General features: G+C 45.9%; 3 protein-coding genes and 2 long non-coding RNA genes across 5 annotated transcripts; 1 reads left to right on the top strand and 4 right to left on the bottom strand.

The window, feature by feature from the left end:
• Window positions 1-18,331: 18,331 nt before the first annotated feature.
• On the top strand, window positions 18,332-22,342 carry LOC146199783 (uncharacterized). The gene is made up of 3 exons (XR_014705120.1): window positions 18,332-18,394; window positions 19,944-20,060; window positions 21,703-22,342. It is a non-coding gene; the product is annotated as an uncharacterized LOC146199783 (long non-coding RNA).
• Window positions 18,358-26,538, bottom strand: LOC146199782 (uncharacterized). Its single transcript, XM_084595251.1, has 5 exons — window positions 26,343-26,538; window positions 20,358-20,411; window positions 19,923-19,976; window positions 18,799-19,012; window positions 18,358-18,560 (listed from the first exon to the last, which is right to left on the bottom strand). Exons 1-5 carry the CDS (start codon window positions 26,392-26,394, stop codon window positions 18,539-18,541), a joined length of 396 nt encoding a protein of 131 aa, XP_084451377.1. The 5' UTR covers window positions 26,395-26,538; the 3' UTR covers window positions 18,358-18,538.
• Window positions 26,539-45,459: 18,921 nt separating this feature from the next.
• Window positions 45,460-67,438, bottom strand: LOC146199781 (cathepsin B-like). Its single transcript, XM_084592196.1, has 6 exons — window positions 67,358-67,438; window positions 62,617-62,838; window positions 60,163-60,278; window positions 51,729-51,958; window positions 47,122-47,238; window positions 45,460-45,565 (listed from the first exon to the last, which is right to left on the bottom strand). The coding sequence occupies exons 1-6, from the start codon at window positions 67,436-67,438 to the stop codon at window positions 45,504-45,506; spliced, it is 828 nt and encodes a 275-aa protein (XP_084448322.1). The 3' UTR covers window positions 45,460-45,503.
• A 21,130-nt stretch (window positions 67,439-88,568) lies between these two features.
• LOC146199780 (cathepsin B-like) lies at window positions 88,569-112,987 on the bottom strand. The gene is made up of 7 exons (XM_084592810.1): window positions 112,859-112,987; window positions 101,663-101,872; window positions 98,185-98,300; window positions 93,059-93,288; window positions 91,211-91,327; window positions 89,029-89,157; window positions 88,569-88,645 (listed from the first exon to the last, which is right to left on the bottom strand). Exons 1-7 carry the CDS (start codon window positions 112,985-112,987, stop codon window positions 88,569-88,571), a joined length of 1,008 nt encoding a protein of 335 aa, XP_084448936.1.
• A 6,652-nt stretch (window positions 112,988-119,639) lies between these two features.
• LOC146199779 (uncharacterized) lies at window positions 119,640-126,267 on the bottom strand. Its single transcript, XR_014705119.1, has 2 exons — window positions 124,568-126,267; window positions 119,640-120,001 (listed from the first exon to the last, which is right to left on the bottom strand). It is a non-coding gene; the product is annotated as an uncharacterized LOC146199779 (long non-coding RNA).
• Between the last annotated feature and the right edge of the window lie 17,912 nt (window positions 126,268-144,179).

The following is a 144,179-nucleotide window of genomic DNA, read 5'->3' as shown; positions in this document are numbered from 1 at the left end:
TAAGAAAATTAGAGGGTCCCTTATATGTCTCTTAAAAGGAGAATGGCGAAAGCCTACCCTTCGTCTCAACATTTGCCTCTCATCGTTTACTTCTTATCGGCGTTCGCTGCAGTGCTACATGTAATATAATTCCGGCTAGTGTAAGCGGACGGTACACCATCGCTCCTATCACATGATGTTCGTTGGTACGCGTTAAAATGTGGGACTGGAGATTGCAGAAGCAGTAGAGAAGAACATACCTCATAAAATCTCGCGGATTATGACAGATTTTGCGCACAAACATCACGCACGGGAGTTCGTACGACGAGCCTAGAAATGCTTTGACCTTAAAAGCTCCGTAACTATTCGCTGGTGGAAACACAGCACCCTATTATTGTTCGAAGCTATTTAGATTTACTACTTTAGCGCCTTACGTCAGAAAATATTACCCGCATTTCACAGGTACTGAAAAAATTATCAAAATCAACTTCACCATTGTTGGCTTCCAGAAAACAATAGTGCCTAATGCGCATGGAAATCAATAGAGCACTCACCTAGTTTTGCTTGTTTTCCGGAACCAGTTTATGTTTTCAAAACTTTTCCTGCTTTCTATTGGATCCCCCGGTATAATTCCCCGAGAAAAGATGCTAGAAGCGCAATCAGTGATTCTGCTTTTACTGGAAACTAGTGTTACATTGATGTCATTGCAACATACGAGAGGTGAAGCTTGAAATTGAAGAACAAGATACTGTAAATATAAGCTCTGATAATTTCGGAACACAAAAAATGTTTCAGGTATCCCTGTCCCAGCAAGAGATTTAGGTGTTGAATTTAAAGCAGCTGCGCCCAGTTATCGAACTCTTTTGAGGGAGCGAGCCAGCTTTCCCATGACGTACATTTGTGATCAAAACATTATAAGAGTTTATATATTAGACGTCCGGTGCGGGGGCATATTTGCATCGAATGTGTACACAACTGCATGCATTATTAGTATTACCTAGGCTGACAAGGTTCGTGAAATTGAAATGAATTATTTCCTTGCATGTGCTCCATTTGCCCGTTGCCATCTGCATTTCAACCAATCTTACCCCAAATCTTGCTTCTAACCCTAGTTTTAAAATTGGAACTTATTTACAGACTAGAGTTCAACTTGTCTTTTTCAGCAGATTTTGTATCTCCAACTTGGCTTCTGTCATTTTCGCGTGAACAGAGAAGAGAGTTCAGATTGGTGCGAAAGTAAAGAATAAAATATTAACGGGATCGCTTATCCACCTACTAGCGAGCGATTGCCGTAGCAACAAATGGGCTGAATACCCATTTATTTCCAATGACTGTTCGCTATCACTTCAGCGCAAACATATCAGAAGATTGATAGAAATGATTGCCTAAAACAACATGGGAGCAATAGGAATCCTCCCTATAAATTTTCCCTACTTATAAATTTTTCCTAGCTATCGGGCGCCACCATCACGACATAGGCAATTCCTCCAGCAACACACACGCACCATTACACGCATCTTGTACATCACACGACGATGCCGCACTAGTATCAGCCACAGGTCACCACATACGTTGAAATCCAGCGACACATACACGAGATTGTTGCTATGCACTGTGCTAGTTTTACTAAGCAATCACTAATCACTCTGTCAACCAATCACTCTATCCACCACTCAGAATCGGTCAATCATCACTATAGTGGTATATACGCTCCAGACCTATTATTTTTTCGGCATCTTTTTTACCCATTCTTCAAATAGACGCGAAGTTTGGTGATGATACGTTAGAGCGAGTAGGCCCCATCAGCTATGACAAATATGTATCAGGTATAAAATTTCGGTGCCTTCCTCACGGCATAACTGCACCAGCTAAAAGTCTGTGCCGGAAAAAATTTCAATTGTCCTTGAAAGTATCCTCTCAAACCAGGTCACAGCGATGGCTTTTGGGCACACGATTCCACTACGCTTCGCGTAAAGTGCGCCGAAGCCATCATCACCGCCGCGAGCGGGCATGTCCTAATCGCTTGGGCTCGGAGAATAAGAGGAAAGAAGTAACTTGCCAACTATGTGATTTTCATTCGAGTTTTAGGGCTCGAAGCAAAAAATGGATTGAAAAGGGAGTAATGAGCTGAAAAAGAGCGATTAAACTTACTTATGGTTCTTTCTAAATTTCCGAAACGCAACGCACGCCTCCACTTTAGACATGATTGCTTTTGTTTTCTTCATAAAGAGGGAATGGAAGAGACACTGCATACTTGTAAGGGGCACCCTGTATAGATGTAAACACACAAAAGGTCGCAAAGTGAAGGCTGTTTGGTGAGGCACACTGGAGAGTGTATATTGTGCACACCATTACAGATTTGCTCAAATTTAGGAGCACAATTGCCCCTACTAGTGGGAATAATATTCTTAGCCAGAAGCCTTGTTATTTCCTTCTTTGATTACCAAATAAGTATTTCAAGCATAATGCTCGAATAGCAAAAAAAATGTCGATGTCTTGGGTGATTGGGAAGAAAAAGTTAAGCAAGCAATTCTGAAAACAATGCTAACACAGGGATCAGTTGGTTGGTTGATAATGTGGATTTAAGCGCTCCTTGCCAGACAGAGGAGAGATAAATAAGAGTGATGGTGCGATACTTCCACCTCGCGGAATCCCTATGGAAAGTGAAATGGCAGAGGATGTGGGCTTTATTACCACGAAAACAGCAAAGGTCAAGCAAAAACAAGGGACATATCAACATGTCTGGGAGCTCTCTACCAAGCAAGGTACAGTCCACTCAGACAAAGGTCCTAAGATTGCAGTCCCGGTTCATGCCACAGCTGTGTAACTATTAGGAAAGTTCCACACCATAGCTAGTCTCGTACCTGTGCCTGAGACCACAAAATGGCAGAGTTTAGGCAGACAAGTAACCCGGCTAATAGCCAGTGGTTTTCCCGATAGTAAGATTGCTTCTGTGGCAGAGAAGCTACTGAAAGCCATGACACGGAAAACGCTAGAGCAGAGGGAAGAGGGCAGAAGAGAACGCTATGTTGTACTTCTGTATTTCCATAAAGTGTTCCATGGATTAAGGAAGGTGGCAAACAAACAATGTCAAGGTAATATTTAGGGCACTAAAAAGTTTGTAATCATCTGTACCTCTGTAAACGGGCCCGACAAGCGCAGCAAAAGGAAAGAATACGAAATTTCGCATCAGGAAATGTTGATAGCTTGTTAAAAAGAATTCATTTATAAGACCCCGATTTCGTGCTGAAAACAATACTTAGGACAAACGGAGGGATGTAATAACAAGAGGCTCCTGGAACATCACATTGACTGTGGGAAAATCAGCCACCCGGGGAATCTTGCGCAACATTTTTGGGGGTGCTAAAAAGAAAGAATTGAAAAGGAAATCATACAAGCCTTTTTGATTGAGTTAGCAGAAAATGATGCGTGTCTTAGTACATCATCTGTCGCTCTCACAAATCAGGGTCTAGATTTGATAGCTGTGCAGATGCGGAGTTGTAGTTGGCATGATAAGACTGTGCATAAGACTGTTCACTGAATAATATGGCAATTCCAAGGGAGTTCATAATCCAAATATCTATATAACAACATCTGCTCACGTAATAAACATGTACTCGCTGCTCAGAAGATTCTGCACTGCACAATAGTACTGCGACTACCGCTGTCACATTTGCGAGCTTAAAGTGATGGTGTAAACAAAATATTTCAAGGCAAAATTGTTTCTTTGCCCCCGAGTGGCATCCGAAGAGGCGGGTAAAAGGTGACAGATACAAAGCCAATCCGAAACAAGCCACATAACAAACCAGACCAGAATTTAACCTTTAAGAATTTAACGAACTCCTAACTTTCTGAACAGAAGCCGAGAGCGCTAACCAACCACTCCATTCCGGAACTTTTTTTATCTCTACTGCGTGCAAAAACTTCTGAGGGAGAGAAACTAATGGGTTTAAGTGCCTCCTACAATTGTTATATCATTGCCATGAGAGTTACTGTCGCTATGCGCTCTGTCTGTCTTTTGAGATTTTGTTGGTCAGCCTTTCAGCCAATCTCGATAGACGCACTCTCAAGTGTGACCGCATAAAAATCTCGAATGCGAGAGCAGCACATGATAACATACAACCTAGCATGTACACCACGAAGTAGAAATAAAGCGGGTACGTTCCGTCGGCAATCCTAGTCGTGTTCCTCGTCGCTGCCAGTCTTCGATGAGGGACAGCGAGCCCTCCTTCTGCGACGCCCAGAACGAGACGACGGTGCTGGTATCTGCATGCACATGTTTCACGGTGTTCATGTCGGCACTAAAATAAGAGAAGAGGCACTTCTAAAAGTACAAGCAAAGCAGTACATGCACGGCAGGCTAACATCGGCGATCGTTGCTTGGATGCTTCCCACAACGTAATTTGACCTAAGGAGAGCACCCAGCGTATAGTAATCGCATCAAAACAATGCATGAAACGTACGCCGAATTAGCCGCGGTGCCATAGCAGTTACGGAGTTCGGTCGCTGAGCTGAACGGTAAGGGACGCCACCCCAGCCACGGCAGTGCACACGGTAAACAACTATATTCAATATTCTTTCTTTCATTTCGAAGCCGTGCACTTAGAGTTTTCTCGTGGTTCATTTGCCGCTATAGGCTGAAAATTAACAATAATACTGCGGCTTGGATCCACATAGCACCGAAAAATATATTCTAGATTGGCGACCATATTATTTTTTGATGGTTGACAGCAGTTACATTACAGCTTCCCTATAACACAAGCTCAGCTCTTTGGTCCAACGCTCAGCAGTGCTCCATCGTCCTTTACCTGTGCTCTGTTATTCGTGTACGACTGCAGTTGTCAGTGAAGCAGTTGCCAGTATGCATTTCAACATGACCAGTGTATAGAAAATTGGCAACGGCTGCTCTTTGAAAATTCCCAACTTATACTTATGTCCTGCCTTGCGGTGCCGCACAGATCGAGGCGAGTATATTACTACTGCTTCAAACTTGTTACTCATAGCTTTGTAAAATGCTTGAAAATAATAAGCCAGAGTTGTCTAAGTTCGTATCTGAAGGTTTGCAAGAATCCGATAAGCGAATTTGCAGCATTCTATAAGTATTCGTAATTATTTGCAAGGGAAGCACATCGTATAATCTGAGTCGAACTGTGAGTACTGAAGAGCAGGAACACTGACAGCGACCACAATTTTTCAGTGTAGACGAAGCAATGTCTTGTCTTTTTTTTTTCCTGAAACACAATTTTTAAGGCATGCTAGCGTTATTCTCAAAGCGTTTGCCTCATTTCGAGGCCTGATACAACACGATTTTCTAGGGTACCGCTGCAACCTCAGTCATGTTGCGTATGGTGTTTATTAATGGCGATTTGGTTATAACACCTAAACACGGAGGGTCACATTGCGCCATTCTACGACTTTACAAACCTTAGTATAGAGGCCCAAATCAAACCAGGTAAGATTCCCTGTTTCTTTCGGGAAATAAATCAAACTGTTAAGGCACCTTGGAAACTTATTCGGAGCAACGGACGGGCACGTCCTTTTGCAGCTATTCAGAGATGGCAAATAAGGCATGATTAATCCGGGTAAACAATGCTCATCACTTCATCGAACCTTGTATCATCATCCTTAGTCAAATAAATCACCTACTGTGTCGTGAAGAAAGCTCCGGCTTACCTCAGGGGATCATCATGCATCATAGTGCATCATCTTGCATCATAGTCATGTGGTAGTCAGTCGGAACAAGGTCCCATTGTACAGCAACCGCAATTTCGTCGTCAGTGCCTATTGAAAGGGCAACGTGCGTGCATTTCATTGTTCGATAGTAGCATTCAGAGATGTCAATCTTGACTAGGTATCCCTGGCCACAATACATTTGCCATTCTAAGAGCATTGCAAATTTTTTTGTAAACGCTAAGCGACGAATATTAGTGAGGTGACCATGCCACTCTTTGCTAATACATGGACATACGTTGCCACTTCTAATCTTGCGATTCATTTCCGCGAATGAATTAATGCTCTTGAACCTTACTGTGACGCTGCAGGCGGACGTGATACTTTACTGAACATAATTTCCTAGCGCCATCATTCCAAGGAACCACATGGCTGCAGCTAGGCCACGAAAACATGGGCAATTTGCTAATGATGTCGGGAGGCTCTTCATAAGAAACGTAGAAGTGAAGAAAAGAAAGAGTCTAGAATTTCTGGGTCTCTGCCGACTATTGTATAGAAGTTGCCAGCGGTTGTGGAAATGTAACATAAGCGAGACTCCCAACGCTATAAGGGCAGCTGCGAAGCAAAAGAACGATGCCCACGAGTCCATGAGGTTGAGTTCGGCAGCGCTCCTCAGGGAAGTGAAAATACACAGTGGTGCTGGAGAATACTGCGCATGCGCAAATATGTCGCCTATCTGAATGGCAGCGATACCGAGAGGAACAAACATTAGGTCCACGCGCTTGCTCGTTACATCTTGCCATTCACCAAGTTCGATCGTGTCAATGGTGTTGTTCAGTGACCTGTAAGCGTCAATCAGGGCCAACGCTTCTGGTTTTGCCCTGATGTCCGCCTTGATGTCACTGGGGGTGTACACAATTGCGTTATATTTGTGGCCTCTTGGGAATGTTCTCTCTGGTCCCACTTGAGTAAAAAGCCCCGATGCAGCGACACATTTCCTAGTATCACATCTCTGGAACCGGTCATCGGGAGCGTTGATGCCGGCAGCGGTGACACTGAAAACGTGGCATACAGCTCTTCCAAACTCTAGCAGAGCGAGCTCATGTGACATTGCTGGAACGAATAAAAGGTTCCGAGAATCGCTTCCCACTATGCTTTCAAGCAGGTGTTTCATAGTCTTGTGCACGTTGTGCCACGTAGAAGACAAGAACACTGCTTTTTTCTCAAAACCTAATGGATATGATAATTTATGTACTTTCCACATTTCACATCATGGCGTCTCACGTACGCCCTGAATTCGCACAGTATTTGATCTTCTGAGGCAGTGACAAATCCTAGAGCAACGGGGAGCACTTTGGTTCTATTGTGCAGGAGGCTGTTATAGGACGGATGGCACAACATGATTGGTCGAACATTAGACGTTTTGGTTGCGACCATAATGTCATGCATATGATCTTCTATTTGCCTAGCACTCACGAGTATAGGGCAAAACCTTGCAATTTTTTGGATGAATATCAGAGTGCACCAGCATTGGCTGATCACATTCATTTGGCGGGCAGTAAGTATCAAACGCATTTCCTGTATTTTTATATACTAATCGCAGTCGGAAATCTGCCGTGTGTGGCTTGTCTAAGTGCACTCTTTTCCATCGACGAAGACACCTACATTGAGCCCTGAGGTTGAATCATATTTTTAACAGCAGTTGGGAAGCGAGTCTGTCTTCTTTGTAATGAACACTTTGGTTTTGTTAGACTGACTTTTGCTGCTCATCCAAGGTGCAAGTTTACACGTGCTACATTTATTTAACAAGTTCGTAGAAAGCGTAATCTCTGCATTGGTTTCGTGCTCTCAATCGGAACTTATTTTTGAAATGTGGAGAAACCTTCCCTTCGTAAAGTACGTCACTGTTTCAGTACAGCATGTGCATAAAGCCTATTTTCTAGTTGTATTTATTTCCACTAAAATGGTAGTTCACAGCGCCTCGCATCAAGTTTCAAGATTTAAATTATATTGGTAAAACGAGCAGCAGCTGAAATTACCTGCTCTTGTAACGCTTCAATTACCCTTTGGGCCTTTACAAGGCAGCTGGAATAAACTTCTCACTCGAGCCTCCTTAACTCAAAAATATCTGATGATATAGATGGAATCTGCTACTGCTATGCAGGCGGAGAGACTTTTAGGCTTAAAGGAGCCCCGAAACAATTCTTAAGCCCATTGTTTTGCCTCTTGGTTACGTAGATTGAGTTATAATGACACTATTAACGGTGGTTGTTTTGTGTATTATCCAGTATTTAATATTTTAATTTGTTCTTGAAATCGAGTTCGGACCACTGATGGTGCCGGCACACAGCGGCCATTTTTTGGCAGCGGATATGACGACATTGGGTCCGATTTTATGATTGGACGAACAATAAATTCACTGCTAAATGAACTCATGATTAACGATACGCTCTGTTATGTTCTTGCGTTTTCTAATATACTTACAAAACCGACATATTTATTTTAGATTAAAGCACTTCAAATAAAATGTTACAAAAAATACCGCTAGAGGCTCTGTCTATTTTCCCGAATCCAAGAATTTTGCGCCCCTCTAGTAGAAATAGCTGCTCATGTAGCTCCTGTTTGCCCTGTGTTTGCCTCATGGTTTGCCGTTTGTGTATTCCTCGTGGTTTGTTTATGTTTGTTGTAGGTGGTTCTTCGTATCCAAGTAGGCTGTCCTGCCTAGACCGATCGGTTTTCGCTGGTGAAGCCTGGTTATATTTCGTGCTGTCATGAAGAAATTCTGCGCAGCTGCTCGCGCAGCGAAGGCATTGAAGGAGTGTCGTACCACAGATTTCCTTCCCATAATGAACGAAAAAGAATGTGGTTAGAAGCTCTGGGCATTGAGAAAGAACCGAATCGGCGTGTGTGCTCAGCGCACTTCACTCCAGACGCCTTCGAGTGTTCATCGGTAGCTTATGCATCCGTAGGCTACAAGCAACGGCGGCTACGCAGCAACGCGGTGCCAACGATGCCAGGCGCTCTGCGAAAAACAGTCGAAGACGGAAGTATCGTGACGGACTGAGCAGTCAAAGTTGTGCCAATGACCGCGTTTTTGGTCAGCGAGTCTGTCGAAGTTCATACACGATCAAGGATTCAATGTTTTAACTGCTGTTAGTCATCGTTACGAGTAACGACCTTGGCAGCCACTCACTGTTCTCTCGACTGTCAACAGATCGGGCCGCGTGAGCGCGTAAGCACACTTGAGAGCTCGAGCGGTGCTATGAGGAGGAATGGCAACGAAATTTTAAGGTCGGGCGCTGCGTACAACCTCTCGAATTATATAATATTGGTCAACTGTCGATAGCGTGGCTTGTCTAAGAGTTTGCGCAAGCTTGTCGATGTTTTTTTGTTTGTTTGTTTTTTGCAGAGCATGGCTTGCTGGAGCTCCGACCGCATTATCGAAAAAAAGGGGGGGGGGGGACGGAGTACATCCCTAGCACGCGCGTTCCCCTGTCCCTTGCCACAAGGTCTGTTGACGCAACAAAGCAGATGAAACGCGTTTCGACCCCCCCCCCTGCTTTTTTTTTCGATAATGCGGTCGGAGCTCCGGCAAGCCATACTCTGAAAAAAAAAAGAAACGACCAGCTTGCCACGCGATCGACAGTTGACCAATATTATATTATAATTCGAGAGGTTGTACGCAGCGCTCGACCTTAAAATTTCATTGCCATTCCTCAGGTGTTATGACATGATACATGAAGAATGACCTTGCTCACTGACTGCTACAAAGTGTTTATGCACTCTTCTACTGTGTTTTCCCGACATTTGCCATAACAGCATATGCCACAGAAAATTTGACTGCGGGTTCAAAGAGCATGCAGCCATCGAGCTTGCTGAAATGCTTTCCCATTGCCTTAGATGAAAAATGTCTTAGACAAAGTTTTGTACCAAGAATCATTGCTGCATGTTATGTGGTTTCATCCATGACTTCAAAACTTGCAAAATGGACTTTATGCCAGCTGTGGTGATCATCCAGCTGGTTTCGATAGCTGCTCCTACTGGCTGCCACTACACCATTGAAAGTTCCTTGTCGCCAGTCCCAAATCTAACCGTGCCGTGTCGACCGTGTGCATGACCTGTGTGCTGGAGATGGATGTTTTTCTGCATCTGCAAAGTGTGTCCATGTTTTTGACCAACTGCATGTGATCCAGTCTCCACTGTCCCCTAAGTGCAAACAAGTTCAAACGGCTGTAGCAAAAATGTTCGTGTTCTTGAGGGACCAGGCCACTGCAAGACGTCATAAGTGGCATGCAAACAATCTGCTGTAGTCCAGTGTGTCCCAGTCAGCATCTTTTTTCGACGTAAGGGATTATGATGGGCAAATTACGGAGCTCATAAATGAAGATCTGTCCTTCCTTCCTTTATATTTTGTTCGAAGCCCTGTGTTCATATGTTCAGCGATATTACCTGGAACCTTCACCAACTCCCTACAGCTGTGCTTTTCTTGTAGTTAATGTTTAGCACTTAGAAAGCAATGCTTGTTGTGTTGTATATGACCTTGTTGAACTTTGCAGAACTCAAAACCAGCGAAATGGGCCAGTTGTAATGCAGTGCAGCAGCGCTGGGACAAACCTGAACTGAAAATATTCTTGAACAAAACCTGGGGTCCAGATTGTGGCCCTCTCTGAAACTGGCTTGCTAAAAGGAAGATCTCTGCCTAGATATATGTCCGAGAAAAACTGCCACGTAAACTGTTTTTCTGATATAAGTCTCACTGCTATACATACTCCAGGAAATTCCGCATGTGTCTTTTGATAACGTCACCAGTCCTTGGTTGGACGTCATTAAAGTAGCAGCTGTGAGGATACAACTCTGTTCACAAGCTCTTTCTGTTGTTTCTTTGTTTCCACAGAAAATTTTAACTGTAGCTTTGTAACTGGTGCCCATCTCCTCAGATCACATGTTGATTTTAATTTCTATCCGTCTCTCAGGGTGACAAAAACACAGATTCCTATTTGTGAAACCTTCTAGACATTGTTGACAGTGATAGAAGCCACACTTCTTATTATTCTTCAGCCTCTGCTGTAGACCTGCCCCTGCATTCATCCAACATCCAAGTGAAGTGGTCACTGGCACCTTGCTGCATTTGCAGTGACCATCGCTTGCATTTAGTGCTGCCTATCATCTATGTGGCTCCAAAAGTGCTATCCGGGTTAGTATACTTGGCAGCAAGGAGTAGGTATCGAATCTTGCACATCAAGAATATGAACCTCTTTTTCTTTTTTGGTATGCTCTCAACATTGGAAGCTCAACATGATCTGCTTCATACCTTACTGCCTTCATACCTTGCTGCAATACTCCATGCGTCAACATAGCTGCAGGTCAAAGTTATGCAATGCCAGAACTTTTGCCTCACTATCAGAATATAAGTATTGTTGGGGCTGAGCCTTGGAACACACACCTATATGTGTATCCGAAGTGCCATTGGCACAAGAGCCTTTCCAAAATGCATCACTGAAAGTAGCCTGGCCAGTTAGTGCACGTCTCTCTGTGGAGCAGCATGCAGTATTTCTTGCCTGCAAGCAATATATTTATTCAGTTGCTAGCGAGTTCTGTGTTAGTGTCTTCATGACTCTGTTCCGTCACCCTGTGCACTGTTTTGCTAAGGAGAATTTAAAAAATGGTCATTAACATGGCCACAGGGGAAGCATTTGCTTTTCTTGGTTCTTCCCGGTGTTGCAATATGGTGTTGTAGTTTGGCCTCATGGTTCCGGAAAGTATAAGACCAAAAATGAAGAGCCCTGAAAAAAAAGTGTTTCAAAAGTTGTATATCTGTGTTGCTCTTTTCTGTCTTTGCCTGGCTTTGCTTTTCGGCTTTTCGGCTTAACAGTACCACATGCTGTAATCCGTGCTGCAAGCTGTGCACTGTATAAACAAATGAAGCTTGAAAAAACTGAAAATGGTTTTTTTTTTTACCCCTCACAGTTGGGAAATTTAACCCTGTGTAGCGTTCCGATGGAAACATCTTCCTAATCATGATCACCGCACTTGAAGGGATCACTCTTTGTTCTCCAGTTCAGTCTCTGCCCCAAATCCATCTTGCAAACTGGTGGTAGGCCACATAACATTTTCTAGAATGAAAAGAAGAGAGACATCTGTGAAAGAGCAATCTCTGGATTTACAAAGCTCCAGTCCACATTGGTTTGACTCAAATCTCTAGCATACTGCAAAAAGAGTACCACCACAAATCACCTCCATACCTTGAGACAAAATACCCTATGTAGAGTGCTCTTTTTTAAATGTTTTCTCGCCTCAGGGAATAAAAAAATATAAAAGAAAAGGTTGTACATTCTAATAAGTTCTGCTATAGATTAGTCTTTACATTACTGATAGTGCTTTCTACACATATGCAATGATAATAAATGAGTAAGCTGCACTAGTGAATCCAGTGAAATACTGTGCTTTTACAGCATGCACACATGTTGGAAAGGTTCAAACGTCCTTAATGTGGAACCACATGGCTCAACATCTCGGCAGCACAGAGGCTCCGTACACCTGGACGCAGCAACAGTTTCAAGTCATCAGTGTGGTGTTTTCTCCGCTCGCGTGACTTCCGGAGTTAAAATTGAACGTAATGTTACCACAGTGGCTCTATCATCACGTTTTTAATCGCGATATGGACAAGGCACATTTCGTCAATAACACGTATGTTGTTTTTCGAAGTTCGCGAGGCGTGCCTGAGTACCGAGAACGACTTGGCGGAAACGATCTAATCGAGCCACTGCATTCTACAAGAATTCGTTTCAATCCCAAGAAAGGATGCAAAAAAAAGTGCTGCGGTTCATATTTACCAGTGCGCATCGTCAGCTTGGTGGTGGTCTGGCAGCGTTGCTGGGCGATCGTCGTCAACACCGCGCGGTGGACGCGACGACGCTGGTCGGCTGCTGTTCGTCCCCTTTCGGCGTATCCCCGCACTTCCGATTAGTCTGGCAAGTCCGTTTACGGTGACTTCTTATGCACTCCTAAGTAGCAGTGCTGATATCGGATGGTGAAGCGTCGCTGACCACCTGTTTATCACCATGGGAGCGACGCTGTCAACTTACGCCCACGTGTTCCTTGTAACCATAGAAACGACGCTGCCATCCTTGGCAGGAACGAGTTAAAGCAAACAGGCAACCATGCAGTGATAACTTCCGCGACGTCATCGGTTTGCCTCTTTTGATTGGTCGCACCCAATGACGTCAATGGGAGAGCGAAATGGGAATGGGAAACCCCGCAAAATTTGAGTTGAGGGCAGTTTTTTGTTTGCTTCTATTTTTAAATTTCTTCATTAAATAACTCCCGTTCCTGTGCACCGATTCTTGTAATTCTTTTTGAGCTAGTATCCCAGTGACATAAAGAATTGACCTGAAGCATAACCGACATCATATTACGAAGCGCTTCACGGCTCCTTTAAAGGGAAACTCCCGTGGTTATTTCATTATTTTGTGTTTTAGTTGAATTACATTCCTGGCCATGTCCTGACTCCAAAACAAAAAACCGTGTTTCGAAATTCTAATTAAAAGCATTTTTAAAAAAGAAAAACAGCAAATCGAAACCGAAACTGCTTTCACGGCCAGAAACGACGTCCCAGTTGACGAAATGGTGACGTCACACTCTGTATTAGAAAAACACTCGTGCATGCGTTGGATGGTGAAAATAAAGTATGGAAATCATGACGCACTGCATGAAATGTCTGAGGTAGTTCAGTATAAGCCTCACAATTTCATAATCACGCGAGAAGGGGACAGTAACGCCGGTATATTGTTTGTGACGTCAGCAACTCAGTGTTGCCCGCAGAAATACTCTCAACATAAGCCACAAAAAAGGCATATTTTAAAGCCGTGTTGCGCGTGAACGGATTATCGTACGGCGCCCAAATTTTGTAGAATGCGTCAGGACAGAGAGGAGAACTTATGATGAAATTTTTACTACAATATTTGAATGTCAAAAACCTCCGAAGTTGCCCTTGCATATACAATTTCTCACATCAGTTTAGGTGTTCTGAATTTTCGGAAAATTCAATTACCGTGTTAGCACCAAAAAGCAGAACGGAATAAGCGTTACGCAGAGCGTCTAGCAGCAATACCTTCGGCAGATATTATTTTTACGTTTGCACTCATAGCAGACTTGGCACGATGCGTCGGGGCCACTCGATCGAAGTTGGGTGCGATCTTGCCACTCGATCGAAGTTGGATGTCTCACCCAAAAATTTCAATTACAAATGAGGCGGCACCACCGCATGAATTAAATCAGAAACAAGAGCACACATTGGCTGCATATATACTGATCACGAGTCTCCACTCAAGCAGGAAAGGTAATGCTGTGCAAGCTTTCAAGGCTAATATAGAGAGGTATTGATCGGTGTGGTTGGTCTTGCGGTCTATCTCTCTCATTCAAGATACAAAGCTACACGAAATAGGTTTCTTTAACAAGTACGAAGAAAGCGTAATCGCTGCGTTGTTTTTATACTCACTATGATATATTATTTTGCAATATGGAGAAATCTTTCTTTGGTCAAGTGCGTATGCTGTTTCAGCACTGCATGTTGCATACAATCGTTTCTCAAGCGGTCTCTATTCCCAACAAAAATGGTTCGGCGTGGCAAAGAGCGAAGCGTTTGGATTTAAAGTGATGGTAATAAAATTAAAACCAGTTGAAATATCCCCTCTTGTAAAGCTTCCATTTCTCTATGGACATTTACAAGACAGCAGGATTAAACTTTTCAGTTAAGCCTCCTTAACTTAATGTTAAAAGCTCTGATCAGCTGGATGGAATCTGCTACTCATATGCAGGCTGAGAAAGCTTCGAGCTGACAGCACGTTTTCGCGCATACAGTTACATCAGTTTAGGTTGTCTGGATTCTCGGAAAATCTAATTAACGTGTTAACAACTAATATCAAAAAGGAATAAGCGTTACCCACAGCGCCCAGCAACGATACCTGCGACAGATGTAAGTTTTATGTTTGCACTCAGAGCAGAGCTGGCACGATGCATCAGGAGTGTGCAGGCGGGGAATGACTGTCTTTCTGTGTCGTCCGCTCACTAGAAGTCGGATACCTCCCCCAACATTTTCAGTTTCTATTGTACTCCACCTCATGAATTTAATCAGACACGAGAGCACAGCACTTTGTGCGCATATATATTGCACCCGAGACCCTACTCAAGTAGAAAAGGCAACTCTGTGCAGGCTTTCAAGGCAAATATATAGAGGCATTGATCGATGCGGTTGGTCTTCTAATCGCTCTTTCTAGAGGCGTGTGAAGTTTATCGACGAACAAGGCTGCCTACTAATGGCATGGTCGAAGTTGTGCGCTCACTGGGCGTGTATTTATTCAGCACATATGTTTTGTTGACGCTGGGATGCACGTCGTAGATGTACTGTGACCAAATCTTGATACGTGATGAAATAGGGCTGGAATGTAGGAAAGCGAGGAAAAGACAGCAGATTATCAGCGCGATCGAAAGCGACGATTTTGAAGATTCGGATATTGTGGGACGTAGGGAAGAGATAAAGCGGAAAGCAGAAGAAGGGTAGCGAGAAAGCAAAGAGGAAAAGGAGGAGCAAAAAAGGCGAGAGGGAATGGAGTAACAAAGCAAAAAGAAATTGAGGAATGACTAGAAAGTAAGCGATTCAAGTTAGACTAACAGGAACCGCAGGTACAATTGTTGGGAGCGAACGGGGCCGCGGTTGCGAGCCCTCAGACATCAAAGCTGCCTAAAATAAAAAACCCAGTTGAGCTTTCGAAATGGGGTCAATGTGAGTTTGTGAGAAAAACTAGATTATTCGTTCCACCTGGCTTCAGCGCCTCCCGATAGCTTTACCTTGAGAAGCGGCCGACGTGCTTGCTCAGCTTTCTAAAGAGGAGGTGGACAATTATGAGATTGGAAAGGCAACTTTGCTTAAGAGTACCGCGTCTCGACCGATGTTTTCCGTCGACGGTTCAGGAAAGCAGGGAAAAAGCATTTCCGAGCCTTTTCTGGATTTGCGTACACTCTGAAAGCAAATTTGATCGAATGGCTCAAAGCTACCAAGGTCTATGACAACTGGGACAAACTTGTAGAAGCAATGTCTCTAGATGAGTTTCACAACATTTTTAATGAGGAAATGCGGATGTGGGTGCAAGACAGGCCCGAAAGCAAAAGATTGGAGGGCGCCGCTGAGCACGCCGAAGAGTTCCAGGTAACGCACGACGCAGATAGATAAAGCAGGTGGGCAGTTGCGAAGCATCACAGGGATTTTGTGAAGTGCCCATCGCGGAATGAGAACCCTGTATCCGCCCCGTGTGCAGAGGAAGAAACGAGCGTAGAGGGCCGCGAAAACCGCATAGCCGTGGACAGGACATTAAAAAAAAAGGAGAAAACGTACTAAAGCATTTGCGAAGAGAAAACCGGCAGTCTGTTTCCACACTAACGAACCTGGACACATTGAGAGAGGCTGTCGAATGGGAAAGGTTGTTGTTTTTTTCGCTCGCCACTTTCGCCGCGGAGAACATAAGCCTGTTGGAGCTGTACACGCGCGAACTGACTTTGAATGAGTAGCGGTGTCAGGTACTGCGCGACTCTCCGCCGGCCAGTATCCTCTTGCTGGCGAGGATCCTCGCCGCTTCCGGCGAAAATCCGCCTTTCATGAAAATCAAGATAGCAGTTTTACTATCGCTGACAACAAATTTTGCTTACGTTCCAACACAAACGAGTCCTATATCACCGTCTTCGGCCGTATCTAAGTTGCGGCTGCGAATAGTGGCTGTCGACTTGAGGGATCCTAGTCCGTTGACTAGTGGGACAACCGCCGCGCCTGACTTCCCACTAGCCGCGTCCACGTAGGCGACCTCTTCAGGATAAATGTTTCCCAAGCACTTCGGATCTTTTATTCCTTCTTTCGTTATTATTCTCCAGATGCATATTCCTCGGGAGGGGGGTATCACTATTTTCTCCCTAAATTTAGGGGGGGGGGGGGGGGCGTTAGATTTAGGGTGCAGCTCACGGTCAGACTGCAAGCTTGCCATCTGCAAGATGGCTCTGCCGGTAGTGGTGCTGCTAAGTCTATCTAGCTGGGACATACCAACTGTCTCTGCTTATTCTTCCCAGTTATTATGCACCCCCATAGAGAGGGGTTTCTCTGTAGAGGTGCAAATCGGGACTCCTAAGGCTCTCACGACACATCTTCGGATGAGAGAGTCTAATTTTCTATTTTCATCAACTCTAAGATTTAGTCAGGGTGTGGCGTAGCACACTCGGCTAAGGATGTAAGCCTGTACTAGTTTCATTAAGCATCTCTCTTTAAGACATCTGCCCCTAAGCGAGATACTCCTAAAGATGTAAAGAACGTGCGACGCGTAGTCGTCTAGTTTTTTTATGACGTCGTCATAGTATCCGTTTTAATAGACAAAGAATGACTTGCACTACTTTAGGAACCATTTTACCTTCCACGCTAATGGCGAATTTTCAGTCTATGTTTCTCCAAAGGCATTTAGGATTGTAGACGAATAGTTCCCATTTTTGTGGTGAGTACGAGAGGCTCATTTTAGCGACGTAGGCAACCACCATGTCCGCTGCCTCCTGGAAGCCCCGCCACCCTAAAGAAAATTAAATATTTAAATTTCAGCATATTAGTACTAGTGAAATGCGCCGCTGACAAGCCTATCATCATCACTACTATCATCTTCACGATAGAGGAGGAGAAGTGAGAATCGCTACTCACAACTATTAATCAAGAGCTAACGAAACCAATACCACTGGAATCATTTGTTCGTCAAGGATGTCCACTGTCCCAATCGTTGTTTGCCTTATATCTGGAACCCCTTTGTCTCAGTATAATTAACAGTGCAGCCATCCATGGTTTCTCTCTGGCTCAATGGGAAATTAAGATTTTAGACTACGCGGTCGATATTGCCCTCTTTTGTTCTGACTAAAGAGTGTACTTGAGGCTTCACACTTGACTGAACAGTTCTGCGATGTATCAGCCGCGGCTCTTAATTTAGATAAATCCAAAGGTTGGCTGACGCAATGAAATTGAGGAGTAAACGATGATGCGGTCCCAGCGTCCAAACGGTATATGACTGCGGATTATAGGGGGAAAGGCCAGCTGTCATCAGGTGCCGGATCCGCGTCGGCTTCAACGCTGGACATTGCCACAGCAGGTGATGGATGTCAGCTTCTATACTTGCATACGGGGAAACCAGGGTGTGGATATAGATACCGAAATTGTGGCCGCTTTCGGATCACTGCTGGTGTTAGGGACACCCAAATTCTAATTCTCTAAAGCGCCACCTCCTCTGCACGCGCTAGACCGCGGAGGAGGCTTGCCGTACACAGAGGTATAAAAGCACCCGTACGGCGCCGGAGGTGCTCCTTTCTTCCCTACTGAAAATCTCCCATATGAATTTTGAGCATACGGTATTATTGGATATGGGGGATATGTGTCATATGGGACATATGGGGAGTACGGGTGATATGTGCAATATGGGCATATGGGCGATATGTGTGATATGGGTATATGGGCGATATGTGTGATATGGGCATAAGGGACTTATGGGTGATATGGGCATTATGGGCAATATGGGCAATACGGGCGTTATGGGCAATACGGGCATTATAGGTGATTTGGGCAGGAAGGGTGACGTGAAATCTACAGCTATATAATTTCTTTTCAGGTGGTGACATTTGAGCAGGTGTCCTACATTATACAATAAGAGAAGGCTGGTAATGACTGAAATTTTCGGTAGTATTTATTTGGCTTCTAATATACATGACATATGAAGTTTCAAGCTTGCATTTTTCATCTGTTCGTCTTTCAGCATTTCTGTAATATATCTTTAGTTTCTGCCTGCACTTGCTTGGAGGCAGCTGATCAATAGCATTCCTGCTAATATATGCGACAAATCCATCTGGAAAGCAACAAGTGAGAAAAAAGTCCGAAGAGAAGAAATGGTCAATTTTATATCATTGTAAAAATAAATTATTGAAATCAGTCAGGAAACACCAAAACAATTCACAGCAATATAAAAGAAATGGAATTGAACACATGAATTCTCCACAAATGTGAAGGATGTTGAGCTGTGTTTATGTAAAACAACATGAACTTGACTGAAAAAAAGATAATTAGATCACGATTGAAGGACTCACTTGTTACAGCTGCCAATTTGTGATAGGTCAGGGCTTTTTTGGAGGCTGAATGGACTAGAGTTCGGAAAGCGGCGACACGGGGCCCCTATCACACTCCTGTTTCTGAGACACAGGCAGCCTTCACTGGTTCTTTGAAAAACAGAGAATCCTTGGGCAGCGTCAGGAGCCACTGCCATCTCTCTGCAGGAATGTACACACAATTGCCAAGGTGAACCTGCATGGAACAGAGAAAAGCATTACCCTCCGCATGCATGCAAAAATAAAATATGGACAATAAAGGATAAAATATGCACTTTAAAGAACCCTTAATCGAAAGACAATTTCTCTTAATATATCTTGCAAGGATATTTACCAGTCATGAGGCAGTTATAAATATTTTTCTAAGTTATACATGTTATGACAATCTGATTAAGCTTTGTATTGTTCACCAATTTAATGTGTTTTGAAAAAAGATGTAAAACAGATGAATCTTCGGTTAAAAAAATCACTCTACTGGCACTTTTTGGTGCCTGATAAAAACCTTTGTTCACAGATTGCAAAAAATTTCAGTGTGAAAACATAATTTAACTTTTCATTAGACTAGAAAATTCAGAGGTGTTACATGATAGCACCTTTAAAGAAAATTGGCTTTGAACAGTTCAGTAAAAACCACAAAGATTTTGGAAGAAATCGCAGACCGTAAAAAACACAAACTGGTACATTTGTAGTATCAAATGACTCGTTATTTTCGATATTAATAAACAAAATAAATAATCCTCTATGCTTTCCTTGTTACGAGTGGCAGTAGGCTCACCTTGTATGCGCCATACAATGAGCCGCTTATGTCCCTACAGTTCGATCACTAGCCAAGTAGTGATTTAATATAGGTTATATAGTAAATGTGGTGAAATAAGTAATTATTTCCATGTGTACCCAAGCACATGGTAATAAGCAACAGTAAAAACATGAATGAATACATAGACTTCTTGACCTTTCTTTCCCAGTTTTTAAGTGAGATGGCATAGCAAGAAACACAAAACAAATGTTAAAAGGTGTTTTTCTGGGTCTTATGGTCTCCTCCTTACATATTTCTGTCTGCACAGTTGGACAAGTATAAGAGTGGTAAACATATGCAATTCCCCTACCTGGTCGTTTACTGTTGCCAGTACAGGTACCTGGTCCCCAGGCACATTCGAAACCTACAAGGAGAGAAAAATCAGTGAAACACGTACCAAACTGAAATCCGAAGTCACACATGTTTATAGATGGGCCACAGTAGAAAGGTAAAATGAACAAAAGATATTGCTCTTGGTTTTGATGTTAGCTATGTGTTGTCTACAGCCACGAAGAAAAGCCACCCTTACAACTCTGATGTGCAAGCAATAGTAAAAACATGAATGAATGAACACATAGATTTCTTGGCCAATCCTTTCCAGTTTTTAAATGGGATGGCATAGCAAGAAACATGAAACAAAGTGAAGCAGTGCACATTAAAAAGAGTTATAAGTTAATCTGGGTGTTATGACTTTGTTAGGTAGTTGTGCAAGCATAGGAGTTGAAAGCATATGTGATTCCCCTACCCGGCAGTTTGCTGTTGCCAGTACAGGTACCTTGTCCCCAGGTGCATTCAACACCTACAAGGAAAGGAAAAGCAGTGAAACAACAAACTGAAATCTGAATTCACACATGTTTATTTATAGATGGGCCACAGTAGACATGAAAGATGAACAAAAAAAGAAAATCCTTTTGATATGGATAAGGTTAGCTATTTGATTTCTACAGCCATAAAGAAAAGCCATCCTTACTACTCTTTTGTTTGCATATTTTCAGTGCATTGTTCGCACTGTTTCCTAAAGAGCTAGAAACGGAAGGGATCTGTGTAAGTAGCAAACAGCTTAATGAATAGATCAGTGGTTATCGGCAATGGATGGGTTGGAGACCTCTTGTGAACCACTGAAAGTTGACTGTAGAGGGGGGTAGGGATTCTTGTGAGGACTGTTGTTGCTGCAGTTCCAAGAGATCAAACTGGGATAGGGTCCATACTAAAGTGACCTCTAAAAATGTGAACTTGATAAGCCAGTGGGCCACAGCTGCAGAGGACATAGACAGAGGCAGCATGTCAGTATGTATGCTGCTGGAAAAGACTGAACTCCTTCCAACACTGCGCTGCTCACTCTCCCACCCCAAATGTTTTGCCTGCAGCCCATCCAGCAGTGCAGCAAGAGCTCGAGTTTAACCGATGCCTGCATCAACAAAAATCCCTCTCTCGTATGCAGACTCTCAATTTCCATACTCCTCTCCTGTGTCTTTGCCTTTGAGAAACAAGTTGGCTTTGAACCTCCATGCTTTTAATCCTGCAAAGCTGTCTTGCCAGGCCAGAGCACAGATCTATTGCATAAACTTTCTTTTTGGGGGGGGAGATGTGTGTTTGCAGGCCCTCAAAATATTTTTGCGGACCCCCATTTGAGGAACACTGGAATAGGCCATCTGGAATACTTCCACCAGATTCCAACTTATCTTTTTTTTTTTCCAACTTACCTCTTATACTGCTGTCAGCCTTAATGCTCACTAATAGTTTTAAAAGCCATGCAGATGCACAGTGGCAATATGGTAAACTATAGTAGTCGTTGAGCAGTGGATATGCATAACATGCACAACTACAGCCAAGATTTAAAATCAAAAGGCACTTCAGAGACAACTGTACTGGATGTTTCATGTTGACATAGACTACTGTAACTTAGGGTAATTTTTAATTCCCCATTAACTGACTTATTATGTAAGCTTAATTACTGAAAGTTGTAAATATTTGCTGCAGAGCCAGAGTGGGATATGCAAACTTGTATAGTGCCAGTGAAAACCAATCATTAAATTGTTTCCTATATTATATTTCTCATTCAGTACTTTCTTGCATTCTAAAATTCACAGAATGAGAAACAAAAGCCATGTGACCAGATGCTTATGCCAAGCTCCTGTGCTGCTCTCAAGCATGCAGTGACTGACTGGGATTCCTGCTTTTTACTGCACAATGGCACAATGAATGTTCCTGACCGAGCATTTCAAAGGAGAATGAAAATGCTCTTTTTTTTTGTAGTCAGCAATGGTCAGTCATTGCGGCATGCATTTGCACCTTCACATGACACAGGCTAGAGATCCAAATATATACAACACTGTTGCGTCACCATGCCTACAGTCGTACTGCTGCCAACCTTGCCCACTCATTACATATTCTCGACAGCTGCATAATAGCAAAGCTCAAGCGCCCAATCAAGTGACCTTTTCTTTCATATTTTATAGGCTTTAAAATGCAAAAAAAAAAGAAGTTTGTGAAGCATACCGTGCAAGAAACAATTTAATAGGTGTTTTCTGAAGTTCTTATAAAACCTTGCATATCTCACTTGGGGGCTGCAGGGAATAATGTAGGAGTTAAGCAAATATAATCAGGTAAGGGCAAAATAACCTTTTTGAAATCCTAGCTCAAGTTGCTTGGAAAGCTTGTATAGCAGAAGCACTGAAGGAAGTCATACACTGCAAGTCCCACACTGAAGACCTATTAGTGATAGAACGTTCTGCTCAGCAAAATTGTTTTAATGCTTCAAAGTTTGGCACTGCCTACGGAAAGTGATAGCAGATTGACAAAGAATGATGATATGGACTTCTTATCAGCATCAATTTTACAGCAAAGTTGGCACAGCCCAGTGATCTCACAAGCTGTCTTTGTCAGGTTTGCAGCTACTATACAGCAATTATGGCACAAAGCTCATATCTGGATGTCAGAAGCAACACTAAAAGTGTGAAGTGCATGCACACTGGATGCAACAAAAGGAGCATTCGTCTATTTTCATTGATACTCTGAAGAGGAGTCATTTTGACAGCTGAATAAAAATTGGTTGAAAGCATTGTGTACACATAGTTGAAATCAAAATGGTACATGATGGTTTCACTTGCAACTGCAGTCTGCTTAGTTAGGAAGCCAGACCACAGACCATCTATGCAAGGCCATCACTTCAGCTGAGCAGGCAATGTCCTTGAAGTAATTAATGAGCCACATTTACAGCACCACAGCATTATGCTGTGGAACAAATCCTAGCATTCAACTGCATTGTCTAGGGCAATGTGCTTGTTACTTGCTTTTATTCTTATGCAGTATTGCTTCAATGAGAACACAGACTAAACCTGCTGTAAAATGTCACTTCCTTTGCTTTGTAGACAAGCTCGATCACGTCTATGCCCTACAAAGTTAAGTCAGTGTGTGTGCCAGAAGCTTGAGGTCATGAGTAGTAGACATGGGCATGTTCCTGTTTTCTCTTTGCCAGTGAGCTGCAGTTTACTGATAGCATGAATAAACTTTCTCTTCATCAATGAGTTCATCTGACCTAGCTTGATGCTTTTTTTATTATCGGTGCAGCGCATTCACGACGAGGACGAGAGGAGACACAGACATCTGAGCGTAAATGCACTGCACCGATGTCTAACCAGCATGCCCAAGCATCTACTATGTCTTCATTTTTTTGCTTGCACCCAGGTTCCTACTTTCTCAGATTCACTCAACTATTGCTGCTCTAGCTCTTCATTTCATGTAATATTTCGCAGGAAACACTAAATGTTTAAATATACACTGCACCAGTAACAAAAGTAAAAATATAAAGGAAACTAAAAAAAACGATGTTTTAATTGCAGCATTGACTATGACAAGGTGTGATTTGACAAACTTCGCCGCAGTCATTGATTTAAAAGGAGGAAACCTATGATGCCATTGGGAATTCTAAACTGGAAAGTGGTCACCTCTCAAAAATGCCACAACCACATGACAACTGGTAATGTGGCTAACTTGCCACTTGCGAGTTTTTGCATCAAAAGCTGCCTTCACTTCGGGCTTCGGCCCCGTTAGCATTTTTTGTGCGATGTTGGTTTTTGTGCCCTGGCCTTTAACTTTTTTTCCAGATTTTTCATGAAAAAAGAAACATGTGGCTACTGAGATTATATCTACTTTGTAGGTGCGTTTGCACGTTGATGCCCTTCTGTCAAATGTAAAGCGCGAATCAAAACATCCAAAATCATGTTGAAAGTTCAGCACATTTGTGTAAGTGTATCTCGTCCTTTTGTCCTTGTCTGCCAGCACTGCAATACCATAATGCTCGATAACCACTAACTAGCCCAGCAACATATCCTGCATTAGTTTTAATAGTGCTGATTGCACAAATTCAGTGATTTTTGCAATTGTTTCAGTTTCATGTTTTAAAATTGGAAAGTGGATCAGCAGGCCATGCAAATTTCAGCCATCACAGCTTGCAACATTCTCGGAGCTGGATTAACAGAAATAAGGGCCCTAGGCTAGAGTGCATGCCACCTCCCCCCCCCCCCCCCAATTTGAAAGTCCCTCCTATCACTTCCATATTATACTTCTGTAAATACCCCATTTCATTTTACCCTACACCAAACTAAAAAAAAAAAAAAACAAGGTGTGATTACTGTGATTGGCACGAGAGTGATGGATTATTTTTAGAAAAAGACCTCCCGAGTGAAGGGGAATTTCTGTTTTTGCAGCTCCACAAGGTCTGACAAAGGCAAAAGCTAAACAAAGTAAGATCAGGTGGGGGCCCCATCTCTTCATTCTGATTTTCTCTCTTCATATCTGTCGCTCAACATTCAATACTTTGTGGTTCGGGCTCCCTTCTCACATCCTCGGAGATAAGGTTCTGTGCTTCAGCATCCTTAGCCCCCACCTTTATCCAGTGCTACATTCTATCCTATTCCGTACACACAACTGTCACAAATTTCTGTACAAAAAGACATGAAATACAACTAAAGAGTGCATTTTTAGCACACAATGACAGTTGTAGTTTCGAAGCGTGCCGTAAGAGTACGTAATTTTCAATGCAGCACACATTCTTCAACAGTACCTAGTACTATTTAGATATTCATACTCTCTCTTGCAATACGGCCCCCTCTAGTGACATCAACATCTACATTTACACCATAAGACAACAGAGACAGTGCCACTGCTTGGCATCATCTGTGTTCGCTCCAAATGTGCAAAGTGATCTTGGGTGCCGCCGGCACCTCTTGTGCTGGATGGACAAACCAGAGGCTTAGGCTTTAGGCTGTGTGAATCAGCATCATAGAAAGCAGTTACTGCCCTTATTCATCTCACAATTTCTGCATGTATTATACTTTCAAAATGTAGACACAACAGTTTATATGCTGCAGGAACACAAGTAAATCGATGCCTACAATAAGAAATCATATTGCCTAGAACAGCTGCAAGGTGAATACAAGTACAGTAATAAGGTAGAAAGTTGGGCGAGTTGGTATATAGACATGGTTGAAAAAATCCATTGCACTAAAAAAGATGACGTCTAAACGCTTAAAAAACAGGACAAGCGCAGACTCACAACTATGGTTATTTGACTAAACAGATGAGATATATATGCAGAGAAACAAACAGATGCACCTGCGCAGAATCACCAGACAGTAAAAAAAAAAAAGATTATGTTTCAAATTTTATCTAGGTATAAAAATGCACACTCTGCTAGGGAGACAAAGGCTGGGTGATGCATCTAGCACCTTTTTTCCTGATACAGTAGGCCTTCTTAAGTTCTCATGTTAGCCTATCTCGATGATGGAAAAGAATGCTAGTTTGTGAGAACTGCGGATAGCAGCCTTGTCTATCTTTATCACCATTCTTATTTTTTCCTTCGTTGCATTTCCTGCAATGCACAGCCACGTGCAAGTAAGTGTCGGACAATATGACCTCCAAATGCTCCTTCAGACATACATTTATACATCGGCCCATCTGGCCAACGTGCACCTTACTGCAAGATAAATGGAACTCATACACAACCGCACATGCAGGGGACTTGCCATGATCTGTGCCTAATAGTAAACTGAAATGGGCCAATACTCTGGGACAAATCAATTTTTTTCTGTACACAGGCAAATCTGGACAATTTGAAGGGTGCAGAACAAACCACTGTAATCTCATAACAATGGGCGACATTCTTTATGTTATGAGAGAGTTGTGCTTATAAGGTATGATCTATGTTTAGAGTGTATAGTCGTGGTGTTTTTTAGCACAGTGGATTTTTTCAACCAAGTACAGTAATAACTGACTGCGATGATGCCAATAGAGACCTTATTCCCACAGCTAATATCACTGATTCACCAAAGTTGCTGGCTACACTCAAGGTCGGTGAACACAGATGGTGCCCAGCGGCGACTATGTCTCTGGTGTCTTCCGGTGTAACTATACATTTTTGTCGATTTCTGACATTTTTGTTAGAAAACATTGCTTGCTACAGGCAAAATGACAACAAAGTTTGAAACAAGACTCCAAGCACAAATAGTATTTTGGCCTGTCCAAAATTGAACACATTAAAATTATTGGTTAGGTAATGACAGGCTATTACAGCATGTTACAGAGACGTACACCCAGCTATATATAATGCAGATTACTGTCAGCACATATCAAACAGAATGCTTATAATTCTGCGCTTACATCACAGCATTTAAAACTTAAAAACAAACCATTTCGCTTAAATTTCAAAAGAAAAGTGTTTATAACTTGCCAAATTTCTTGTGCAGCAAATCCTGGAGGCGGCTATCTTGATCTTCAACCATTTCAGCTTCTCCTCCAGCTTTCTGACCTTTCTTCGCAGGGACTTGCTATTTTCTTGCTCTTTCCTTAGCAACCATCTCTCAATAAGCTCATCACCCGAGCTTTCAGGCCATGGGAGTCTTGTCCGAGAAGGAGCAGATTTTTTTTTTTTTTTTTTTTTTTTACTGCGTTTCACCTTCAGAATACAGAAAGTATAGATTAGCAAGTACCATCTTCAAGCATCCATGCAGCGTCTGAGCAAATAAAAGCATTAAGGCAAAATTCACCAACTTACTTTATCAAATAATCACCACAAACATTTTTGCCCCCAACACAAATACCTACATGTGTTATCTATAGTAATCCAAGATCTTGATCTGGCTGGCAGAAGTGCTGGCTCATGGCATCAGTGCCTCTGCCAGCATGGCGTCTGGACAAATGCACCCCCCCCCCCCCCCCCCGTACTGGGATGAGCAAGTTTGGCTCCATAAGATAAAAAAAAAAACATCCTGCCATCGCCCATGCACTGATGTGACATTCCAATAGGATCTGTTTTTCTATAGGAGAATTGCGCTGCGTTTGCAAACTACTTGCAAAAAAGGCCCTGAGAGACACTGCTCAAGGGGACCTTTTTTCTCATTCCTGCAGTAGCTAACAAAAATGCAACAAGACTGCAAAGACATGAAGCAACGCATGAAACAATGCCGAAGTATCAAAATCACCTAACAGCAGCAATACATTTCTAGTAGGTGCACTGGGTGCATGCTGATCTGTGCCTTTAAAATAATGGGCCACCACTGTAATGAAGAACTCAAGTTGCTTTATTTCAGATATGAAACTGGAGAAAGCAAAAACATGCATCCACAGTACAAGTGGCATGGTGATCAGAGACATTTTGTTATTGCAATCAGTGCTGCAAATGTGCATGACCGAAAATCTAGCTTCACTGAAAAAGTCATAGGTGTAGTGATTCCGTTAGTTCAAATTATATAGCCCATCATGTACAAGCAGAATAAGATTGAAATTTCAAGCTAACTGCTTGAAGAGCCTCGATATATGTTACTTTTTGAGAATGGTGCATTGACTGTCAGCAAGCGTGCTCACGCAACGGATCTATAGGCTTTGAATTTTTCTCAAGTAAAAAAAAAACTGCACCACGTCAGAGTCTATGCAGTGATACGTAAGTGTCAATATAGTAATAGTCCAACTTTTTAGAAACATGTGCTCTTTTCTGGTGCACACAGATTACACACATACCCACTGAATCACACTGTTGTAAGCCAAAAGCATTGAAGTACTACAGCAGCTTCGATTGTGCAGGGTGAAGCAGCTAGGGACCAATAAGTTGATTATACGTGTGCGCCATGCCTCCTGACGTGTTACACTCTGCCTGCATACTGGAATGGCAGGCACTGTGGCCCAAGTGCAAGCTCTCTACATATCCCAACAATTGCCTTTTTTCCCCATTAAGTTTACATTACTCTCCCCCTACATTTCTGACCATTGATTCAATATGCTCAATATATGCTTTTCTGGAATCCTGTACACTTACTGGTCAGTTTTCTAGCTCTCTTCCTCCACTGCAAGTCCGCACTCTTCCTATACAAATATTTAGTTATTACCTTCGTTGCCCGTCGGTTTTGCCCATTCTCCATACCCATCCTTCTTATCAGCATTTAGTCTATGCTTCTCAAGCTTTCAGTGATCTCCGCTTTATGTCACCCTGTACTGCCGCATCAGTGGTTTATTTCTAGCAGCGCTGGTCCGACTTCAGGAACAACTCTCCCCTTCTGAAAGTGATCCCTGGTGCCAATACTCCTTTTCTGATACCTCTCAGCACCTCTTACCCATTGTATTTTCATATTGCTCTGTGCTTCATTACTCTGACATGTCTGTTCCCTTTCAGTTAAATACTGTTCCTGCTTTCCCACATACATATTGTCCTCGTTTGTCCATCCTGCAAGATATCTATTTTTCTAAAAGCCTGCCCTTCCTTAAATATTGATGACATGCTGTATCAGACGACCACACTGAATGTGACCGCGGTTGGATAAATTTTAATGGCAACAAATAAATGCGCAACAGATGCAGGTCCCTTTTTGTCATTTGTCTGCTAATTGTGCTAGCCTATGTGGCATGCAGAGAGAGAAATTTATGGGAGCTAAACTTATTGCTAACTAAAGGGCACGTTACACAGCACTTTGCAATGGAATATGGAATGTATGTACACATTCTATTACGTTTTCAGTGGTCAGCGTCAGATAATATGAGTATAAACAATGAGCAGATAAACTAGCTGGCCGCACTTCTATTCGGCAAGCTCCGCCGCCCGTGCAACGTAAAAGTTTGCTTGCGAGAAGACGCACGCGGCTCGTGTCACCGTCCGGGACAGCAAAAATGTCTAAATATGTTTCCACGGCCATCAGCACGTCGAACTGTATGCGACTTCCACATTGCAAAATATGCGCCGATTATAATATGCCGCGCACGCACAGTGCAGCGGAGTGCTGCAAGTTAAATAATTACGTGCAAGCAGTTGCATAGTACACTGAGCACGTTCTTTTATCAGACACTATTCAAGCCCTGCGCACACGCAGGAATGCTCCAATAAAAGGGCGGGGAATGCGGCAATTACTGTGATTATGCGTACTCGCTGTCCGTTATTCCCTTATTCAAGAAGGATTAGGGGGGATGAGGCAATTACTCTGAGCATGCTTACTAGGTTTCCGTTATTGGTAAGTACTTTGGTGCGTATGCGTGGTTGTGTTTGACCGTACACACAGCGTTGACGGCGGGCCGACACCGATCAAAATCTATTCAACGCCTCCATCACCTTTTGCGGAACAATAATATAAGAGCCGCAAACTTACACAGAAGCTACGTCAGCAGGCAGTAATAGTACGATCGAGACAAAAAGTATTGCAATATACTTGTAACACATGCAGACTTACATCCAAGAAGCAGAACGTCGCCGGGGGGGGGGGGGGGGGGGGGGGGGTAGGATTCTTGTACCTCACCGTTGAACGTCTCCTTCCAGTAGATTCTCTTGCATTTAGCAGAGTCAGCGCATGTGACCGGGTTAAAATCTTTGATTAAGGAGGAGGAGCTTTATACCCATCTTGTATGCTGTCCTCCCTTCTCTCACAACACAAGCAGCAGAGGCACCGGCGAAGCACACTGCGTGGGTATAAATGGACGCGCGCCAGCAGCAGTAACACTACACCAACAAAAGTCGTTTCGGCGGGAGCAAACCGCGGAGGAGGAGAAAAGAGGAAGCAGACGGGAGAGAGAATTTAAGAATGCGGCGGAAAGGCGAGAGTGAAGAAAAAAAAGCGGAGAGCGAAGTTTTTTCCGGAGAGCGATAACTCGTTTCGGCGTGAGCTATGTGGAGAGAGCACGGGGGACTGCGGAGCAGCGTAGGAGGAGGAAAAAAAGGAAAGCGCAGCAAGTTACTAGATGTGGAGAGAATGACAGAACGCGGCGAAAAAGTGAGGGAGGAAAAGAAAAAGCGGAGAGCTTGGACAAGTTTTTCCTAACCCGGGAGACGCGAGGAAAGAAACATGGTGATGGCAGAAACTTTAATTGCCATATATACAAACGGGGAGGGAGAAGCCCACTGCGTGCTCTGGAGGAGACATTCCTTGCAATGCAAAATAAATCCCTTGGATCGCAAATTCGCAATCCCTTTCATGGCACTGGAAATGACGCGGCGCTGGCCTACTTCCAAGCTCAAATAAAATAAATCCAGTTATTTCATTCACGAATTATTAAGAGTATCCATGCTGCAGTGGAGGTTGGTACAACAATACGACAAAAAGAATGCATCATATCATAGCATAGGTTTGCAAACCAAAAAACAAAAATGTACAGTTGAACAAGTACAAGACGTAGAGTCTGTCAATAGCACATTCCGCTATGTTTTGTGCACATGTATCTGCAAATACCGATGATACGAGTTTTCCCAAATAATTGCATTGCCGTCAAGTTGGAAAAAAAAAAAAAAACTAAAGAAAGGCTATGTCTGATCAGCTTCCTCCTTTCGTCAAGCCTAGGAGGTGACGTGTTGAGATAAACCGAATGTGAGGCAAGGACTTTCGATGTTCTGTTCACTTAGTGTTGCGACAAGATATTATTCCATCATATCGAAGGAAAGTTAAAGTCATCGAATAAAATGAAGGTGTACAGTTATGATGTGGTTTATAGGATGAAGCATATTGTGGAATTCCGGTGCAAATGAAGCTGCCGCGTGTGGGAGCCGGTAAAAGCAGCCGAAAATAGCGGTTAGGCTAAAAGCTCTAGAGTGAACGTGATTCAGTTCAAAAGTTTGGGGCATTATTTATGGGGCGGCAGAGCAAACTTTCATGAGTAACGATAATGATGGTGCCGCCGCCCCGTATGCTAAAAGAAAGAAAGGAGTAACAAAAACATTGCGTAGCCGGTTATATGTTCCCAAAGACCATCTAGAGAAAGACCTCAAGCCATTGTTTACAAAATACAGTGGATACCACTTATAACGTAACCGCTGATTGTGAAGGAGGTACAATGTCGTGGGGGGCCACAACAGTGCACTAAACACTAAATGAGGATTCCTCTATCCCCCTCACCGCACAGCTTGTGTTCCAACTAAAAGGCCTTGCTCCGAGACTCCTCATATCATTTGTTTGAATTCAAAGAGACAAGGATGCTTTAGCCCACTGCGTTTGTGGCTGCTAAGGTTAGCACCAACGCCTTTGCGAAACTGAGCTTGCGTTCGCGGATACACAGTTCCGCTCGCGGCGGTCGCGGTATTTTACGCGGTCGCGCGCTGCGTGCGGTATGCTGAAACTAATCTGTGTTCAGAGGATTTAGTGCGTTGCGTTTTGTTCATTTATTAATGAGATGCGTGTGTAGCTTCAGGTAAAAAGTGCGGTACCGCTTTCAGTGCAGCGTTCGAGGTCCCGCGACCTACGTTATAAGCGGTCTACACTGCATGTATACTAGTCCTCAACTGCAAACTGGCAAATAAGTGCCTAAAAAATATGCGGCAACGTAAAAATGGTATATAAGGAATTTCTTAACAAGTAGCAACACCATAACTGAACATTCCGAAGACTCCGACAAAAAAAAAAGAAAAAAAAAAGCTTCCAAGAACCATCCGTCCTGGAGACCGAGACCAAGTATCGGAAAAAAGCGACTTCTTCAGTTAGATGACCCCGAACCACGTGAACCGTACGAGCTAGCCACAACGCAGAAAAAAAAAAAAAAAAAAAAAAAAAAAGATGACTCCAGCGAGCACCGCTGCTACCCCACACCTGAACCTGCTGGCACCTTGACTCAATATAGGCTTTTTAAATCTCCGCCCCCCCTCCCCTTCCTACCCCTTTAAACCCCACTCGCTCTCTTCTTCTTTATTCGTCCCTCCTTGCCTCTTCTCAACAAGCCCTTCGTCACCCGCGCCGGAGTCGAGCAGTAGGAATTTAAGAAGTGATGGTTGGAGAAGTCTCAAGTTTAGAGAGCAGATGCGAGCGAGGGGGGAGTGGTGGGGAGGGCTTTAACCATTAAGCAGCTGCAGCAAAAGAACTGACCTCGAACAAGCAAAAAAAAAAGCAGGCAAAACGAAGTCTCAAGTTTAGAGAGCAGATGCGAGCGAGGGGGGAGTGGTGGGGAGGGCTTTAACAATTAAGCAGCTGCAACAAAAGAACTGACCTCGAACAAGCAAAAAAAAAAAAAAAAAGCAGGCAAAACGAAGGAAGCAGCATCGTATGCAGGGGTTGAAGGCGATGGGAGAGGGACAAGATGGCGGTACCTGCACAACACGAAAAATGGGGGGGGGGGGGGGGGGGGTGATTTCAATGACCCCAGCGAGCACCGTTGCTACCGCACACCTGTACCTGCGAGCACCTTGACTCATGACTCAAATAGGCTTTTAAGCCTCTCCCCCCCCCCCCCCACTTGTTACCCCATTAAACCCACTTGCCCTTTCCTGTATTGGTCCCTCCTTGCCTCTTCTCAACAAGCCGTTCGTCACCGGTACAGAAGTCGAGCCGTCTCCCAATCATCGCGTTTCTGGGAATTAAAAAAAAATAAAAATAAATAAACCACCGGAAGTTTCAAGTTTAGAGAGCATCGGATGCGAGCCAGGGGAGAGCGGTGGGGAGGGCTTTAACAATTAAGCAGCTGCAGCATGGGTACTGACCTCTAACGAAAAAAATAAATAGGCAAAACGAAGGAAGCAGCGTGGTATGCAGGGGATGAAGGCGATGGGAGAGGGACAAGCTGGCGGTGCATGACAACACGAAAAAATTTGGGAGGGGGGAGGGGGGAGGCTGATCTTTCTTTTTTCTGCTTTTAATGATTACGTGTCTTTGTGGAAACCGAATATATCTCTTGATCTAAGAAAGGAATTGGATTATTGAAATTTTGTTATGTATATTTTTGTGATGATGGCACATAAAGTGCAATGACCTACTTTATTACATCAACTGAACAGCTTCTTTCAAGCCATTTAATTGTTGCATGCAGATAAGCAGAATGTAACTACTTTTGGCCATTGTCAAGCATCCAAAAGCACCCTCTATTCAAGAATGCATTTTAGTATTGTACGATTAAGCAATCACGCCTGTAACTATATACTTTATTATTAATTGCTTCACACTTTCTTTATGTAACAGCGCCCTGTTGGGGAGTGATAAATTGTACCATCACTGTAGTATATATGTTTTGATAAGAGTTGAGTGATTTCGACATCTTGGCATAGCTAAAGGTACTGTGTTGTTTACATATGGTTGCCCAGGTGATGTACACTTTCAACATAATACGACAAATGAACCATTGACAATCAAAGTTTGGTTGATATATGGGCGCCCATATGAACTCTGCACCCATATGCCCAGTGCCCATATGATCCATATGTCCTGCAATGCATATGGATATGGGCACAATATGGGCACAATATGGGGCACATATGGCCTCATACCACTTGCCCATATAAACTGCGCCTAGTCCTATATGCCCCATATGGTGTGAATTTGACCCCATATGAATCGATATGTGGCCTATATGAATTCATATGTGGCCTATAAGAATTCATATGTGGCCTATATGAAAATCATATGGGTCTTTTTCAGTAGGGTTGTTAAAAGCAGGGTAGCATTGTCTAATTTTATGAGGTTTGGCGATGTCGAGGTTGAGTTTGAAAGGCGGGTCACAGAATCCGCATGGCTTTGAGCACTTAAAATGTCATTCCATTCCATTCAGTCCATTCAATACCATGGGGACTCCTTAAGGAGGTTGCTGACAGTTTCAATTTTCTCGCCGTGTGTTTCTCTGTAGAATACCTTGATCAAATTTACACCTTCATTGACAAAAGTGCACGTGTGAGCCGTTTCTGGGTAGAATAAAATTTTTGGTAATAGCCGGGACAAGATTGTCCGGGAAATTTCGCAGGTGTTTGGATACAAAAGAAAGATAGCACATGGGCTAATGAATCCTCTTTGTCATTACGAAAAAAAAAAGAAATTTCCTTTCTTGAGGAATGCTCCTGAGTTGTTGGAGAGATTTGTATTTATTAGAGGTGCTATTTAGGATGGACTTGATGTCTTACTGTGGACGTTACGGAAGATTGGCTTATACGAATTGTACGAAAAGAAGGAGTAAACGTGAACGTTATACGTGACAGCTGCAGATGTGTAGTGGTTTTTTTTAGTATGTTTCAATGTGGTGAACATTGTGCATGTCAAGCTTGAATGATATGAGTGATGGACTGGGATGATTATGCTGCTAAATTTATTGTTGGCTAGACATCTGCTTGGCAAAGAAGAGGTGTGTGAGTGAAATGGGCTTGGGAGTAAAGAGGAGGTTGTGACTGAGTGTTGATGACGAAGTGTTTCTTCGCATAGATCAGTGGATTTATTGAAAGAAAAGGCAAAGAGGTTGGCCGGAATAATTCAAACCTGGCCTGCTACTCTGCCCTGGGGAAGGGAAAGGAGAAAAGAAAGAAGATTATGATGGGTGTCGATGTGGGAAAAGGCATATGAAATATATATGCAGGTACAGTAGCTTGCTTTACAAGCGAGAATCAAGTCCGCTGGCGCACAAAAAAACGGCAAAGAGCCCGCACTGCCTGGAAACCCTTCCCCTTGTCCTGCCAAGCGCCCAGCAGAAGTTCCTCCGACAAAGGCTTCTTGTCCAAAAGCTTCAAGGAAGCGGCTACAATACTTCTTTTGCACGCATACACTGGGCACACCAATGGTATAGGGTCCACAGTCTCTGGGATGCCACAAGTTGAATATTCCGGCAAGTCAACCTGTCCAATTAAATGTAAGTATTGCTCGTGAATGCGACGTTTAGACGAAGTCTATATAGCAAGCATGCCTGATGACGTGGAACATAAAATTTCAATGTTCAATCTAGCCTTCTTAGACGAATGTGTCGGGCGTCTTGCTGGGCCCAGTAAGCTGCTGTAGGATTCTTCATACAACTCGTAAGAAGGTACGTCGTATTCGCTCTTGAAAAAGGCACAGCTGTTTGGAGGTCGTTGCTAAGCGCGCTTTTCGCTTCAACATCGGCCTGTTCATTCCCATGGAGCCCGCAGTGGGCAGGGACCCATTGAAACATAATCATGTGGCCTTGCAGCTGGGCAGATGTGAGGAGCTCCATAATCTTTAGTTTCAGGAACTGGTAGGCAGTGTGGCGCAAGATGTTTTCCAAAATTTGCAATGCAGTCTTTGAGTCCATGAATATACACCATTATTGAGGTGATTCCCCAAATATGTACCGAATATATTTCCGAATGGCTACAAGTGTATCGGCTGTCACAGTCGATAGAACATGACAACACGGTTGCAGGGAAAAGGAGCCTTCGTGCTTTATTGCGCGCTGGTTTTATAGCCACCACTGGAAAGAAGGGCGACCTCCTTTCCCCCAGAAGCCGACTGTGTGCGCATGTCTCGTGGCTTCCGGAACGATGACTTAGCTACCAATACATCCTCCTTCGTTTGGAAAAAAAAAGAAAGAAAGAAGAGGAAAAAAGAAAAGAGAAGAAAACTCTGTTACAAACAAATCTGAATGGTGTATGGCCCTCGCACAGACGCCTTGTTGACTTCACTTGCATTGGAAATTTAAGGCACCTGTACAAAGTCCTTGTTGTACGTGAGCCGCCGAGGTGGTGCTATTTGTCTTGATCTCCTTAGTGCTGGTGCTGGCGAGGCAGTGCGCGGGGGATCCTGCGTTGGAGGCGCTGTGCCGAGCTGTGGCATGATAGTACGCGACTGCGGTGGACCAGTGCGGGCCGAGGTTGCCGAATTGTCCGAGCTGTTTTCGTCGTCGACGAAGTCCGGCAGCTCCCTCTCAAAGGGTTCACTGGTCGGTAGCAGGTGCCGCCGGTTGCGTCGCAGAACTCTTCCACCTTCGGTGAGTACGTCGTACGACCTGGGAAACCTGGACTGACGCAAGATTCGAGCTTTCGGTGACCACGTGTTCTGCCTCACCCGAACGACGTCACCTTTCTGCAGTGGAGCCAACGGCCGCTTGAGGCTTTCTGTCTGGCGATGCTTGTACACCTGGTAGTTGGCACTACAGAGCAAGTCCGGCAATGTGGTGCGAAGCTCGCGGCCTTGGAGGATCTCTGCAGGGGTTCGACCGCACTCTAGAGGTGTGGTTCTGTAAGCAAGAAGTCCCAACCAAAAATCTTGTTTAAGTTCGGTGGTTTTCTTTAGGATGCGCTTTACAATTTGCACACCCTTCTCCGCGAGACCATTTGATTGAGGGAATCGTGGACTCGAGGTGGTGTGTTTGAAATCATATCGCTTTGCAAAGGCAGCGAAGTCGTTACATGCGAACTGCGGACCATTGTCTGTGCATACCTCCATTGGTATGCCGTATCGTGCAAAAATGGAGCTAGTTGACTCTATGACGCTCCTCGCTGACAAGTCGTTAAGCAGTTCTACTTCGGGGAAGTTTGACAACGCATCGTATAAACACAAGTAGGATTTCCTACCATACTGGAAGATGTCGATGCCCACTCGGTACCAGGGCTTTTCAGGCACAGGACGCATTTTCAATGGCTCTCTTGGTTGGCTGTAGGCGTACTGCATACATACGCTACACTTCTTGACAAACGCCTCAATGTCCGAGTTCATTCCAGGCCAGAAAACTAGACGCCGTGCCCTGAGTTTGTTCTTATTAATGCCCATATGACCATGATGTATTTTTTCTAACATTTCCCGTTGTAAGGTAGTTGGTATTATAACCTTGCAGCCTTTTAGCAGGACGCCTCTAACTTCGGACAGTTCGCCCTCGCTTGACTTCAGCGGCCCTTCGATAGGAATACCATTACTTAGGCATTTTAGAACGGAGCTCAGATAAGGATCGTTCCTCGTCTCTACGGCCAGTCGCTTCCACGTGTCGTCGCTGACAAGTGAGCAAACCACACTTACGGTATGAACTTCCACATCATCGCTCTGGATGCTCTTATCGTCCTCGGCGGGGGCCCTTGATAGCATGTCGGCGAGCAGAAGTTTTTTTCCTGGAACGAAGAATATTGTGATGTCATAACGCATCAGCCTAAGAAAAAACCGCTGCAGCCTTGGCGGCATATCGCCAACTGCTTTTTTGTGGATGGCAACTAATGGGCGGTGGTCTGTTTCCACAATAACCTGCCGGCCGTAGACGAAGTGGTGAAACTTTTCGCACCCGTATACGATAGCCAGTGCTTCCTTCTCTATTTGAGAGTACCGCTGCTGCGCGTCAGTGAGCACTTTGGAAGCATAAGCCACGGGTTTCCAGGAATCACTATGACACTGCATTAAAGCTGCAGCAATCCCATTCTGTGAGGCATCGCAGGACACTTTTGTTGGTTTTTTGGGGTCAAACATTGACAGGAGCGGTTGTTGGCTCATGCTATGGCATAGCAGTTTCCATTCACTCGCATGGTTATCTGTCCATTCAAAAACTGCATCTTGTCTGATTAGGCTCCTGAGAAGAGTCGTTCTTTTCGCCAGCGTGGGTAAAAATTTTGCAAAGTAGTTTGCGACCCCCAGCATTCGCAGAACTCCCGATTTGTCAGAGGGGGCGGGCATTTCCAACATACTTTTCACTAGTGAAGGGCTCGGTTTTATACCTTCTGCACTGATAACGTCGCCCAAGAACTCAATTTCTTGAACGCCAACTGTGCACTTCTCACGATTAAATGTGAGACCGGCCTGCTCAGCTGCTTGCAGAGCTGACCGAAGGCGTACGTCGTGCTCCTGCCGGGAAGTGCCCCAGACTAGTATGTCGTCGACGTACAGTCAAGGACAAAAGTTTACGGGACGCGAGTTCAGGGGAAAATATTTATTTCTGCTCGGTCGCGTAAATATGGAGAATGAAATTACTTGGTCACGAGGGGACATGCGCGCCCCATTCAGAGAAAAAAAAATGCACATGCAAACTAGCGAGGCAACGAAGAAATAAATGTTTTTCCACAAATACGCGTCCCGAAAACTTTTGTCCCTGACTGTACACTTTCACGCCGGGAAGAGATTCAAAAATTTCATTTAATGTTTTCTGAAACACTTCAGATGCCGACGAAATACCGAAAGGCATTCGTAAAAAACGATATCTACCGAACGGTGTTGCAAAAGTACAAATCCTGGAGGTTTCTTTGTGCAATGGGATCTGATATGGAACCCCGAGTTTGCGTCAAGTCTGGAGAACACTGTTGCGCCCGCTAGCTCGGATTCTATATCTTCTCGCCTTGGCATTTCGTAGTGTTCTCGCTTAATGCATTCGTTTATCTTTCTAGGGTCCATGCACACTCGGATATTGCAGTCTTTTTTGCGAACGATAACGAGAGGACTCACCCAGTCTGTGGCTTCTGTGACTTTTGTGATGATCCCAGCCTTTTCCATGCGTTCAAGTTCTAGCCGAAGCGGTTCTCGCAAAGCCAGAGGTACCCGTCTCGCTGTTTGGACAACAGGTGTGGCGCCTTCGCTCAGGACCATGCGGTATTGGCGTCGAACACAGCCTGTGCCGCTGAACAGGTGTTGGTAATCGTGAATGACTTTATCAGAACTGTTCACTGTTACGTTGTGAACTTCCCGCGGCAGAAGACCCAGTTCTTCGCTTGCTTCAAGACCAAGGATTGCTTGATTTCCTTTGCGCACTACGAAAAAGTTGCAAACGCTCTTTCGGTTATTCAGCTCCACTTGAGTTCTGAGGACACCCATATGTTTGATAATGCCGCCGCCATACGATCTCAGGATCACACTACTCGGCATTAATGATGGCTTGGGATTCACCTTCCTGTAAAGACCGAAGGGCAACAGGTTAGCTTGGGATCCCGTGTCCACTTTCAACTTCACCAGCAAACTGTTCATGCATACTTCAACGGTCCATTCACGTCGACTGCTGACGCTGCTAACCGACACGTCGAGTACGTTAAAGTCTTCTTCGGATTCTTGCAGTGCGTCCATCTGATTATTTGCCTTGCAGCAGACCGCGAAATGGTTCCTTGCTTGACACTTTCTGCATGTACGTCCGAACGCTGGGCAGCTTCGCGGCGCATGAGTTCGGCCGAATTTTCTGCACTTGAATTGCTTTGATTGCGCTTTACCCAAAAACGGGCTTTCCTTTCGCACCAAGTCCACCGTTTGCTGCTGGCGCTCATTCCATATCTTTTGGTGTTCAGCTGCGCTCTCAGCGGCCTTGCAGATTCCTTCTGCTTTTTTGAGGGTGAGCTGGCTGTCTGCGAGCAACTTCTCTTGTACTTTGCTATCACTGGTGCCAAAAACTATTTAGTCTCTAATCATTGACTCCGTCGATGAGCTGAAATTGCATGAATGGGCTTGCGTCTTCAAATCACGCAAAAAATGTTCAAAGGGCTCACCGGAATCTTGCATCCGTTTCCTGAAGATATACCGCTCGTGGACTTCGTTCCGTTGGGCAGCACAGTATTCTTCAAACTTTTTCACCACCGTCGCATAGTCGAGCTTGTTCTCGCCATCCGCAAAGGTAAACATGTTGTAGATTGCGATGCCTTCCTCACCTGCGATGCTCAAGAGCAGCGCGGCCTTCACAGACTCTGGTCGAGGTTTTTCGGTTGGCTCCGATGCAGTAAAGAAGAGCTCAAACTTCTGTTTAAAGAGCTCCCAGTGCTTGCTGATGTCCCCTGTCAGACGCAGCGGCTCCGGTGGCTTTAGGAATTCCATCTTGTTGGTCGGTGGCGTCCCACTTCTGACACCATGTATCGGCTGTCACAGTCGATAGAACATGACAACACGGTTGCAGGGAAAAGGATCCTTCGTGCTTTATTGCGCGCTGGTTTTATAGCCACCACTGGAAAGAAGGGCGACCTCCTCTCCCCCAGAAGCCGACTGTGTGCGCATGTCTCGTGGCTTCCGGGACGATGACTTAGCTACCGATACAACAAGTACAGCAGCGGTTGATGTAGAAGTATGTTCCAAAAGGAAATGTAGAGTCGTCTTTTGAGCTACACTACAATCCAATGAAAACCAGAAGTGATTACCTCTTTGCCCCAAATCTGGCAAACCACTCAAATGTAAGCTAATGTTTACGCTGTCTGTCGACCAGGTAATCTCTTATTCTGACGGAAGGTAAGCAAGCCTAACTGTAAGGCCGCTATAAACGGCAGCTTTTTTGTTATTGGCGCTTACACGCGTAGCCACTCTCCGCGTCGAAAGGGCAGCTGGACCCCGCTCCTCGAAGCCAGGATTGAAGCTTTTTGTTTGTTTGTTTGTTTGTTTGTTTGTTTGTTTGTTTGTTTGTTTGTTTGTTTGTTTGTTTGTTTGTTTTTTCGCGCTTCTCTTCCGGGGCCGGTCGCTTCCCGAGCACGCTTGTGATGCCTTTTCGTTTTTGTCACTTCCCATGCGTTCGAAGACTTTCGGGGCGCGACAATAGCCACGCTCCACTCTGCCTGGGAGGGTCTGTTTTCCAGAAATACGCTTTGTTGACGCTCTCCCACGTGGCGCCGCTAACGAAGAAACGGGGCAGTTAATGAAGCTGTTCGACACAAGGCATTTCAAAGACACCCCAGCTGCGCTCTACTTACCCCTCTAAATCCAGCCCTACTTGGCGCATTATTTTGATGCGCTTTTCTAGCGCATTACCCCTGTTTACATGAAGCGACGTGCTAGGAACCGGTTGCGATGCGATGCGCTAGCTGTCGCATTCATGTAAACACGGTTTGTGGCTAACGTAATAGCGTCCTCATCTCAAACCCTCCGCAGCGCTTCTTCGGGAGACGCGGCCGCGGCATGTACCGTAAGGTAGAGAGAGGAGGACGAACGCCGATGTTAAGAGGTTGAACCCTCAAGTGGAGAGAGCGTGCAGTATGCACGCTGCATTTTTATTTTAAAGAATAAAGGACTTGGGTCCGAGATTATGAGCAGGCCACCTGGGTTGGGCCTTATTAATCAACAGGTTTGATTGGCTGCGAAATTCTGAGGCAGATCATGTGAAGCGACTGCCCTCATGTCTTTGTTTGTCGTTGGCATGAAAAGCAGCCATCAGACCCGGTTGAGTACTGTCCAGTCGAGCAATAATGGCGACTCTGTGATCGGCACTTAAGCATTCCTCTGTGTGAGTTAAGCGGTTCTCTATGTGGCATATGTTTAGTGCCTGAGATGTACCATTTTGCTAGGGCGGTGGCAGCTCTGTGTGAGGCCACCAGTGTAAATTCAGCTGTTTTTGTGTATAATCTGTAAATATATCTTCCCCCTTCGTTCAACATCAAGACTGCCTGACTTGTCATATTCCTTTGTCTGCCGAATCACCCTTCTGAACCTTCGGATGGCGACATCTATTCTTCACCCAGTGGACGGCTTTCTTTGAATACCCTCAGCTGTTCTCTTGTAGTGCCGGTTTTTGTCCCTCGCAGGCGGTAATATTGCGATCACGGTAAAAGAGTCCCATTAGTGCTCGCGTCTGCGAATTAACCAGAATTCCAGGCCACAGGACTGTCCCACAAGCTCTCGCGGTCAATTATTCTTAACTATGCCTCTACGGAACGACGGTGACCGGCATAATAGCGCAGAGCAAGTCGCAGAAAGGTGTTCCGTGGAACAAATGTTCAATTATTGTATTCGAAATTAAATACTTCGGTTACCATAAGAAATGTAATCAGAAAGCAAAATTAAGTGCCGACTTTAAGAATAAAGTATTGAACTTCAAGGGAAAACAATCCGAGCAGCACCACATCACTGGATGGGCGGGTGAAGTTATGAAGTTAGCATGGCTAACGTGGCAACAGCTGCGATATGTGTATGGATATCGAAGTGCCCTTTATTAGTAGAGCGGACACGGTGTGCTGATATAGTCTGTTAATCTCACCTCTATCCTAGAACAGCCTCAACCCCACCTCCAATTGCATCATTTTCCACTTCCAAGCGCATTGCTACATGCACTACAGTGAAACTTGCGCAAAAGGAAATTATGAAGATGTAAAATTGGAAGTGAAAAGAATATCTTGACCTGAAATAAGCTTTTGTCACTGTGTTTCTTATAGACACCTGTTGTGAAATAGGACAGCCTTGTAATTAATATCTGCCTCAGGACGTACTTGTTCGAATTCATTTTACGTTCCTCACATGCGTTATGCATGTAAGCATATATGCGATTTATGTAAGGGCTCACTTTTACAGTACGTTAATAAATAAATTTTGCGGTCGAAGAATAAGTATACAGACCGAAAGAGGCATTTATTCATGGCTACAAAATAATAGTAGACTGAAAAGCATGATAATATGTGGGACATATGCCTCCTCCATGCGCTGCAGAGGAATCAACAGGCTCGCTGGCTAGAGAGGCATTTGAAATCAAAGCACAGTGAAAGCCACTGAACTGTTGGTCTTATTTATTTCGATTATCATGGAATGTGTACGTTTCTCTTACGATAATGTTTAGTTGGCATTTATGACACCTGTTACGCGTATGGGATGTTCCATGTGAGTGGTGTCGAGCCACCGTTATGTTGCGCCTAATGCATATTTTCGCTATTGGCTGTTTTGCTGAAATCTGCAAGTACGCATCTGAGGAAGTCGTGGTTTTAACCAAAATGCTTCGTTCGTCGATATTTTCTAGGTAATTGTAAAAATGAAAAGGTAAGTGCCTTTTAGAGCACATTCACAAGCGCATTCGATTTGCGGACGTCGCACACTGGATATCTGTTGATTTGGCGGGTTTCCTAGCGCTCACAAAGCAGAGAGCAAGGATAGAAAATCGTCAAAATAAGTCACTCGCGGGGACCGGGATGCACTATAGTCCTCCTTCTAGTTCATTTTCTAGGCGTTGTGATAAACCGCTCTGCTCAGCCGATACCTCTCCAGCCCATCATGGTGAACTGGCGACATATATCTGAGCCTACACAGAACGGGGAACATGGCTCTTTTCGTTTCCACAAAAACGAGACCTTTTGGTTGGAAAACAGGTCATGCGGAGAATCCGACAGATGTATTTGTATAGTTGCACATGTGGGTCTTCGTTGTGGCTGCCAACAACGCAAAAACTACTTCGTACCTTTGTTTTTATTCTGCAGAAGTGTTTGTGTATCGCGAAAAAAAAAAAAAAGGTTTGCTCTGCTCTTGCACCGCACGTGCAAGGAAAGCAGCGAAGCGTCTGCTCCGGTGACATCCCGACGTTTCGCATTTCGTCAAAATACGAGAAATGTGTCGCTGCCGTCACGTGGCGAAACTTGTGCTTGGTTGCCTATTGACAAGGGAATGCAGCGAATGCGCACAAATTCGTGTCACAACTTATCTGATATATGAGAAGCACACAAAGGGCAAAAAAAAACGAAGTTGTTCGGTCTACGATTCCCATCTCGTCTACTGTCTTTGCATATCCCGTGGCAGATGTGATAAATTTAAAATGGCGGCCGCAACTAAAGAGAGGAACTCTCCTTAGGGGAATAAAGCTCTTCCAGCGCTGTCATAAGCGCATGTTATTGGCCTCGAGATCGAGCAGAGTCGCCACCTTACGGCTCAGCGGCGAAACCTACTCAGTGTGGATGCGTTTTCGCTTCGCGTGCCAGCCCGCAGTGATTTACGCGCGCTCATGCGGCGTGTGTAGGAGTGTTTTTGTTTGTTTCGCAGTTCCTGTGAGCTTTTGCTTACCTATATGCCTCTTGCAAAATAAATATGAACAGTCTATAACCCCACGCTTCATTAAAAAATATATACTTGTCCGTATCGAGCATGTCATGCTTGGATAAGGACATCATCCATCGCGGTCTTTGGCGCTTGAGATCCTTTGACATGCAGTGTCTCAAACGAAGTGGTACTGTCGTTACTGCCGTGTCAAAACAAAACAGGTCGCTGCCGTCAATAAAAGTTAATGCAAACGCTCAGAAATCGCATATTCCCGTTTCTGTTTGGAATACCGCAGCTACTAAAACATAAGCCACCGCATACTGCTTCATATAGCAGAATACAGTTTGAACAGACCACTCTATGCCAACTATGCCTTCTGTTTGCACGATAGAGTTGAGTACTTTTTTTTTTTTGCTTTTAAACCTCTGTCGCGGTGTCTCAACGGTAAGGGCGCTCGACTGCTGACTTCGAGAACGGGGGATTCAATCCCAACCGTTTCGAAAGGCGCTCCTCTGCTGTGAAATTTGACGGCACAATAAACAATCCCACGTGGCAAATGTGGCGTTAATAATGAAAAAAAAAAAGCAACAAAACCAGCCTCTGCAATCATCCGTCATAACCGAAGCCGCTTTCATGCGTTAAACCCGGGCCAATATGCATTTCTTTTCTTTTATTTTTTTGTTGTTGAAGGCTTCTGTGCATCCGTAAAAGTTTTAGTGAGCACATTTTGCTTTAGAGAAATGCTCAAATGTTTGGGAAACATATTCCCTGCACCTAATTGTTACCCTAAATATTACATAATACACCTAGAATTATGTACTTTACTGGTAGCCTATTATAGTCATTATAATCCTTTTTCATCCAAGTGCTTCTTCCGAGCAAACTCGTCGTTTCTGACAAGGGGAGTAAAACAGCTTCATGCGGGCTTAAATATTAGTGTTTAGTTCGGGAATAAGTACACTTTTATAGTCGCATGATAAGATGACCTCAATTTCTTTCGGAATAGTTTTATATCCGGGATCTGTTTTGGAAGCAACCCTAATATTTTACTTCGCATAAGATTTAGTCACTGCTAAATAATTAGTGATAAAGAAATTTTCAGCCTGTAAAATTGCTTCCCAGAACATGACACTGCCCGTGCGCAGTTTATAGCGATGTCTTCGCAACGAGTAATTCGTAGCTTGCACTTTAACGTTACTGAAAATTATTCGCTAATTATTGTAAATTCTATCATGTGCGTAAAAGTTCTCTCACAAGGTGAAATTTTGTATTGGCAGTGCAAAACAAAATAATTACACTACTAATTTACTCATTTAACATCACACACATCAGAAAGCCCTTACACTTTCCTCGGTTTCAGGAAATCATTTACAGTTAGTGGCGCATGCATTAATACACAATCACATTCTATGACAGGGGCCGCAAAAAGCATCTCGGCAAATTCAATCCACTCAGCGCTGTACACGTGAACAATCAGTTTTCCTGTGCGGCGAGGTTTCCTGTACAGTGTCGGCGTGATCTCACTTTTAGGGAATACTGGTGCGTGGTTGTCTGTGCCAGAGTTGATGTGCACTCAGTCTAAAGCAACTCGCCATGCAGTGCGCTGCCAATGCTACATTTAACCTGCTTAATCCTCGAGTCAAGTACGATATAGTGAACCAGGCTTTCTCGATTCAATCTAAATTACTGCAGGTCAGAGCACGAACGTTGTATCTACGTCGGCTTGACACTAAATTTGCCGGTCTCACTCGCATGAGACACGCGCAAACTGTTTAAAAGTCGATAAGAAAAACAAAGCTGTCATTAGGCAGGCCCAAGCATTAGGCGCGTGAGCGCGGTACAGCGCAAGAAACGTGCAAAGTAAATCTAGAAGACTGGTGGGTTGCATGCTTTGTTTTCCTCAAATCCGCTCTTCTTCTGCTACATTGGCGAAATCCTTGCATTTTTTTCTGCAATATTGCAGAAATACTGCAGAAGACACGTTTTCATCGCCAACAAACCCGCCGTAAAATCGGAAGCAGACCTACGCAGCGTGCGTTTCTGCGAGCGCCGCCGGCTGCCGATCCACACTACCGGAGTGACGGTGGCGCCACCTCTAGGTCGATCTCGCGGCGAATTGGACTGGTTGGTTCTGTGTAGTGAAGACAAAATTAGCCCAAAAACATAAATGCACACGTATAAAAAAAACAATTGTCGTATGTGTCGTGGAGTAGTACGTCAATCGTCGTATGTGTCCCTGCTGTGTGAGCTCCAAGTTTTGGCGCAATCGTCATCTCTACTTCACCAGTGCAGGCATCTTGAAACGGGCCGGGACATCCTGAGCAAACTTCACCGCAGGATGCCGCCATAGATACATATAGAAGCTGCCATATTTCCTAGCCGAGATCAAGCTAGTGTAGGCTCAAGCGTTGTAATGAATCACAGAGAACAATCTGGGTATTTCTGATCATTTGCATGTTTTGTACGGGGCAGTGGGCTCGCGTAACACCTTGGCCAGGTTCTTTGACTTGCACTTACATTGAATACCACACGGTAGTCTGATAGCCTAAAACATTTCGCCTCCATGAAAGCGAGAAGAACCATTCTTAGCAATAAATTAAAGGCGCAATAATAATCTCAATTCTCCAGACACCTCAACGGAAAGCTGATAGCAGAAGAGAGTTAAAGAAAGAAGTTGGAAAGAGGAGCTGTAATGGATGAGTATGCAATAACTTCGGTCTGTTGCCTTTCGTCCATGAAAAGTCAAACCTCACGGCCCACGAATGTCTCCTCCATACCGCCTAAGACACAAAGCGGCCGCGACGGCTTGCATTCACCACTCATTCCCGCGCTCAGTTGCCGTTTGTGTGAGATCAAACTCCCACGGAGGCAGCAACTTTAGAAGGCATCAATATTGGTGTATGCCCGGCAAAGCGTTGGGGATCCGGGCTTGTTCTCTATTTAATTTACGCTTTTTTTAATGTATACGAGAGGACAAATAAAAAGGTAAAAAAGGCATCAAAACTGCGCTGTCGCTTGGGTCGCAATTGAGTTCAAACCAAATACGTAGGAAGCAGTAACATAATATGCAAACTACTTACGGAATACTGTGCACAAAGCGTTCAGCAACGCTTTCGACTCTTCGGCTATCGCCACTGCGGCTTTGCAGGATACAACCATGATTCGTATTCGTTCTTTGCAATTAATGTTAGTCTCACTGAGAAATTTCCCGCTATCCACACCGAAAGCAACTTTGGTCACGTTTAATGTGGAGTCCGTAGCTGTTTGAGATTAGGTTCACCTAATCTTGAGCACCATACTGCTATAATGGCCTCGGCATTTTATTTTAGACATCAAAATACTTGTGCTTCTTTGTTAGGGTTCTCTTTTTGAGTATGAGTGTCACAGTTTATGCAGCACAACCAAGCTTGTTTTATGTATATATGAAACGACATAGAAGGTGTGCTTCCTGCTCTATTAAAGTCGAGGCTTATTACATTTCATTGCTAAATAACAAAGTAAGAAATGTGGTGGTGTTATCACATAGCCACGATACTTGATGGACTATTGATAATGGAACTCTTCCTTGTTTTCACAGCAATGTACGGATGTGACGCCCTACTAGGATATTCATGGAGATTATAAAAGCAATTTACAAAATACAAATTTCTATGAATTTCAGTGATTGAAAACATAATACAAACTTACCACTCTTGTACGAAAGGAAATCAGCGTAGACAGCGAAGTCTGCTTCCACGGGTCCGTTCTTGAAGATTTCTGTTTTAATCTGATTCATGTCACCTATGATGTTGTAGACTTTCTTTGCTGCAGAAGGAGTGGCAAGGTTAGCAATGCCGCAGTTTCACGTACCAGTTCTATATAGGTAGAGGTAAGATATAGGTATTTCTATAGAACTACATCCTACTATTAATTTTGTTTCAGAATGTGTCTTACTATACCGCGAAGAGATTATAACTGTCAAAACCTACTAAAAACGTCTGGCAACATTGCAATTTGGCATAGCGTATAACTGTCGGCAATTTCATTTCTCAGGCTTGTTTTCTATATTAAAAAAAGGTTTTTAAAATGTCCACTACCAAACCACGTTACCATTTTAACATCTTAAACAAAGAACATACGTTTTATATCTTATCGTGGTGGGTTACAAGTCGTCCTTGCGAAGAATCAGGCAACACAAGGCCAGATGAAAGAGCAGCATGTGAGCTCTTATTGCCATTTTTTAGTCACCACTCTCAGTGGAGGTCCCGTAATGGGCAGTGAGCTATTAAGATAAATATTTGACATTGATCTTAAAAACAAATTACACAGATGCGTAAAAGTATCTCACATGATCCACCTGCTTGAAGAGAGGAAAATTTCGGCGTAATTCGACGGTTTGTTGCTGTCTCACCGCTAGATATAGTTGGAAGCGCAACGATCCGTCTGGGCTGCGTTTTTCCGTAATAAGCTGTAGCTGGCAGACTTTAAAATTAGACAATCCACTCTTGCATTGCTTCAGTGGCGAGAAAAATATACCAGTGCCAAAGGAAGCAAGAGTGCTATAGATGAATGTTTTAGCGAAGGGGGTGAAAGCCCGGGCCACTCCTTCCCTGCTAATTCGAGGAATCTCCTGTCATCCGAAGACCGATGTGCCGGCGCGAGGATAAATGTTTCTTCTTCTATCCCGCCGCCGTTGCACCGCACTTCTTCGTCGTTCGAATGACTTGTGTTTCGTGAGCCCTGCCAGCAGCGCTACTGTTGTATTGTTTTCGGAGCACAAACTTTGCGGCTCTGGTGGTTTGTCTTGTCATTCCTTCCTGTGCTCGCCATCTCATCACGTCAGTACAACCACAGTATGGCACTGTTTGGTTTTCGTGCTCGCGACCTTCAAAATACGTCCCTATCACGGAAAGCTGACACCATGTGGCTTCGCTTTCATGGCTTGCGTCCATAGCTTGCGTCAACCCTTGAATCATTTGTTTGTCAACAGATTATTGGGTGCGAGGACATACCACAGCGCCACCTTTTAGTCGTGATGCACTAAGTAAGATAGCGCTCGTTGAACTGCTGCTGTGCGATCCTTTCATAGGCAGTTTAGCTGTGCACTAATACTACACTCATATATTTATTTATTTATTTACACTTCGTTTTGGGCCTAATTAAGCTTAATCTGAGGTATTAGGCTCACTGATTCAGAAAGGCAGCTCTTGATCGAGTCAGCGAATTGTCGAAGCATAGACCCATCTGATAACATAGGCGAGAACGCGGACCGACCTGCGTTGTTGTTGCCATTATGAAAGAAATTGAAGCTTCCACCCAACCAGTTAGCAGTATGCTACCAGAGAATCTCCATTCTCTGCCAGAATTCTCTCCTAGAGGAAACAGAGCTGTCAGGCGCTTGATAGATGATGAGCGCCTTCAAATAGCGCTCACGGAAGCGGCACCGTTCACCTGCATTTTTTTCACTCACTTACCTGCTCCCTTGAATGTAGTACAGCAGACAAGTTAGACAGTGAGATAGATGCGAATTAACCTTTATAGCAAATGGGAAAGACGTGCGTTCCGTGCAGCGAATTTTTGCGCACTGAATATAGCCGTCATTGGCACTGTTAGTTCAGGTGGATATTATTTTTCCCCCCGCAAAGTGGTTTTAGGACGCTTGCCTCAGCACATCGCAGCATGTAATACTCTATCTTTCGTCACCTGCTCTGTCATCTGAAATTAGTACGGAATAAAACTGATCATGCATACAGCTGCCCGTGGCGAAAGAATCTTCTAGTTCTCTTCAGTGAAACTTCCGTATCAACGCCTTCATTCAGATGAATGTGACCTGGCTTTCGCACAATCCTTATTTGTTCTGCAAGCGTACTGCTCCGCAACTTTTCCATTCTGCCAGCACTAGGTCTTCGTTAGCTTCACAAGTGGCAAGCGCAAATTAAAACACGCGCGCCGTTCCTTCTGCCGCTACTCACCGAACTGTTTAGTGCCAACTCCATGGGCGAAACCTTGCTAGCTAAAACGTCTGCTGCACACATCATAATCATAATTGTCGTCCTTGCCCATTGAGATATTTAATAAGGAAGAGTCCGCGAGCTTTTTTTTCTAGTAGCAATGGAAGCTTGCGCCGGGTTCCATCGCGTAAGTCCGGGTACAGAACAGCAACGGACCGTGGCAACAGCTTAAAAAAACTTCAGCGACATCAGTAACGATGCAATATCAAAAGGTTGTGGGGATTGAACATTTCCCTCGCCCGTACGAAGGGCTGACACCCTCTCTTTCCCTTTCACGAGGAGCTCATCATTTACCTCCTGGCCTCTTTCTCTCGGAGGTGTGTCTGAGAACGCGGGGGTGACAGAACTAGCGTAGCGAGCCGGACGCCCCCTCCTTTCCCCTCCCCTCTCATATCGGCGGACAGCATCTTCATCCTGGGGCGACGATGCCGCAACGCCGGAGCGCGCGGATGCTGCTACGGGACCGAAGAAAAGCATTGGGCGCTCCCAATAAACAGCTTGATGTGCCTAGGTGTGTCGTTCTTCACGGTCACGGCTATGGCTCGAACTAGCTGTGTGACGTATGGATTTTAAAGCAGAGCCCGAGCCCCGTTACACACTCCCAACAAAGTGCAATGCTAGCACTCGTTATCAAACAAAACTGCAGAAGTAAACGGGACTATTAGCGTTTAGAACGCACACAATCAATCGAGCGTCTGCTCCAGAAGCTGTAAGAGGAGTCACGTGATCCCACTTGCTCCGCTAGGTCGACGCTAGCGCCATTTGCTCCAGTGGTATCATTTGCGCTCAATAGTAGTTGCGGTGATGAACTTTACTACCTGTGATTTTCGTGTGCGGTGGGGCTCGCTCACCTACATTACGTTAGCACCATTTTAGATTCTCAGACGGCCCCGAAGGGCAGTGTTTCATTGTGGATGGTCCCACCTCTGCTTTGTCTCTTCATAAAAATTTGTTCCAATATGATTGGGATCAACGCAGTAGTCAAATTCGACGCGCAGAAGCGCCGATACGTTGTGGGAACGAGTGCAACGAGCTCAGCGATGAGAGTGCACTTGGTGTCCGTTCGCCTATAATACATGTACATTTTATGTATGTTGCATTTTCACCAATGTCTTGGGAACAAAAATTCAGTTCACGTGAAAATTTTTAATCTAAGACACGCAAATATTCCGTCGTGTACTTACGCACTTTCATACCATTTCGGTGAACACTGCCTACGAGGTGACATGCAGCGCGCAGGTATACGCGTGAGCAGTCGCAGGATATGTGCACTTTATCGCCTACCTTGCCAATGCGGCCGCGAGCTGTTCGCGCTGGACGTGAACAGTGTTTTGTACTTTCCTGAAGTCACACGGCGTGCTCGCGTATGTGCGACCGCGCGCATACACGTGCACGGCGTGCGACCTCCGGACAGCATACACCAACCACCTTTTCAGCGTGCGTTTTGACCCGCCCCGCTTTCATTCCGCCCCCCCCCCCCCCCCCCAATCTGCACAGCCTTGTTGTGGTGGTCTCTGATTCTAAGAGACAGTTGCAGTGCTGTGCACTCCATGTTTTTCACATTCTCCTACAACCGCACACAACAAAGAACCTCAAATCTCTGCGAGCATCCTCACCCTGCGCTACATCAGTCCATAGTTCGGCCTCCCGAAAATAGGAGGTAAGTAAAAGAGGACTTGGCATTAGCAATGTAATTGTTGGCCGCTAGGAGGTACAGCAGAGTACACAGCCCTGTTTAAATTACGTGATTATTTTATTGCTGTAGCCATAATGTTTCTAATTATTTGTTCATTCCTTCCACAGAATCCAGAGCAGGTAATCACGTCGCACGAAATGGATACAACAATCTTTGCGACAAATCTGCAGACTTAGGGCACAGAAGATTCACTTCAAGTTATACCACTGTTTCTCGGGATGCCTCCATCAAATAACCAAGCCACCACGCAGTATTTCCTAGTAATATTCATCTCTGAACGATTTCTTCATTGCATTGGTGCCTTCACAAATAAGGGCACAGACATTATGTAAAAACATTCCGTGCGCTATGGAGCTGTTTTCAAGTGGAACTCTTGTTTGGGCTTTTTGATGGATGTTGATTCTCAAATAATACGGTGCGATGAACGAGGACAAAGAGAGACACAAAGGACAGAACCACCACCTGGTGCGAGTCTTGTCGTTTGTGTGCCTTTTATGTCCTGATCCGTCGCACCGTATTAATATTGGAGCTGTGGAGCTGTATTATACCTGAAAACATTCAAAAATTGGTTGCCATTTCCAATCTTTTCCGAGAGTTCGAGTACGTACCGTAGTGCTTGTCTTCGCTGTAGCCCTTTTCGTAGCATTTGCGGCATTCACGGACGCACTTTGGGGTCGGCTTAATGGCCGTGCAATTGGGAAGTGGACCCACTATGTGGTGCTCGCATGGGGGGAAGTAGTATGGCTGGCAGCCGTCGTCTGTGCCGTACCGGCCCCATGTGACGATGCCGTCCGTCTTGTAAAAATCCCATGCGGCCGGTGGGAAACCTCCGTCGCACCTGACGGGAATCAATTTTGCCTTTCTTTATAAAAAATTGCGAAGTAAAAGTAAAGGCCCACAAACTTTACAATGTATTGAGAGGGTTATTACCATCGCCTCAAAGAAAGAAATAAATCATTTACACATCATGAAATTTAGAGAGCTTTAATTCAAGTGCGTTTTGCAACTTTACTTAGAATAAAAAGAAACTGCAAAAAATGCGATCATTACTCGCCTAGGGTAAATTTTGAAGCAGTGCAGGATCGACAGCCTCTGTGTGTGCGACATGCTTTTAAATAAAACGAACAAAGTCATACTGGAGTCGAGTGAAGGGCTTTGCGTTTTGCAGAATTTATTTTCACGTCACCCTGTAATTTTTCTCGTTTTCGTCGAATCGCCTTAGCAGCATTATATTCGCGAAGTTCTTAACTGTAAAAGGCACAATCCAGCAATGTCGCAGCTAGTCTAAAAGCATTTTCAGTGGTGATGCTAGTTCTAATTGCGACCTGAAAGGTAAGAACCTTCGAGAGAAAAATATGAAACTATATGCTACGTGATTGTTAAAAGTAAGAAAGCAGATATGAAAGCATTATTTGATGGCCATAAAAAAAAAAGATTTTGACTAAAAGTGTCTCGAAATTCTACATAACTGGCAACACACACTATAGCGCAAAAACAAAGAATGAATTGTGCGCAGTCAATATCTAAGAAGGGTTCTAGAGAAGAGCGGGCAGAAAACTGCGAAACAGCAAGCACGCAGGAAAATGGCGACCAAGTCGATCGAGCGTCAGCAGACGCGCATTCCAGATGGCGCCGAGAAAATTGTTCTCCGACCTCGTGGAGGCCTACTTAGGCTTACCAAATATGGAACAGCACATCTCACTGACATTATCAAAATGTCGGCGGGGATCAATCCACGCGAAGAGAAGGAAGATATAATAATTCCAAATATGAAGCAGCACTCCGTTCTGGTCATCACTACAAGTGCGGAGAGGAAGCTGAAGTACGTGAGCGTGAAACACCTCATGTTCGACGGTGAAAAAGTGGACACTTCTACCTACGTGGCCACCCCCGAGCACTGCGGCAAGGGAGTCATCCACGGGGTTCCGCTCGGATATTCTGTTGAAGAAATTCTATACCGCCTAGATCGCAAGGACAACCCCGAGATTCGAGGCGTCCGCAGGCTGGGCAAAGATTCCAAGTCGATCTTCATTCTCTTCAAGGAGAAAGAAGTGCCAAGATGGATTTATCTCAACGGGACGCCGCACAGGTGCCAGCTGTACCGCAAAAAAATACGAAGTATGCGTCGCCTGTGGCCGACTCGGTCATCGCGAGGACGTGTGCCCGGATCCGACGAACGTCAAGTGCCGTGGCTGCGGCCTCGAGAACCCGTCAAGAGAACACAAATGTGAACCAACATGCCAGGTCTACGGCAAAGGCCATGCCCTAGGAGACCCCAAGTGTCGAGAACTTTTCCGCACTCCCTACGAAGTGAAGAAGCGACATTGGAAGAAGATGGAACATGCAGCGACGACTGGTGGGGACATCAGAGTCGAAAAAGCGAACCGAAAGTAAAAGAAGACTTCGAATTCCGCGAGGACTCTTTCCCGATTCTGGAAACGAAACAAGGCAGATCACCGCCGCCGCCCAGAGACCGCTCCGATTCTTGTGCCAGGAGCCAGTCCAGGGGACGCTCAAGCTCAAGGGATACTGCCAACGCATGGAGACGAGGTAGGAGCAAGGAACGTACGGGTGTGAGTTTTGCGGGCAAGGTCTCCCAGGAAAATAATCACAGGGGTAAACGTGACGACGAAATTGAGAAATTAAAGCAAATGATCGAAAACTTAACGGGGATAGTCGATTCGCAGCGTTCCGAGATCCAAAACTTAAAGAAATCACAGAGGCAGGCAACACCTCAGCAACAACCCATTAGACAAACGACCTCCCAAGCGGTACGTCAACAGCCGCAGGTACAGGATAAGATGGTCACAGAGCCGTCCCTCCCACCACCGGTGAAACGCAAAATTCAAGACACCGACCCTATTCAGGCTATGGAGAAAAGGATGGAAAATTTGGAAAGGTTAGATGCCAAGATGAGTGAATTTATGAATCATATCAACATCCAAATTCAAGCTGTCCTCGGGGCAGTTCAGAAACAGGCCGAGGAATGCCAAAGGTTAAGGAATGAGATGGCCGCCATAAACGGGTGGCAACAAAATATAGAACAGGTCGTCTCGCAACTGCAAAATGGCCAGGCACGCAAATGAAAGTCAAATCTGGCAGTGGAACTGTCGCGGCTTCCGGCGCAAGCGGCCGATTCTGCAACAGTACCTTTTGCTATTAGATGAGACTCCATTGGCAATTGCTCTCCAAGAAACCGGGGGGCCCGCAAAATTGTCGGGATATCAGGCATTTCATAGTGGCAGGGGAGAGAAATCCTCGGTCACAACACTCGTGAAAAGAAACATTGCAGCCATTGAACACGATCTAGAGTCGAGAGAGATCGAGAACGTGTTTGTAGAAGTTTTAACCGGAAAACAGAAAGACCCTAGTCTATTCATTCTAAATTTATACAGCTCACCCAGGCAAAGGAAGGTGAGGTTCAGAGCTCTGCTTCGCAAGGCCCTCAAAATTTCAAACAACCAGCCACTGTTGATAGTGGGGGACTTTAATGCACATCACCAGGAATGGGGGTACCCGCACCAGTGCCCAAAAGGTAGACAGCTGTGGGAGGATACGCATAACTTATGGCTCATTTTGCGCACGGACCCCGACAGCCCAACGAGGGTGGGCAATAGCGCCAGTAAGGATACATCCCCAGACCTAACATTCTCGAAAAACGTAAAAGGTCTAGAATGGCATAATTCGGATCAAAATTTTGGCAGCGACCACTACATACTTGTCTCCACACTGAGGAAAGGCGTTAAAACACGCCGGGCTCGCGCGCCGGCCGTCGTTGAGTGGGATGAACTTAGAGATATCAGGAGGGCTCAGGAACTAGAGCCCATCAGAAGCATCGAGGAATGGGCGACGGCGCTCAAATCGGACGTTAGAGAGGCAACAAAATTGCTCGAAGGTGATAACGCCCCGGAGATTGCGGACAGCCGTCTTCTGCATATGTGGGAAGCTAAGCAGAGCATGGAGCGTCGTCTCAAAAAGCAGAAATGGAACCGCAACCTCAGAAGAAGTATTGCGCGGCATAATAAGGAAATCGAAGACTATACTTTCAAATTATGCGAACAAAATTGGGACAAGTGTGACGAAATGGAGGGGAGCATGAACCTTTCCAAGACGTGGAGCTTCCTCCGGCACTTGTTGGACCCAGACAACTCGAAGACGCAATCTGGTATAAGATTGGCAAAAGTGAGGCACGCTTTCGAAGGGAACGATGATGATTTCATGAACAAATTAATTGAGACGTATGTGGGAGAAACTTCACGAACCCCACTTCCTGACTATGGTGGAGCGCCTAACGAGGCGCTGGACGCCCCCATCACAGAAGCGGAAGTGAGGGCGGAGATTGTAAGACTTAAAACGAAGTCGGCTCCAGGCCCTGACGGAGTAACGAACAAAATGCTCAGGAACCTAGATGATGACTCCATTAGGTATCTAACGGAGTATATGCAGGAATGTTGGGAAAAAGGCGAGCTCCCACAACAGTGGAAGACGGCAAGCATTATTTTAATACCGAAACCAGGGAAGCCTCCTCAACTAGCAAATTTACAACCAATTTCCTTAACCTCATGCGTGGGGAAATTAATGGAGCACGTCGTCCAGACCAGACTGATGAGTTTCATGGAGCAGGGCGATCTGTGGCCACATGAGATGGTCGGGTTCCGTCCTCACTTGTGTACGCAGGACGTCATGCTCCAAATCAAACATGACATAATAGACTCAAAGTCTAAAGATGCGAAAGCAATTTTGGGGCTCGACCTCACGAAGGCTTTCGACAACGTAAAACATGAGGCGGTCCTGGAAGGGCTGAACAAGATTAATGTAGGTACCAGGACATATCGGTACATCAGGGACTTTCTGACAGGTAGAACGGCCTGCATGAAGTTCCAGACGCTGGAATCCCCCGCAATAGAGCTAGGGAGTAAGGGTACGCCCCAGGGATCAGTGCTGTCCCCCCTACTCTTCTTCGTGGCTATGAGGGAACTCCACGAGCAATTGGCAAAGCTCGAAGGATTAAAATTTAGTATATATGCGGATGATATCACCCTTTGGGTCAACCGGGGAAGTGATACGTGCGTCGAAAACCTGCTCCAAGCCGCCACCGACATTATAGTCGATTACGCGGCAGAGAGAGGCCTAGCGTGCTCGCCGCACAAATCAGAATTGTTTACATACAATCCGAAGCACTTAAGGTGCAAGGCACCGTCGGAGATCAAAATTAAAGTGGCGGGTAACAAGGTACCAATAGTCGAGCAAATTAGAATATTGGGCTTGATTCTCCAGTCACACGGACATAATGGCGAGACCATCAAGAGGCTGGAGAATCACGCGATGCAGACCCTGAGCCTAATTAGGCGGGTGGCCAACAGAGGCCGAGGGTTAAAGGAAAAAAATTTGATGAAACTGATACAGGCCTACATCTTCAGCCGAGTGAGCTACGCAACGCCGTATCTAGATTTGAAAGCGGTGGAAAAAGAAAAAATTGAGTCTCTAATTAGAAAATGCGTAAAAAGAGCGCTGGGACTGCCCATATGCACATCCACAGAGAGATTGATGGCTCTAGGGGTACACAACACATGGGCAGAACTTGCGGAAGCGGTGCGAACCTCTCAAATTGAGAGACTTAGCACCACGAAGACAGGAAGAGTCATTTTGACGAAAGTTGGAATAAATCCGGATAGAGGTCCCACGGTCAAGGTGGAGGTAGCTAGAGAATTCAGACAAAATTTGGTGATTACCCCGCTGCCAAAAAACATGCACCTAGAATATAACAAAGACAGGAGGAAAAAACAAGCCGAAGTATTAGAAATTAGATTCGGCGAAATGTCGGAACATGAAGTGGCCTATGTAGACGCGGCGGGATGTGGTGGCAGTTTCACGGTAGCAACGGTCGTCAGCGGCCGGAGCAATCCCGGGACAGCTGCCACTTTGCGCGGGCGGAACATAGAAATAGCCGAGGAAACTGCGATCGCGTTAGCTTTCGTCGGAACGGAAGCGAAGTTTGTCATCAGTGACAGCAAAACTGCCATACAAAATTTTAGCAAGGGCAGGATCTCGCCCTTAGCAGCCAGAATCCTAGGCCAGAAAAAGTTGGATAGGAAAATTCAAATAATTTGGACTCCTGCGCACGAAGCCGTCCCCGGCAACGAGGCGGCCCACAAGCTGGCTCGAGATCTCTACCGCCGAGCCGCTACAGGGCCACTGGATGACCGAGGAAGCGGAGAGCGCTTGCTAAAATATGGGGAGATCACGCAGCACTACAGATTGGATCGTGAACTGGTACCCCCCCCCCCCCCAAGACCCGAAATTAAACAGCAGACAAGCAGTGGCGTGGAGGCGACTGCAAACTTATACATATCCGCACCCGGTTATGGCGAACCACATGTTCCCTGAGGCTAGGAGTGACAAGTGCAATCCTTGTGGGGCGAGAGGGACCCTCGACCACATAATATGGGAATGCCCGTATTCTCCCAGGAGGACGAACAATATAGGCCGTAGAGACACCTGGGAGACCCTGCTGCGCAGCTGGGACCCTGAGCTCCAGCTCCTACTCGTCCAACTGGCTGAAGAGGCTGCTGGGACCCAAGACCTCCCGGCCTGCCTTTGAGGCGGCGGCACCCGCCTCTTGACCTGCGTGTCGGGGGTTGGGTAGATCACCTTATCTGTTGGACATTAAAGTTTAGTCCATCCATCCATCTGCAAAATATTTATAGTTCAGTTTGGGGCCAAGTTGGCTTCATCACGCTGTGGAGGGGGTTCGGAAACAACATACCCAGTTTTTTTCAGCCACCGTACCAACGACGCGGTCGTTGTTTTTTTTTTTTTCGGCATTTGAAGAAGCACCCAAAATATTAAAAAATATATCACGTGACTGCGCTCTTGCATTATAAAATAACGGCCCATTCGACAACGTTTGGACGAACGAAACGTACATACGTAGGGACCACGCCAAAGTGAACGACCGCCGTTCACGGGCTGCTCCATGGCCCAATTTAAAAAATAAAACCGAGGCTGCCTTGAATTAGGAGACTTCGGTGCTTTTTCTCTCTTTTTTTTGTTTTGTTTATCGGTGGTATAGATCGATAAAAGCTCGGTCCGAGTTAGCTGTCGCGGCCTGTCCACCGTTTATTGCTGATCATGGCTCGGGCTTTCCATGTCCCAGCAAAATATGCTGATGCAGTTTTGAGGCTATTCTGACAGTGGTGTCCGTCGGCCGCTCATTTCGAGACTGAGATCGTGCACACTTCATCGATTCAAAACGCACTTAGTAGCGCTTCAGTACGGTCATAGAGAAACATTCGTATGTTTCTCTCTCTCTCTCTCTCTCTCTCTATATATATATATATATATATATATATATATATATATATATATATATATATATATATTCATGTTTGTCTAGCTTTCTTTGAATGCTGGAAAAAAAAAACGATCACGTAGGAGGTAGGTTATAAGAAAAAACAGGTCGGTTGTATCTTAATCCCCTCTACAACATGATGAAAGGCACTTGGCCTTAAATTGAATACTAAACTTTTTGACTAATTTATCTAAGTTAATTAGGTAATTGAACGGAATATAAAAAGTACCCCGAAGAGCACTACATGACGACAAACAATACGTCGTTGCTTTCGGCCAGCTACAGTACTCCGCATTTTTATAATCCTTGGTTCACTTAGGTGAAACACCCTGTATAGAGAGTATCTACAAATCCCTATCTATTTGCCGCCCAGCACTAGCATAGCAGCAAAAGACCACAATTGAAGAAGTGGCGTCTATAGGTATGACTCCAGAGGCAGAAATCAGTGCTGCACAAAGTGACTTTCACGTCTTCAAGGTATACTGCGCACACACAAAACAACGACTAGAAGCCCCCCCCCCCCCCCCCCCCCCCTCCCAACAAGCGCAGACTCGCGACTGAAATTCATATGGAAGGAAACACATCTTATATGCCTTCAAGTGTCATATCTAATCCCATGCGCAGTTCAGAAATCTGCCTCCTTTTTCATAAAGGTTGATTGAACGGTCGCTTACACAATCATCCCCACGCTTACCAATGAAAAACGCCTCGGCAAGTTCACGTGCGACTTGGTCTCTGCTTCTCTTTAAATTTTTTGTTTTCTTCAGCAAAGGTAGGCATGGCTTGTCACGTGTAGCTCCCGGACAAGCGCCGCAGTGCAAGGCTAAATTCGACCCTGTGTTAGTCCTCATAAAAAGCTGGTGTTTCCTTAAGCGGTCATTTAAACATCTGCCCGGGACGCTTGAAGGCATATAAGATATGTTTCCTTCCATATGAATTTCAGTCGCCAGACTGCGCTTGTTGGGGGGTGTACCTTTCTGGTTCTTGTTTTGTGTGTGCGCAGTATACCTTGAAGATATGTCTGACCGACTCGCCCAACAACGCACTTTTTTAAACTTCGACTTTCACGTAATTGTTACGGAAGCAGCGATTATCGGTGTTGCTAATCGAGTTCTCATCTGTTCTCACAAATATTCTACCTTCAGCAATTGTTGGCTAAGATGACCTTCTGCACTGCGCCGTAGGAACTTTGGCAAATTGCATTATATTTTGTGAACAAGAATGGCTCGGTGCGGGTGATGGCTTTATTGCCGCCAAATGTAATGCGCTATGCACAAAAATAAAAATGTGAAATGATGACAAACAGTGACCGATGCAGATAAGGTTAGCTGACGATGCTTACAACAATTTCTCACCTTGGCGAAAGCGACAAACTTGATCAAGAGTTAGTGAGGACAATAAACAGGTAAAGGGATTCACTTGCGACACGCTGGCAATTTTCATGTGCGAAAGCAATGGTTAGTAATCAGGAGAAGCTGGGGTGAAGCGGTATTTAGGGTTGATATCTCTTCGAAGACTGTACAACTACCGAGAAGTATTTTACATATTCCTGGTGTGCGGGCAGGTGGCCAGAGTAATTTCTCATCGCCAGGGGGCAAAGAAACGGATCAAAACATAAACGAATTTCCTGGATTCTCTGGCTACGTTCTGTGTAATAGCACCGCACATGAACGGAATTACTGGTGTCTCACCCAAATCCACAACTAGTACAGCAGGTGACGAGGTCCTCGGCGGAGATGTTCACCTGGACTCTTCCGTTGGAATGAATGCAGATTCGGTCGGATATGGCTTCTACCGCTCCAAACGCCTGCAGTACGACAAAGTCCTCTTTAGGAAATTTGTACACTCCCAATACAAATTCTTGATATATAAGAAGAACATCATTTTTAGTGGCATTCATTGTGGCCCAAGAGTAAAATCAGGTTAGCTGTCTTATTAACACGAAAGTGTTACTTCACTATGTTCACAGATTTCTGTCCGCAGACCGTGTCAACAAACCGTGTGCGCAGACCATGTTCTCATACCATGTCCGCAGACCGCATCCGCAAAATCGTGTCCGCAGCAGTTGCGGGTAATTGAGAAGCGGTAGAGGTTAATGAGTTGGTTCAATTATAGAGGCTTACGTAATGTTGCTGTAGAAAACATAATTAGGCCAATAAGTGAATTTGGTAATTAATTAGAATAACTGGTTCACAGGAAAGGAAAGTCGCAGTATCTGCCACACTTGTTCTGTGGACACCTGAACCACGCCTTAAGGGAAGGGAGGAAGGTAGGAGTGAAAGCGGAAAGAGAGAAACGGGTGCCGCAGTGGATATGACGTCATAAATGTGACGTCTCGCAACCGGAGTTAGAGCCAAAAAGGGCATAGGAAGGGATTGGCGCGCAATTTGAAAGTATCAGACTAAAATGGGCAAGCAAAACGTGAATTAAGCTACTTAGAAGCAACCAGAAGCAGCCAACAGCCGCATCCGTGCTTTCGCATTACTCCAATGTATATTCTGCAGTGCTCTTTACATTTTTCTCTTGAATTCTTCCTCCGTACCTCCCCGAGGTGCTCGTCGATTTGAAGGGCGACGTTTAGTTCACACACACAGTGATACGAAGGACGACAACTTGCAGTAACAGGACGAAACTTAACTTTATGTAACAAAAATTCGAAGTACAGAAAACATATTTACAAAATACAGAGAGGCAATTGTACTTGACAAAAGACTCACTCAAGCTACACACTGCTCTGCAAGCAGGTGCGTTAACTGACACATGAGCTCATAGCTCTCGTTACGACTTCTAAGGCAAGGCCCGCCTGCTACCGCAACCGTAATTTCATTGAAAATCAGAACCGGCGATCGCGGTGCGGTGCGCTCTGAAATAACCACCGCCGAGAGTTCAAGACACGAAGAAACGCAAACAGCTCAGCGCTACCAAAGCTATGCTCCTCTCGTCCGGCTCGCTAGAGAAGTCCGGAAATTTCTGGAAGTAATGGCCTGCATGTGTGATCGTCTCAAGGACACGAAGTGAAGAGTACCGGGTCCATGCGGTGGAATGTATGCTTGGGCCAGCTTGCCTTTGCACCCATGTCGACTGGGCGAGCAGGTGGAGCGCGGTGGCCGGGATTGGGCAATCGTCCGTGCCTGCGTCTGGTGGCTACTGCGCCCTTCCATCTGCGCCGCTCTCTCCGGCGTGCGCGCCGAAACGTTCGGAAATAGACCATCGCGGCCTTACACCAATATATCCGAAGCGGAAACCAATTTTCTAAACCTAAAACCTATTGGATCATTGAATATTCTCCTTTAAGATTGCACTTTTTCCGCACAATAAGCGAATCGCTCTTGTTTGATCATCTATAGCGATTTGCGTACGGGTGTCTCACATCACTGCATTTTCTCACCATTTTCTTCATCTTTTTCGAACTTTTATTTCTTGCCTGATCGTCGCATTTGCTGTTGGGCGGTTTGCTCATTTTCAGATCAATCATCCCAGTATATTGTTTCTGGCTGTTTGTATTTCTTGTATGCAGACTTTAAACCGGTGTAACACTCCATCAGTTTGAGGGGCTCAGTGTCGCCTCCAAATTAGCGCTTTTTGAATGCAGTTGTCAATCTTTTTGAAATAGATTTTATTTTATTATGTAGAGATGCTTGTTTTCTGTTAAACTGTAGAAAGTAACAGAGCTTGGTTTCCCGGGAGCGTCCTGGTTTCAACTGGATTGCATACTGCTTCGTGGAGACCTTCTAAATAGCATATGTGCGTAGAGCAATATTTGAATATCACAAACGCCGCTTCTGAGTTAAAACACAGTCGCAGAGAAGGAATTTCATGTTACACTACACGGATGAAGCGGTTTGCACATCGACTCTTCAGTATAGCAAAATTCATTTCTTTTTGTGTCAGAAAATATAGCCTTTGCCTTCTCGTTATGCCCTTCAGGGTGGCAAAACAGATAAACTAGTGCGCTCCCTTGATTTTCTAGTTAGTGAGGACAACAAGTTCCCTTTTTATAACTGTAGCTGATGCCCCCCAATTGCCCAACATGACGTATAAACTCAGTGCGATTGAAGTAAGTTTAAAAGATTGATCTCTTGACAGTTCCGCACGCAATAATTTCTGTCCAGCATAAGCGGGGGCAAACAACGGTACGGGTTCGCCAATGTGCTCAGCCAACAAGATCCGCATGACGACTGGTCACGGATGACGTGAATGCTGTTGCAGTGGGGCCATTGCTCTCGAGCGTCAAAAGACTCGGGCAGGTCCTTGGGAATCTCTTCATGGTAGAACAAGGGCAGCCTGTAGTTCTTGCTGTCGGGGTGGACACCCATGAGACCCTTGATGAAGCTGAGGGGGGTGTTTTTGCCGAAATTCCTGCAGGCCTGCACCAAATATTGAACTCAAGATTTTATCATACCCTCAAGTAAGTCGCCTGACCACCTTTCACGAAATATAATAGATCAGTTTTCATTGCGATAATTCCCCAACGGTTTTCGTCCATCCTATGATCTCGAATAAATACTTCGATACTCTTTAGCATGGAGGCCCCTAAACATTGACCTTAAAATTTTATTTTAGAGGATTCCCAATTCCAATTCCCAAAGCCAATTTCCCCTTTCTTGGTAAACTCAGAAATGTTGACAGTTAACAAAGAGGGCTTGAAGAGGCATCAAAAAAGTACAGTGGTTTAACACCATGCATAAAAAGTGAAGAGGATGGAAGATTATCCTGCTCTTCGCTCCCCGCGTGTCTAGCTTTGCCTATTTTCTGTGCTCTCTCCCTGCTTTGTGAGTGCTCTGAAAGCAACCAAATCAACAGATGCGACGTCCGAGATCGAGATTGATGTGTGAATATGCCCTAGTCCACAGCTGCCTTTTCATTTATAGAATGACCAAGAAAATATCTAGGAACAAGGCCTTTTTTTTTTTTTTCGGGGGTGGGGACGGCGTTGGAAAACATGCCTTGCTGAGGCGCTTTTACAAATTTTCGCAAATTGGCCAATAAGTGAACCAATTATCGTATTATTATTATTATTATTATTATTATTATTATTATTATTATTATTATTATTATTATTATTATTATTATTATTATTATTATTATTATTATTATTATTATTATTATTATTATTATTATTATTATTATTATTATTATTATTATTATTATTATTATTATTGATGATGTTTCCGCGGCCATAAAGAACTCCTCGTTTCTTCTTTATGCTGAAGATATAAAAATATTCAAGGTAATACATTCTTTTCAAGATTGCGTGTTGTTGCAATCGGACATATCTGCTTTTTCTGATTGGTGTGCGATGAATCGACTTACCCTCAATTCTTCCAAAACTAGGGTTGTGTCCTTTACTCGTAAAACACATAGCTTTCTCTACCATTATTCTGTGAATTCCGTGCTGTTGGATAGGGTTGATGAAATTAATGACCTTGGTGTACTTTTTGACCGCACCCTCAGCTTCTCCTCTCACACTAACCGCATTGCTCAGCGGGCTATGCGCACACTCGGATTCGTTTGCAGACTTTCGAGAGAGTTCCATACTCCACTTCCGTTCCTAAAACTGTACCTGTCCATATGCCTGCCGGTCTTGGAGTATGCGTCGGTTGTTTGGAATGGCACTTGCAAGTCGAACTTGGACAAGGTTGACAGAGTACAAAAAAAATTTTTACGGATATTTCATTATCGCTTTCCTTGCGCAACTTCCCCCTCTCGCTCCACCAGGAGCGCCCAACTGAATCTTTCTACCCTTCACTGCAGTCGTATCAGACTTGATATCATATTTCTGTACAAACTCCTTCATGGCCACATTATGTGCCCTCAGCTCTTAGAGTACATCCTACTGCGCGTTCCGCGAAAGAGCATGAGGGAATTCAGACCATTTCAGGTTTCTCCTCTTCATTCCCACTCCCCTCTGGACAGGATGCAGTGGTTATTTAACTCTTTTTGTCCTCACCTTGACATCTTCCAAAACTCGCTCTGTTCATTTACATTGGATGTTCGTAGCGTTGTATTCTAAATAGTACTTAACACTTAAAACTCCCACTTTCTAGCCTTAAATTGTATTTACTTCACTTTTTGCTTTTTCTCCTGTTCAATGCTGTCTGTATCGTGAACTACTTTTTATCCGTTTCTTACTTATATTTCAACTTTAAACTTTATATTCGAATCTTACTGCCCCTTGTTCAATTTTACTTCTTTATTGTATTATTCTGTATTTCTAGCCTGTGTTTTAAGTACCATGCACTTGTTGCGCCTGGAAGGGTTGTTTATTTTATGTATATTTCTATATTACTATAATCAATGTCAGTTATTTGTTGTTCTTTTTTTTTTGTCTTCTATCTACCGTTCGTTTTTTTTTTTGTTTCTTTATTTCCTGGTGTGCTAAAAAATTCTCTCACTGTGTATATAAGTGATGCTACTCATTGTTTGCTTACTTTCCGTGATACTTTTCGTCTGTTTCATTTCATGTATTATTTATTTCTTTTTTTGTGTTCTCTTTGTGTGTGTAAACATGTTTGTGCTTTTTCATTTTTGTTTCTTTTTTTTTATTTGTGCTGCAGCACAAAGACCACATGGTTGTTCCTGCGCACATTAAATAAGGATTGATTGATTATTATTATTATTATTATTATTATTATTATTATTATTATTATTATTATTATTATTATTATTATTATTATTATTATTATTATTATTATTATTATTATTATTATTATTATTATTATTAATAACGAAGATATGTCGGAAGTGCAGTACAAAAGTGATTCTAGGTATAGCTCGACTGACAGTACTAACACGGAGAACCCCATTCGCGTCACAGGGTTCGTGAGTTCAAACCAAATATTATCATAAATGAAGCACAACTATTTATTAAGAACCGAAATAAAACACTATGTAGTACAAGCTTGTATTTCACCTGCCTTCCGAGCCAGCGAGCCGGTTACGTCGCGTGCAGCGTACGGAGCACGCATGTGCTTATGAGATTGGTATACGTTCTTGTCTTTGAAGAAACACCTCCTTCGGACTGTATACTTATTCTTCTACTGCAAGTATTCTTTGGTAATGCCGCAATAATAAAAACAAATCCATATATAGATCGCATGCTGCAGGCCAAAACGATGGTCAACGATAGGGCCACTTTACTTCACAGTACCGATCATACTTTAGCAGTTTTTAAACAAATTATATACGACAATATAATTACATAGAGGACTTACCTCGAGATGCACTTCCTACGTTTTCCCTAACGTGGGACGCATTCGCAATCAATATTCACTCATCCCCGTCTGTTGTCTGCTCTACAGTACAGACGTGAATAAAAAGTTACCCGCCTATAATTAAGTATCCTTCATGAAAATACGCGTCAGGTTGCCCAATCAAGACGGAATGCAGGTGGCATGGCGCGGTGCGCCTGCGGGGGCGCGTCAAAGCACGTGCTTGTGCAAGAGAAAGCACACGGCGCAGCCGTGAAGGCAGGGAGCTGAGCCGGCAGCGTCCAGTGTGCGCCCACGCAACAAAGCAGCGCGAGACGTCTGCACGTGCGCGGAAGCGAGCGAGCGAAAGGAGAAAACTTGCACGGGATGCCTAGGTGGTGCCGCCGCGTGTATCCCCAGTTTCTATTTTTCTGTCAGAGATGGCGCTCGCTGTCAGGAGCATCAGCGCCGCTCGACGGTGCTTTGGAAGACTATAACCTCAAGTTGTTGAATGTTGAAGCAATGAAGATACCTGACAGCAGTATTGGCTCCCCCCCCCCCCCCTGCTTTGTCCATGCTACTTTTCACCGAACAAGCTTGCCTCGTTCGATGTTTTAATGACCTGCTGCATTCTTTGCTGCTTTCACCCCCCTCATCCTCTACGAATGATCCCCACGCTACGCGCTCCCTCTGTGCACCGCGCCAGCACTCGTGCACGCCAACACCTCCTGCACGCCGTGGCCGACTGAAAAAATGGACGGTGGAACACGGATGTGCCTTTTCGGCCCAAGATTGTCTTCTCTGAGCGCAACCAGATTTTTACATTCCATCAATATTCTTATCAGCACTCGCTGCCAAATGTATATTTCTTGGTTCTATTTAAAAGTTATGTTTTGTGCGCACATTCCTGGCCTAAAGCTTTGCGAGCTGCAGAATGCAAAACAAAAATAATAATCTATCGCCTCTTAGTCTCCAAGGGTACCCAAAAGTTCGCTTATTATTTAAGCAAATAAAACTCATTTTTAATTACTTAGTTCTGCTTTTCATTAAGCTTTTAGCATGGTTGGAACCGGTTTTATTTATTTTTTTAATCCTGAGCCTATCGTATTTTATTTTCATGTACGCGTAGATATGCTCTTAAGCAGAAATAGCTGAAATTTTCCCAGGGACGACATTTTCGTGCTCCATGCTATTGTACCCCATGCCTGAGGGGCCGCATACAAAAGTAAGGGATCCCTAGGTCAACATGGAGGAGTTTTTCATTTTTTACACAATTAACGTACATGTCATTGCTAACGATGGTCGACAGAGTTGCTTTTCGGTCAGCCTCAGCCTACTTAAGTTCGGAGAATTTCTCAAAATTTGGGCTCCATTTGCTGTATACAATAGTATTGTTTGTTGTATTATTATTTGTGGTAACAATGCGCAGGTGTTATTGAGTAAAAATTACGATTTTCTGAAATAAAATGCTGTAGTGTGGCGAGAACTTTCCAGCCTCAAAGCTGTTCTGTACGCCCTTAGCTTTCACGTCTGCTTTGCAAAAGAAAATTACTCTTACTATTCTAATCAGGCTCGGAGCGTACAAATACGCGGATGATGTGTTACTGCTTCGCACTCTTGATCAGTCAGTATTTGGTCTACGCATAGAATGCTGTTAGCTCCCATATATTTTATGACCAGAAATATTTAGACTGACCCGTTTCTGCATGAAGGTTTCATCTCTTTTTGCTTGCAATGCCCATCTGATCTTAAATTCTGCTTTCAGGGCCAGCACCATTTCCATTTATGCTGTGCATCGCTCCGGCGACTGCAATACAATACCATGAGTATCGTCAGCATTGATGTAATGAGGCATGGAGAAGAAAGAAAACAAGCATTTAGGCACTTGGAAGCTGTGTGGAGCGGTAGCAGATGATGCTTTATATAAATAGTCATATTTCACTTCAGCCCACTTTTTCTATTGGCCAGCGCTTAATACTTACCCCTTTTTCTCTTCTTTAACGCATAACAAGTGTCAATGTCATACCTCTCAGCAGTCGAGCTGTGTCAGCGTAACTCTTTTCCATGAACCTACGCATTAATTATTCCTCTATAGACACTTCACGTGTTTTTTGTCAGTAAATTCCGTTGCTGCACGCGAACTTTGCCATTCGCCTGAAAGAAATTACGTCAACGTGTTCTGCATTTTGTTCCCGCTAATCGGCGGCGGCGGCGCGACTTTCGATATGACTCGGTCTCGAGCCGGAAAGCGCCTTGCTTTTTGTATTACCTGAAATAAACCAAGCATGTAACCTGCAACATGTTTACTAAATTTGCACGCGCATAACTTCCATATGCAGCACAAGAGGCAATTTTGTTTTGGCAGGAAAAGAGCTTTCCTTGATGCTTACTGTACTACGAACTTCCCATATCTCGATCATTGTTTCTATACAGTGCTTGCTTATAACGCCAAAACGCAACAACAACAAAAAATCCCTGGTATTGTGGCTATATATTTAGAAACTTCGCTGCAGAAGAAATTGATTAGGCATATCTTACTTCTCCTGCAGGGTTGTGACAGGAGCTGCTGAAATCTCCCTAACGGAGATATGACACACGATAACTGCGCATGGTGAGCCACACTGACAGTATATTTGTTTTGATTTTCTCTGTTTCCGCAGATGCCGTATCTATTACAAGGGTGACATCGACATTGCTGAAATACAGGTGTTCATAATCAGATGGAATCCCACAGCATCGACAGTGGGAGAGGCTGAACGAGACACCTGGTTGAGTTTTCTCGGACGGCATCTGGAACTGCCCACAATTTAGCTCCTTGTCCTGCACGTGCACAATACCGGCGCCGCCTTTTGTAAACTCCCCACTCACCAGCCACCTAAACACAGATGCTGTCACTGAGCCTTCCAGTGAACCTGGCACCGGTAAGACCTTCCGCACCCGATCTTACTCTACAAACCTCTGGGCCACATGCGTGCTCTGTTATTACTAAATAAATAAATCTCATTCCCAATACATACTTTCGGTTTTGCTTCAAGGCATTTTTCCAATGAGTTGCACAAACAGCTCTATGCATGTGAATGGCTGCAAGCAAGGGCTTGGCAAGAAAACATGAAACCAATACATATATTGGCTCGAGTTGCATTTGGGTCGAATTCCAACAAAGGTACGATAATTGTGCTAGTTTTTTCCAATGCTGAGCCGGTATTGGTCCGATGCTGTTGTGCTACATTGAGTCCCAAAGCGACTCAGGCTATGAGAGACGTTGTAGTGGAAGACTTCGGAAATTTTGGCCACCTGGGGTTCTTTAACGTGCGCTGACATCGCAAAGCACACGGGCACCTTGCTTTTTCCCTCCGTTGAAAAGCGGCCGCCGAGGCCGGGATTCGATCCCGCATCCTTGGGCACAGTAGTCGAGCGTCGTTACCACTGCACCACCCCAGCGGGGCGGAGTACCCTTTACGAAATCCTGCTTGATCCTTTGGTTGCTGGTCTTAGGTAGTCCCAATTCTATAAGCGATTATCTTAGTAAATACCCTGTACGTAACAGATAATAATCTGAATGGTCTGCAATATTTCAATTCGCTTGACCCTCTTTCTTATGAATTATTATAATGTTAGCGTTCTTCTATGCATGATATGCGTTCCGTCGCTTTCACCAGGCATTGCGTTTACAGGGTGCCCAGTTTTTCCAGCAGGATTTTCCCGCCGTCCTTTAACAAATCTGTAGTTACCTGATCCACTCCAGCTGTTTTCTCCGTTTCATAGCTCCTAAAGCTCTCCTAACCTTGTCCTTCGTTATTGGCGGGACGTCTGGCTGCTCATCACTACTGCGAATGTCATTCCCCTGACTACTTTGGCTACTTATAGGTCAGTAAAGAACTCCTCGGCTACGTTAACTATCTTGCCCATATTGGTGGTGCAATTTCCCACCTTGATTGTTTGCGCATACACCTGATTTTTGCCTATGCTTAAGTTCCTTTTCACTGCTTTAAGGCTGCCAGCGTTGTGCCGAGCATGCTCGAGTTTCTCGATATTATACTTCCTTACGTCGGACATTTTGCACATATTATGTCAGCTTTGATAGCTCTGGCAGTTCTATCCCATCTGCTGGGTTGGAGACTCATACTGCGGCATTCCTTTATCAAATGTTTCGCCCACTGCGATAATTTACCGGTATCCTACCGCCGATTCTATCGCGCCGTCAGTAATAATATATCTGAAGGGTTCATTGATTGCTTCTATCTAAATGTCGTCTTCCTCGGTTAAATCTGAACGTCTGTTCTGTTGCGAGATCCTGAATTCTTACATCTTCCCTCTCGCCACTAATTTTTGACGGACTATTTCTATATTGATATATTTTGTTTTGGTTGGTTGGTTGGTTGGTTGGTTGGTCGGTCGGTCGGTCGGTCGGTCGGTCGGTGGGTTGGTTGGTTGGTTGGTATATGTATATATATATATATATATATATATATATATATATATATATATATATATATATATATATATATATATATATATATATATATATATATATATTGGTGGTGCAATTGTGCAATGGTGCAATTTCAATATATATATATATATATATATATATATATATATATATATATATATATTGTAGTGTGGTAATTTTCGTCTTCATAGCCACTACCATGTAACGCGTGCTGGCGCGCTCGAGGACGAAGAAGTTGGTCGCTGCCTTGCTGGTTCGCCACGACAGACCCTCGATCCTTTCGGGCTGGTTCGGATAGCTAACCCTGCTAACGTATTAGGGCACCGCTACGAACAGAAGGCGTGAATCGGCTAAATATTGGGCGGCTAGTCCTCTTTTCCTGTTTTCCCCTGCGCATTTGCGCTTTTCACCGTGTTGATAACGCTCGCAGAGAGATTGTAACTGTAAAGTGATGTCTACGCAGTCTCCCGGCCAGGGGCGCTCCCCCTGGTCGGCTTTCATTACACCTCACGATCTACCTCTGGAAGCGTTCCAACGATCTGGCGTTCCAAAAATTCCTGTGGCGCTGGTGCCCAAGGATGGCGGATTTATTAAAATGAATAACCCTGGGACTGTTCGAGCTGCTCTCCAGGCAGCCTCTTTCCCGTATGACTCGATCATAGAAGTGAGGCAGTTTGGGCGTGGCGGGATACTGTGCCGATCTCCAGACCTCAATTGCGTTAAGGATCTGCCTAAATGCAATTCATTTGGATCGCTTCAGGTGAGCAGCTTTATCCCTACTCATCTTGCATGCACAAATGGATTGGTCCGAGGAGTAGACTCTTCTTTAACTCCAGCAGAGACCCTCGACCTTCTTTCGGCGGCTGGTGTGGTAGCGGTGTATCGTTGCAGCCGGGAGGTTAATAATACGCGGGTACCAACAGAGTCGGTGATTGCCACATTTGCGGGAACTTCATGCCCGTCAGAGATAAAAGCATGGCCATTGATCTTCCGTGTGGATCCTCTTGAATCTAAGCCACTGCAGTGCACTAATTGCTGGCGATATGGTCACAGTGCTCGAGGTTGTAAGTCCTTCACGCGGTGTTCCAAATGTGGCGATGGTCATCATTCGTCATCATGTTCACAACAAAACGACAAATGCTGCCTTTGCAGTGGAGCCCACGCTGCAAACTCCTTGGAGTGTCCATCTCGAAAACAGGAGCTGCAAATTCTAGAAGTAATAGATAGAAAACGATGTTCGCGTCGTGACGCTGTAACAGAGGTTAAGGAGCGATTACACGGTTATGCAGGTGTGTCAACCCGATCAGGTGTGCCTCTGGATGCATCAATCTCAAAGGCGATAATGACTGCAGTGGAAGCATCAATGACTAAAATGGTCTACCGAATAGTTGCTACTGTCACAGAGTGTTTTTCTAACGTCCTGGCAGTTCAGCTAACGCAAGCCCTGCAATCAGGAACAGCCCCTTTCACAACAAACATGCCCTCTGAAAGCTCTCAACTGCTTGAAAGCACTACTGTTGCTTCGCCTCACAGGGCTGCTCCTCCAGATGACGATGGAAACATTAATGACGCAGAGATGGTGGAATCAGATGTAAGAACACTGAAACGGTGTGGGTCTCCAATGTCCAACCATTCTTCTCCGCGGTCCCAACCAAAATCAAAGAAACATCAGCATACATCAAAGCCGAAGGATAATATTTTGGGGCAGGCTGTTGCGGCTGCCCAGATTTCGCAATCATAGGGGCACTAAGAGTTATCCAGTGGAACTGTCGTTCAATTCTAACAGCTTCAACACATTTAGTTTACATTTCTTCTCAATATAATCCACACATAATTATTTTGCAAGGAACTTGGCTAACAGCCGAAAAGCATTTCTATTTACAAAATTATCATTCATTCCGACAAGATCGCCAATCAAAAGGAGGAGGTTTAATTATATTTGTCTGTACAAAATTCTGTCACAGGGCTAAGATTTATTTCCAGCTGTGTTCGGTAGATTGTGAGTTATTGGCCCTAGACTTTGAAATTCCGGGGTACCGTCCGTTTTCCTTAGTGAATGCTTATTGCCCTAGCGGTGTACAAGATACAAAACCTCTAGATCTGCTATTAGTTAATTGTCGAAACTCAGTTCTTCTGGCTGGTGATTTTAATTCGCATCATGTGTCATGGCGCTACAAGACAGATAGTTGTGGCAAGCGTCTTTGGGATTGGATAACAAATAATAACTTTTCCTGTAGAAATTCGGGCTCGGCCACTTTCATAAGAAAACACAGTCAATCTGTGTTAGATTTAACTTTTACCTCTCCCAGTCTTTTCGTTAATAATTGGTCGACACTTGATTGTGGCACCTCTAGTGACCACATACCGATTGCGTTTGAGGTTAATCGCCCTGTAACTTCAGCGACTTCTCAGTTGAGGTCATTTATCAACTATAATAGCTTTCAGTTAACGTTACGCTCTAATCTTGAGTCATTGACTAATACGGATGAAGAACAAAAATCAAAACGCTTGTGCTCGGTGATTGAGGATTGCCGTAAGAAGTCTGAGATATTGGTACGGAGCTCAAAGGTGAATACCTCAGCTGTTTGGTGGAATGCTGATTGTTCCCGAGATTACAGACGTAGAAAGGCGGCATGGAAAAAGCTTCTCCACAACCAGTGCCCGAAAAACTAGCAGGATTACAAGTTCAATGCAGCTACTTTTAAACGTACAGTTGCAAAAGCGAAGGACGAGTATGATGCTAAGCATTTTGATTTCCTCTCTAAATCTCGCAATCGAACTGCTCTTTTTAGTTTTTTACGCTCGCGGAAAAAGATTCCGCAAGCACAAAATCTACATTCCTTTATTTTGACTCCCCATGAAGCAATAGACACAATTAAAATAATTGCCAAAAGAGTGGAGAAGCGTTTCTCGTCTGCACTTCCTTCGGGCTCGATACGTGTCATGCCGATGGAACCAGTTAATAATGATCCTCAAATTTCCGTTTCTGAGCTTTCTCCTATAGTTATGAGATTACCAGCCGCTGCTGCCGGTCCTGATAAAGTAACTTTAAAAATGTTAAAAATTCTTTTTGACGAGTCACCTGAGAAGTTATTAGAGCTAGTAAATTACTCCATCAAACATGCTTGGATACACCCAGAATGGAAACTTGCCAAAATAATTCCTTTACTTAAGAATAAAGGCGGTGCCTTGTCCATTGATAATATTACACCAATTGCATTAACATCAAACATTGTAAAATTAATTGAAAGAGTCATACTTATACGTGTTTCGGAATTCATGAATAAAGAAAATGTCCTCAGCCCTTGCCAAATGGTTTCCGCCAAAAGTGCTCCATCTGGAATGCACATGCTGATCTCGAGAGTCGAGTTCGTTTAGCGCGGCGCCAAAAAATGTATGCTGCCTTGATAACGCTAGATATAGCCAAGGCCTATGATAGCGTTGAGCATAGCATTCTATTGCAAAAATTGAAATCTCTTCATTTTCCACATTATTTAGTAGCCTGGATATCTGAATTCCTCCAAAACCGAGAGTTTTACTGTGCATTAAACGGCGTTCATTCTGGCAGATATAAGCAAGTCAGGGGAGCGCCGCAAGGAGCAGCCCTTTCACCAGTCCTTTTCAACATACTACTCAGCTCAATACCAGTTAATCATGACGTTCGCACTTACGTATATGTGGATGATATTGCGTTTTTTGCAACTGCATCGGATATTCAATCCCTTTATCTCCACTTGCAAAGGTACCTAAACTCTATTGAGAATTGGTTGCGTAGCTTGCGTCTCACATTAAATGTAAACAAAAGCGCAGTCCTCGTATTCAATATAAAAGATCCTGTAAGTCTGTCTGTAATGTATCAGCAGCAAATAATACCACAGGTCAAATCACTAAAGTATTTAGGGGTCACTTATGATGATAATCTTTCATGGCAGCCCCACATTAACGATATTGCTACGAAAGGGGCTCGGGCCGTGGGCATGTTGCGCCGAATTAGTCGTCCCAGGTCTGGAATGAGGAGAGATGTCCTTTTAATGATCTATGTTATCTATGTGCGTCCAATTTTAGAGTTCGGTTCAGTCCTGTTTTCAGGATCAGCAGCTTATAAAATTCGACCGCTTGTTCTCTTGGAGCGAGAAGCGCTTCGGTTGCGTCTTGGACTTACAAAATTTGTTGCCAACAATGTGCTCTACCTTGAAGCCCGGATTCCACCCTTGATATATAGATTACAAATTCTAACCGTCCAGACGTACTTAAGGATATATGAATCAGAGTTTCACCGATCTATGTCTATTTTTTGCTGTCAACCGACCTCCTTTTTCGGTGTCCATTGGCCTAAATTTCACACCCCGCAGGTTGTTATGGTCAAAAATTTGCTGGACCCTTTAAGTGCTTCTCTTCCTAATATTCTACCCATACAAACCATCGGTTCATCTATCCAAATTGTCTTTGACGACATATTCTCGAATAATGCTAAAAACTTATCATCCGTTATTCTAAACGGATTATTAGAAGATCATTTAAGAAGCCTTTCTGCTAATTTAGTTGTAGCTACTGACGCATCTCAAAGTAATGAAAAGGTGGGTGTGGGTATATATTGTCCACATTTAGACTGGTCTTTTTCTGTCCGGCTTCCGGACTTCACCCCAATTTTTGAAGCGGAGTTTCTGGCGGTGGTACTCGCTTTACGGAAATTAGACTCCTCATTTTCTAAAGTGGCTGTAATTTCCGACTCTATATCCTTGTGTTCATCTCTCTCTTCGTCGGTGGATTCTGCAATAGTAAAAACCTTTGTCTCCCTGATCCCTAGGCATTTGAAAATTGTACATATGGTATGGGTACCAGGCCACAGCAATGTGACTTTACATGAATATGCTGCCAATTTGGCAAAAGAGTCTCTTAATGGCCCCGTATTATCTATCCTCCCGGCGACCGCGTACATCACCGCAGCGAGGTCTCGAAGAAACGTCCTATTAAATATGAAAAATGGACATCTTTTAAGATCTGATGACTACCTGCATCTAAATTATTCTTGGAATAGAAAATTATGTCATTCACGGCAACTTGAGATTTCACTAACAAGGCTGCGATGCCGTATCCCACGTTTAAATTTCTATCTTTACAGGTCTGGTTTGGCACTGTCTCCCGTCTGCGCATTTTGCGGTGAACAAGAAACATTAGATCACTTTTTATTGTTTTGCCGCCGTTTTACTACGCTGAGAAAACAGTTGATGGAAAGGCCATTGCAACAGCTTGGCCTTAGTTTAAGCAGCCCGACATTGTTATCATTTGGCTCCACCATCCTTGGGCACAGTCACAGGTCTGTTTTTACCACCATGCAAAATTTTTTACTGGACTCAAATCGTTCGCCTTGCTAAATATTTAAACATCACTAGTTCTACAATTGTAGTGTCAATCTCCCGTGAGTATTACCACTTTTGATTTATATTTCACTTATTTCCCGTTTTGTTTCCTTTCCTCTATCCCTCAAATCATCTTTTTTCTTATGCAAGTATATTTAAAAAAAAATTATTCTTTGCTACCCAATTCTTGGCCGATCCCCCTCTGTGGGTATGTGCCATAAGTTATTTGGACAACAACAACAACAACCTGTCGCTCCGCTGCGAGTTCCTCTTGAGCGGCTATATCTGTTTGAATAAACACACCCCTACAATTGGTGCAGGTGCTGCTGGGTACGTTCCCCTCCACCCTGGAACTAAGAAGCCGCACATTGACCTCTGCTTCCACCGTGCCAGACGAGACCACCTCGACATCGGCGCCCATACCAACCACGATACTGTGTTCTGGCGTTCTACGGCAGCGTGATCCATGCCTCTTCAGTGGCACGGCTGACCAAGACGTCGACGACGGGTTGTCGGCGTATGAACGTGTCAACAGTTATAACAGATAGGACGACACTATCAAGCTAAGTAACGTAATTTTTTACCTGACCGACGTGGCGAACCTCTGGTTTCGCAACTATGAGGCACACCTGCCATCTTGGTCTCCATTTAAGAAGAATTTTGAGGAAGTGTTTGGCCGTCCTGCAGTTCGCAAGCTCCGAGCAGAACAACGCTTGCGTGAGCGCGCTCGGCATGCCGAAGAGTCATTCACAAGTTACATAGAGGACATCGTTGACCTGTGCAAACGTGTCGATCCACTAATGTCCGAAGCGGCTAAGATCGGACACATCTTTAAAGGTATCTCCGAGGACGCGTGTCAGATGATTTGGGTGAAACATCCTGCCTCCGTCAGTGACGTGATTAAACTTTTCAAGAGCTACGACGAGCTTCGACAGCAGCGCGCTTCTACCCGGCGGTCCGGTGTTAGAGACGACACCATTTCTACACTAGCACTGGGTGGTTCTACTTCATCAGAGGACAGCCCTTTGATTCAACAGATAAAAGCCTTCGTTCGCGAAGAAGTCGCCCGCCAGCTATCCCTGGTCCCTCAACAATTACAAGACACTGGTCGCCTTGTTCCTAACGTGGCTCCATCCTTGGCCCCTACAATACGGCGTGTCGTGCAAGATAATATCGCTGACGTCCTTCCGCCTAGCCCCGTGCTCCCGCCTAGCCCCGTGCTGCCGCCCAGCCCTGTACAGGCGCAAGTAATGGCACCATTGACGTACGCCCAAGGTATAGCCAGGCCGCTAATGCCAACCGCACCTGTTTCCTACCAGGCCGCCCCTTCCAACCATTCTTCGCCTTTGCCTGGGTCGGCGTTCCATGTTCCTATTCCAAGGGTACGCCAACGCCCTACGAACCCTTGGCGCACCGCAGACAACCGGCCAATCTGCTACTCTTGCGGGCTGCCGGGCCATGTAGCCCGTCTTTGCCGCCAACGCCTTCCACCTTCTCGCCCTGACCCCTGGAACTACTCGTACGACGCCGACCATCCCTCGCCGAAAACTCAACCCGGTTCCAACTTCGTTCCTCGGGACAATCAAACGTATACCTCTCGCCGATCATCTTCCCCTCGTCGCCGTTCACCATCACCGCTTCCCCGACGTTCTACCGGTGCTGTTGAGGGAAACTAACAGTCGCAGTTCCCGGGGCAAGAACTGCGCTTGGTTCGAACTCTTCAAGTCCTCCGTCTTCTCCCGCTAACGTAATACAAGTGTTCGTCGACGGTGTCGCAATACTCGCTCTTGTTGACACGGGTGCTGCCGTGTCCGTCATCAGTGAATCTCTTTGCCGTTGTCTTCGCAAGGTGACCACCGCACTACCCAACTTTTCGCTTCGCACCGCTCATCCCAGCGCATTCATCCCTCAGCAGCGTGCACGGCCCGTGTTCTCATCGAAGACGTCTTATACACCATCGAGTTTATTGTACTGGCTCACTGCTCACACGACATCATCCTGGGCTACGATTTCCTTTCTACTCATCGTGCCGTTATTGACTGCGCCCGCGCGGAAGTTGGCTTTTTTCCTGTGTGTGATACTGTCTTGTGTGACGTCCCTACCCGGTCTGTAAAACTCCTTGTCGCCAATGACACAGACATTCCTCCATTTTCTGATGCCCTCGTTCCACTCTCCTGTGAAAGTGTTACTACTTCGACTGTCTTTTTCACACCGTCCGATGCCGCTTCACGCCATCCGTGCCTCCTGCTTCCATTTGCTGTTCTCAAGTTCGAAGAAGGTCTTAGTGCAATGTATGTATCGGATCCATTTTCGTGCCCATCCATTCTGCTACGCGGCGAATGTCTCGGTCGTATTGAATAACTTGATCCTGCGCGTGTAAATACTCTACTTCATTAGACGTTAATGTTCTCAGCTCTTGCGATATAGCGACCGCTTCGACACTACCCGATGTTCTTCAACAAGCTATTGACGCAGATCTTCCACCCGCGCAACGCAATCAACTCTCTGCCCTTCTACAGAGCTTCACTTCTGCCTTCGACCTTCCTCACACTGCCCTGGGTCGCACGTCTGTCGTTACGCACACAACCGACACTGGTACAAACGCACCTTTACGACAGCGTCCTTACCGCGTGTCGGCCTCTGCGCGCCAAGTCATTGCTGATAACGTGGACGATATGCTTCGCCGGGGCGTCATACAGCCATCAAACAGCCCATGGGCTTCTCCGGTTGTTTTGGTCACCAAGAAAGATGGTTCCATCCGGTTTTGCGTCGATTACCGTAGGCTAAACAAGATCACGCGCAAAGACGTCTATCCTCTGCCACGAATCGACGACGCCTTGGACTGTTTACCGGGAGCCGAGTATTTCTCCTCTTTGGATTTGCGCTCGGGCTACTGGCAGGTGTCGATGGCTGACGATGACCGCTCGAAAACTACCTTTATAACACCTGATGGCTTATACGAGTTCAACGTTATGCCCTTTGGCCTTTGCAATGCCCCGGCTACTTTCGAGCGCCTGATGGACACTGTTCTTCGTGGACTCAAGTGGCAGACCTGTCTTTGTTATCTGGACGACATCGTAGTTTTTTTTACCGAATTTTCTTCTCACCTTCTCCGCCTAAAGGATGTCCTCACGTGTCTCGCCGGCGCTGGGCTTCAGTTGAATTTGAAGAAGTGCCACAATTTGCCGCTCGAAAACTTACAATTTTAGGCCACGTAGTTTCTAAGGACGGCATTCTTCCCGACCCCACCAAACTTCGCACAGTTGCAGAGTTTCCGAAGCCAACCTCCCTGAAGCAGCTCCGGAGCTTTATCGGCCTCTGCTCCTACTTTCGACGTTTCATCTTGAACTTCGCCTCTATCATCGCTCCTCTGACCCAGCTCCTTGCCGGCAGCTCCGACCTTTCAGCCTAGACTCCGGCCTGCGATAAAGCCTTCGACACTTTATGCTGCCTTTTGGTTTCGCCTCCCATTCTACGCCACTTTGATCCGACTGCGCCTACGGAGATTCACACTGACGCCAGCGGTATTGGGCTTGGTGCCGTCCTTACCCATTATAAGTCTGGTTAGAGCGAGTATGTTGTGGCATACGCCAGCCGAACATTGACGAAAGCAGAGTCCAATTATTCAGTCACAGAAAGGGAATGTTTGGCCATTATTTGGGCCATCGGAAAATTTCGTCCCTATATGTATGGCCGACCGGACCGTTTTATGTTGTGACCGATCACCACGCTTTGTGCTGGCTGACCTCTCTGAAAGACCCATCCGGTCGCCTTGCTCGCTGGGCTCTCCGTCCCCAGGAGTATGACATCCATGTCATTTATCGATCAGGTCTGAACCATACGGACGCGGATGCTCTTTCCCGCTCGCCATTGCCTAGTGATACCGCGCCTGAGCACGTCTGTTCTTACGATTTGTCGACTCTTTCCACTGTCGACATGGTTACCGAGCAGCAAAATGACCCGTGGATCAGTGCACTTATGCATTTTCTTTCAAGTCCTACTCACGGTCATTCATCCAAGGCGCTCGTCCGGCAAGACCACCACTTCTCCATTTGTGACGGTCTTCTCTATCGCCGCAATTATTTGCTTGATGGACAGAAGTGGCTTCTAGTCATCCTGCGTCATCTCCGCGCCGACATTTGTGCTGCGTACCATGGTAACCCACAGTGTGCCCACGGTGGCGTATTGAAAACCTACACGCGCCTACGTCTGCGATTTTATTGGCGTGGAATGTACAGCTTTGTACGACATTTTGTGCGCGCTTGCGAATCTTGCCAACGCCGAAAAACTCTACAGAAGTCCCCTGTTTCGTTGCAGCCGTTACCCTGCCCTGCTCGTCCGTTTGACCGCGTTGGCATAGATCTCTATGGCCCTCTTCCTACTACTTCCACTGGAAACCGGTGGATTATCGTGGCAGTAGACCATCTTACTCGCTACACTGAAACATCACCGTCACCCTCTGCCTCCGCAAGAGACGTCGCTTTGTTCCTTCTCAACAACTTGATTCTTCGCCACGGGACTCCGAAGGAACTGCTCAGTGACCGCGGACGCGTTTTCTTGTCCGAAACTCTTGAGGCACTACTGAAAGAATGCCGCATCATTCACCGCACCGCAACTTTTTACCACCCTCAGACGAATGGCCTGACCGAGCGCTTCTATCGTACTCTGAGTGACATGCTGGCCATGTACGTCAACGACGCTCATTCCAACTGGGACCAAGTTCTTCCCTTCGTAACCTACGCGTACAATACTGCGACACAGACCACCACTGAATTCTCTCCCTTCTTTCTTCTTTACGGACGCGAGCCAACCTGTACAATGGACGCGCTCTTTCCCTACCGCCTCTGAATCGACGCCACTCTCGGATGCCGCCCAGTACGCAGAAGACTGCCGTCAACTCGCCCGTTCGCTTACAACAGAAAACCAGTGGCAACAAAAACACCACCACGACACCGGCGAGCCTTCTACATATGCACCTAACTGCCTGGTATGGCTCTGGGTCCCTGCCACAACCACCGGCCTTTCAAAGAAGCTTCTTGCTCGATATCATGGTCCATACCGAGTCCTCCAACAAACATCTCCTGTCAACTACGTAGTTGAGCCTGTTACGCCCTCTGCGGACTTGCGTCGCCGTGGACACGAAACAGTTCATGTCAACCGAATCAAGCCATACTACGATCCGTCGGTTCTGTCGGCTCCATAAGTCGCCAGGATGGCTCCTTCTCTACCCCGGGGGGGGGGGGGGGGGGGGGGGGGGAATGTAGTGTGTTAATTTTCGTCTTCATAGCCACTGCCATGCATCGCGTGCTGGCGCGCTCGAGGACGAAGAAGTTGGTCGCTGCCTTGCTGGTTCGCCACGCCTGACGCTCCGCTGCGAGTTCCTCCTGAGCGGCTATATCCATCTGAATAAACACACCCCTACAATATATATATATATATATATATATATATATATATATATATATATATTCACTGCCTGTTCTATATTGGCGACCCAATCGTATTTGCCGGCTATCCCAATATTTGAAACAGGATGTTCTTCACTGGCTTCTCAATATTTTCATGCTCTCAAATTCATTGGCATCGCAATATTTGTAAGCCAAGCCTACCTACTGGCATGTATCATGTTAGTGCAGGAATTTATATATTCATTTCATGTTTTTTTTTGCCAATTGGTTGCTTGGAGCCCTTCACATGCATAGAGCTGTTTGTGCAACTCATTGGGAAAATGCACTAAAAAAGCAAGACCAGAAATATTTATTGTGAACGAGATTTCTTTATTCAGTAATAAAAAGCACACGCATGTGGCCCAGAGGTTTGAGTAAGATCGGGTGAGCAAGTTGTGAACGGTGTCAGGCTCACTGGAAGGCCCAGTGGTGATGTAGGGGAAGCAGCATCTGTATAGGTCGCTGGTGAAATGTCCGAAAGGCGGCGCCGGTATTGTCCAAGAGCAGGGCAAGGGACTGAAAGGTGGGCAGTTCCAGATGCCATCTGAAAAAGCACGACCTGATATCTCCTTCAGCCTCTCCCGCGATCGATAACTCTGGGAATCTATCTGATGATGAACACCTGTATTTCAACAATGTAGATGTCGTCCTTGTAATAGATATGGCATCTGTGGAAACAGAGAAAATCAAAACAAACATACTGTTAGCGCGGCTCCCCACGCGTAGTTATCGTGTGTCATAGCTCCGTCAGGAAGATCTCAGCAGCAGTCTACCTGCCACAACCTTGCAGGGCAGGTTAAATATGCTTAATAATTTTCTTTTGTAGCGAAGTTTCTAAGTTTATTGCCACACTACCAGAGATACGTTTCGCGTTTTCGCGTTATGAGCCAGCACAACATGGAACAATCATCGAGATATGGGAAACTCGTAGTACAGTAAGCATCAAGGAAAGCTCTTTTCTTGCACAAAAATGGCCTCTTACGCTGCATATTAAAGTTATACCCGTGCGAATTTAATAAACATGTGGCAGGTTACATTCCTGCTGTATTTCCGCTAATGCGAAAAGTGGAGCGCTTTCCGGCTCAAGAGCGAGCCATATGAACGTTGTGCAACCACAGACAATTAGTGGGAACATAATGCCGGAGACGTTGACGTAATTTCTTTCAGGCACATGGCAAATTTCGCATGCAGCAACGGAATTTACGGCCATGAAACGCGTGAAGAGATCCATGGAGAAATAATTATTGCGTAGTTTAATGGAAAGGAGATACACTGAGACAGCTCGACAGCTAAAGGGCATTGGACGCCTGTTATGCTTTAAAGAAGAGAAAAAGGGCTGGCCTATAAAAAAAGGCCGGACTGTTATAAGCTGTAGTGAAGTATGACTAGCTTATATAACGCATTAACTGCTACCGCTGCACACAGCTTCCACGTATCTAAATGCTTTTTTCTTTCTCTCCATGCTTCGCTACGACATCGACGCTGATGATATTGAAGTTATTGTATTCAGTCGCCGGAGGAATGGACAGCGTAATTACAAATGGTAGTGAAACTCAAAGCAAACCCAAGATAGAGAGGTCACGGCAGAGAGTTCTGACAAAATGTGCTTCACTGGAGAAGGTAATGGCAACCCACTCCAGTATTTCCTGCCAAGAAAACCCTATGGACAGTCACAATAGTATTAATGATATGGCGCCAGAAGATGAGCCCCCCAGGTTGGAAGGTGTCCCACGTGTTAGTGGGGATAAACAAAGGGCGATTCCTAGTAGCTCCAGGACGAATGAAGCGGCTGGGCTAAAGCCAAAAGGACGCTCAGTTGTGGATGTGTCGGGAAGCGACCTGAAAGTCCGATGTTGCAAGGAGATATACCACATAGCAACATGGAGAGTAAGCTCTACGACGCAAGGTAAACTGGATGTCGTCAAGCGAGAAATGGACAGATTGAACATTGATATATTGGGTATCAGCGAGCTCAAGTGGACCGGAATGGGAGAATTTAATTCCGGTGACCATTATGTCTTTTATTGTGGGCAATAATCCAAGAGAAGGAATTGGGTCGCTCTCATAATAAACAGAAGAATGGGCAAAGCAGTGCTAGGATACAATCTCAAAAACGACCGAATGATTTCACTTTGGATCCAAAGTCACCCTTTCAACATAACAGTTATCCAAATCTATGCGCTAACCACTACTGCTGAAGAAGGTGACGTTGAGAGATTTTATGCGGAACTAGTTGCAATGCATTTTAGACCGCACTCCATCATCAGACGTCCTTTTTCTCATAGGAGACCGGAATGCTAAGGTGGGGAGTGAAGAAATATCCAGAATTACAGGCAAGTTCGGTCTTGGTGAGCAAAATGAAGCTGGGCAGAGGCTAGTAGAGTTTTGTCAAGAAAACAACCTGACCATAGCGAATACCCATTTTCAACAGCACAAGAGGCGCCTGTACACATGGACTTCACCGGACGGTCTGTACTGGAATCAGATCGACTATATTCTTTGCCGGCAGAGATGGAGAAGCGCTATACAAGCAGTAAAAACAAGGCCCGGGGCCGATTTTGGCACCGATCATCAGCTTCTTGTTGCCAACTTTAAGCTTCGATTGAGGAAAACACAGAAAACTAGAAGACCTTTCAGGTATGATTTGGATAAAACTCCATCAGAATATGCTGTGGAAGTGAGGAATCGATTTCAAGAATTAGATCTAGAAGACAGAGAGCTTGAAGAGACGTGGAGTGATGTTCGTGATATAATACAAGAAGTTGCTACTAAGGTAGTTCCAAAGTAAAACAAATGCAAGAAAGCAAACTGGTTATCTGAAGAGGCTTTGCAAATAGCTGAGGAAAGAAGGATGGCAAAAGTTATGGGGGAAAGAGAAAGATACAAGGTTCTCCCAATTCGGATTCTCAGAAAATAACAACAAGAGATAAGAATGCCTTCCTCAACATACAGTGCCAAGCAGTTGAGGACAACAACCAATTGAGGAACACAAGAGCTCTGTATAAGACAATCAAAGATATCAAAGGAAGCTTCTGTGCTAAGATGGGTCTGATCAAGGCCAAACGAGGCAGGGACCTCACTGAAGCCTCAGAGATAAAGAAGTGGCGGCAGGAATACACAGAAGAACTGTACAAGAAGGACCCGGATGTGCAAACCCAACATAAGACGGTTGTGATTACCGATCTCGAGCAGGGCATCCTGAAGAGTGAAGCTGAATGGGCCTTAGCCAGCCTTGCTAAGGACAAAGCTAGCGGAATCGATGGCATTCCAGCTGAGTTGCTTCAAAACCTCAACAGCTGTTAACGTTCTGTATACATTATGTCAGCAAATTTGGACAACCCTGCAGTGGCCACAGGATTGGAGGAGGTCAGTTTACATCCCCATTCCAAAGAAAGGCAGTGCCAAAGATTGTTCCAACTACCGCACTATCGCGCTTATTTCGCATGCTAGCAAGGTGATGTTGAAAATCCTCCAAGGTAGGCTGCAGCAGTATGTGGATCGTGAGCTTCCGGACGTGCCAGCTGGGTTTCGCAAGGGCAGAGGAACTAGAGACCAGATTGCCCACCTTCGCTGGATCATGAAAAAAGCAAGAGTTCCAGAAACCCATCTACTTCTGCTTTATTGATTATGCGAAAACGTTTGACTGCGTAGATCACAGCAGATTGTGGCAAGCTCTCTAAAAGATGGGAGTTCCAATTCACCTCATCTGTCTCCTCAGGAACCTGTATGAAGGGCAAGAGGCCACAGTTAGAACTGGGCATGGGTTTACTGATTGGTTTCCGATTGAGAAAGGAGTGAGACAAGGCTTCATACTGTCGCCTGCCTATTTAACCTATGTGCAGAGTGCATCATGAGGAAGGCCGGTCTAGACGAGTCTTCAGCTGGAGTAAAGATTGCTGGAAAACGTATCAGCAACCTTAGATATGCGGATGGTACCACTTTAATGGCAGAAAGTGAAGTGGAACTCAAGAGACTTCTTTTGCGCGTACAAGAAGAGAGTGAGAAGTTTGGGCTTAAACTGAACATTAAAAAGACAAAGATCATGCCGTCTTGCCCTATCAAGTCCTGGAGCGTCAAGGGACAAGAAGTGGAAGCTCTGACATTTTCTCTTCTTGGGCTCCAAGATTACTCCGGAAGGAGACCTCAGCCATGAAATTAGCAGACGCCTGCTTGTAGGAAAGAGAGCCATGGTTAGCCTTGACTGCGTAGTGATCCGTATAACTCGTGCTATGGTCTTTCCAGTTGTGATGTATTGATGCGACAGTTGGACTGTGAAGAAGGTTGACCGCCAAAGAATTGACGAGTTTGAATTGTGGTGCTGGCGTAGACTCCTCAGAGTTCCTTGGACTGCCAGAAGACCGAATCAGTCGATATTGTCGACCATAAACCCTGACTGCTCATTGTTGGGTCAAATTCTAAAGTTAAAGCTCAGCTACTTTGGTCATCTGATGAGAAGAGAGGAGTCGCTGGAGAAATATTTGATGCTGGGAAAGGTTGGAGGTCGCCGGAGAAGGGGTAGGCAGCGAACGCGATGGTTAGATGGCATCCTCAAGGCGCTGCAGATGAAGTTATGTGATGTTAGGAAGATAATGAGAGACCGGGAAGCATGGCGTGACATGGCCCATAGGGTCACGAAGAGTCGGACACGACTGAACAACTGAACTGAACTGAATAAAAAAAAATTACCGCCAAGATTTCCAGTGCAGATGGTACTTATTGCATTGGGCGTGACCACAACAATTCACTTTACGAACAGAAATAAGCGGAAAGTATTTTAATGAATATTTCTTAAATCGCCTCACCTAGCGTTCTCCTGTGAAAGCTCTGGCAAAACCGGATATCACGTCACAGCAACCCCATCGCGGCCGGTCGCACCTGTTCATTTTTCCTTTCCCCCGTGGCACCCACAAAGCGCAGGGATTGACGTGCTTCTTTTTTTTTTTTTTTTGCTGCTCGTGTTCCTGCGCACAATTCATCATTCCCTCCCACCGCGCAAAGAACTGTCCGCAATACGCGCCCTCCGTACGCGTCCCCTCGCCCTCCCTCGTGTGCAGCATTCCGCACTTCGCAGCATTGTGCACGGCGCGACGCGGGGGACTGCGTGTAGCCGGTCAACCAACTTCAGGTGCGGGGGCGGCGGCGGCGAGATCACGGGTTCATGATGTTGCTGAGGGTAGATGTGACGTCACACCCGCCAGCTCACAGTCGAGAGCGCGCTGCCTCTGACCCGGCGGCCGCTCTGAAAACGTCAAAAATACAGCCATCCGCTCAAAACTAACCCGAATTATGGGGCTGTACAGTGCAATCGTGCCTTAAGAATGAATTTGTGGTGCTTTCTGAATATTCATGGATATTTGTTCGTATACCTTAAGACCAGATGCCCCCCCCCCCCCCCCATTATGAGCAAAAAGAAATAAAACCTTCCTACAGAAATTGATTAGTCTAAGTATTTCTGGTCATAAAAAATGAAATTGGAGCTAACAGTTTTTTATGCGTTCATCAAATGCTGATTGATCAAGAGTGCGAAGCAGTAACACATCACCGCGTATAGGTACGCTCCGAGTCTGATTAGAATAGTAAGAGTAATTTTCTTTTGCAAAGCAGGTGTGAAAGGAAGCAGGTGTCCGTCGCACGTTGGCGGCTTATGCATTGTTTGCACCAAGCCCTTCCCAAGAATGCGCGACAATATTTTTCGTTCCGCTTTCAAGCGCATGCGTCTTCGCGGATAGCTTCTGCTGGAGATGACCAGCACAGAGATCCCGGAACCGGGCAAGCTTCTTGGTTCAACTGTACTTGCGAATAAGATAATATCGCAAGAAAATAATAAGAAATTATGTTTAACAAAAGAGTTGGAGACTTTGAGGAGCTGTTACATCACCGTTGTGAGCGCATTCAGTTAACTTAGAAAATTTCCTCAATGATATAACTTCCGCGAATTTGTGAGGCTTAAATATAAAGGAACGGGCTAGAGCACGGTTTAGTGTACTTTGTCTTTTCATTTTACATGCACCTATCTGCTAACGAATAACGAGAATAAAATTCACTGACATAATTCTCGTGAATGGGCTTATCGTTATCTGTGCCCTTGGCTGAAGCAATGAGCAAAAAAAAATTAGATGCTTATGAAATATACCCAATTGCTGCCTTTTTATCAGTTATATGGATAAAGCTAGCAATATTTGTCATCTGTATTTCTTGCAAGCTAAATAAAAAAGAAAAGCGGGATACCGTACAGCCAAATCTGCCCAGAGAAAACCGGGACGTCGCTTCTCTTTATGAGATGAAGCTGAAATGCCACTGGTAAATTTCATCAGAATGACGTCACTTGAGCTTGTTCGAGGCGAACTAGCCGCGCTAATCACGTCAACATGTTCTCTTTCTACATAAATCAGAGCACGGAGACTGTCATATTTTGTACCTGATTTGTTGTCACAAATTTTCGATTGTGTACAATGATGCTTGTCTTAATCTTTATTAATGTCACTTCTCATTGTCATCTTTCCTTCTGTTTTAAACTATGTCTATTGTGTTATTTTTTCTGTGTGTAGTCCAGCGCCATTCTTGTGAAGTGCGTCGTCAAATGGGGGGGTAGGCTCTTTGTCCGCATGAAAAAATATACAAATCAATCAGCAAAATAGATCTTCACGTATGAGCATATTGATTTCCCAACCTTTTTGTAAATATAAGCGCATTCAAACTCTTTGTGTTCATTTGGTCAATTGGTTGTCATGGCCTGTCGATTTGCGACAGTTTCAGCGAGATGGTTGTGCTTGATTTGTGGGGTTTAACGTACCAAAATAACTCAGACTAAGAGAAACGCCGTAGTGGAGGCCTCCGAACATTTTAACCACCTGTGGTTTTTTTTAACGTGCACTGGTATCGCACAGACCACAGGCGTCTTAGTTTTCTCCTTGATCGAAATGAGGCCGCGGATTCGATCCCGCATCCTTGCGTTCATTAGTCGAGCGCCCTGACCACGTGCACTGAGCCACTGCGGCGAGGTCAGCAAGAAAAGTGTACAGACATCCGTCTAGTGGACAAAGGTACGAGCTTCAAAACACTTGTCTAAAAAAACAGTTCGTTTTCGTAAGCTGGAGACTCCAAGAAAAAACAAACCGAGCAGCATCACATTCCTTGAGTGGGTGGTAGCATAAGTGGTTGAATGGGTGGGCGGACGGGTGAAGTTGTTGAGTTAGTATGGGTAACGTAGTCCGAGCTGCTATATAAGGGGGTAAAATATAAAGATACCGAAGTACCCTTTGGACATGCTATTCTAATAGGCTCTATTATCCCACTTCCAGCTGTCAACCGCCTCAACCCAATCCTGAACTTCGTTCCTTCTCACTTCGCGATGGCTTAGAGAATTACTGCAAACAGTAAATAAATCTTGCGTAAAAGTAAATTATCGAGGTGCAAAACTTATAATGTGACGAATATCTTGACTTGATATGGGATTTTCACATATACATTCCGCGCAATAAGTAGATAGCGAAGCAGAACTTTTCCTGCTCTCGAGCGTTCCGTTGATAAATTCATGCCACAGATTAGAAAGCAAAACTAACACTTTTATTGCATTTAAGCACGAATGCAAAGAATCAAAACGTAACCTCGATAGGTTTTATGTTTATGCAAAACAAAGTAGGCAGCTTATTCTTTCGGGATTCCAGCGTTGATGTCACCTTCGATGCCACATTCGTCCTTACCCCGCAAGATCTTGAAGTAGCCTGCAAATGGTACAGCGTCACATTTTGCTTTTTAAAACACACATGCCTTGATTACACTTTTTAATCTATGTACACAGGCACATTGCTCGCTATCTTTAGGAGCACGCAGTCAGCTAGAAGTGCTTTGCGTAGCAATAAACATATGAGAGACCTCAAGGTGCCTGCCTATATCCTTGCAATACGTATGTCAAACCCATGGCGATATCTCCTTCCTAGTGGCCTGTTCTATGCACATATTTTAGTTCACATACAGCAGATACAAAGAGCATCAGCATAGATTGAACAGTGGTTCACAAAACCAGGCTAATACTTTCATGACAGCGTTTTAGCACGAGCTGTAAAAGCAACAACAAAGCTTTTCGGCTTAATTCAGCAGAGATTACCTTTGTCTCCCCAGTCTTCGTTCCAGGAGTTCGCCACGAGCCAATATGGATAGCCGTTTTCCGTGCCCCATCCAAGGATGCGAATGGCATGTAAACCTACCATTTCGTCACTGTGCCTCTGGTATACACCTGTTGTGAATCAGGACAGTCTTGTGGTTATACTCCCTACTTCAGGACGTACTTCAAAATCATTTTACGTTCTGCACACGCACTATGCGTGTGCATCGGTGGAACCACTACAACATCACACATATTGCTTAAGATGTCTTAGAGTGGGTACCTTCATTGGCGAGGGAATCCAGCGGATGAGTATATCTATGTGTCCCAACATATGTAACATAAGAAGCACACAGAGAACAAAAAAAAGTTGTTCAGTCCACTAATCTCATCTCCTCTACTATATTTCCGTATTGCGTTGCACATGCGATATAATGACGGCTGCATCAACAGAGCGGCATTCTCCCTACTGGAATAAGTCTTCTCTAGAGCGTGTTGTTGGGCTAGTTGGTTCTGCATAGCAAAGTTGAAGTTAGCGTGAAAGCGTGTATGCACATGCAGAAGAAACAATCAATATATGTGTCTCTGCTAAGTATTCGCCCTAGTCTTGGTGCTAACGTCATATTTTGTTCACCAGCGCAAGAATCTTGCAGCGGGCTACGACAACCTGCAGTCTTTCACGGATGATGCCGTCATTGATACATAGAGCGAAAATCAGGCACAATTCTTAGCCATGACCAGACAAGTGCGGGCGCAAACGTCGTACAGGATAATAAACAAAAATTGGAGTTTGTCTGATTATTTGCATGTTTTGTACGGGGCAGTGGGCTCGGATACCTCCTTGACCAGGCTCTTTGACTTGCACTTACATCGTATATCACACGGCAGCATTATGCATTTCGCCTACATGAAAACTCCGAGAAAAATGGTTACGAGTAAATAAACGGCGCAGTAACTAGTCTTTTTCCTGTTGAAAACCGAAATGAGAGCCGAAAAAAATGAACGAATGAAGAGGGAAAGAGGAGTTCTAATTGGTGTATGAATGTCTATGCAATAAATTCGGCCTGCTGTATTTCGTTCTCGAACAATCAAATCTCACAACCCACGGTGTCTTTTCCATCCAGCCTCAGTCAAAAGGTGGCCACGATGGCCCTCATTCACCAATCATTCTAGGGCTTAGGCTGATTGTGTAAGATGAAACTACCAGGAAGGTAACAACTTTCGACGGCATCAATAATGGCTTAATCCCGGCATAGCTTTGCTGGATCGGGATTGTTCTCTATTTCTATTACGGCTTTTATTTTATTGTACAACAGAGGACAAATTAGAAGGTGAAAAAAAGGCATCAATACCAAGCTTAAATTAACTTTGTTGTCTTTGGTTTTGTCAAAAGAAATTTATGTCATCACATGTGTCACAGTTGAGTTACTTCAAGCCGAATACGTATGTAGCAGTAATATATTTCGCGAAGCACTCCTTGACTCCGTCTGGTATTTTCTCTGTGCATAAAGGTTCCTTACTCGCTTTCGGCGCTTCGGCTATCGCCGCTGCGGCTTCCGAGGATACGGCCAGGAAACGTATTCGTTATTTGCATTTATTGCTATTCTCAATGACAATTTTCGCGCAATTCAAATCAAAAACATACTTTGGGCACGTCTGACGTAGAGCCCACAGGTACTTGAAATCAGGTTAACTTGCTCTTGAGCAATCATACGTCATGTTACATGTTGCTATAATGACATCCGCCTGTTATTTTAGGTATCAAAATATATGTGCTCCTATTTAGACTTTTTCTTTTGTGTTTGTTTATGATTGCTTGTGAAGCACAACAAAAACTTCTTTATCTATAAATGAAATGACATGGACAAGGTGGGCTTTCTGTTATAATACAGTCGCACCTTATTACGTTTCCGTGCTCCAACAAAAACCTCAAGTAAAGTAAGAAATATGGTCGTGTTATTATTTATTCATGATACGTGATGGACTATTGGTAACCGAAACTGTTCCTATTTCGATTTTACTTAAATGTACGAATGTGATGCCCTAATACGAAATTCTTGAAGCTTATAAAATCAATGTAAAGTAATCGTCCAATCATGACCATTGAAATAAATGAACACAAGAATTACAAATACTTTATCAACAGCGTAATCAACGGCTGCTTGTGAAAAAAATACATACTTACCACTCTTGTACGAAAGAAAATCAGCGTAGACCGCGAAGTCTGCTTCCACGGGTCCGTTCTTGAAGATTTCTGTTTTAATCTGATCCACGTCACCACTGATGCTGTAGACTTGTTTTGCTGCACAAGGAGTGGCAAAGTCACCAATACTTATCAATGTCGCACACTTTATGGTCTAGCTTTATATAGACAGATATTAGATATCGGTGTTACTAGAGACACACATCCGGCTATTTATTTTGCTTCGGGATATGCCTTACGACCGCAAAGAGATTATAACTGTCAAAACATTCTGAAAATGTCTGGCAACTTTGCTGTTTGGTAGCTTACAAATGTTGGCTGTTTTTACTTCTCTTCAATCGCTTCTAACTTTGTGATACGACCACTGCCGAACCAAGTTCCAGATTTAGGACCTCGAACCGAAAAAGCACACCTTATTGCTCATCACTGAGACTTTCAGGCCGTTCTTGCTAAGAATTGGGCAAGACAAGGCCAGATGAAGGAGCAGCGTATGAGCTCTCATTGCCATTTTTAGTCACCACTCTCAGTGAAGGTCCCGTAATGACCCCTGACGTATTAAGATAAATATTTGACATAAAACTTAAGCACAAATTGCACAGATGAGTAACAGTATTTTCCGTTGTCCAACAGCTTGAAAAGAGGAAAATTTCTGTAAATAGCTACGGTTAATTGCAGTTCCACTGCTAGATAGACCGTTCCATCCCAGCGCAACGATCCGTCTAGGCGACTTTTTTCCCGTAGGAAACTGCGGTGGGCAGAATGCCAACTAAGCCAACGCATCCTTGCATTGGTTTAGTTGCGGAAAAAAAGGCCATCCTAATGTGAATAAAAGCTAAAAGCACTATCGATAAATGTTTCAAAGAAGGGGAGGGAAGGCCGAGCCAATTCCGTCCCGGCACATTCGAGAAACATGCTGTCACCTGGAGACCAATGACCAAGCGTGAGAATAAAAGTCTCTCCTTCTTATATCTCTATCTCCTTTCCGTCTCATCTTTATAACACTTTTGAATTCCCAACTGCCGCGTCGCAGCCGCCACGAGACCATTTCACGACGCGCGGTTGGTGTTGTTCGAACGACTGGTGTGCTTCGTAAGATCCGTCAGCCGCGTTGCCAGTGGTATTGCCTTCGGAGCGCAGACTTTGCGGCTCCCTTGCCTGGTCATGTTATTCCTTCATGTGCTCGTAATGTCATCATGTCAGTAGAGCCGGAGCTACGAGAGTGTTAAGTTTTTGTGTTCGTGACTTTCGACATACGACCCCATAGAGTTAATACTACTAAGACTAGAGCGAAAGCTACGGCAGCACTCCCATGAAAAACCTCTCCAGTCCTTTGCTAATCGCGTTTGCAGCCATGATGGTACCTCTCGCACACTACAGCTCTGTACCGCCAACGCCCTCTAGTTCTAGGTTCAACAGAAAAACTGATACGAAAATATTGCAAGTACGCTTTTATCAGCCATTTTATCACTTAAATTGTTAATTCCTTGCAAAGGTCCCGGACAGACCTTTATTTGCACTGGGGAAGCGAATCACTTCGCCGGCAATGAATACATCTATCTTGGCAACTGAGGTGTTGGCTTAGGCTGTAGAGCAGTCGCTTCAAGCCATACCACTGTATCACAGGATGCTTGCATCAAATATCCAAGGCAACATGCAGTAATCCCCGGTAATATTCATCGCTAAATGATTTCTCCTTTGCATTGTCACCATCCAAATCAGTGAATATAAATTTTGTAATACCACTGAGTGCGCGATGCAGCTGATTTATACCCAAAAACATTCAATGATAGGCAGCCATTTACAATCTATTACGAGAGTTCGAGTACGTACCGTAGTGCTTGTCTTCGCTGTAGCCCTTTTCGTAGCCCTTGCGGCATTCACGGACGCACTTTGGGGTCGGCTTAATGGCCGTGCAATTGGGAAGTGGACCCACTATGTGGTGCTCGCATGGGGGGAAGTAGTATGGCTGGCAGCCGTCGTCTGTGCCGTACAGGCCCCCAGTGACGATGCCGTCCGTCTTGTAAGAATCCCATGCAGCCGATGGAAAACCTCCGTCGCATCTGAGGGAAATTAATTTTGTCTTACTTTAAAAAAAAAGTGAAATAAAGGTGAAGTCCCGTGAACGTTACAATGTATTGAGAGGGTTATTACCACCGCCTTAAATAAAAAATAAATCATTTACACATCCTGAAATTTAGAGAGTTTTAATTCAAGTGAGTTTGTAACGCGACCAATACTCGCCTAGGGTAAATTATGAAGCATTGCGGGATCGACAGCCTCTGTATGTTAGACATGCTTTTAAATACAAAAAAGTCATTCTGGAGTCGAGAGAAAAGCATTGCGCTTTGCAAAATTCGTTTTCAGATCATGTAATTTTTATCGTTTTCGTCGAGCCGCCTTAAATCCATTATATTCGCAAAGTTCTTAACTGTAAATGACACAGCCCAGCAACCTCTGGGCTAATCAGAAAGCATTTTCAACAGTGAGGCTAGTTCTAAAACACAACGCAGTGCAACCTAAAAGGTAAGAAACACATACGTGTTTGCTACGTAATTGTTAAAAGAGAGAAAACAGATAAAGAATTCTTCAAAGAGCATGAAACCAGTTTAGCCTACGAGTGTCTCAAAATGGCACCCGAAAGGCAACGCACTCTAACGGCAAAATATTATTTAATTGCGTGCAATAAATATCTAAGATGAGTTCTCCAAAATCTATTATTCAGTTTGGTGCCAAGTGCATGGGTAAAATTAGGTTGTGGAGGAGGTTTTGAAGCAACCTATCTAGTTGTTTTACAACCAACGTCCCAACGTGCCTACGAGGTGGCCATTTCTTTTTTCGGTCATTTCATGCAATCCCGCGAAATATAAAAAATTCACGTGAATGTGCTCGTGCGTTGTGATATTGCATCGCTCCAAACAAAGTTTGGACGAAAGAGAAGTTTCTAGTGACTAGACCCAAGTGAACGGGCTGCACTGTGACACAAAAAAAAGCCGAGCCCGCCTTGAATTAGAAGACTTCATTACTACTCTCTCTCTTCTTTAATAAAAATAATTGGTTCAGAGCAAGGGAAAGGCGCAGTATCTGTCATACATGTCTTTGCGGACACCTGAACCACGCCATAAGGGAAGGGGGAAGGTGGCAGTGAAAGTAAAGAGATGAGCCATAGTGGTGGGCTACGGGGTAATTTCCACCACCTGGGGTTTAACGTGCGCTGTTTTATTTAGTGGCAGGGAAAGGCATGATAACTGTCTCACTTGTTTTCTGTGGACTGATTGATTTATTTTTAGGAAGGGAAAGGCGCGGTAACTGTCTCACTTGTTTTTCTGTGGACACCGCAACCGCGCCGTAAGGGAAGGGAGGAAGATGGGAAGGAAAGCGGAACGAGAGAAAGAGGAGCCGTAGTGGAGGGCTTCGGAGTAATTTCGACCACCTGGGGATCTTTAACGTGCACTGACATCGCACAGCGCACTGACGCCTCTTCGTTTCGCCTCTTTCGAAACGCAGCCGCCGAGGTCGGGTTCGAATTTTCTGTGAGGTGTCCACAGAAAATTCGAACCCGACCTCGGCGGCTGCGTTTCGATGGAGGCGAAACGAAGAGGATTTTTTTTTATTGATTTATATGAAGGGACACCTCAGCCGCGCCGTAAGGGAAGAGAGGAAGGTGGGAGGAAAGTGTAAAGAGAGAAAGGGAAGCCATAGTGGAGGGCTGCGGACTAATATCGACCACCTGAGGATCTTTAACGTGCGCTGACATCGCACAGCACACGGACGGGTACTCTGGTACAGTAGTCCGGCTTCTTACCACTGCACAACCCCGTGGGGCGGAGTAGCCGGGTTCAAACCCGACGACGGCGGCTGCGTTTCGATGGAGGATAAACGATGTGGCGTCCGTTTGCTGTGCGATGTCAGCGCACGTTAAAGATTCCCAGGTGGTCGAAATTATTCCGTAGCTCTCCACTACGGCTCCTCTTTCTCGCTTTCCACTTTCACGACCACCTTCCTCCCTTCCCTTACGGCGCGGTTGAGGTGTCCACAGAAAACAAGCGAGACAGTTACCGCACCTTTCCCTTCCTATAGACCAACACCGTGTTTACAAACACAGGGGGCGCTCGCGGCGCCGCAGCCGACTGGGGGTGAAAAATAGGGTTAGCGTCCATAGGAATACATGGAATCGAAATATTCCACAGCAGCTTTCTCATTTCACGGGGCAACTGTGATGTCGTTATTCGGTACAAAGCAACTATGAACATCCTAGAACAGATCATCAAAATATGAAATCCCATTACCGAGGCGAAATATTTTTAAAATACCGCGAAACATGTTGGGGTGCGAGTTGGGAGGGCGACCCGTACAAAAACATGCAAACACAACTTACCGGGATATTTTTCTCATTTCGCAGAGCATCAGAAGTGTTGGCCGGTCGTTAAACGTTGACCAGCGCTTTGAAGAAGTGTTTGATAAAGTATGGTGCGTCATTATGGAGGCAGTCTACTTTTAAAATGTCCCCGAATAACCTGCGTTATGAATCCAGACACCACCAAAAGGCAAACTGGGTGTAGCGAATCGCGGTTTTGCTTAGTCTGATATGCTGCCGCAAAGGGTAAATAAGCTTGATAATACTGTCGCTCCAGTGATACGTGCTAGACAGCATCACATTTAAAAAGCAGTTGGCAAACGCCATACGACAATATGAACCGAACGAGATTCGCGCATTGCAGCAGACGACAGCGCAGCTGGCTATGCCCACAGCGGTCGCCTCCAGCTCCGGAGCGTCTGCTAGCGACAGCGTAGGTGATGCATATGGTCGTCTGCAACTGTGCGCGGTCAGTTTATCGTGCTGTTAGCGGTCTCGCAAGTCGTCAGACTTGCAGTACTTGCAAGGGAATGTAGTGTGCCATGCAACATGATGTCGGAGCGTGATACAAGACGTTCACCAAAAAATGAGAAGGGTTCAACGCTGCTGAACCGAGTAAATTGTTGCGGTAAGTTGTGTTTGCATGTTTTTGTACGGGTCGCTCTCCCAACTCGCACCCCAACATGTTTCGCAGTGTTTTAAAAATACTTCGCCTCGTTAATGAGATTTGATACTTTCGTGATCTGTTCTAGGATGCCCATGGTTGCTCTGTACCGAATAACGACATCACAGATGACCCGTGAAATTAGAAAACTGCTTTGGAATATTTCGTTTCCATGTATTCCTATGGGAGCTAAGTCTATTTTTCACCCCCAGTCGGACCACGCTAACGTTAGAAGCGCCACCGCATCGTGCTTACGTCAAACCCGGGTACGCCAGCACAGTAGTCGGGTGTCTTACCACTGCACCCCCCGGCGAGGCATTAACGTGCGTTGACATCGCACAGCCCACGGACGCCTCTGAAGAAGGGTGGTTGCTCCTGGTCCTACGGGGCTGGGACCGGCGATCAGTCTGCCACCATAATCGTATCTGCTGTAGGCCGTCATTGCACCCACTACCGTTTTTGGTGGTGGAAGACGGCTGTTGCGACGCGCGTCTTTCTCCCGTTTTCTTTTTCCTTCTTCTCTATTTTCTTTCCTGTCCGCACGAGGCAGCGGAGGTGGCTCAGCTACAGAGCCAGTAGCAGACCGGTGCATTTTCTTTTCCTTCTTTCAGTCGCAACAACAACACGGCTGTCTCTTCGTTTCGCCTCCATCGAAACGCAGCCGCCGCGGTCGGGATCGAACCCGGGTACTCCGGCACAGTAGTCGGGGGTTTTACCACTGCAACAACCCGGCGGGGCCTCTCTCTTTTTTCGTCTTAATTTTTCAGTTTGATAGCTCCGTCCGAGTCGGCTGTCAGTGACCTTTTCATCGCTTATCGCTCGTTGATCGCGGCTCGGGCTTTTCGTGTCCCAGAAAAATTTGCTGGCGAACTTTTGAGACTATTCTGACAGTGGTGTCTGTCGGCTGCTCTTTTCGAGACGGATCCGCTGCAATATGCTAGGGCAGGATCACAGTCACGTAGTATTTTTTTTTTTATATTTCGAGAGCTTAAAATTTTTGAAAAAACGACGGCGTAGGAAGTAGGTAAACAGAACTGAAAGGCAGTTGTTCTGAAAATAATAATATATAATATTTTTCATCATTGTTAATTACCCCATTAAACGTAATACAACAAATACTCCGAGGAGCACTACACGACGACCAACAATACGTAGCTGGTTTCAGCAAGCTGCAGTACTCCGCTTTCTTTTTTAATCCTTGGTTCATTTTACGTGAAATATCGTGCGCAGGCATTATCTGCAGATCAATAATATATTCGCCACATTGCATTAGCATAGCAGAAAAAAACACAAATTAATAGGTGTCTATACATATTACTCCATAGGCAGAAATCAGTGCTTTACAAAGTGACTTTCATCGCAATTGTTCCGGAAGCAGCGATGTTCGGTGCTGCTAATTGAGTTCTCATCGGTTCTCTCAAATATTCTATCTTCCGCTAGTTCGCGGAGATGACCTCCTGCACTGAGGCGTAGGAACTCTGGAAAATAGCATTTTATTTTGTGAACAAGAACGGCCCATTGCCAGTAAAGGTTTTATTGTCTCCAACAGGAGTGACGCTATTTGCAAAAATAAAAATGTGAGAATTTCTCCCCTTGATGAAAGCCACAAGCTTGGTCACGAGTTAGTGGCGGCAGTCAACGAGTGAAGGGGCTCAGTTGCGACAAGTCGACAATCTTCGTGCCGCAACATCGACAGTTAATATAGGGAGCAGCGGGGGCGATGCGGTCGTTTAGGGTTGATATATGCTCGAGGACTCTACAACTGCATATAAAGCGTCTCGATATGTTTTACATAATCCTGGTGTGCCCAAAGTGAAATCTCCTCGCCAGGAGGCAAAGAAAGGGGAGTACAGATCAAAACGTAACTGAATATCCGGGATTTTCATATCACATTATGTGTAATAGAGATTCACAAGAACAAATTTACTGGTGTCTCACCCAAATCCACAACTAGTACAGCAGGTGACGAGGTCCTCGGCGGAGATGTTCACCTGGGCTCTTCCGTTGGAATGAATGCAAATTCGGTCGGACATGGCTTCTACGGCTCCAAATGCCTGCATCACGATAAAGCCCACTTTAGGTCATTTGAACACTCCCAATGAAAAACCTTGATATACAAAAACAACCAGCATTTTTAGTGGCATTCATTCTTACCCAAGTATATATCCGTAGCGAGAACCCCTTTTCTAAACGATTGAAATGCACTGGAGCACTTAATATTCTTGTTTAAGGTTGCATTAAGTCTGCTCAGTAAGCGAATTTTTACTGTTTGATCATCTATAGCGATTTGCGTACGGGTGTTTCACATATCGGTGTTCTCATCATTTTATTCATCATTTTCCATAGCTTTTATTTTTGCCTGGTCTTCGCATTTTCTGTTGAGCGGTGTGCGCATGTTCAGATCATTCAGCACAATATACAGTTGTTGTTTGCCTGCGAAAACGAGGTGATATCCTGATCGTCTGCTCGATTCGCATTTTGTGAGGAGTTTCTTCTGCCGTGCATCTTTTTCTTTTATACTCTATGTCCCACGCCTGCCTAAGGCCTTCTTCAAGGCTGGCAGTAGGTCTTAAACAAATAAATAAAACCTTTGCTCTGCGGCAAACCGCAATAAACAGTCATTGAAAACTAAGTTTGTCTGGACAACACGAACACATTATTGTCAGTAGAAAGTCCATATATGTGCATGTCGCAGTTAATGACAGCAACTTCCAAAATACGGTACCAATTGAAGGGATGTATTAAACCCTTACAGGGTATTGGGTTTCCAGGGTTTTTTCTGGTGCCTAAACGAATACAATCAACTGTCATAATCACTTTTCACTACGTTAACATTCTTCGTACAACTTCCGATCATGATGTAAGTAATAGTAGCGTAAATTTTACGAATCATTTCCCAGCTTTCTTAGACGTCATAAATCGGCGTTATAAGGCAGCCCCCAATACCGCGCCTCGCGTAAATGGATGGCAAAATTTGGGTATAAAGTTGAAAGGAAACCAAAAACTCCCATGAAGGGGCATGCTAAGATATTTGAGCTGGTCGCTTCATCTTGATTAGCTGTGCATAATTTGACTGCAAAGTGCTTCCTAGTTATGTACTGAACAGCCCCCATGGGAACAGGGAATAAGTGAAGTGACAATACATTTTCTAAATTCCAACGGCATTTCTTGAAGCTCAGTGCCCCGAAAAACTGGTCGCAGCAGCACAAAGGAGAACCGTCTGTCCAGATTTTCTGGCCTTGGGTCAAAAGCGCACTCTTCCCTTTCTTGCTCAAATCTAAGTATCACGTTCGTAGCGCTAGAAAGACGAGGGTGGCTGCTTCTGGCCCTACGGGGCTGGGACTGGTAGGTTACTGCCGCTTGCGGAGGGGGCTAGCCTGCCACCGATTTTTCATCAGTTGTAGGCCGTAATTGCACCCGCTATCGTTTCGGTGGTGGACGACGGCTGTTGTTGCGGCGCGCGTCTTTCTCTCCCTTTTCTTTTTCTTCTCTATTTTCTCTCCTGTCCGCACGAGGCAGCGAAGGTGGCTCAGCTACAGAGCCAGTAGCAGGCCCGTGCATTTTCTTTTCCTTCTTCCTTCAGTCGCAACAAACACATTTCCGGTTGTCCTTACTGCGTTGGCATTTCTTGAGCACCTCGAGTTAGTTTTATCCCAGCAAAGTATAGATGCTACAACAAACTAGGGATTTTAAAGGCCGTTGTTATTTATGATGTGGTACTACATGCAGCCCTTAGCACCGCTAAGTCTCGCGCCTTTATTGCTTCAATGGGAGAATTCAGTCACATTTTTTGAAGCGGAAGCTTCACTGCGCCACCTCGGACCAAGGTCAGCGACGGCTCACGTTGGACCTTCAGTGAGTCAGAGGACACTCGTCGCGCTGGTTATGCCGCCGGCGCGCGTGCTCTTTCCGCCGCCGCAGCTGGAACCATCGCGCATGCGCTCTCCCGCTGTCAGACTGCGTGACGAGACGCTGGCGTGACTCGTCGCACGCTTGGCCGCGGTTTAATGAGGAGCGCACCGTACGCCTAGGCAGTGCACGCTTCGCCATGGATACGAGCTAAGCTAGGCCCTATGTTAACGTTACGCAGTGTACCTTGCAACGTCGTCCGCAGGTGACATGCTTCCGCTTCGTATAACTAGGTTTAGAAATGTTGAACATTGTGAACATTTTTGTACAGTAACTATATTAATTTAATGCGCTTTCCACTGAATTCAGGCCCTATGCAACCTTCCGCACTGTTGCAAGGCACGTTTAGGTGCTGCGTCGAACGTTTTTTCGAAATGCGTTCAAATTTTATACAATCCTCGTCTCAAGTAACCAATTTTTTTAACCAGTTAGGTTGGTTGGTTGGTTGGTCTGTGGGATTTAACGTCCCAAAGCGACTCAGGCTATCAGAGACGCCGTAGTGGAAGACTCCGGAAATTTCGACCACTTGGGGTTCTTTAACGTGCACTTAGGGTGGGCATCACATAATTGTGATTGAACTTCCTTTCTAATCGTTCTTTCTTGCGTTTAGAGCCGGCACTAAGCACTGGATTTTTCAAGGTCGTATTTTCCGCAATGGAGGGAAACATTCTCTAAAATTGACATTTTCAAAAATCAGTTACTCAACTTCATGCTTTAAGAATTAAACGAACTTGTTCGCGCTCGCAATTGTCGAGCAGTATATTTATTCTGAATACCATGGTACAACAGTAGAATCTGCTGTAAATGTGTGGCTTCTAAAAATTCACTCGGAGACAAAAAATTGTCCGTCAGCGGACAGTTCCCATATTTTAAACCAGCGTGCACTCCTTGGTGCTTTGTTGAATGCAAGTGTCTTGTTTCCGAATAGACTTTATTTCATTACACGGAGGTGTTTGTGATATAACAAAACGTCTATGCAACATCTCTAACAGATATCTCTTAAGCAGTAGATAGTTACGGAGCTTTGTTTCCAGGGAGCGTCCCGATTTCAACTGGGTTTCATACTGTTTCGTAAAGACTTTGAAAATTGCATATGTACGTAGAACGATACTGCAATCTAAGAAATGCCGCGTTTAAGTTAAAAAAGCAGCCATAGCGGAGTGATTTCATGCTACACTACACAGATGAAGCCGTTTCCAGATTGAATCTTCGATATAGCGCCGTGTATTTCTTTTTTTTTTTTCAGAAAATACAGCCGTTATTTTTTAGTTATGCGCTGCAGGGTGGTGAAACAGGTAAACTAGAGCGCTCTCTTGATTTACTCGTTACGGCGGCCAAAAAGTTCCCTTCTGAAAACTGTAGCTGAGGCCCGCCAACCCAACATGTGGAAAACTCTGTGCACTTGAAATAAATTTAAAAGATTGGTCTCTAGACAGTTCCGCACGCAATAATTTCTGTCCAGCATAAGCGGGGGCAAACGACGGTACCGGTTCGCCAATGTGCTCACCCAACAAGATCCACATGACGACTGGTCACGGATGACGCGAATGTTGTTGCAGTGGGACCATTGCTCTCGAGCGTCAAAAGACTCAGGCAGGTCCTTGGGAATCTCTACATGGTAGAACAAGGGCAGCCTGTAGTTCTTGCTGTCGGGGTGGACACCCATGAGACCCCTGATGTAGCTGAGGGGAGTGTTCTTGTCGAAATTCCTGCCGGCCTGTGTGCAACATTGAACTCGACATTTTATCAAGCCCTCAGGTAAGTTCCCTAACTACCTTTCTCAAAGTATTGTAATGTTCTCACCGCAGTAATTTGCGAACCGTTTTTATCCATGCTAAAACCTTGAAGTAAACTTATAGGCTTTAGAAAGAGGCGCCTAAACTTTTACATTAAAAATCTGCTTTAAAATAAGTGTGGAAGGATGCAAACTCGAAAAAAAAATAATTTGGAACCAGCAGCTTTTGCGAATCAAGAACAGTCAATTCCTTTAATCAGCTACAAGTTGACAATTGGTAGAGGACTTATGTACTTTCCTCCGCAGAGCTCGAATTGAAGATTTCCTCGTTCTTTCAAGCACATTTTGACATACGTATAGAAGAGGAAAACGCCAAAGAAGACAGCGAGAAATATTTTGGTAGACAGTGAGAAATATTTAAAATGTGAAATTTTGCTTTTGACGTCCACGCACCACCTCAAACAACTTTTTATTGCATAAGCGCTCACACGATCACAACCACCGCCCTAGAATCTTGTCCGATATTGTTTGTGCAGTCGCCTTTATTGGCTAAGCTGCTCCTTGAGGGCCACGCGGCTCCACACGGGCAATTCAAACTACGCCCGCTAGAGAAGTTCCATGTCGAGAGTCTCCCCGAAGGTTATCAGGTTAGGCAACCAACAGAGAGTGATGGAGCCTATAACTAACCAGTGACTAACCATGACCTTTTTTTTTTCGGAAATACTTCTCATAATTCCTCTTCAACCGAAACTAGTCAGCTGTTTGGAATTACCGGATTACTCAAATAAAATGGCAACCGCCAGAGCAAACTAAAAGCGCAAGTATTTTGATGCATCTCTCTAGTTTGGCAACATTAACCTTCAGAACTTATTCTGTTTAGTGTTCAGCGGAGTAATACACAAGTCCTGTACCAGTGTCCACAGTTAGCGACTGTTATTTTATTTACATTGTAATCTACCATAGCACTTTCACCATGAACAAAAATTTTTCGGTGCCGATAAGAAACGGTTGGGTTTCTAACCATGGCACTCGCCGTAAGTAGCCAAGCGCCTCAACCACAGAGCCACCGCGGCGCCTGCTTTCACTCAATATAACCAGGTTTAAGTATAGGGTAAGACAAAAGCCATTTGTAGCCACGGCTCCCAGATTTTTTTCCAAAACATGCACAATGATTACGGGTTCACAAGCTGCGTGCCGCGCCTTCGCGAAGAATATATTATCTGTGCAGGCTGCGCGCTTGCTGTCACCAATATTTATTGTCACACAGTCCCCATCGTCCGCATCGTTCGGACCCCTGGTCACGCCTCCCTTCAGACCAACGACAAGCAACCTTCCAAGCGCTGTCAACGAAAGCGTAAGCAGACACAGAGGCTGCCAGCACGGCTATGTACTCTTTAAACACGTCACGCAATATTACTGTACACGAAGAATAACACGGCTTCCACGTTAATTAACGCTCACCAAAACCGAAGCTGTGGCGTGGTGTCAACGTCAGACTCAAGCGATTTCCTAAAATGTACCACGAACACCCCCCCCCCCCCCCTTTACCTCGAGAAATTCCTTAGCTGTCAACAACACCTAGCTACACTATACCATTTAGTTTGAGCCTTCACAACACTAGCCGATGGCGCCCCACCCATAAATCCCCCCTTCCATCCTCTTGGATGATGCCTTGGCTAGCACGGAGCCGAGCGACCAGCGCCGGCTGATCGAGCGGGCCTACAACATACAGGCGGCGAACGGGATTCATGACTAAGTCCTTGTATTTCTTCTTAGGATCGCTCTCCCTAGCACGAACCCGCAATACAAGCGATGTACAGCAGCTCTATAGAGGGCCTGCAGGATCGCGGCGCTACATGGAACACAGGACAACAAGCTTCGCATAGACAAACAAGGAAACCACTGCATTAAAGTTTTTTCTTGTCCTGACATCCGCCATCAACTGCTCCGTTGTACGGGGGTACGGGGGGAGGCAAGAGTTAAAACCTCCGTCATTTGAGACAGGAATACCAGTTTTTCCGAGGTGGGACTTTGTTTCCGATTTTTTCGGACTTTGTTCGGTGGACTACGTGCTGAAGCTAGGCCTAACGTGGCCTAGCGTCTCGCGGCGCCCTGGGATCGCGGCGGCCCCGTCGGGGACCCACCCCTAGCCTCGTGAAGCTGACTAAAGCTTAAAAAATGGAAATTGTCGAAGGAACGCCGGTAGATCCGGAGGAATTTCAAGTGCCTGGTCAATGGTATACCACCAAGAAGAAGAAATATGTGCCGCTCGAGAAGACCGTGCAACAAGTTGAGAAGCAGCGAGCTGCTGAGAAGCATGCTGCAAGAAAAATGGCTGCGAAATCGGTGGAAAAGCAGCATGCTCGCCTACCCGATGGCGCCGAGAAAATCATTTTGAGGCCACGTGGCGGCCTCGTACGTCTGCTCAAGTTTGGCAACGCAATCTTGGCTGACGCAATAATCGTGGCAGCTGGTATCCACCCAGGCGAGGCCGGGGAGGACGTCATTAGGCGACGTCGACGAATATTAGGCAGCACTCGATCCTCGTGGCAACTACAAGCGCCGAAAGGAAGAGACGCTACGCGAACCTAACCCACCTCGTGTTCGAGGGGGAGAAGATCGAATTGACTGCCTACGTGGCGACGCCGGAAGATTGCGGCAAGGGCGTGGTACATGACGTGCCACTTACTTATACCGACGAGATCATCATGGAGAGGCTGAGAATCCACGGCAACCCGCCAGTTTTGGGCGTGCGGAGACTCGGCAAAAATTCCAGAACTGTACTAATTCTCTTTGAAGAGAGAGAAGTACCACGATGGGTTCGCCTGACTCCGATGGCGCAGCGATGTCAACTTTACCGCAAAAAAATATGAGGTATGCAATGCCTGCGGAAGACTCGGTCACAGGGAGGACGTCTGTCCGGACCCGAGCAACCTCAAGTGCAGAAGCTGCGGAATGGAGAGGCCACCGCAAGGTCACCAGTGCGAGGCAAAATGCCAGCTATGCGGCAAGGGTCACCTGCTTGGTGACCGAAAATGTAAGGAAATATTTAGGACTCCGTACGAGGTGAAGAAGAAGCAATGGGAGCGAAAAGTCAAGGATAAGCCAGCGCACGACGATAACAGAGGGCGACCGAAAGTCAAGCAAGAAGGAGGAGGAGACTTCCGCGTTAGAGAAGACTCCTTCCCAAGTTTGGAATCTACCACCAACGAGACGCCACCGCAGCAGCGAGGGCGTTCCAGTTCTCGCTCCATGGGACGCTCCAGGTCTGGGTCCAGGAGACGCTCGAGTTCGAGGGACGCGGCCAACCCATGGACCAAGCGGAACGCCAGCGGAGACCGGAAAAATGTAAGCTTCAACAGCGGGGCCTCCCAGGCTAAACCTAGGAAAGATAAGAAAGACGAGGAAATCGAAATTCTTAAAAAAGAAATTGAGGAGCTTAAGGGGGTGATTAAAAAGCTAACGCAAAATCAAAGTTCGAAACAGCATACAGAAAAGCAGGGGCCTCCCACTCCCGCGAAGCAGCTGCCACCTGCTCAGCCAGTCGCCCCGCCACAAGCGGCGCCACCGGCGAAAGGGGATGAGCAAATGGCGACTGAGGCGTCTCGCCCGCCCCCGGTGAAGCGCAAAATTAATGAAACCGACCCGTTCCAAGCACTCGAAAATAGGCTTGACGAAAAATTGAAGTCATTCATGAGTCAAATGACCCAATTCATGAACCAAATTCAGAGCCAGGTACAGGCACTTGCAGGGGAAGTGCAAAGAGTTCGAACTGAACTCGTAGCCGTCAACACGTGGCAGCAGAATGTCGAGCAAACGCTAACCCAGCTGCAAAATGGCCAGGCGCGTAAATGAAAACCAAATTTGGCAGTGGAACTGTCGCGGCTTCCAGCGCAAGAGAGCGCTACTGCAGCAATACCTTCCACTCATAACTGAGACCCCCCTCGCAATCGCCCTTCAGGAAACAGGGAAGGGAGCCAAACTAATGGGATACCAGGTGTTCAACAGCGATAGAGGCGTGAAATCGACGGTGGCGACCTTTGTCAAGCGCAATGCAGCGGTGATAGAACACGATTTGAATTCGAGAGATATCGAGAACGTATTCCAACGAGATATTAACGGGACGAAAGAAGGATCCCAGTCTATTCCTTCTCAACATTTATAGCTCACCCAAGCAAAAGAAAATTAGATTTAGAGCCCTTATGCGCAAAGCCATCAAGGCGGCCGGGAATAATCCCTTGCTGATCGTTGGTGACTTTAACGCCAGACATCAAGAATGGGGCTATGCTTTACAGGACACCAAAGGTAGGCAGCCATGGGAGGACACGTACGAGCTAGGTCTCACCCTCCATACGGATCCCGATCATCCAACGAGGACGGGTAACAGCGTATGCGCGGACACATCCCCAGACCTGACATTTTCAAAAAACTTACAGGGCTTAGACTGGCAAAATTCTGAGCAAAATTTTGGCAGTGACCATTTCATTATCGTTTCGGTCCTCAAAGAGGGCGTAAAGACGCACAGGGCGTGCCAACCGGCCGTTACATAATGGGATCAATGTAGAGAAATCAGGGCAACCGCGCAATTAGAAAGAATTGGGAACATTAAGGAATGGACGGAGGCACTCAAACGCCCCGTTGGTGAGGCGACAAAGACGCTGGTAGGAGACGACGCTCCTGGTATAGCAGATAGCCGACTGCTCCACGTGTGGGACGCTAAACAAAGCATGGAACGCAGGCTGAAGAAACAAAAGTGGAACAAGAATCTTAGAAGACGAATCGCGAGGCATAACAAGGAAATTGAAAGCTACGCGATCAAACTGTGCGAACAAAACTGGCTCAGCAGATGCGACGAAATGGAGGGAGGCATGAATCTCTCCAAAACGTGGGGCATGCTCCGGCATCTGCTGGACCCAACAAATTCAAAAACTCAATCGGGAATAAGATTGGCAAAAGTCAGGCACGCCTTTGAAGGAGACGATGCGGCGTTTATGAATAAGTTAGTAAAAACGTATGTTGCAGACAACCAGCGTTCCCCACTCCCGAGCTACGGTGGCACACCCAATGAGGCGCTTGACGCCCCCATCACGGAGGCAGAGGTAAGGGCGGAAATTGTAAGACTAAAAACTAAATCAGCCCCGGGCCCCGATGGGATCACCAATAAAATGCTAAGGAATCTAGACGATGACTCTATTAGTCTACTAAAGGAATTCATTGGAAAAGTTTGGGAAACGAGCCAGTTGCCAGATCAGTGGAAAACGGCAAACATAATACTAATACCCAAACCGGGAAAACCCCCGCAATTGGAAAATTTGAGACCGATTTCCCTAACCTCATGCGTAGGGAAGTTGCTGGAGCACGTAATACAGACAAGATTAACGTGCTTTATGGAGCAAAACAACCTGTGGCCGCACGAAATGGTCGGTTTCCGACCACACTTGTGCACGCAGGACGTAATGCTCCGACTAAAGCATGATATCATAGACTCGCGATCGAGAGACGCCAAAGTGATCCTGGGCCTAGACCTCACCAAGGCCTTCGACAATGTCAGGCACGAGGCTATTCTCGAAGGGCTCGAAGTGCTCGGAGTAGGGGAGAGAACGTACAACTACATAAAAGACTTCTTATCGGGCAGAAAAGCCTGCATGATATTTCAAAATTTAGAATCCCCTACGATAGAGTTAGGAAGCAAAGGCACACCGCAGGGCTCAGTGCTATCGCCTTTTCTATTCAACGTGGCAATGAGAGGCCTCCCGGGTAAACTTAACCAAATCAAGGGGCTAAATTTTAGCATGTATGCGGACGATATTAACCTCTGGATTAACCATGGGAGCGATGCGAGTACGGAGGAACGCCTGCAAGCAGCGACCGACATCATTGTCGATTACGCGGCTAAAAGGGGACTTTCGTGCTCCCCGCATAAATCTGAGTTGTTCGTTTATAACCCGAAGTACCTCCGCTGCAAGAATAGCGGGGAGTTTCATATTCAGGTGGAAGGCAAACCGGTGCCAAAAGTAGATCAGATCAGTATTTTGGGGATGGTCATTCAATCCCACGGTCACAGCGGAGAGGTCCTGAAAAAATTAGAAAGTTACGCGATGCAAACCCTCGGGCTCTTGAGGAGGGTCGCCACTAAAGGAAGAGGCCTCAAGGAGAGAAATTTACTAAAACTAATCCAGGCATACGTAATAAGCAGAATCAGTTACGCCACGCCATACCTGGACATCAAGGCCGGCGAAAAAGAGAAGTTAGACTGCCTGATTCGAAGATACGTTAAGAAGGCGCTAGGACTGCCCACGGGTACCTCGAGTGAACGACTGCTCGAACTCGGGGTGCATAACACGTGGGCAGAATTGGCGGAGGCAGTGCGAGTCTTGATGGAGTAACTAACAAAGCGCTACGAAATTTAGACGCCAAATCATTAGCCTCTCTCACTAGGTACATGAATCAACACTGGGACCAGGGCACGCTGCCCCCGGAATGGAGATCAGCCAAGGTAACTTTCATACCAAAACCTAACAAACCTTTAGACCTTAAGAATCTGAGGCCAATCTCTCTCCCCTCCTGCACAGGTAAAGTCATGGAGCACGTAATCCTAAATCGACTTAACCGATACATGGAGCAAAACCAGCTCTTCCCCACCACCATGCTTGGCTTCCGCGCGGGCCTGTCAACTCAAGACGTCATGTTACAACTTAAGGAGGATGTGCTCAATCCCGTTTTCCCTCACATCACCAGAGCTATCCTTGCATTGGACCTGACGAAGGCCTTTGATAATGTTGCCCACTCCTCCATTTTACAATCACTGAGCGACCTGAACGTGGGCTCTCGCACGCATGACTATATTGCTGCCTTTCTCAGCAGCCGATCCGTCTGCCTACAATTAGGCACAGTAAAAACTTGCCCTTTCACGCTAGGCAGTAAGGGAACGCCCCAGGGAGCAGTTTTGTCCCCATTTCTATTTAACATTACTCTTATCCCGTTAGCGAGGGATCTTGACAAAATTCCTTCCATCTACCACTCCTTGTATGCGGATGACATCACCATCTGGGTCAATACCGGCAACCATGGCGAAATAGAATCCAAACTTCAGCTGGCCGCTGACACTGTTGCTACGCATGCAAGCAGCATTGGTCTAAGCTGCTCGGCAGCTAAATCTGAGCTCATAGTCATGGACCTAAAAGAACGGAACCCCCCTAATATTCAAGTCCCATTAAACGACACCCCCATCCGCAGGGTCAGTAGAATCAAAATTTTAGGTCTCAGTATTTCTGACACCGGCTCCAACGCCGAGACCATAAAATTAATTCGTGCTGCCATTTTGAATACAGCCTCACTAATTAAGCGTATCGCCAATCGCCATGGCGGCATGAGGGAAGCAGACACACGTCGCCTCATTCAAGCATTTTGCCTATGCAGGATCACCTACTCCATCCCTTACCTCTACCTCACACCCACGGAGACCGAGCAACCCAACAGACTTATCCGCACAGCTTACAAAAGCGCTCTCCTCCTCCCTACATCAACGCCTACTGAAAAACTACTTCAACTAGGGGTTCACAACACCTTGGGAATGCTGGTAGAAGCTCACCTCATTAGTCAGTACCACAGACTCTCACATACCGAAACCGGCCAAATTCTTCTGCGCCGAATTGGGATAAACCTACCCGGTCATACCTCGGCCACACGCAATCCTCCCACCGCTGTTAGCAACAATCTTTACATTCCGCCTCTTCCCAAAAATACCCACCCGGAGCATAATCGTGAGAGACGAAAAGCTAGAGCAAAGACTGCACAAGCACTACCCTCCTGGCGCTCCGGCAGTTTACGTAGACGCGGCCGAATATTCAAACCGACCAGCTTTCGCATTAGCCGCCGTGGATGGATTCCACAACACGATAGTCAGTGCGTCCATTCCAAATTTGCAGGATTCCCTGCAAGCTGAAGAAGCAGCAATTGCCCTAGCAATCACACACTCCTCTGCGGAGTATATCTTCTCAGACTCCAAAACAGCAATTAGTAATTATGCCCATCGCAAAATCCACTCCCCGGCCGCAAACATTCTAGCATCATCCCCTCCACCGAATCACCTCATCATCTTCCTCTGGGTCCCTGCGCACAGCGAACACCCAGGCAACACGGCCGCTCACTCCCAAGCCCGAGCACTCGTCAACCGGGCTGAGAGCGACCTGGTGCCTTCGTCTCGCAGTGCCAGAGATCGGCTTCTTAATTACCACGACCTCACCGTATTTTATAGAAATTCCCGCCTGCTGTACCCTCCTCCGCATAAATCTCTTCCCAAAAGCGACCAGGCTTTCTGGCGCGGACTTCAGACGGCCACAGTCATGACCCCTTTTCTTCTCTCTGTTATAAACCGTGGCGAAACCTCTCCTCACTGCCACTTGTGTCCTAGCACCAGAGCCGACTTTACTCACGTCTTCCTGAACTGCCCGAACAAACCCAAGCCCCCGTGGCAAGGGCCAAGACACCAGGAGCGATGGGAGGCTGCTCTGCGCAGCTCGCTGCCGGAGGTACAGCTTCTGACAGTGAGCTGGGCCCGAGGGGTCGCCGAAGCACAAAAGTGCCCGGCCATCTAGAGCGGCCTGAGGGCCCATCGTCGTCCTGCTCCCTCGCTTCCCTTTACCCCCCCCCCCCCCCCCCTAACCTGGTTCTTTTTGAATCATTAAAGTTGTAACCCACCTACCTCCCAATTAGAGAGACCAAGCACGACCGAGACGGGCAGGGTAATCCTTGCAAAAGTAGGCCTCAACCCAGACAGGGGAGTTCAAAAAAAAGTCACAATTAATAGTGAAATCAGGAATGCCTTGGTAGTCCCCCCCTTCCCTAGGAATATGCATCCAGAATGTAATGTCGAAAGAAGGGCCAAACGAGCTGAAGCCCTAGAGCGACGGTTCAAGAACATGGGAGCAAAGAAAGTAGTCTATGTTGATGCGGCAAGTGGCAGAACAGGTGCGGCGGTAGCTTCGGTAGTCGATGGCCGAGGGGCACCGGTATCCGCGGCAGCCATCAGAGGCCGCAACATAGAGACTGCGGAGGAAGTTGCGATAGCGCTAGCTTGCGTAGGAACAGAAGCCAAGTTCATAATTAGCGACAGCAAAACTGCCATTCAAAATTTTGGAAAGGGGAGGATATCGCCGGAGGCGGCCATAATCCTCACCCAAAGAACAATAAATAGGAAAATTCAGTTGATTTGGACACCCGCTCACGCTGCCGTCCCTGGTAACGAGGCGGCTCACGAGCTAGCCCGAGCTCTCTACTTCCGGGTAGCCGTCGAGCCCCCCGAACACTGGGCATACGACGAGCGTCTGCAAAATTACGGGGAAATCATCGACCATTTTAAATTGGGACGTAGACTGGTACCCCCGCCAGATGTTAGACTTAATAATAGAGAAGCTGTCGCGTGGAGGCGGCTACAAACTAATACGTTCATGAACCCGGTCTGGGCGTTTCACGCGCTACCAGACTTTAGGGACAATGATCTCTGCAAACACTGTGGGGCGAGAGGGACCCTCGACCACATAATTTGGGAGTGCTCACAATCTCCAGGGATAGGGCAAAATATTACAAGTAGAGAAGCCTGGGTACCCTGCTGCGAAGCGCGGACCCTGCGATCCAGCACCGCACCGTCCATCTGGCGGAAGAGGCCGCAAGAAGCCAAGGGCTACCTGCCAGCCTCTAATCCGCGGGCGCACGACTCCCCGTTTCCGATGGAATTAAAAGTTGTACAACCAACCAATCCGTCATTTGACGTGGTGGCTCCCAGATGGTGCCACATGTGCAGCTGAAAGTGCAGCACTGCAGCTTAGTATGCTTTGGAACTATGATCGGTTTAAAAGATATAACCTCTGCTATTTTTAGGAGACTGGTCTCCCATCATCTATAGTTGGAGAAGCATTTGATTCACATTTTCATCAACTGCGAAGCGCTGCATATATTTCCGCACCAAGCGCTTTCTCAGCATTAACATAATTTATCCGCCACTCATGCTGTTTTGCAGAACGCCAAATAAACCGATAAGATCCTCGAATCAGAGCAGATGATCTGAAAACTCTCTTAAGAAAATAGCGCAATAATAGAGTTTATAGGGAGTTTTAGAATAGGGGGACCCAAGGCTTGGAGCCCCCAAGGAAATAGCGCGCGGCAGCACAACGTGCTAGCCGAGCGGTGAGATTTAGAATAGGGTTTTTCCCGACGCAGCGGAGCCGGGCTTGCGTTCGTCGATTGCAGCGCCACGACGGTAGCCAAGGAAAAGCATTTTAATATATAAAAGCAAACAACGTTATATTATTCATCAAAAAGTACTATTATTGTGCAAAAACTATCTTAAGACTACCGGTTATATAAACCGTTTTCGTCAGACAAGACGAAATCGGCCAATTGTCAGTCCATGCCGAGACCGGGAAACCGCATTTGAACCTTCCGCGCTTTCCGCCGTCTGGTCCCCATGGCAACCAAAGGAGACGAACTCGCTAAGCCTAACAGCTCGGTAAATCCGGAAGCAATCTGAAAATATAGTGCGTTTTATCGCTAAAATTTGGTTGTGCGGGCATCATGAGACATAGCATAAGCTTCGTTGGCCTTTCGTTTTCCATGAACGCGTGACACCATGGAGCGGTGACGACGAATGTGTGCCGAGGCGAGCGGCCGCCGCTTAGCCGAGCGCCGCCATGTTGCCGTAGCCCAAGCGACCCAACGGCGGCTTGGGGCGAACGCTATTTTGGAAAAATAGGGGCCGCCCCAAGCGTTAACCCAAGACCCCAAGTACCCCAAGCGCGCCTTACGTTCTGCGCATGCGCATTTCGACGCCCCAAGCTCCTTGGGGGCCCCAAAGCTTGGGGTCCCCTATTCTAAAATTCTCTTATAATTATGAAACAAACGCTACGTCAGGGAAAATTATATATAGAGCTCCGGCGTTACATTTAAAATAACAGCGAAAAGCGGGCTCACCTTCCATGAGGTGTTGAGTCTGTTAATGAAGTCAATCATTTCATTGGACAACGGCTGCATGTGGTGTGAGTGCAGTCGGCGGCTCTGCGCCGCCGCTACGAACAGTGCACACACCAGGAGGACTTTCATCACGCCTGCAGAGGACCAAACTGGGAAGGCAAAGCAGCTTTTGTGGGAACTAGAGCGAAGTGTTGCCTTAATCAGTGTTTCTTGTTGTATTCTTCCAGATATAAAACTTCATATAAACAAATCTAGCTCTAGTAAGCTTTCTGTCAGTTACGGTATCACGTACAACTGACCAAAGAGGAAGAATATCTCGAATCCCCATCGACGCTCAAGGACATAAATATTTAGCTAAATTATGTGGCAAGTGCAAATGCCGAAATTGGAGCAAAAACGGTTTTATTGCTGTATTTGAAGCTGTAACGTCACGCATTACTTTGAGGGTGAGTTACATGTAGCCGTAGGAAAAATAAAATGGTTTTTGCATGTAGCAAGCTTGAAAGCCAAGCTTCCATTTACCTTTGGCTTCATTTACTTACACGGGCTGCAGTTATTATAGGATTTCTATCACGGCCGAGTTGTGTCCAAAACAAAATTATGAATACTATCAACGAACCTTGTCGACATTGAAGCTAAATTACGTTGCTAGTAATTTTCCATCTTCAAAATACAACGAAGATTAGCAGGAGAAGGACTATTATATGGCTGCTTACCTGTGCTGTGTTTAACCAGAGACGCTCGCCGCACTGAAAGCGAAAGTGCTCTTCGTTTTATAGCAAAGGGAGGCAAACAATTCTATTTTAATCTCATCTAGTGACGTGCCTCGTGGTGTAGCCAAATGACATGCTGAACAATGGAAGTGTTTTATCGTCCGGCCATTGTACAGAGAGCATGCAGCTCAAATGGGGTGGTCCTCTTCCGCTTACCTCAGCCCTGCATCGTTCTGAGTCAACGCTAGCAAAATATTGCTCTGCTTTGCGAAGCTACTCACCGCACATTGAAAAGGTGATAAAAAACAGTGCAATAGAACCGCAATGCTTGGATCATCTGTAACAGAATATCTGAGTGCTTACGTGCTAACATAAACTCATTATATGACGGTCAACGTGGATCGAAACTGGCGGGAACCGAGAGGTCTGTGATTTTCTCCAAGGCCGGAGCAACGGTCCCGCACGCCGGTACACGAACTAGGCTTTGAACTAGCTCTCACTGCTGTTCCTTTTTTCCATTCGCTGTAGGCGTCCCACAGAAAAAAAAGAAAGAAAGAAAGGACAAAAGAAAGAAAGAAAGATGTGGTCACAGCCGACACTGACCAGGACCTGCACGTTGCGAATGTAGTGGGCTACCTTATGTCATAGTAATGTGTGGCCAATACACGGCTGGCTGTTTCCGCTCATCATATCAATTCTGGGTAATCGACGCGCACTTCTTACGGTACGTTCGTCAATTCATGGGGCGTAACACTAGACTCACACGGTTCATTTTCGAAGAATTTACTGGCCGCTTTTTATTGCTCACTATTGTTTTGTTTTTGTTTTTTTTATTTTTACAAACAGACATCAATTACCTATTCGATCTCGTATTTTTCAAATTAAAACTCAATCTCCAAAGGTAGAACTGGAATTTAATGTACTTGTTTTGCTTATGCTACTCTCTCTCTCTCTCTATTACACATTTTTCTTAACCAGTCTGCTCAGGGATGCGTTCCAAGTCTTGAGGCAATATCCCGGCAGATTATAAGCCTTTTTATATTTGTCCTCTCCATGCGATGCGACTTCTATGAGCAATTAATACGCAATGTGGATGGGGTGGCTGGAGAACACTTGTTTCAGTTGAAATGAATCGTACAGCTCAATCGAATCAACGAGCGTTTTCTCAAGAATAAGTTGAAATGAATAGAACGAGTTCATAGCTTGTCAAGACAATAGCCCTTATGTACGGATCTTCCACACACAGAGTGAAAAGGGTAATTTTTTTTTTAATCGGCTTAAGTCGAAAGAAGGAAGTTCGAACAGCACAGTATGCGGGCAGTGCGCAGCTATGACGAGCCACCAAAAGTAGTCAAGTGGCCGTCATCATGCAGACATGCAGCATACTGCTAGGAGTAGATGATGGAGCGAAGTTTTCATGCGACGCAGAACGGCGACAGTATAGAGCGAACACAGCAAAAATAATCTTTGGCCGATCATTATATTTATTGGTTAATGAGCTAGTTCTATTCCTTCCATCCTCTTTTATAACCTTCACACTACACGACACCTCATATGTACCTCTCACAAGAGTAGATGACTCATTAAATATCACTTCAAATGCTTTACATACCTCTTAATTTTCCTTGAGAGGAAGACATGCATGTCTGACGTTCATATGCAGTCCAAGTTCGGATTTAGGGCACTTATTTTTGCAGCCCTGCTAGCATCGTTTTGTGGTGTGTAAATCTTTCATGGGGTACTTGAAATGAAATTATTTACCATGCCGCGGTGGTGCAGCTCTTACGGCGCTCGGCGACTGTGCCCAAGGATGCGGGATGGAATCGCGGCCGCGGTGGCGGCTTTTCGTTGGAGGCGAAAAGCTAGGCGCCCGTGGGATCTTTTAGTGCACGTTAAAGATCCCCAGGTGTTCGAAATTTTGGGAGTCTTCCAATACGGCGTCTCCTATAGCCTGAGTCGCTTTGGGACGTTAAACCCAACAACCCAAACCAAACTAATGTCATCTCTTTCGATTAAAGCTGAATACCTATTCGCTAACGAGATCCTGATTTCCTTTAGCTTCCCTCTCACCACTATTTCACTGATGGACTTCTTCTTTGCTAATTCATCTCCTTCCATCTTCAGATCTGTGGTCACTGCGTCGCACTTTTCCGATTACCTCCACATCCTGTACAATGTCAGGGTTACACCACACTATGAAGTAAATTTCATTTTTAGTCTCCATGTTACGGTTTCTCCATGTCCACTTCCGGTTTTCCGTTTTCTGAGGAACGTATACATCGCTCTTGTTACTGCACTTTGCAAACTCATCTAATAACTCTCCTCTACCCACAACGAATTAATTCTCCTTATTCTGTCCCTATATCGACTGACTTGCAAGGGGAGGAGGGGAGAGTTGCAAGTAGCATATTGACTCGTTCCTCGATGTCACAGACGAATCTGAAGTACTTCCGTGGGATTTTGTTGAGGTCACGGATGAGGGTTACCACATGGCTCGTAATGCTAAAAAGCAGCTCTTTGATGACTATGGCTGCAAGCTTGTGCTTCAGTAACTTGAGGAGAAACCTTTGGAGCGGCGATTGTGGTTTCTCAGGGTAGACGAATCCCGCACGCGAGCCGATGCCGTGCATTTGCTTATTGAGTGCGACTTCCGGACTACGAGTCCCGGATGAGCGTAGATGGCGACGACCGCAACCCTGTCCCCGTGGTGCTTAACTCCGCAGACGACCACGAAGCCAAGATTTAGAAGACTGTGAAGGGTTGAACTCGTTTAGGCAGATGTATAAGTACATCGGTGGGCTGGTTGGGCTTCCAAGAACCCATTCCACGAACATTTTCTCTGCATGCCCACCGATCATGGTTGTTTATTGTACCGGTTGCGTCTTGGAGGCCGCAGATGGGAGCAGTCGCTTTACAGGAAGAAAACAAAACGGCACACATGCTACTGAAGAAGACTGCGAGGCGTACTACAGGCTGACCATGCAGGTACGAACCCCACCAACCCAATACCACCACTTCACAACGAGGGGAGATGGTACTAGCCTTTGAGCGGGATAGTTGGTGTGCCTCAACTGTCTCTGTTGACATACACAAGGTAACTTTACGATAACAACGTGTTTTCAAGAAAATTGGTTACATTGTGTCCTTGAAAGAATGAAATCGGCATGTTTTCTTAGATTGCTTGGGCACAAGGTTTTATTTTTTGCTCTCGGACGCCATCCAAAGCGCGTTTAAGAAGCATTTTTCGTTTGACTTTTGTTTTCGAAAAGTTTGCAAGGCATAAGTTGAGAAAGGGGGAATTAGATGCAGGAGATATAAAGTTAATAGAAGGAGTGAAGTCCAGTTTCACTAAGATAGTCGCAGGAGGTTGGCGGTGTAGTGGTTGTCCATTGTCCCCTTCTCGTAATCACAATCGCGGTTCCACCGCAGGCCCACCTTCTTAATAGCCGTTTTCTAACTCGAGCTGTTGCTGGGCACGTCCAGAACAAGTGACGCACATTACACATCTCCGGGGCAGTGTCACAGTGAGGGCACCTGTCAGCCACTGGCAGATCTTTTTCACGCCACCAATGACGTACAGATGGGGTCAGAGCCACCCCTGCCCGAATCCGGCGCACTGATACCTCCTCCTGCTGAGTAAGACTACGGAGGAGAGGGTGCGAACACGGAGAAATGAGAGTGCGGATTCGCTGGTTCAGAACTTGTGAATCGGAAACGTGGGACAGGAACGGATCTGGGGAAAGAGTGGGTTGCCTGAAGAGTAGGTGGTGGGTTGCCTGATTTGTTAATGTGCGTCATAGCATCCGCTTGAATGTTATGTGGATCGCGAGCCTGGCAGCGAATCCAGTGTATGCGCACAGGACACAGGTACTTTGAAGAGACCAGATGAATGGACTGTGTTATTTTGAAAGTGCTTCGAACGGTCTTAAGCTGTTTAAGGGCAGTGAGAGAGTCGGTGTAAAGATTGACTTCATTGAATGAAGGAACGGGCGGAAGGGAATAAATGGCGTTGTAAATGGCTTGAAGTTTCAGTGACAGAGAGGTGCACGTACCCGCGCTATAAGTCACGTGAGAGTTCAGATGCGGATGAGAGGGACTATACACAGAAGTAACTCCTCGCTCTTCAGTACGTGATGCATCGGTATACACTATGCACCCTTCAGGAAGATGTGCGTATATCATACTGACGGGGAAGTAGTGGGGCGATTGTCCGTGAGATGGCAGTATGACCACGGAGGTAGTGTCTTTAAACAATGGAGTTGTAAAGACTGTTTGCGAGCTCTGTTTGCCATCCGCTGATCAATGAGTTCACTGAGCGTATTTAGTTGGGCGTACTCCTGAAGTACTTGTATGGGTGTTACACGGGGGAGACATGTTGTGGCACGCACAGCCTCACGATTGATAGCCTCAAGGAAGTCCCACTGTGTGTGGGTGAGACGTCGAAACTGTGCCTGGTAGATTAACCTCGGCTGGAGGAAGAGCGAACAAACTGGCGGGCCGTGTGAGCACGCGCGCCGCCAGAGCGCAAAGCTATACAACGAATCAGACCTAGAGTAGCGTGAGCGGACTTACAAATGGCTGTCAGCCACGGAGCGCCAGTCCCAGAGGAATGAAGACCAAGAATGCGAACAGTTTGTGCCTCAGGAATTGTTGAATTATCTATCATAAAATTTATAGTGGCAACTTTCCCTTTCAAGTATGTATGTATGTATGTATGTATGTATGTATGTATGTATGTATGTATGTATGTATGTATGTATGTATGTATGTATGTATGTATGTATGTATGTATGTATGTATGTATGTATGTATGTATGTATAACCTTATTGAGATGCCGGCAAACGATGGTTTAATGTGTTGTGACACTGACCAAACGTCGACCCAGTCTTATGCCCTACTCTGCATTACCTCATTTTGGGCCATTTGTGGTAGGCCGTGAGGCTTGTGATTTTCGAGCGCACCCCGGGCCCGCTGGACGGCCGATAGTTGAATGTCCTTGTCTGTACTTTACATAGCACTTTGAAGTTCGGGCGGGTATCTCTTCGCCGTAGCTTCGGTCGGGAACCTGGCACTGCCCCACATGATGTGCCATTGGTCCGCCAGACCCACTTGATATACACTGCACATATCACTCGTGTAGATGTCTGAGTGGAGGACGTGTAGCACTGCCGGGGCGAAGAGTGACCCGTTTTTTATTTGCCTTAGGATGACCGCCTCCTTTTATGTACTTTGCACAGCCCTGAAATTCGGGCAGGTGTACCTTGGATGTAGTTCGGTCGGGAACCTGGCACAGTCCCACATGATGCGCCATTGGTCCGCCAGACCTACTTGACATACGCTGCATATATCACTCGTGTAGATGTTTGGGTGGAGGACGTGTAGCACTGCCGGGGCGAAGAGTGACCCGTTTTTTATTTGCCTTAGGATGACCGCCTCTTTTTATGTACTTTGCACAGCCCTGAAGTTCGGGCGGGTATACCTTGGATGTAGTTCGGTCGGGAACCTGGCACAATCACACATGATGCGCCATTGGTCCGCCAGACCCACATGACATACACTGCATATATCACCCCAGACGGCCATAGACGTCCGACGGTCGACCGACGGACGTCCGTTTTCGGACCTTCGGACATCCGACGGAAGTCCGGTTATGTTCGATATACGTACAGCGGACGTCCGTCGGACTATCGTTCGTGGATCCGGATCGCGTCCCACGGACGTCCGACGGGCAGCCGGAGGCGGACATTCGGACGTTTCCCGGAACATGCTTGCAGGGCCCGCTATTGGTGTAAAAACTTGCAAATAACATTCGTGTAAAGCTCAGCAAGCATGTGCCATGGAAATTTCAGTCACATACTAGTGATCAATGCCTTTGTCGTGAGAGTAAAGCAGACAATAGAATATGAAACAGGTTCAAGTTTCCTGTTGTCTGCTTTACTTTCACACACAAAGCACTGAACAGTAGTGTGCAATTAAAACTTCCATCAAAGAGGCACATATGCTAGCTGAGCTTTACACAAATGCACCATTCCTGAAAACATGCTAAGTGCATAGGCATACCAGCATACGAGGTTGTAAAGCATTTTTTTTTTTGCTTTATTGCAAAAACTGCATGCATAAATAGTCTACACTAAAAAAATATCGATGTTAAGGAATGGCATGGTAAAATGCAGGCCAACTGGAGTATTAAGAATCTACTTGAATAATTTTTTTTAATTATCCTTGGCCGTGACAGCTCTTCCCTTGGGGAGGTGGTGGAGGAAAAGGTATTTATTGAAACCTAATATTTCGGAATTAGCGAGGATCGAGTTCTCTGTGGGCGGCCTCCGCAGGCCGGGATTCCAGGAGCAGTTACTATCCTGTGCATTTTCTCAATCAGCTGTTGCTGGTCTTTCAGGCCTAAGATGGAAAGAGCAGGCTGGGCTCCTCCTGCAATAGAAGGGAAAATGAAATTCAAGTTATCTGTGCTGAACTTTGATTACACATCTCCAAGGGCAACTGCCAGTTTCTCTCAATTGCTTTTTCCAGATGGCACTGTACGCATGCATCTCCATTCAGAACTGTCACATACTATATAGAAAGGTCATATAACTGCAGCAAAACGCATGCAGAATAACAAAAGATACAAACGTAGTTTGACCAGAACCTGGCATTCAGTATTTTAATGTTTTTATGTCGTCTTTTTGAACATGCCACCCTGACCAAACATGGCATGTTATGCTTGCTGCTATGCGCCCTCCGCAATGCCCAAGACATGGAGTGCACATGCAGAGAAACTAAGCATAAAGGATGCTGTATATGAACATAAAGCACAGCCAGAGCATTGCAGTATTACACAGGTACGCATTGGCGGCAGAAACCTGCATTTTGGGCGGTTTAACAGGCAGATTTCTAAAGTCATTGTTCCTGCTCTGAAAAATGTGATCAATAATAACATCATTTAAAATTGTTACCTTTTTGTTCTGTAAACTGCACATTTCGCTGGTTTCCATGTACCCTCTACCGAAGACATTCCCTGGACGTGTCGGGGGTATATCGACATCAACATCTAGGCTACAAGCGTATAGAAAGCGTCTCCTTAGAGCAGCTGCGACGAAGCAACTTATCTGATAACATGCAAGCTGCTGCAGCAGAATAAAGATACACATTTGACATGTGGCTAAAGCCCAATGTGGAAGCATAGCCCGCCGCAGTGATTGCGCAGTGTTCATGCTTCTACAAGAGTAAAAGTAAAGTTATTTGTTTACCCACAGCGCTATATGTGACATTACAATAGCAAGGCTTATAGTTACACAAAACACAAAAAGCTGACAACCACAAGCTCTTGATGTATTACCGGCAGCATGCAGCATGGATGTTAGTTACTGAAATATGGTTGCAGAATTCTGGCAACCAGCTGTGCATGTATGTCATGGATTTCTCAACTACGCACAACAAATTACAAAAAAAATAATGGTATTTATAAATGCAGCCAGCTGCTCACAAGAAACACTGTAGCTTTTTTATGGGGAAGGTAGTGGGCGCCAAAGAAACTGCCCCTGTAAAGGCGCCTAATTTGCCCCTATGTAATATCGGGGACAAGTGTGTGGACTACACAAACTGCAATCAAAGCACATAACTTTCACATCGACCAGGAAACTCGGACCATACTTGTCGATGTGAAAGTTGAACGTCAGTTCTTTCATGTGTGCAAGAGAAATAAGGTCACAACTCGTTTACATCGCGATTCTAGTCCAAAATCTAGACATACTGTCCAGAGACTTTCGCCCCCGCAGTATAAGCCACCACTTGGGTAAGAGATTAGTAACAGAAGTGTATAAAAGACATTAGTGCTGTTGGACAGCCATAGCTATAAAAATGGTATTGACATTGGAGTACTGCCTTAAGGCGGGGCCTAGGGCATTACAAAAGCAAGAGTTAGTGTCCGCTGGTCCTCATTTGAACGAACAAAAAGAGGGGGGGGGGGAAGAAATCTACCTCAACTACATGTTTTGAGTGACACCAAGCCGCAGTTAGTATTAAAGATATCACACAGTTTTGTGGAAAATTTGGGAGCGCTTTGCTGCTTTCTTACAGGATTGGACAAAAGAGCTCACCATCTTCAGAAAGGCACGTTATATAGAAATGAAAATAGTGAATTTACTGCATCTGGCCACAACAACTTGCACACGGAGAGGAAGATGAACTGAAAATTTTATACATGAATGTACGTATTTACAACAGGTGAAACAATGACCATGATCTATGCCGAAGAGGAAAGAGATCAAAATCTAGCTCAGAACAAGTTCTCCAGGTCGCGGGGCCGTTTCATTAACTTCGGGACTCCGCCCACATTTCTCATCCCCAATGACAACGAACTCACACATGACTGGCTAACAAACATTTTGGCATGTCTTTCCACTTTCATAAGTTCTTCACCCTCTCCCTAATACAAGCAATGCAAAAGGGACAACAAATTTGTTTCACAAGAAACAGAATTCAGAGAATGGACCTCGAAATGATTGGCTCACTAGGTCACATGCCAAACTCTCTCCCCTAGGAAAAAAAAAAGAAAAAAAAAATTAGAACCCATCAAAACGGTGTCCCACGTGCGCAACCATTGCCCAAAGCTTGCATCCTTGGCGGCTCCTTTTACAGGGCAATTATTGCAATTATTGGCGTCCGAGTCAGCACATTGCGGACCACATCAGAAGAGCCAACCCACATCCTCCCGCTCCACATCATACCGTCACTGTTACACACTTGCCCTTTTTCAACGCCGCCATCTCCCACCATTGTTGACATCCAGGGTTGGAATCCTCAACGAGACCCCACTCAGCGCGCCTGCACTGAATAATTGTCACTTTTATGGGCTCCCAAACAAGGAAGAGGGCCTTACACCCTTCAACCTGACAGTGTTTTTTCTTTGAACGATAAGCAGTTCTTCCAAAAGAGGTGCTCGTTTCAAAGCTGTGCTGCCTCCGGGTGATGGGTCCAGTCAGCGTACTAAGGACCCCTTAGTTGTATACTGTTCGTAAAGCTCCTTAAATAAAAATGAGCCCCCTACATGACACAGCAACGAGAACAAACCGCCTGTCCCCGCGTCTTCGAGTGCGACAGCAAAGTCCTCGGAAGAGGGGACTTCTTTCCCTCTCTGCCTACGTTTCCGTTAAGCACTGTAGCTGCTGTAGCTGCCTCTCTGTGCGCGTCTCTCCGCCTCCTGTCCGAGGGCAAGTGGGAGACGACCGCAGCTGGGCATTGAACAGGTGACCCAAAAAGAGCAGACTAATAATGGTGCCTAGCATTCCCACCGATCCCTTACAGAAATCATTAAAGAAATGAAAGCAACACATCAGATAACGCTACAATGTTTCTAAGTGCAAAGTCGACAACTCCAAGTCATATAAATATATGTACATCTCCGCACATTAACTAGACAGAAACAGTGCAGAGTAAACTAATAATTCAGTGTCTAGCAACACTATTAAAAGGGGATAAAGGCCACAGGGGGCTGCGATTATTAGTACAGTTTTGCCTTTAAACTACAATAACATACTTGTTGCAAGCTTAAAATCAAAGATTCACACCTGTCCCACCCACAGCAATGGAACACACATCTGACTCAAGTCTGCAGAGAAAGAGCAAGCTAGACTATTGCAGACGCACCCTTGGTTATTTTTCTGGCATTTCTGAGGGTGAAGAATCTGACTTGTCAGTAGCATGTATATGAATAAGAATATTATGACAGTAAATGCATCAGATTTTCTGAAGTGGCTTTTCTTTGCTGACCACATATGAGGTGAGCTATAATTTATCCAACTTGGCCTAGGTTTATTCTATGAATAACAAAGCTATAGCAGGTACACAGTCGTTCACTCAGGCTGAACATGCGAGTGCATGGCATGCACTTTTTGAGATGCCACTGCATCCATTGCAGCTGCACACCGTAGCGAAGAGGCAGACAGCGTGAAGTACCAGCCTCTAGTCCCTCTACCACCACTGGGGTCCCAAACTAGGGACCCCTTTTTTTTGTCAGGGCAGGCCCCCTCAGGGTCAGCTAGTGAGTAACCTCCTGTATTTTTTATCTGATGGCAATGTTTTCCACCACCACCCACAATACGCAGCTGCGCATCGTAGCAGATGTGAAGCAACAGCTCCTGGTCCTTCTATGCATAAGCCACTTTGCCTTGATGCATGCCTGTGCACCATAGTAAAGAGGCAGACGACATGACGCAGCAGCTCATGGTACCTTTACACATGAGCCCCCCCACTGTACTTCGATACGCACCATAGCAAATATACAGACTACGTCACACAGCAGCTCCTGGTCCCTCTATGCATAAGCCATTTTGCCTCAATACGCACCTGCGTACCTGAGCGAAGAGGCAGACGTGAAGCTGCAGCTCCTGGGCCCTCCATGCACAAGCCACTTAGCATCAATGCACAGCTGTGCACTGTAGTAAAGAGGCGAAGGACGTTAAGCAGCAGCTCCTGGTCCCTCTACACATCACCCATTTTGCCTCGATGCGCATCTGCACACCGTAACAAACAGCCAGATGTGACAAAGAAGCTCCTGGTTTCTCTACACATAAACCACTTTGCCTCAATGTACGTCTGCACACCGGAGCAAAGAGGCAGATGACGTTGAAGCTGGAGTGGCTGGTCCCTCTATGCACCAGCCACTTAGCCTTGATGCATGGCTGTGACGGATGCATTGCTATTTTGCAAACTGCATGCCACACATTCCCATTCAAGCTAAGAGTGGACGACTGTGTAAACGTAAAATACTGGTTATTTACTTCAATGAACAATGACAAAAAGTAACATGGTGGACAATGTAAAAAGAATTTGCTGCATAAAGTATGTTGAAACCAGTTCTACATCCTACATGTAAACAAGCTAAAACCTTAATGTCGAAGGGATGTCCTGTGTGTTTAAAATCATCACGCTCAAACAACTTCAACACTGACAATCATGATTCAATATTAATAATATAGATAATAATACAATACTCACTTTTAGCCATACCAAAGAAATGAGAATGCAAAGGGATGTTGCTGTTTTTCCCCCGTGGATGACAGTTTTCCATGTTCAAAGTGCTGCTTCCTGTTGGCCTACGAAATCGGCTACAGCAAATGGCATCTGAAAAATTTTTGGAAGCCTCATGCTAGTCTTCAATGAGAAAAGCATTGCCATACAGAAGCAGAACACAAATACTTTTACAACACACTAAAAGCACCAACTGCAGTGCTGTTTTTAGGATGACTTGGTAGAGGTTTTGCTGTAGCAAGCCAAATGTTAGCCTTCAATAAGGAAAGCATTCCCATACAGAAACAGAACACAAAAACTTCTACAACACATTAAAAGCATCAATTGCACAAATGCTTGTAAGATGACCAGGTACAGGTTTCCGCTATAGCCCACATCATGTGACCAGCGGTTATCAGAAGCCTTGTATGTGAGCATGATGCCCTAGATTCAATTTATGGCTATCACTGTATTAACAAGCATGGGTTTAAAGCTACTTTAATATGATAATCTAAGAACATGGTAAGAGCTTTCAGTGCGAGACATAAGCTCAGTATCATGCACTATAAGGTGCTGCATGGCTCTAGTGTAGCTTTGGCATTATCTCGCTGTCAATAATGCAGTGAAGTTTTGAGGAGCCTTTGAATATCTGTAAGGACAAAGCAACAACAATTTTGTTTTCATCGCACTTTTGCTCAACTCGTTTTTTTTTTTTTTTTTTTTTTTTTTTTTTTTTTTTTTTTTTTGAGCCCGCGGCTTGCATGGCCTCCCAGTATGCCTGTTTTGCATAAAAGAAGGCGTTGCAGGCACCAGAGCTTACAGCCCAACTGTATCGCGGCGGCGGTATGTCAAATTCGTGCCAGAACAGCGCAGAACAACGGGTCAAGAAAGACAAGTGCTGGCTTTTTTTTTTTCTCTCATCTCCTTGTCCGGTTGTTCTGCGCGGTTCGGTCCCACATGCATAACCAACATGCGCAAGGTGCTGTCCTGGTTTGTCAAAGCTGAAGGAGAGTACTAAACCTTTAGTTATTTAGTAGCTACAGCCGTTCCTTCTAGAAACTGTAGTTGCCGTAAAGCTCAAGAGAGAAAGATCAGCGGCTGTCCATTAAAAAAAAAAAAAAGAAAAAAAAAAAAAAAAAAAAAAGCTCGCGACGTTTTCACAAGTGTAGGCATGTCGCACGATAGGCTCGAGTGCAAAAGTTTTCTCGTATAGTTTTTACAACTCAGCACGTTGCGCATGGTTAACAAATTAACTCCTTTAAAGCTCGGGCAGGCACTCCTTTATCAGAGACAGAGAAGTTGCGCGGCTTACTGGCGCAGCGTCCAGTAATGCCGAGAAAGATGGCCCTCAGACTTGAGGCTGCCCTTTAGTTAGTCGGCGCGGAGCCATCCTGTCAGTCTCGCCTAAAACACTCGACCGTTCGGCTGCTGTACAGAGCTGTTTCCTTACCCAAAAGCTCACCACTATCGGTGCATCGAAAAGTTCCACTAAAGAAACAAAAGTTCGGTGAAATACTTACTTTGGAATCGGCGGGTGAACAAAGTGTGCCAGCCGCACCAAGCCACAGCAAAAACAATGCTAGCAGTGCATTACAGCCGTAGGTATTTGTAACTGCGCAGAAAATGCAGAACACGGAAACGTGAAGCCATCTTCCATGACTAAACTTCAACTTGTCAGGTGGATTGGATTGGCTCATTTCAAATTTTTTAGAGGATAGGTTCGGTTTCGTTCTTTTTGAGCTTGCTACTTGCTGCGTCTATTCAGCCACTGATTAAAATTTCACCGAAGCATCATGATAGAAAAATGTTTAATGGTCATTTACCTTTTAATCAAAAATTTTTGATGGAAGAATTCAATGATGAAACATGCGGAAAATAAAAAAAAAACTGTTTAATGGAAACGCTTTCTATCGCATCGATTCGCTCTGGCATCATATAATGCAGACTTGACGGCATTACTGATTTATACGCAGTTCAGACGAGCACGACGACTACAAACTATATCATAGCTGTGTAAAAGCAAATCCAGTGGCGGACGTACGGCGGCTGTCCGCTGGGCGAACGGATTCGACCATCCGCTTTCGTACGTACGCCGGAATTCCGGCGGACGTCCGAAATCGGCCGCCGAGTTGCGGCCGAGTTCGGTTGTCCGTCGGACGTCAGTGGCCGTCTGGGACTCGTGTAGATGTCTGGGTGGAGGACGTGTAGCACTGCCGGGGCGAAGAGTGACCCATTTATTATTTGCCTTCGGATGACCGTCTCCTTTTATGTACTTTGCACAGCCCTGAAGTTCGGGCGAGTATATCTTAGATGTAGTTCGGTCGGGAACCTGGCACAATCCCACATGATGCGCCATTGGGGACTGTGCCAGGTTGTTCCGCCAGACAGCGCATTGCGTTCTACAGGCACTGAATAATCAGTGTCTTCGACTGAAATCAACGGTGTCATGCAGCTTTCTGCTTTCCTATCGACTGCAGCCAGTTACCGGGTGGCGTTAACGAGGACGGATGTGGCGCCGGCGTCGTCTTAAAAAGCCCAGACTCAAAACTCACGCGTGATATGCTGCCGCATGCGCCAACATTGTCGCAAGCGTCAGCCAAAGCTGGTCTGCGCATGCGTGCGGTACCTGATAAGAACAATGCTGACGCTCCGATCTGTCCGTGCCAGATATTTGGCGCATGAGCACGCGTGCTGAAGCGTCGGAAACTAGCGACGGGGTTGGATGCCATAGAGGTCCCCTACTACAGCGGTCCCCATAACATGTACCAAGTGGCTCAATGAGCTACGCTTCCCTACTCCTTCATTCTCATTGTGAAATATACTCAGCTCCTCCTGCCCCTTTTCTTCACAGGCCGGCAATCATGTCAAACAAGGCGGCCGAACGCCAGCCCCAGAGCTAGGCATTTTTCCTGCCAGACCACCACTCAAGTTGCATTTCATCCACCCGCGTACCGGATCGCCTGGACTAACTGGCGCAGGGTCAAGTTCCTTCGACAGCTGGGGCGCTTTGTATCGCGTGAGCGCCACGTCAGCGTTCGCATAGGGTTGTTGCTTTCATGGATTCAACTCGGCGCGCCAGGACACGAAAGATTCCGACAGTCATCGACTCCTCTCAAACTGATTGCTGGCAACTTCACAAGTGTGTATCTCAACAAAATCGGCGTATTCATCATAGGGCTGCCTTCGCTGATCAAAACTCGTGGCCTGCGCAATTTCTACGCCTGTCTCTTCATTTTAGAGCGCAGATCTTTGGCGTCCGTTCCTGGGTTTCGCGTCGGCGTCGGCCTCGTAACCAGCTCCGCCCCCCTTTCATCCCCCCAGCGCTAGCAGCGACCGACTGATACCGCTGGATGCCGCTGACGCCGCTGGAGAGTCAAGATAACGTGACTGCATAGAACCACGTCGCCGCCATGCAGAAAGAGGAGGGGAGGGTCCCCCCCCCCCCCCCCCTGTTCCTGTGTGGCAGATAGGGTGCTCTTCAGTTGCCGACGCGCCGGTTATTTCACGTAGGCCCCGGCACGTCGACGAATACGTGACCACCTTCCCACGGCTCCTGGTTCTTGGCGCTGCGGAAGCGAGGGTATCATATTGTTTGCGTCGGCATCGGCGGCGTTGTCCCTGAAACCAACTCCGCAGCTGGGGTTTACTCAATATCGGCGTCAGCAGCATCAGTCAGTCGCTGCTATCTCTTCCCTCCTCCTTTTATCGCGTTGTCCGCTTGCTGCGCGCGCTTCTGCCCCCATCGTTTGCCGCTGGATGTACACGCCACCCCCCTCCCCCTTCTTCCTGCGAGTCTCCGGTTGTCAAAGCGCCGGCTCGAACTTAATTCCTTTCTTCGCTCCTCCTCCAATGCAACCCCTGTGCGGTGGCAATCAGAGAGCCAGATCGGTGGCGGCGGATCTGTATATGTGCACCGCCCGAGCCGAAATTGCCGCTGCCGTTCTTTGTTAAGGGAATATGTGTGAAAAATAAAAAAAAAACAATTCTGTGATAGCGCATACATGTGTTGCTCGATTTCTTTGCCTCAATTTATCGAAAAGGTGAAACATCTTATTTGCTGCGCTCAAATTTCGCATTAGGAAGTAACGTAATCGTCGGTAATTTTTTTCTGCGTGTCGTGGTCTATGGCGGCACTGACTTCGGAAATTTCAACTTTGTCACCTAGCACAACTCCACCTCCACCATGCTCTGGACTTCTGCTTTTGACTTCACAGGCGCATAAATCTCTAAGTTATCCGATTTCGTTTCGTGGAATCGGAACAGCTACAGAAGCCTGTCTGCAGTTCACCTCGCCCAGAGGCGCCACTGCGGTTTTGTCGCTGATGGCACCGCCGCGGACCGTTTCGGCTGCAGGTGGCTCGCTGATGCGGTCGCGTTGCCAGGCCATTTGCACAGGCTGTAGTACACTCCTGGTGCAGCCTCAATTTACTCCGAAACTTTCTCACTGTCTAGCCATTCTATTAGAGTGGCTTTCGCCTGATATGCGAAATCTAAGAATGATCAGGCGCAGTTTTGTCGTTTTGTAACGAAAGCTACATTGGCCACGAACTTGCGATTTCGCCGTGACGGTGCTCCGAAAAGGCACAAAATGACCTTGAGCCGTTGCCTAGCGACCGGCCTAGCTGGCGGACGCCGCCACCGTCGTTTGGTATGACATCACACCGCTTGCCTCATCGTTGCGCTCACCTTCGCTTAACAATCACTAACCAGTACTAATGACCAACTAGTCACTAACCAGTACTAACTAATGAATAAGTAGTCACAACTAGTTCTAATTAGTCACTCATCATCAACCTGACTATACCCACTGCAGGGTGAAGGCCTCTCCCATATTTCTCCAATTAACCCTGTTCTGTGCTAGCTGCAACCACTTGACCCCTGCGAACTTTTTGACCTCATCCGCCCACCTAACTTTCTGCCGCCCACTGCTATGCTTTCCTTCCTTTGGAATCCAGTTTGTTACCCTAAGCGACCATCGGCTATCCTCTCATCGCACTACATGTCCTGCCCATGCCCATTTCTTCTTAATTTCCACTAGAATGTCAGTAACTTATGTTATTTCTCTGACCCACTCTGCACGCTATCTCTTAATGTTACCCCTACCATTTTTCGTTCCATAGCCCTCTGAGTTGTCCTCAACTTAAGTAGAACCCTCTTGGTTAGCCTCCATGTTTCAGCCCCATAGGTGAGTACAGGTAAAATGTAACTGTTGTACACTTTCCTCTTGAGCGACACCGGTAAGCTGCTAGTCATAATCTGCGAGTGCTTGCCAAATGCGCTCCATCCCAATCTTATTCTTATTTCCTTTTCATGGTACGGATCTGCGGTAATTACTACCTGTCCTAAGTAGACATATTTGCCTACTACTTCCAGTGCTTCGCTACCTAACGTAAACTGCTGTTCCTTCCCGAGGCTGTTGAACATTACCTGTCTTCTGCATATTGATTTTTAAGCCTACCTTTCTATTTTGCCTGTCTAGGTCATCAATCATTATTTGCAGTTCATCCCCCGAGTTACTTAGTAAGGCAATGTCATCAGCAAAATCGCAGATTACTGAGGTATTCTCCACCTACCCTTATCCCTAACTGCTCCCATTCCAAGTCTCTGAATACTTCCTTTAAGCAAGCTGTGAATAGTACTGGGGAGATCGTGCCTGCTTGCCAAACACCTTTCTTTATGGGAATTTTATTACTTTCTTTATGCAGAACTATGGTTGCTGTGCAGCCACTATATATATCTTCCAGCACTTTCACGTATGGCTCGTCTACCCCCTGATTTCGCAATGCCTGCATCACCGCCGATGTTTCAACTGAGTCAAATGCTTTTTCGTAATCAATGAATGCTATGTATAAGGGCTGGTTATATTCCGAGCATTTTTCTATCATCTGGTTGATGGTATGGATATGATCGATAGTAGAGTATCGTTTCCGAAAACTTGCTTGATTCCTTGCTTGATTGCAGTCTAAGGTTGTCCTGATTCTATTAACGATTACCTTAGTAAATACCTTATCCGTAACAGACAGTAAGCTGATTGGTCTGTAATTTGTAAGGTTCTTAGAGTCCCCTTTCTTATGAATGAGGATAATGTTTGCATTCTTCCATGGTTCCGGTACCGTCGATGACACCAGGCACTGCGCATACAGGGTGGCCAGTTTTTCTAGCACGATATCCCCCCGTATTTTAACAAATCTGTAGTTATCTGATCCTCTCCAGCTGATTTCCCCCTTTTCATAGTTTGTAATGCTTTCTTGACCTCTCCCTTCGTCACTGGTGGAACGTCTGACTGTTTTTCCCTACCGCCAATCTTATTATGGTCCTGACTGCTTTGGCTGCAGCTGCAGAGATCTGTATAAAACTCCTCGGCTACTTCTTGAACGCCTCCTGTCAGAAGACATCATAGAGCCAGCCATCGGACCTACACCGTGGGTGTCCCCTGTGGCTATTCAAAATTCAAATCTGCATTGACATGCGTGTTGTGAACAGTGCATTCAACGTGAACGACATTTGTTTCCAATAGTGGATGACATCATTGTTGCCTTAAATGGAGCAACAGTATTCTCCAACCTTGACCTGAAGGATGGACATCACCAGTTGGAACTTGAAGCTTCAAGGCAGCTCACAAATTTATCGACACATGTTGGCTTGTTTCGCTACAAACGTCTCAACTTTGGCATCAGCAGTGCGGCTGAAATCTTTCAAAACACCATCCGCCAAGTGCTCAATGGCATCCCCAATGTCCTGAATGTTAGTGACGACATCCTTGTTTTGGGCAAACAAAACCGGAGCATGATGCCTCATTGAAAGCAGTTCTGCAGTGACTCCAAGAAGCTGACTGACACTCAACGGAAAAAAGTGTCACTTTCATCAACGAGAACGAAACTCCTTTGGACATATTTTCTCAGCTGACGGCGTTCGTCCTGATGCCAAGATGATAGCAGCCTTCCTACAAATCAAAACACCAGAGTCACCGCAAGAAGTAAAGAGCCTGCTAGGCATGATCAACAATTCAGGCAGATTCCTGAGAAATCTAGCCGACCTCACACAGCCATTACGTGAATTGACGCTGAAGAATGTTGCATGGGAGTGGACAGAACGACAGCATAATGCATTTGAGAGCTTAAAGCAAGACATGTCTGATGCATCCCCCCTTGCTTACTTTGACCCATCCAAGCCGACAGAACTGGTAGGAGATGCAAGTCCACATGGACTGGGTGCTATCCTCACACGTGTCAGTGAACACACTGCAGTGATAGCCTATGCAAGTAGAGCGCTAACAGCTGCTGAAAGCCGTTATTCCCAAATAGAACGAGAAATGCTCGCAGCTGTATGGGCAATGGAACACTTTCGCCTTTATCTTTGTGGAATTCACTTTCTTTTGCTGACTGATCACAAGTCTTTAGCATACCTGCCAACCTGAAGATTTCAAAATTCATTAAACCTCCGCGACCGGGAGGTGGGGGCTGTTTTTTTTTACTTTTCAAAAATATATCTTTTGCGACACCCTTGCTCACTCACCCACAAGCAAAATCCGTGTCCCGTAGAGTAATGAGTGAAAACTCCATTGTGTCACGATTTATTTTTGCAATGCGTTTACAGTTGCTGACTTCGCCTGCTTCAAAAACTTCTCTGTGTAGGCTTGCTCAAAGCAGGTGCCACTCTGGTGCCCTTTCACCATCAGCAGGCTTTCTAGAGTTTTCTTGGAAACAGATGAGCGAAACTTCAAGTTTTGTTGACAGAGCTGAATATTCTCTCATATTCAGCGCTACTGTGGGGAGTGGAGAGTATGCCCAGCATAACCATTGAGATTCTGCAGAATCTGGGCGATCCGTCGACATCTCGAATGCTTCCCACTTGCGACCACTGCATGTTTCACCTTGGCTCATTCAGTATGTCTGCTGGAATCTGGTAAGCTTGTATGTTGGCAAACTCCACTTCGAGTGCATCAATTGTTTCTTCTCTTATTTCCCCACTCTGCTGGGGCAGAATAGCAGAAAAAGCCATAATGAAATGAAGTGCACTGCTGAATGAAGCAGTTTCTAGAGCCTGCACTTGGGAAACTTCAGCCATTTTCAGGCTGGTCTTCCAGCAGGACCTTGTGGCGAATATAATCACATGCTGCAGTGAAGTAGAGACGTACTGCCAAGAACTGCTCTTTCTCATTTGAGGTCAACGTCTCAACTACAGAAGAGGTAGTCATGCCAATTACGATGTCTTTATCATCTTTTTGATTCTCTACAGCTCCATAGACAACTTCAGGCAATGAATGGCATCCCTTGAGAATACCTGGCCGCACAAATCAAGTCGAGATCCTCGAGAAGGCGGTTCAAGAGGCCCCTGAGCACATGAATCTGAGGAGCCTGTGACTGAACTAGGCAGTTTGTCTTCTCAAAAAGAGGTATAACATTTTGGAGAAAAAGACAGCATGCCCTGCTTAGCTCCAATGACAAAAAAAAAAAAGAAATATGCGCTCTTCACAGGTCACGTGGCTAGCTTCTGCAGATGCCTCGCATTGAAGTTTCAGTTTCTTTGCTTGTGGTGCAGAATGAACTCCTTTTCTTTTTAGTGAAGGTCCATCACAGTCGGTGCTTTTTTTCCAACAACTGCAGCAGCCTTGGGAAGGTGTGCAGCAGCATTTGAGGCCGGCGCAGGGTTCTTGGCGATTTGTAGAGGTCTTGGGAATCTGGTAAGACTCCAAAAACAAGCTCTGCTTACTGCACTGTTTTGTTTCATTCAAGAAAAAGCTAAGTAGTGGTCTCCACTGATCCAGCAGCCTCTTCAAACACTTCCCCAAAGACAGCCAACATGGAGTAGCATGCTAGGCTTACCACCAGGCAGACATCTCCAGTTGCCATTAAAATATATATCTCTCTCCAACATGTCGGCAAATGCTTCAGCATCTTCCTGACGCCGACGTCATGCAATCTTTGAAAGTCTTTCAGTCGATCTTTCCGCTTTGAGCTTTTCTCTAAGTAAAAAAAATGTCAACCAAGGCCTCATCAACCTTTACAGGAAGACATACAGCTCCTTTTGGGCGGCCAAGTTGATGAGGTGGCATGGGCAACCAACCCCGATCAAAGCTGGTTGGGCCTCCCTCAATACAGTTGAAACGGTGTTTTTTTTTTGCCAATCATGACATGGGTATTGTCCGAAGACAATGTCAACAGGTTTTCAAGAGGCAAACTTCGGGACTTCATTTCGTCCAGAATCAGATTTCCAATTTTCTGACCCTATCGCTTCCCCTTGGATTGTACCGAGGCAAAGGAGGCACCTTTCAACTCTACTGGTCTCTATAATGAAGTATGTCGCAACAATAGGGTAAAGCTGCGTATCCCTATTGTTACTTCCGTCCACAGCAATCGAAAATACCTGCTTTTTAGGGCATCCAGCAAGGGAGTCTGCGTTCGCGGCCATTTCACGAACAATTGCCGTCGTCTCCGTCCGTCCACAGGCTTAGCGTTTGGCTTCGTCGCACTTGGGGAACATTTTCCGGAAATGTGGTCCAGCGTGATCACTGACACTGAGCGGTATGTTGTGTTCAACTAAAAACGCCATGAAATGGCATTCTGCACGAATCACACCGAGGTCGCTGTCACTGCGAACAAAACTTGTCAAGCTCGGCTGGCTGTCTGCGGCTCGCACGTATCCTTGGTGCTTTTTCAAAGCGATGTGGATCTTTGTCGGACTTGCCGCCAGGTGAAATGTTAACATCACAGGCACACGTGGTGCAAAATCCGAACTTCTCTCCTTTCTTAGACGGCACGAAGCACGAAAATTCTGCTGCGTACGACTTCAAAAATACTTGGAAGTACTGTCGCGGCTTTGAACCCGCCATTGCACTGCGAAACCGCTACTACTAAAACTTCAGAGTCACACTGAGTCGGACGCGGCCGCAGATCACGCAAAAACAGAGGCCGACACCAAAGTTGTCCAAACACGTGAACAAAGGAACAGCCACTAGCCTGGCGGAGGCAGTATCGAGTTTTGGATATGGATTCGTGTTCCCCCGAGTAGACGATGGAAGTCAGCACGCTTCCAGCTGCTGATGATGATATCACAAATATGTGTTGCCCTCTCGTGGCCGCCAAAGGAACCATAATAGTGTTAACATGGCCTCCGAGATTATCCTTAAGCGCGTGTGGTGTTATCTCGGAGGCCATGATGTTAATAGATGTCCGCACTTTTTTTTCTTCCGAAAGTAAAACATTTTCCGTAAAATTTCCCGCAAGATTCGTAAAATTGTAAGGCTGGTCAAAATTCGTACATTTTACGGAAAATTCGGAAGAGTTGGCAGGTATGCTTTAGTGAGCATACTGGGAAACCCAAGATCATCACTATCTGCCCGCATTGAGCGCCTCGCTCTACGCATTCAACAGTACAAGTTTGATGTAGGGCACACCGCAGGAAGTAGCAACCCTTCCTATTACCTTTCCAGGCATCTGGTTCCTTAGATGAAAATACATGCCCGCATCGACAAAGTACCCAACGAGTACGTTAACTTCATCCAGTGCCGCAGCATCCCAAATGCATTCTCAGTTCAAGAAGTTGCTGAAGAAACCAAAGCAGACCAGCAGTTACAATTACTTGTCAGTGCTATCCAGCAGCCCACATCTAGCAGCTGGGTCTCAGTTGAACTGAAGCCATTTGCCTTCATAAAGACTGAACAACAACAACACCTGAGGGCATCGTCCTTCGAGGAATGCGCCTAGTTCTTCCCACTAGCCTGCAGAAGCAAGCAGTGCTGCTCGCCCACAAGGGTCATCAAGGGATTGTCAAAACAAAGCAAATGCTGAGAGAAAAAGTTTGGTTTCCAGGCATGAACAAACTAGTACACGCTTTGATTAAAAGCTGCCTACCATGTCAAGCAGTCGTTCCCCAAGCAGAGCAAGAACCACTTGCCATCACTGAACCACCCAAGGGTCCCTGGGAGGAAGTTTCGGTTGACTTTCGTGGTCCGTTCCCAGATGGAAAGTACGCTATGGTGGTAATAGATTTCTCGCGATACCCAGTAGTACAAGTCACACATTCCACGAGTGCGAACAATGTGCTCCCCTTGCTGCGACGAGTGTTTTGCCAGTTCGCAATCCCTGCACAGGTAAAAACTGGCAATGGACCACCATTTAAAAGCGGAGAGTTTGGTGCACTCTCAAATGAGTTAGGATTTCGACACCATCGGATCACACCTTTGTGGCCTCAAGCTAATGGTGAAGCTGAACGGTTCATGAGAACATTGAAAAACCATTTTCACACAAGTCAGCTTGAGAACACAGATTGGAAGGTAGAGCTAATTGACACATTCCTGATGTCATACAGATCTTCCAAACACCTTACAACAGGAAGATCACCATATTGTTACAGAAGCCAGTGAAACTGGTTCAGCAGGTTTACTTAGAACTAAGTAAAAGCACCGGCAAGATCAGGCACGGAACCGACTGGCGGGCGAGCACCGAGAGCGAAAAAGACGAGCGCGTGCCAGTCTCCCGAGCTCGCCACATGGCGGCGCCAGTACGATAACATTGCGGCATTGCCCCTCCCGGTGGAAAAGGCATCGTCCCGATGCCGAGTGGAGAGGTCGAGGATAACCGTAGTCGGCGAGGATGCGCGGTCACATCAAGTAGTTAAAGGAAGCAAAGAAAAAAAACACGTAGCTTGACCTAGCGGGAGTAGAAGGGCCTCATGGCGACATGTACGACTTCCGATTGTGCTTGCCGTCGGTATGAGCGAACAGTTCCTTGAGGGTCACTTCGTAGGTGACGTCGCTGAGTTTGCGTTGTACTTCGTACGGGCCGAAGTAGCGGCGCAGAAGCTTCTCGGAGCGACCCCGCTGGCGAACAGGTGTCCACACCCAAACCTGATCGCCAGGGTTGTAAATTACCTCCCTGTGACGAAGGTTATACCGTCGAGCATCTTTAACTTGCTGTGTTCGGACTCTCAGTCTAGCCAGCTGGCGAGCGGCCTCGGCATGCTGGACGAATTGGTCGGCACCGGCAGTCGATGGGTGGGCAACATCTGGCAGTAGCATTGCATCCAGCATGGCGACAGCTTCGCGACCGTACACCAAACGAAACGGTGTAAAGCGGGTCGTTTCCTGGACGGCGGTGTTATAAGCAAATGTTGCATACGGTAGTATCTGGTCCCAGTTCTTATGATCTTCGTTGCCGTACATAGAAAGCATATCGGCGATGGTCTTATTGAGTCGCTCAGTAAGGCCATTCGTCTGAGGGTGGTAAGCTGTTGTTTTGCGATGAAAAGTGCCACTGAGCCGCATCACTTCCTGGGTTACAGCTGAAGTAAATGCCGTGCCTCTGTCAATTAAAGCGATAGCAGGGGCACCGTGACGAAGGACCAGATTAAAGATGAAAAAGTTCGCAATATCAGTAGACGTGCCGCTGGGAAGGCCCGAGCAAGTCCATACCGACTTGGTGAAAAGGTACTCGCGGAGGAACAATAGGCTGCAGCAGGCCGGCCGGCTTGACAGGTGGTATCTTCCGACGTTGGCAATCACGACACGTCCTAACATAGCGCTGAACAATAGCGGCAAGCTTGGGCCAGTAGTACTTTTGTCGTACTCGTGCCAAGGTGCGCGAAAAACCGAGATGTCCGGCAGAAAGCTCGTCGTGGCATGCCTGCAAAACGTCGGTACGGAGCGGCGTTGGGACAACCAGCAGATACTGAATGTCTGTGGAAGCGTAGTTTTTTCTTGTAGAGAACGCCGTCACGCAAGCAGAACGACGACAGGCCATGCGTGAAAAGGCGAGGCGGCGATTCCTTCGAGGTAATCGATGAGGGGCCGCAGTTCGGTGTCGTCTCGCTGCTGTTGAGCGAGATCTGGCGTCGAGAGAGCGCGCCGAGAAAGACGGAGTCATCTGTTTCACTTGAAGAACACGGGATAGGGTCTCGGGATAGGCAGTCAGCGTCACTGTGTTTCTTGCCGGACTTGTACACAATAGTGATGTCGAACTCCTGTAAGCGGAGACTCCAGTGGGCTAACCTGCCTGAAGGATCTTTAAGGTTCGCTAACCAACAGAGTGAGTGGTGGTCGCTGACCACTCTAAACGGCCGACCATACAAATACGGCCGAAATTTTGTTACCACCCACACAACTGCAAGGCACTCCTTTTCGGTAGTCGAATAATTCGCTTCGGAACGAGACAGGCTGCGGCTGGCGTAAGCAATCACCCGCTCAACGCCTTCTTGCCACTGAACGAGAACTGCACCGAGGCCAACGTTACTGGCGTCGGTATGCAATTCTGTGTCGCCTCCTCGTCGAAGTGGCCAAGTACGGGCGTTGTTTGAAGGCGCTTGCGAAGCTCCTCTAAGGCCCTTTGCTGCTCGTCGGCCCAGATGGAAGTCATGATCGTCCTTTGTTAGACGAGTCAATGGTTCCGCTATTCGGGAGAAGTACACAAATCTCCTGTAATATGCACAGAGGCCCCAAAACCGACGCACGGAACTTTTATCAGTGGGGGTCGGGAAAGCAGCTACGGCAGCCGTCTTCTCTAGATCAGGGCTAATTCCCTCGGCACTCACGACGTGACCCAAGAACTTGAGCTGAATGCAAAGTGGCGTTTTTCTGGTTTTACTGAGAGTCCAGTCCCGCGGATGGCATTTAGCACGGCCGTCAATTGTTTGAGGTGCTCTTCGTAGGTCGCAGAGAAAATGACTTCGTCAAGGTAGACGAGGCATGTCTGCCATTTCAGGCCGGCTAGGACAGTGTCCATCATTCTTTGAAAGGTTGCGGGAGCGGAACACAAACCGAAGGGAAGCACATTAAATTCGTACAGTCCGTCAGAAGTAATGAATACGGTTTTCTCTCGATCACGTTCATCGACTTCGATCTGCCAGTACCCACTGCGTAGATCGAGCGGGCGTGGCGAAGTCGGTCGAACGAGTCATCGATTCAAGGCAATGGGTAGACGTCCTTTTTCGTAACTTCGTTAAGCCGCCTTCTGAGTGCTCCGTCCTTTTTAGCGACCAGCACAACTGGTGAGGCCCATGGACTTGTGGACGGCTGGATCACATCATCGCGGAGCATTTCATCAACTTGCGCCCGAATAGCCTCTCGTTCTTTCGGCGATACTCGGTAGGGGTGTTGGCGGATAGGGCGCTCGGTGGGACCAACTATAATTCGATGTTTGGTTACTGACGTCTGTTTCACTTTGGAAGTGACGGCAAAGCAGTCACGGTAAGTGTCCAGAATTGCTTGAAGGCGGCGTTTCTGGGTAAGAGACAAAGCTGGGTTCACGTCAGTTTGAACAGTATGTCCAGTGCTCTCGGGAGGGTTCTCGTTGGCCAGCGAAAGGGCGCAATGAGCGGATGGCGCACTGACTTCATCAAAATAACGATAGCTGTACCTTGCGGTAAATGGCGGTGTTCGGCACTAAAGTTCGTTAAAAGCAGTTCAGTTCGTTTATTTCTCAAGGCAAAGATCCCCCGAGCGACGCAGACTTCTAGGCTCAACAATAAATTCACGTTCGTTTCTGCGAGGCCTTGCAAGGCGGGGGGTTGTCGCACTGCACTGTAACAAACAAGCTGGTGCGTGGAGGTGGTCGTCGCACACTCGGAAAACTGGCCTGTCTGTGTAGTCGTCGCTGTGATGTCTGTACTCGTCGGAAATTGCGCGGTGAGTGGAAAAGTCCCCACACAACCAGCAATATCCATAGGATCTTCACAAAAGGTCTCAATATCAAACGTCATTTTTGTACACCCATGCGATGTCCATGCGTCCATTATTAAAAGATCATCTTTTAGTGGATATCCTCATGACCTTACCTTTGTGTGGTCGTGAAGATATCACACAGTGTACGTAACTTCGATGTTATAATGTGACTTTCAGTGGACATGCATAGTTCAGCAGATTTCTGCTTTAAATTTTGATTCGGACTAAGTGGATAGGCAGACAGTGTCTTCAAGTAAAGCCCCTCAATTTCATCTTCAAAACCCTGTTGTCCCTTCTCTGCCTCTCCCCCCCCCCCTCTTCGCGAGCGAGAAGACGCGGTCCGCAGATGACTCATGCCGTAGTGCATGATAAAAACGTGGGCAGCTCGTGTGCCGGAGAGGTTGAGGAGAACGTTGGAGAGGCTCGCTGCCTACATTCGCGATCAAGAAATAGTGCATTCTTTGTGGCGAGCGAAAAATATTAAATGCTTTGCCTGCAGGCTTGTTGTATGAAACATTTGTTATGAACATGAATAATGCGTTTATTGGGCGACGCGCTGTCACTTTCATGATATCTTCGGCAACTCTACCACAAAATTAGCGCGGAGTAGCACGCCTTTTTTTTTTTCTTTGATGGCGTCCGCGGCGTTCGTCTCGTTCCCTTCCCTGCCTCCGCTGCGCAGCCACCACAACACAATAGCACAATGCACGTGTTGTCCCTGCGAGCGAGAAGACGCGGTCAATTGACGTGTGTCCACAGATGACTCATGCCGTAGTACATGCCTATTTCAATACACAGCGGGCGAGTGGCGTCGGCGTATTTTGGGAACGTCTGCTAATCTTGGCGCTTCCGAGTATTGCAGCTTGCGCTTGGTGTAAAGTTCTGCACCCTACCAGTACATTCCTGTACAACCGGAAGCGATCCCCGGAAGCCGGAAGTGTCATTGTGCTTGGCATGCATATGTTGCATAGCTGACACAAGCTCACATCGCCTCAACCGCTCTCCGAGTTGCTGGCAGCCGCATATCGTCGCACGCGCGTCACATGGCCACATCTTCGCTGACGAAGTTGACAGCAGCAGTCATTTCAAGTTGTTAATCTCCCTGTGCATTGCCTTGTTCATGGAGTACGTTTCTTCAAAGGTACGTACGTTTCAGCATCACCTAAGAGCATGACTTTTTCTGCTATGCCTAAAGCAAGAGCGAAGACATGGGCAGCACGCGCAGCTGCGAGGAATACTCGTGCCACGTTTTCTGCTCTTGGTGAACCCGACGAGTGTGCAGAAGTGCATAAACCAGAAATGGTAGTTGGAGGGCTAGCCTGCAATGACAGCCCGGAGCCCACCTCTGTCATGTTTGACCCAGAGTTTATTCCCGCCCAGCCCGGAGCCCACCTTTGTCATGTTTGACCCAGAGTTTATTCCCGCCCAGCCCGGAGCCCACCTCTGTCATGTTTGACCCAGAGTTTATTCCCGCCCAGCCCGGAGCCCACCTTTGTCATGTTTGACCCAGAGTTTATTCCCGCCCAGCCCGGAGCCCACCTTTGTCATGTTTGACCCAGAGTTTATTCCCGCCCAGCCCGGAGCCCACCTTTGTCATGTTTGACCCAGAGTTTATTCCCGCCCAGCCCGGAGCCCACCTCTGTCATGTTTGACCCAGAGTTTATTCCCGCCCAGCCCGGAGCCCACCTTTGTCATGTTTGACCCAGAGTTTATTCCCGCCCAGCCCGGAGCCCACCTCTGTCATGTTTGACCCAGAGTTTATTCCCGCCCAGCCCGGAGCCCACCTTTGTCATGTTCGACCCAGAGTTTATTCCCGCCGCGCAAGGATCACCTGCGTCATCGGAACCTCTAGCTTTTTCTTTAATCTGCGAGCCATTTTGCGCGCGTCGCCTAGCAAATCTGCGAGCGACATTGCTGATATTGACATAAAGTCCATTTTGCGGGAGTGGATATAGAAGAGAACATTATGCAGAAGGCTGCGACCTCCCTGCTATATATATTTTTTTAACATCACTTTTTGCATGCCTACATCGCACAATGGGTTGCTGCTTTGCCATTTTTTGTTCAAGTTTTTTTTTTGTGAAAAGCTAGGCTGGCTCTTATTAGATCACTTCAGAGAATAAGATTGTTGTCTTGCCATGCGTGCGGTGCCAGCTTGTTCACACTGTATATTTTTCTGGATATTATGAAGAGTGTATGAAACTCTTTTCCATTCTTGCTGTCATTACGCTCTACTTCTCCTTGTTTTCCCCTCCCTGTTCCTTTAATTCCACTGGCTGCAGCTCAGTACTCAGGTGCTTAAGTTATTAAATAGCAACTGCAGCGGCTGGTAACAATTTTTCCTTCTTTTTGGTATTTTAATAATGAACCACAGCTACTAAACTATTGTATTTGTTTCAGTGGCTGCAAGGTCAAACATGCGGTATGTTGCAACAGTGGATGATGTGCAAGCAGCTATAAAGAAATGGCTCCAACATGCTCCATGCAGTCTTAAACAGCAACAGGAAAGGCTTGCAAACAAGGTATGAAAATTTAGCCACTATTTTGTACAAAACTGCATGGCTTGAACAAATTTAAATGAGCGAAAGCTCAACCGTGATTTTGCATGGTTTACCAAGGCTGTACACGGTTTGAATTAGGGGGGTGCTCAAGCTTCTCATTAAAAGTAGATGCGAGAGTGCCTTAACCCCACCTTTTCATTCCGCTATTTTTTTTTTTAATTTTTTTAGTTGGTTTTTGGGGAAAGGAAGGCACGGTATATCTCACTTTTTAGTGGACACCTATGCTTAATTAGGTTGACGGCATTCAGTCCCAGCGAGTTGAAATCTGAAGTTGCAGCCTGAATAGTGCAGCTTACACTCTAAAACAACTTCCAACCTTAACTGAAAAAGTGAACACAAATTATTAACTATCCTTGTTACAGAGACAACAGGTTGGGAAATTTTTACATTCCTTTAACTACGGGCACGGTGGAACTACGGGCTACGGGCATGTTAATAGGCTTATTTTCTTCGCACTTAAAGGTTTTACACCCATTTTTTTTTTTTTCACTGTTATATAGCTGTAAGTTCTGTTGCCAGCTTTCAGACAAGTTTGGTTTGTGCATGCGGCCTTTTTTTGTGACTATTTTCTGTTACCTGTCAATTTCTTAATGCGCCACTTTATTGTTCACTTCATCTTTCATATTTTCCAGGAGGCACAAGCACGGACGCAAACTGAAACCCATGAAGAGAGGAAGGTGTTTGAAAGCTTGCAGTCTTTTTGTGAATAAAACTATAATTCACGCTATGTGTTTTGCTCAACAGCTATCGCTAGCTTTGCTAAAAGTGCATGCTTGTACATCTTGGCAATGTTCATGCAATGTCCAGAGACTGATTTGGCAACGTCCTCTAGGCATCATAATTAATGTCCATGTGGACGTCCACTGTGAGGCAATAGAGACATCTCTGGAATATCCACTGGACCAATTGTGGGTATTTATGGAGATCCTCTGAATATTAAATATTTTGAGGGGTACATTTTATGGACATCTCCTGGATCTGATATGGTTGTCTGGGTCACTATGAAGTCACGGAGGTCGATGATTGCGTCGTTTTCTCTAAGAAAATCAAGGTCGAGAATCAGGTCCTTGGAGCACTCTGCTAGCACAACAAAGCAACACGAGAAAGTTACGTGGTGAATCTCGACGCGAGCGGTGCACACTCCGAGCGGCGTTACCACATGCCCTCCGGCTGTCCATATCGGGGCTCCGTGCCAAGGAGTCAGGATTTTTCGCAGAATGGTAGCAAGGCCATGACTCATAACGCAAAAATCAGCGCCGGTATCTACAAGGGCAGTCGTGTTGTGGTTCAACGACGATCGGTATCTCGGCGGAATGTAGCTCACCGTCGACAAAGTGTGGCGTGTCAGGGATCGTCGGGCTGACGGGTCGTTCGTTGCGTCGAATTACGGCGTCGAAGGTAAGCTTCTGTGATCGTCGGGAGGTCGTCGGACTCGTTGGTCGTGCGGTACGCGTCGATTGGGGGCGTCGGAGGAAAGCTTCGGCGATCGTCGAAAAGTGGTCGGACTGTTGGTCGGAGCGAAGGGTCGGAGGTCGGTCTGTGTGATCGAATCGGTGAGCGGAGGATGTTGGTCGTAGTGTCCATCGACGGCGGCCCTACCCCCGAGGGTCGCCGTCTTCAGTTTTCCCGGTGCGGACTTGGGGACTGCCTGAGGAAAGAACGGCGGCTGGCTGAAAACTGTCTCGGCGGTGGTGACCTGGACTGGCGTCGCTGGAGGGACGCAGGTGGGACGTGGTCGCTGAGGTATTGGTCGATGTCCCGAGGTTGTTCGCCATAGCGCGGTCGAGGGGCATCCGGGGAAAATCCGCGCAAGCCCATCCGACGGTACGGGCAGTGGCGCAGAACGTGACCGGCTTCGCCGCAGTGAAAGCGTCACGCGTGTGCTTTGCGAACGGGTGGTCGCGAGCTTCAGGCACACCAGTCGAAACTGGATATTGGGGTGGAGGACGAGCGGGAGGAGCAGGGTGCCAATGGTTCAGGCGCAGGGGTACGCAACACGTCGCTGTACGTCATGATCTGTGGCGCAGGTGGCTGGAGTGACGGTACTGATGGCACTGCTTGGCGGAGCTCTTCGCGCAAAATATCCGAGATGCCCCCAACACGTGGATGTTGTTCGAGAGAGGGCAGCTTTCGCAGCTCTTCGCGCACGATGCTTCGGATAAGTTCGCGAAGGGCTTCCCTGTCGTTTCCGGCCATTGACAAGCGGAAGGCTATGGCAGCGATGTTCGCAGAGCGATCACAATGTACAAATCGCTGATTCAAGGCACGCTCGATGCTTGTTGCTTCTTTCGTAAAATCAGCAACAGTGCGTGGAGGGTCACGTACAAGGCCAACAAACAGCTGCTCCTTGACGCCTTGCATAAGGTACTCTTTACCTCCGACA

Source organism: Amblyomma maculatum, chromosome 2, assembly GCF_055883805.1.
Source record: "Amblyomma maculatum isolate TAMU_Amacu chromosome 2, ASM5588380v1, whole genome shotgun sequence".
In the NCBI taxonomy this organism is placed as follows: Eukaryota; Metazoa; Arthropoda; class Arachnida; order Ixodida; family Ixodidae; genus Amblyomma; species Amblyomma maculatum.
The sequence above is the reverse complement of the archived record's forward strand: the minus strand, read 5'-3'. Positions and strand labels throughout refer to the sequence as shown.

Coding starts and splice junctions, on each gene's coding strand:
- LOC146199782 (XM_084595251.1), bottom strand. CDS start 26,394: ATGGTTGAAGATCAAGATAGCCGCCTCCAGGATTTGCTGCACAAGAAA. Junction 20,412..26,342: donor TTTGCTGCACAAGAAATTTG/GCAAGTTATAAA, acceptor CTTTCCTTGTAG/GTGTTGAATGCACCTGGGGA. Junction 19,013..19,922: donor TGGCAACAGTAAACGACCAG/GTAGGGGAATTG, acceptor TGTTCCATGCAG/GTTCACCTTGGCAATTGTGT.
- LOC146199781 (XM_084592196.1), bottom strand. CDS start 67,438: ATGGTGCTGGCCCTGAAAGCAGAATTTAAGATCAGATGGGCATTGCAA. Junction 47,239..51,728: donor CAGCGAAGACAAGCACTACG/GTACGTACTCGA, acceptor CTCCTTCTGCAG/CAAAGAAAGTCTACAACATC. Junction 45,566..47,121: donor TTTCCTTTCGTACAAGAGTG/GTAAGTTTGTAT, acceptor TTCACTACACAG/AACCAACCAGTCCAATTCGC.
- LOC146199780 (XM_084592810.1), bottom strand. CDS start 112,987: ATGAAAGTCCTCCTGGTGTGTGCACTGTTCGTAGCGGCGGCGCAGAGC. Junction 91,328..93,058: donor CAGCGAAGACAAGCACTACG/GTACGTACTCGA, acceptor CTCCTTGTGCAG/CAAAACAAGTCTACAGCATC. Junction 88,646..89,028: donor CGAAGACTGGGGAGACAAAG/GTAATCTCTGCT, acceptor TACCATTTGCAG/GCTACTTCAAGATCTTGCGG.